This window comes from Salvelinus sp. IW2-2015, linkage group LG26 (genome assembly GCF_002910315.2).
Source record: "Salvelinus sp. IW2-2015 linkage group LG26, ASM291031v2, whole genome shotgun sequence".
In the NCBI taxonomy this organism is placed as follows: domain Eukaryota; kingdom Metazoa; phylum Chordata; class Actinopteri; order Salmoniformes; family Salmonidae; genus Salvelinus; species Salvelinus sp. IW2-2015.
The window spans coordinates 16,801,492-16,941,406 of NC_036866.1; the positions used below are offsets into that span (position 1 = coordinate 16,801,492).

The 139,915-nt window shown below is 41.8% G+C and overlaps 7 protein-coding genes across 15 annotated transcripts; 6 read left to right on the plus strand and 1 right to left on the minus strand.

Annotated features, from left to right (window-relative positions):
* Nucleotides 1-759: 759 nt before the first annotated feature.
* Nucleotides 760-9,646, plus strand: LOC111952179 (phosphatidylcholine-sterol acyltransferase). Of its 2 annotated transcripts, none has more exons than XM_023970733.2 (6): nt 760-910; nt 2,888-3,044; nt 3,287-3,402; nt 3,484-3,579; nt 3,722-3,946; nt 4,229-9,646. In XM_023970733.2, the coding sequence occupies exons 1-6, from the start codon at nt 760-762 to the stop codon at nt 4,849-4,851; spliced, it is 1,368 nt and encodes a 455-aa protein (XP_023826501.1). In that variant the 3' UTR covers nt 4,852-9,646. The 2 variants fall into 2 exon arrangements, with proteins under 2 accessions (XP_023826501.1, XP_023826502.1); XM_023970734.2 differs by having other exon boundaries at nt 821-910; nt 2,831-3,044.
* A 3,802-nt stretch (nt 9,647-13,448) lies between these two features.
* On the plus strand, nt 13,449-19,313 carry LOC111952180 (lysosomal phospholipase A and acyltransferase). Its single transcript, XM_023970735.2, has 6 exons — nt 13,449-13,752; nt 14,737-14,893; nt 17,107-17,225; nt 17,346-17,444; nt 17,803-18,027; nt 18,180-19,313. The coding sequence occupies exons 1-6, from the start codon at nt 13,605-13,607 to the stop codon at nt 18,689-18,691; spliced, it is 1,260 nt and encodes a 419-aa protein (XP_023826503.1). The 5' UTR covers nt 13,449-13,604; the 3' UTR covers nt 18,692-19,313.
* Nucleotides 19,314-26,158: 6,845 nt separating this feature from the next.
* On the plus strand, nt 26,159-35,240 carry LOC111952419 (zinc finger protein 319). Of its 4 annotated transcripts, none has more exons than XM_023971064.2 (3): nt 26,159-26,522; nt 29,404-29,436; nt 29,664-35,240. In XM_023971064.2, the coding sequence occupies exon 3, from the start codon at nt 29,707-29,709 to the stop codon at nt 31,507-31,509; it is 1,803 nt and encodes a 600-aa protein (XP_023826832.1). In that variant the 5' UTR covers nt 26,159-26,522; nt 29,404-29,436; nt 29,664-29,706; the 3' UTR covers nt 31,510-35,240. The 4 variants fall into 4 exon arrangements, with proteins under 4 accessions (XP_023826832.1, XP_070291280.1, XP_023826831.1 ...); XM_023971063.2 differs by lacking the exon at nt 26,159-26,522 and adding an exon at nt 26,614-27,157; XM_023971065.2 differs by lacking the exon at nt 26,159-26,522 and adding an exon at nt 27,938-28,859.
* cfap263 (cilia and flagella associated protein 263) lies at nt 34,850-47,713 on the minus strand. 2 transcript variants are annotated; one of them, XM_023971707.2, is made up of 8 exons: nt 47,406-47,670; nt 47,131-47,269; nt 46,578-46,739; nt 43,498-43,653; nt 43,066-43,302; nt 42,699-42,806; nt 42,433-42,588; nt 34,850-42,174 (listed from the first exon to the last, which is right to left on the minus strand). In XM_023971707.2, the coding sequence occupies exons 1-8, from the start codon at nt 47,534-47,536 to the stop codon at nt 42,097-42,099; spliced, it is 1,167 nt and encodes a 388-aa protein (XP_023827475.1). In that variant the 5' UTR covers nt 47,537-47,670; the 3' UTR covers nt 34,850-42,096. The 2 variants fall into 2 exon arrangements, with proteins under 2 accessions (XP_023827475.1, XP_023827477.1); XM_023971709.2 differs by lacking the exon at nt 42,699-42,806 and having other exon boundaries at nt 47,406-47,713.
* Nucleotides 47,714-48,717: 1,004 nt separating this feature from the next.
* Nucleotides 48,718-66,522, plus strand: LOC111952800 (casein kinase II subunit alpha'). 2 transcript variants are annotated; one of them, XM_023971710.2, is made up of 12 exons: nt 48,723-50,040; nt 61,000-61,111; nt 61,374-61,475; nt 62,299-62,349; nt 62,643-62,702; nt 62,844-62,927; nt 63,300-63,410; nt 63,572-63,673; nt 63,953-64,053; nt 65,481-65,629; nt 65,736-65,818; nt 65,980-66,522. In XM_023971710.2, exons 1-11 carry the CDS (start codon nt 49,937-49,939, stop codon nt 65,810-65,812), a joined length of 1,053 nt encoding a protein of 350 aa, XP_023827478.1. In that variant the 5' UTR covers nt 48,723-49,936; the 3' UTR covers nt 65,813-65,818; nt 65,980-66,522. The 2 variants fall into 2 exon arrangements, with proteins under 2 accessions (XP_023827479.1, XP_023827478.1); XM_023971711.2 differs by lacking the exon at nt 62,299-62,349 and having other exon boundaries at nt 48,718-50,040.
* Nucleotides 66,523-87,756: 21,234 nt separating this feature from the next.
* LOC111952150 (fatty acid 2-hydroxylase) lies at nt 87,757-125,451 on the plus strand. The gene is made up of 7 exons (XM_023970679.2): nt 87,757-88,221; nt 116,880-116,969; nt 120,051-120,193; nt 120,627-120,727; nt 121,242-121,414; nt 121,693-121,945; nt 125,169-125,451. The coding sequence occupies exons 1-7, from the start codon at nt 87,940-87,942 to the stop codon at nt 125,234-125,236; spliced, it is 1,110 nt and encodes a 369-aa protein (XP_023826447.1). The 5' UTR covers nt 87,757-87,939; the 3' UTR covers nt 125,237-125,451.
* A 5,419-nt stretch (nt 125,452-130,870) lies between these two features.
* LOC111953064 (anoctamin-10-like) lies at nt 130,871-139,909 on the plus strand. Of its 3 annotated transcripts, none has more exons than XR_011474188.1 (13): nt 130,871-131,197; nt 131,708-131,961; nt 132,666-132,839; nt 133,071-133,211; nt 133,630-133,749; nt 133,842-134,492; nt 134,752-134,807; nt 135,781-135,855; nt 136,111-136,275; nt 136,466-136,657; nt 136,887-137,024; nt 137,277-137,421; nt 138,138-138,218. XR_011474188.1 is itself a non-coding variant. In XM_023972153.2 (13 exons), exons 2-13 carry the CDS (start codon nt 131,715-131,717, stop codon nt 138,348-138,350), a joined length of 2,085 nt encoding a protein of 694 aa, XP_023827921.1. In that variant the 5' UTR covers nt 130,871-131,197; nt 131,708-131,714; the 3' UTR covers nt 138,351-139,909. The 3 variants fall into 3 exon arrangements, 2 of the variants coding, with proteins under 2 accessions (XP_023827921.1, XP_023827922.1); XM_023972153.2 differs by lacking the exon at nt 137,277-137,421 and adding an exon at nt 138,342-139,909 and having other exon boundaries at nt 138,138-138,254; XM_023972154.2 differs by lacking the exon at nt 137,277-137,421 and adding an exon at nt 138,342-139,909 and having other exon boundaries at nt 130,871-131,008; nt 138,138-138,254.
* Nucleotides 139,910-139,915: the final 6 nt, after the last annotated feature.

Sequence of the window (139,915 nt, forward strand, 5' to 3'; positions counted from 1 at the left end):
GATTGGCCACTAGTCTATAAAGCAACAAAGTAACCAAACCAGTTGTCCTCTCCACGAAAAAGGACAGCATAGCTGCATTTTCCAGAAACCTTTTTTTTAATTTTTTTTACATCACATGGGAATAAATATCACAAAAAAACGTTCACAACACAATAATAAGGTTATTATAAAGGCTCATTGTAAAGTAACTGGCTTCTGCATTTAGCTCGTTTGACTGTCATTATATTTATATAACATAAGCAAAAACATGTATTGCAAGATTAACACAACGCTGGTGATATTTAGCAAACTGTTTTTTTTTCACCTATATTTTTCGTTGGTAACTAAATGCTGGATTGTTAATAATTTACCTTGGTACCATTGTGCAAACAGCCTGGACGGAATGGAATTTATACGACAATCAATAGGTCAATGGGTAGGTAGGTGGTACACGTCGTGTTTGTCCCCCTTCTGTATGTGTGTGTGTTTACATTTTCATATACATGCAGGTAAACTACTGTAACACGTATTACTTATACTCGGTAGAAGCACACAGATGCGCTTATAGCAGGACATAATATGTGCATCTTTATCATGTTGACTCCTTTATTCCTGCTGTGAGGAGCGCTTTGGAAGTGCGTTACGACGACGAATAACTAACCTCACGTTTTCCCTCTGATTTCGCGTCCCACCTCTCTCCCGCACAGGATTAATAGACCAGTTCACCTCCTGACCCAGTGAGACAAGACAACACGGAGCTTTAGGAAAGATTTGGACATAATGGGATACGCATACTGCTGTACCGTGCTCGTTATAGGATACCTTGCGCTACATCAATCTACTGGATTTTGGCTCTTCGATGTGGTCTTCCCACCAAGTGTCAAACTTCAAAGCAAAGTGGCAAACAATAGCCCTCCGCCGGTTCTTATAGGTGAGCGTTTCTATTTCTTGATTAGTTTGCTGTGATGTGAAAGGCCTATATTGGATTGTGTCATTAGATTATGTTCATGTTTTATATGATTGTAATATTGTTGGCTTTGTTATATCCTGAAAGACAAACGTGTATTTCAAGAACTGGCTTTCGGGCAGAAAATCGCCCTTTCTATGGCATCTACAATGATTTAGCTTTTTTAACTGGTCCTGGGATATACAGTGCCTTCGGGAAAGTATTCAAACCCTTTTTTCCACATTTTGTTGCGTTACAGCCTTATTCTAAATGTAATACATTTAAGGTTTTTCCTTATCAATCTACACACAATACCAAATGATGATAAACTGTTTTCGCTTTAGAGAATAATAGAATACATTTAAAACATACGTTATTTACATAAGTATTCAGACCATTTTCTATGAGACTTGAAATTGAGATTCAGTCCATCCTGTTTCCATTGATCATCCTTGAGATGTACAACTTAATTGGAGTCCACCTGTGGTAAATTCAATTGATTCCACATGATTTGGAAAACACACAGCTGTCTATATAAGGTCCCACAGTTGACAGTGCATGTCAGAGCAAAAACCAAGCCATGAGGTTGGAGGAATTGTCTGTGGAGCTCCGAGACAGGATTGTGTTGAGGCACAGATCTGGGGAAGGGTACAAAAATTGTTCTGCAGCATTGAAGGTCCCCAAGAACACAGTGGCCTCCATCGTTCTTAAATGGAAGAAGTTTGGAACCACCAAGACTCTTTCTAGAGCTGGCCTCCTGCCCAAACTGAGCAATCGGGGGAGAAGGGCCTTGGTCAGGGAGGTGACCAAGAACCCGATGGTCACTCTGATAGAGCACCAGAGTTTCTCTATGGAGATGGGAGAACCTTCCAGAAGGACAACCATCTCTGCAGAACTCCACCAATCAGGCCTTTATGGTAGAGGGGCCAGACAGAAGCCACTCCTCAGTAAAAGGCACAGGACAGCCCGCTTGGAGTTTGCCAAAAGGCACCTAAAGACTCGCAGACCTTGAGAAACAAGATTCTCTGGTCTGATGAAACCAAGATTCAACTCTTTGGCCTGAATGCTAAGCGCCATGTCTGGAGGAAACCTGGCACCATCCCTACTGTGAAGCATGGGGGTGGCAGCATCATGCMGTGGGGATGTTTTTCAGCAGCAGGGACTGGGAGACTAGTCAGGATCGAGGGAAAGATTAACGGAGCAAAAATAAATCCTGCTCCAGAGTACCCAGGACCTCAGACTGGGGCGAAGGTTCACCTTACAATAGGACAATGACCCTAAGCACACAGCCAGGACAACGCAGGAGTGGCTTCAGGAAAAGTCTCAGAATGTCCTGGAGTGTCCCAGCTAGTGCACGGAATAATAAGGGTTTAACGTAACAAAATGTGGTTAAAGTCAAGGAGTCTGAATACTTTCCAAATGCACTGTATATTTACATCATTTAGTAGACGCTCTTATCCAGAGCAAATTACTTTTATATGAATACTGGTCCCCTGTGGGAATCAAACCCACAACCCTGGCGTTGCAAGCTCCATGCTCAACCAACTGAACCACACAGGATTCCTCATGCCATTTGCTGAGGGTTGGACTGGACTGAAGAGCGTACTGGTATTCCTTTTTCAGCATTTGCGGGGCCAATCAGCATATCTGCCTGGACAGGAGAAAGTGTTGTGTTAATAAATGTTTTATGGGGGCAGTAATGCCACACATGATGTCCCAGGAGGTGCTGTGTTGGGGAACTGGTAGGGTTTGGATTAGGGTTGGGGCTTGTGTGTTTATATATAATATATATGGGATTGGTCAATGTCTTGAGTCTGTTTGATGGGACAAATCACACAATCCTGTCATCCTCTTCTTTCTCATCTACCATTGTTGTATGCTCTTTTTGAAATACTTTAATTCAAGCTGTGCTGATTGAACAAGTTGGAGACAAAGTTCTAAAAGTTRATCACTTTTGACCAGTGCCAGGGAACCTAGGCAACCAACTTGAGGCCAAGATTGACAAGCCAAGCCTTGTGCATTGGATGTGCTACAAAAAGACTGATGACTTTTTCACACTCTGGATTGACCTAAATATGTTCATGCCAATTGGGATTGACTGTTGGATTGATAATATAAGGTGAGGGGGATAATTAATATAGTCAATGTCATAATTCTGTTTAGATATGATCATTAATTCATTAATTTCAACATAATGTTTATGGAGCATTTGCTAATTGTTCATTGTATCAATAAATAATGCACTGTAAGAGAGCAGCATATAACCACAACTCTATTTTTCATGATTTTGAGTGTTTTAGTGGTTGGGATCATTCCCTTATGCAATAACATTCTGTACATACTGCATATTTCCTGCTACAGAATTGTATACAACAGGACAACTGGCAAGACCTCCAATTCTGCAGGGGTGACAGTGAGAGTGCCTGGTTTTGGACAAACATATAGTGTTGAGTTCTTGGACACCAACAAGCTGGCAGGTGAGAATAACCATAACGAGGCCATCTTTTTCTGTAAATGTTTTCTTTTTAATTATAATTTCATTAAATTTGTCTTACCAGGTTATTTTCATACTATGGTTAATCATTTGGTCAACATTGGATATGTCCGCAATGAGACCATCCGAGCAGCACCATACGATTGGAGGATAGCTCCAAGTAAGTGACATCATGGACACAAACACACACAAACCATCCAACTGACAATCAATTTCCTGTCAGCAAAATTACAAGTACAACTCATTGTTTGTGCAAACATGGTTACACATCATGTGACTGTCTATTTGTCTCTACTAACCAGATGAGCAGGATGAATACTTTGCACGACTGAAGAAGCTGGTTGAGGATATGTATGAGGAGTATCAACAACCTATTTACCTCCTGGGACACAGCATGGGAAGCAATTATGTCCTCTACTTCTTATATCAGCAGACCCAGGCTTGGAAAGACCAGTACATCAAAGGCTTCATTTCACTCGGTGCACCCTGGGGTGGGGCAGTCAAGCCCCTCCGAGTGCTAGCATCAGGTACTCTGTCACAATCCGATGGACAGATTGAAACATCACCCATAGTAGAAACATAACCTAAAACAATCTGAAACCGTGCTGAAGTACTTCTTATTGTCCCATATGTCACATTGACAGTAAATCACTACATATTGCAAAATCGTTTTACTTGAGATGATGCCCACATCTTAATTTTCTTGAAAGGGTGGTAAGACTGGTTTGTCTAGATTACTTTGGCGAGTTACACATTGGCTGGAGATTGAAAAAAAAAAAAAAAACATTCATATAAATTTGTCTCTGCAGGTGAAAATGATGGCATCCCAATGGTGTCTAACATCAAGATCCGGGAGGAGCAACGAATGACCACCACAAACCCCTGGATGCTTCCATTCGAAGAGGCATGGCCTGCAGACCACGCCTTCATCTCCACACCCTCATTCAACTATACCCACCAGGACTACCAACGCTTCTTCAAAGATATCGACTTTGAGGATGGCTGGTTCATGTGGGAAGACACCAGAAACCTGACCGCAGGTCTGCCCCCTCCTGGTGTTGAGATATACTGCTTCTATGGTGTGGGGCTGCCTACACCAGTTACCTATATTTATGATGACCAGTTCCCAAATGTAGACCCTATAGACTATGTGTATGCTGATGGGGATGATACAGTGGATAGTCTTAGCATGGGTCAATGTAAGCGCTGGATAGGGAAGCAAGCGCAACCTGTCCATGTCAAGGAATTCAGGGCCATGCCCCACTTGGAAATAGTATTCAATAGCAAGGTGGTCAATGTGGTCCAGAGTATCCTYGAAGGAAGATATGAGGAAAAGGATTATGAATTCCATGAGACTGATGAACTTCCTGTTGACCCCAATGTCATGCAAGACCGGCCCCTGTTGGATCAGCCTCCCAAATCGACACTGTAAGATGGTGCATGGGATGGCCCTCCCACCTACACTGTAGAGTACCATTACAAACGCTTAAATCTCCTTAATAGTAGAGAAAGAGATACACCTTTAMTGGGGTGTACTAGAGTCGACGGCAATAGAGTTCCTATATCATGTGTATATAAAGGAGCATTTTTAAGTGTGTGTGGCTGACTGCATTTTCCTGACAGGATGCATGAGGATATCTCGTACAATGATGCTGATGTCAGCCCCAGAGTAGCCTTCTTTCTTTTTGTCAAGCTTACGCAAGTCACCGTAACTCAGGTTGTGGGGCGTGTGGACCTAACAGGCTCCTCTGGGAGAGGGATGTAGATACGCTTCTCAATCCTGAGTGTGACATAATGCACTGATTACAATGCTTGATATGGACTTTATTGTATCCATTAGAAAATAATTTCTGGTTGAACAGTACAAAACACTTCCCATTTAATATCTACAGTGCCTTCAAAGTATTCACACCCCTTTTACTTTTTCCACATTTTGTTGTATTACAGCCTGAATTTAAAAAGTATAACATTGTTCCACTTTGACAATGTTTTTCAAAAATGTTTACTAATTAATAAAAAAATAAATGTCTTGAGTCATTAAGTATTCAAACCCTTTGTTATGGAAATTCTAAATAAGTTCAAGAGTAAAAATGTGCTTAACAAGTCAGATAATAAGTTGCATGGACTCACTGTGTGCAATAGTGTTTAACATGATTTCTGAACGACTACCTCATCGCTGTACACCACACATACAGCTAATTGTAAGGTCCCTCAGTCGAGCAATGAATTTCAACCACAAAGGCCAGGGAGGTTTTCCAATACATCGTAAAAGAGTGCACACATTCGTAAATGGGTAAAAAAAATAAAAAWTTATAGAATAGCAGACATTGAATATCACTGAGCATGGTGAAGTTATTAATGACACTTTGGAAGGTGTATCAATACACCCAGTCACTACAAAGATACAGGTGTCCTTCCTAACTCAGTTGCCGGAGAGGAAGGAAACCGCTAAGGGATTTCACCATGAGGCCAATGGTGACTTTAAAACAGTTACAGAAGTTAATGGCTGTGATAGGAGAAACCTGAGGATGGCTCAACATTGTCATTGTGGGGTAATTCATTCTGAATTCAGGCTCTAAGACAAAATGTGGAATAAATCAAGGGGTATGAATCGTTTGATGGCACAATTGTTCTACAAACATTTCAAGAAAAATGTAGTATAGTTAGTCCTGAGAAACTTCAATTAACAACCCTCCATGTTCCAACACAAACTCTGGACATCGAAGGGTCTGGTTAGTTTTATAAAGAGGAATGACAAACCACACACATGCAAAGACCTCTGAGCCCTGTGTTTAGTAAGTACCTTATTGTCATACTTGAGTAAAAGTAAAGATACCTTAATAGAAAAAAAAGTGAGTCACCCAGTAAAATACTACTTGAGTAAAAGTATTTGGTTTTAAATATACTTCAGTATCAAAAGTAAAAGTCAAAGTATAAATAATTTCAAAATCCTTATTTTAAGCAAACCAGATGGCACAATTTTAGTGTTAAAAAAAATATATATATTTACGGATAGCCAAGGGCACACTCCATCACTCAGACATAATTAACAAACAGAGAATTTAGCCAGATCAGAGGCAGTAGGGATGTTCTATTGGTAAGTGAGTGAATTGGACCATATTCTGTCCTGCTACGCATTTTAAATGTAACAAGTACTTTTGAGTTTCAGGGAAAATGTAAGGAGTAAAATGTACATAATTTTGGGGGGGAATGTAGTGAAGTAAAAGTTGTAAAAAATATAAAATGGTAAAGTACAGATACCCCCAAAAACGTAAACGTATTTTTACTTCACACCACCGGTGGTGGCTGAAGCGGCGGGTGTCAACTGCCTCTTCAGGCTACTCCCCACATGGGAGACTTCCTAAAAAGAAAGGGTGAAGAAGTGGCTCTCACTGCTCTGGTAGCAGTCACTGAACACTTCTAGAGAGAGGAAGGGGTTAACACTCAACACCTGACAAAAATGCTGCAGCACATATCAGTAGTATGCATTACCCTGTAACAAAGAAAAAGGCTAACCTACCATTGGCCAGGTTGTCAAACTTCTGTGCAAACTCCTTCATGGAAAGCTTGTTCGCCATCTCACTCGAGAAATAACTTAGGCTCTTGAAACGCATCTGTGCTTTGTTTTGAGTGAGCATGTTGTTTTCATTATTACCATCTCCCAGAAGTAGCCAGCCATCTACACTGAACAAAAATAAACGCAACATCAAATCTAAATTTGACGCATGCGCCGAATCCCCAACAAAAGGGACTCCTCAGCAGCACCCCCCCCCCACCTGTGTAAAGTTTCATGCTGTTTAATCAGCTTCTTGATATGCCACACCTGTCAGGTGGATGGATCATCTTGACAAAGGACTCATGCTCAATAACAGGGATGTAAACATTTTTGCCTAACATTTTTGTTCTTATGGAACATTTCTGGGATCTTTTATGTCAGCTCATGAAACCAACACTTTACATGTTGCGCATATATATATATATAGCGCTCTCTCAGGGAGAAAGACAGAGCTGCTTCCTGTACAGACACTCTGCTGAGAGGTGGGGAAAGAGAGGGAGAGAGTGAATACAGTAATTACTGGCCATAGAATGTATCACCATAGCAGTGTTGATAAATAAGTACGAGGCCGGAGGAGATGGCTGCCGTTTTATGGGCTCTTAATTAACCAACCGTGCCATTTTGTTAGTAAAATATTTTGTACATAGTGTTGCTGCTACCGTCTCTTATGCCCGAAAAGAGCTTCTGGACATCAGATCAACAATTACTCACCTTGAATTGGACGAAGAATTTATTCTTTAATGAGTCGGACGAGAGGGATTTACTCCAGAAATCCGAACAGGCCCTCATCCCCGTCATTCACAGGAGAAAGAGACAGAGGTTTCGCAGAAGGAGATCGGGGTGCCTTGTGAGGATCCGGCGACGAGTGGCTAATCTGCCTTTGCCATCGGTACAATTGGCCAACGTACAATCGCTGGATAATAAAATGGACAAACTAAAAACACGTCTATCCTACCAACGGGACATTACAAACTGTTGTTGTGTCTTTAGTATCATTAAAAAGGTGAATACTTTTTCAAATCAAAATCAACACTCTGCAATTACTACATGATTATACGAATCATATAAATGTAATTAACTAGGAAGTCATGGTACCACGGAAAAGCTTCCGATTACAAAGTTATAATTTCCCGAATATAACTCTTCAGATATTTTAATATCTGATCAATTAGTCTTCTATTAGTGAATTATTCTTTACCTCACGTCAGTCTCATTCCAAACGTCGGAATATTGTTGCTTATCTGCACGAACCCAGCCTAAACTATAACTCATCCATACACCAATTGGCTTAATCATTTATTTACTAACTAACTAAATAACCACAGAAATGCATAAACAAACAGTTGCTATTGGTTACTAACTATGATAGGGAAGATCCCTTAGTGGGCTAAACCGATTGACGGCCTCTGGTTACTCATGTTGGTTGCTCTATCAGCGGCTCCTGATAGTGTCTGTTGTAATGGATACGTCAGACATCCATTGTTCTTAAGAGTAGATGTTACGGCGGTTGTCGGTATTCACATCCCAGGTTTACATAATAATTACTAGTCTGCAGCTAGAAATTATTACCTAAGATTTGCTCTTATTCTGTAGCCGTGTAGCCAATGTTCCACGTGGTATGGTTTTCCTAGTCTTGTTACTCAAACTTGTGCCACCTCAGCTTACACCGAGGTATGCGTGGTTTGAATAGGATTTCCTCAGGAGGGGTTTTTATTCGACAATAGAAAAGGCAGTTCCATGATGCCAGATCATGTCTGTGCTCAGGGGTGCAGGCCAATGACTTAGTTCAACTTGAAAGGGAATACAATTCTCTCACATTAAAGGTTTAACATCACATAATTTCACAAATAGTTTCATCTTTACTCATTCATTTTATACAAGAATTAGACGCAAACCTCATAATTGAGAAATGTACACATTCAGAGATATAGTTGTGTGTGTCCTGTCCTCTGAGTTCCCCAAATGAAACACTCGTCATACCCATCCCTTAAGTGTCCACGGACCCTTACCACATAAGGAAAAGTGGACATAGTTTAATCCCCAAAATGGGGATTTAGGAGTTCGGCCAAGTAAAATCCCTTGTTCTCTCTGTATTCTCTTTATGCATAGCCAGAGTGAGAGTCTCCGCCAGGAATTTACAACCTGAGATAACAGAACCTGGGTGTAGGAGAAAGTGTGAGAGGGGGAAGCCACGATCTACACCCAGAAAGAGCCACATCATGACACTCTAATATCTTATGTTTCACCGAGTCGTGAACGAACGACAACATGAATAACATACTGACGGGTTATACACTGTACCAGCAGGATAGAACAGCAGCCTCTGGTAAGACAAGGGGTGGCGGTCTATGTATATTTGTAAACAGCTGGTGCACAATATCTAAGGAAGTCTCGAGGTTTTGCTCACCTGAGGCAGAGTATCTCATGATAAGCTGTAGGCCTCACTATCTACCTAGAGAGTTTATCTATATTCTTCGTAGCTGTCTATTTACCACCACAGACCGATACTAGCACTAAGAACGCACTCAATGAGCTGTATACAGCCATAAGCAAACAGGAAAACGCTCATCCAGAGGGGACGCTCCTAGTGGCCGGGGACTTTAATGCAGGGAAACGTAAATCCGTTTTACCTCATTTCTACCAGCATTTTAAATGTGCGACCAGAGGATTTTTTATTTTTTACTCTAGGCCACCTTCACTCCACACACAGAGACGCGTACAAAGCTCTCCCTCGCCCTTCATTTGCCAAATCTGACCATAATTCAACCACCTGATTCCTACTTACAAACTAAAATTAAAGCAGGAAGCACCAGTGACTCGGTCAATAAAAAAGTGGTCAGATGAAGCAGATGCGAAGCTACAGGATTGTTTTTCTAGCACAGACTGGAACATGTTCCGGGATTCTTCCGATGGCATTGAGGAGTACACCACAACAGTCACTGGCTTCATCAATAAGTGCATTGATGATGTCGTCCCCACAGTGACTGTACGTACACTACTGAAAAGTTTGGGGTCACTTAGAAATGTCCTTGTTTTTGAAAGAAAAGCACATTTGTCTACTAAAATAACATCAAATTGATCAGAAATACAGTGTAGACATTGTTAATGTTGTAAATGACTGTCACGGTTGTCGTAAGAACGGGACCAAGGCGCAGCAGAGGTTGAGTTCCACATATTCATTTTAAAAAGTGAAACTTAAAGCAAAACAATAAATCAATAAACGAAACGTGACTACGTGGTGCACAGGCACAAAACAATATCCCACAAACACAGGTGGGGAGAAAAACGACTTAAATATGATACCCAATTAGAGACAACGATTACCAGCTGCCTCTAATTGGGAATCATACAAAACACCAACATAGAAAATATAAACTAGAACACAACATAGAAATTATAAACTAGAATACCCCCTAGTCACGCCCTGACCTACTACACCATAGAGAAACAAGGGCTCTCTATGGTCAGGGCGTGACAATGACTACTGTAGCTGGAAACGGCTGATTTTTAATGGAATATACACATAGGCGTACAGAGGCCCATTATCAGCAACCATCACTCCTGTGTTCCAATGGCACACGGTTATCTAATCCAAGTTGATCATTTTAAAGGCTAATTGATCATTAGAAAACCCTTTGGCCTTTATGTTGTTTGCATAACTGAAAACTGTTGTTCTGATTAAAGAAGCAATAAAACTGGCCTTTAAACTAGTTGAGTATCTGGAGAATCAGCATTTTTGGGTTCGATTACAGGCTCAAATGGCCAGAAACAAAGACTTTCTTCTGAAACTCATCAGTCTATTTTTGTTCTGAGAAATGATGGCTATTCCAAAGCGAGAAATTGCCAAGAAACTGAAGATCTCGAACACAAGAGTGATGGTTGCTGATAATGGGCCTCAGTAGCAGCGTACACTCTGTTATTAAATAACTACCTACATGTACATATTACCTCATTACCTTGACTAACCGGTGCCCCAGCACATTGACTCTGTTCCGGTACCCCCTGTATATAGCCTCGCTATTGTTATTTTACTGCTGCTCTTTAATTATTTGTTACTTTTATTTCTCATTTCTTCAGGTATTTTTCTTAACACTGCATTTTTGGTTAAGGGCTTGTAAGTAAGCATTTCACTGTAAGGTCTACACCTGTTGTATTCGGCACATATGACAAATAAAATGTGATAATTGAGAACAATGCATCTGTAAATTCTATATGTAGACTGTTGTGCCATTTTTTCTACTGTGTGTTATCAGGATATTTCTTTTACTAAGGTGCCATCTTTTGATGCCAAATCAATTCTGATGAAACATTTACAACTTTATTGCACCAGTGTTAAATTCAGTTGCCAATAGGTTTCTCATTTCTGTGGGACTAAGACAATTGGTTTATCCCATACAACATATTTTGGTAGAAAATACATTCATAAAGGCCACAGCTTGTCCCATTGACTGCAAATGAAAATGTACTAACCACTCTTTAAATGCATAGTATTGTTAAAATTTGTCTCTCATGTGTTGCTAAAGAATTCATAAGTATTGCTTGCACAATAATATAATAATTGTTTGAGTGTTCTTCAAATTTAGAATGATCATTGCGCAATGGCTTGAATAAATATTAAGTGGAACAACAATTATGGAGTATTACCACCAATTTCTATTTATTTGGGGAATTTTGCAAAGCACTTCTAAATTTCAGCAAAAGACACTGTTAAATTCCTGACTAACAAAAGTAACAGCTGGAACACCAGCTAATTATTTAACTTAACAATATACACATTAGGAGAACCTTCCTTATATTGAGTTGCACCCCATTTTGCCCTCAGAACAGCCTAGACACATAGGCTATTGTAGCATAGATACTAGGGACTGAGACAGTGGGGGTTGGGGGACACTGTGGCCCTGTAAAAATTGGACATGCAAATGTGAAAATGTTCTCTTCAAAAGAGTTGACAGTAGTTTAAAACCATTACTACTTTTGTATTATTGTATTAAGTAAATCGATCTTTGTTAATAGATTTCAATAATATATTGTTAGTTATTTTCAATAAATGTATCTTTGTTATTTTAAATCAGAAAAATGTCCTGTAATTAGTAGGTTAATATTTCCCTTGATTAGTGGGGGTTTTAATCACTGAGGTATAATTAAGCAATAAGGCCTGAGGGGGTGTGGTATATGGCCAATATACCACAGCTAATCCCTGTTCTAATGCACCACCCAATGCGGAGTGCCTGTATACAGGCCTTAGCTGTGGTATATTGGCCATATAGTACAAACCCCCAAGGTGCCTTATTGCTATTATAAACGGGTTACTAACATAATTAGAACAGTAAACAAGTAATTTTGAGTCATACATGTGGTATACCATGGCTTTCAGCCAATCAGCATCCAGGAGCCAAACTACTCAGTTTATAGTACGGTTTTAACTGTGATGGTTGCTAGGGATGTCCCACAGCCACAGCGCCACCAGGGATTTTGGGCCCCATGAAAAGATATCGCATTGGGCCCCACCACCACATCAACCCTGCGCAATTGCTGTAGCCACACACCTCCAGAAGCCAATCGACTCCTTCAAAGCTTTAAATAACTCTACCTTTGCAGGCTCTTGTAGTCCAATATTTACTGACATTGAGCTGTGAAAATAGAACACTGTGCAGAAATGCACGCAATATTCTGCACACAGTGAAATTCACTATTTGATGCAAGATTGATACCCTTTATAAGAAATGTGCTGAAGGTCATCTTTTACAGTCTAAATGTTATTTTAAATGGTAAAAATCTTGAATGGAAAATTCTCTTAACATTAATGAATAACTTAAAATATAACTTATATACATTAACCTGTTCAATTAAAAATAAATTAACATTATCATCTTTGAATGATATTACAAACAAAATAATAAAAATCGGCAGCAGATTTTTGAACTAAGTATACATACCAACTAGAAAATAAGCAGCTGTAAAAGTGGAAATGGAAAACAAAATGGAAATGAAAAGGCCTTATGGTGGCGCTAGAGGAAAGGTCATGTGGTCACAAAATCAATAGGTTTCTTCCACTTGAGGTCTTGATTGTGCACAACAATTTTTTGGGCAATCCGGCTATTACTTTGAGATATATCTTGTTCTCAGCCTGTGGGCATCATGTGTGTAGTGATCCAATATCCATGCCATTCAACAGTTATCACTGGCCCTTGCTCAGCCTTACTCACCATTTGGACTTTACAGCCCAAATGTTACAGGGAATACTGAATGAAGAGGTTCCCCCTCCCAGGTACCTGAGCCTGTGTAGTGATCTGAAAATACATTTGAATCTGACTGAAGAAGTATAGTTGTTTACTTTTGAATATTAGAAGTACTGTATATTTTTTTCCACCTTTCCCTTGTTCCAATAGTGCGTTCAAGTTAAACCGTTTTCATCCCATCCAGTAGGTGGGGGCATGTACATTTAGTGTTGTTTGCGGACCGTCATAATACCATAGAAGAAGGTCAATAGATTGATAAATTATCTGTTGCATCCCTGCTTTCAACATCTGCGCAGTTTTGTTTTCATGTTATGAAATGTGTGTCAGCAAAGGGATTTCTTCGTGTTGATAAACACCCACATTTCCTCATCAGGGGAAACAGCGTTATGAATGGGAGAAATGGTATCCTGTGGTTTGACTATCCCAACGCTCTTTCAGCTGTGTTTGTTGTTTTTGGCACCATACATCAACGGCAGAACATTGGAAAATTGTCTCACGGGCAAGTCATGTCGATCGGAAAGACCTCCCGTAGTCCTAAGTAAGTGCCAATTGTTTATATTTGTTGTAGTTAACGTTAACCAGATAGCGTTACTATTTTTATGTAGTCAATAGTGTGTAACAGATTGCTTCGCCAGCTTCTTGGCTAACGTCAGACAGGTAACGTTAGGCTAGTTAGCAGAAACTCTTGACCTGTTACTCAGCATCAGATTTGTTTTGAGATGTCCCTCGAACAGCAAGGCATTGTTTATTTCCTTGATTAGAGAGCGGGTAAAACTAGCTAATATACATACCGTCGTTAACTTTTGTTGGTCAATAATCTATCCCTGTGCACATTACATTTATTACTCCAACTTTACAATGCAGTTCGGTCTCCGATTGTTTACTCATGAGCAGAGTGATTCAGGCACGCTAGGCTCGAGCGACTGGTGGTCATATGACGGTCATATGACTGCCAAATGGCACAAAATGTGACCGACACTTTGTTTGCCAACATGTTTTCCCCACGCGCTGCAATGCATCTACTGTTACTATTTAACCAACTTGTAAATTCCCTAATGCTGTTTCTTATTTCACCTTTATTTTCACAGCTTTTTAATACACCTTGAGAATAAAAATACATATTGCAAGCCTAGAAAGTAGTAGTCTGTTCTGTATTCCAACAAAGGGTATCTCACTGCCTGATCTTCTGTTTGGCAAGTTACAACCCTAGCAGTAGGCTATTTGTTTGCTATCACTGCCATGTATGGCGACAATCAGTGAAGTTTGTCCTAAGGTCTCCTTTCTGGTTACTTTTAACTTGTGGTTGCCTCGGTCACTCAAGGTTTTATGTAGTCACTGCCTCATGTTGAAATCTCAGTCTGGCCAGAGTAAACACTAATCTCGCCATTCTAAAGACCCCACAAACAGAGTTGTCATATTAGTTAATAAATGTTAACTCATTGCCTGTATCACACTCAATTGATAGTGTTCTGCCTTTGGTCAGTCTGATTGGCCATCCTCAACCTATTGTATTGTCCCACAGTTCCTGGAGACCTCGGGAATCAGTTGGAGGCCAAGCTGGACAAGCCCAGCGTGGTTCACTACATCTGCTACAAGAAGACTGATGTCTATTTCACATTATGGCTCAACCTGGAACTGCTGGTGCCAGTGGCCATCGACTGCTGGATCGATAACATAAGGTTAGCACTTAGTGCTATGTGAGGAGGAAAAGCAGGGTGTTGTGTATTTGGTTAATATGAGCTCGGTAGAAAGCTACTGATACCATCTCTACTACTGGCAACTTAATAATAAAATACTAGTTTAATACTACTAAATAGCTGGCTGAGTAGGTATGCACTAGAACTGTTTCTGTTGCCTAGGTTGAATAGGTTATCTTCTGACCATTGTACAAATTGACTTTTGAATCCCCTTTGTAATCAATGGTTTCAACAATTAGTCTGTCTCTGAGCTTAGTGTATTTAATAGAAGGTGTAGTGCACAACCAGTTGGGAGTTCAAATCTCGTCAGACAACATTTTAGCTAATTAGAAACTTTACCTACTTATGTTTTAGCTACTTAGCTAACCTTAGCACATTTAGCTAACCCTTCCCCTAACCGTTTAAACTAACTACTAAACTTAACCCTATGCTAACGTTAACCACCTAGCTAGAATTTGTAACATATTTTGCAAATTAGTAACAGTACTTTTTGCAATTTCGTAACACTGTATAGTACGTTTAGCAAATACGAAATGGTTGGACATACAAATTAATACATACCATACGAAATGTAACATTCTAACTGGAGTGTCTCAGGGTTTACATACAGAATACAAAATGCTCTGAGACCAGGTCGTTTAGAAGGACGAGTTGCAGACACATGGGTAATCAATATTTATTGAAAATGACAAGGCGCAAAGCTCGCTTACCATGGTTGCCTTTTTTCAATTATCAAATTTTGATTGCACCTCGTCTCACGTTGGTTGAGCACCCTCCACTTTCCATTATCAACATTTATTTAGACACTAGTCTAATCATATTTAATTTACTAGGAAAGATAACTAACGTGATTCTGTACATGCATAGGCAGCCTATTCGATTTCATTGAGACCACACATACAGTGCATTCGGAAAGTATTCTGATCCCTTGACTTTTCCCATATTTTGTTATGTTACAGCCTTATTATAAAATTGTTTTCTCATTGGCACACCTGTATTTGGAGTTTCTCTCATTCCTCTGCAGATCCTCTCAAGCTCTGTCAGGTTGGATGGGGAGTGTTGCTGTACAGCGATTTCAGGTCTCTCCATGTTCGATCGGGTTCAAGTCCGGGCTCTGGCTGGGCCACTCAAGAACATTCAGACTTGTCCCAAAGCCACTCCTGCGTTGTCCTGTTGGAAGGTGCACCTTCAAGCTGAGGTCCTGAGCGCTCTAGAGCAGGTTTTCATCAAGGAGCTTGCGGTACTATGCGCCGTTCATCTTGGCCTCAATCCTGACTAGTCTCTGTTGGTGTACATTCCCCGGATCTGTACCTCTACAAACATTTTGTCTCGGAGCTCTTTTCCTCATTTCCTTCGACCTCATGGCTTGATTTCTGCTCTGGCATGCACTGTCAACTGTGGGACCTTATATAGACAGGTGTGTGCCTTTCCAAATCATGTCCAATTAATTGAATTTGCCACAGGTGGACTCCAATCAAGTTGTAGAAACACCTCAAGGATGATCAATGGAAACAGGATGCACCTGAGCTCAATTTTGAGTCTCATGGCAAAGGGTCTGAATACTTATGTAAATAAGGTATCTGTTATTTGTAATGAATTAGCAAAAATATCTATCCCTGTTTTCACTTTGTCATTATGGGGTATTGTTTGTAGATTGCAGAATGTATTTATTTAATCAATTTTAGAATAAGGCTGTAACGTAACAAAATGTGGAAAAAGTCAAGGGGTCTGAATACTTTCTGAAGGCACTGTATACTAGGCGCACTTGATCTCGCACGCCCAACTAGTAGAGGAGAGGTAGGCTCTACTTAACTTGTGAATTCTGAGCGTGGCTAACGCATACAAAGCAGAAAGACGTCCATTTCCAAATAATCTGTGGGACAACAAAAATATTTAAAGTTCTGTCTGACCGCCCGCTCCCAACCACAGCATGAAAAATGTTGACCGTTCCACAATGATCTCTGTAGGGACCCGCAGGTGCAGCTCTCTATACTGAAATTAATTGAAACAGGTGTTGCTTGTGGGGTCTCTAACCAAAATAACCACATGTCAGTGTGCTGTGAGTTTATTTCAGGAACAACTCATGAATTAAGCTAAGTGAAAGTTTCCAGTTCTATCCCATGTCATCTCCATAATACTTAGAATGTATACTGTAATGAACTTTTCTAATATTCTGGCATCTGTCTGTGTATTAGACTGATTTACAACCGCACAACAAGGCAGACCGAAGCTCCTCTGGGGGTAGATGTCAGGGTGCCTGGCTTTGGACAGACCTTTTCTCTGGAATACCTTGACCCCAGCAAGCGCGACGTTGGTGAGTGGGCCCATCATAGTAGCGTGCCTAAAGTATTTATTCAACGGTCTATCTAATAGAGTTAGTATCTGTCTTTGCTTATGTGTGGGTTTGACTAAGCTACTACTGTGTGTATTGCAGGTATGTATTTCGTCACCATAGTGCAGTCGCTGGTAGAATGGGGATATACAAGAGATGACGATGTTCGAGGGGCTCCGTATGACTGGCGTAAGGCTCCAAGTAAGTAGCCTACACCCTTTACAGTCCATTGCATTCTGTTACATTTGCGGTCTGATGAACCGAGCTTGTTGGCAACAGGTCTTTGGATTAATTGCATGTCCTTGTTAGGAGCTAGCTATGTGTTATTGCCACCAACCTTTTATAATGTTTGTTGGGTAGATTTTAGCCTGTAAGTTGTATTACTTTGTATCTAGTCATTGGAATTATGATCAACATTTTAATAGAGAAACAGAATATCAATTTAGACCTTTTAGATGTATTAATTGTTTGCTTTAAAATATTGTTATAGGAATCGCAGTAGTTTAGAATGACCAGTCTCATGCAAGTTTTCCCCCTTGCTTTTATATGATTTTGACAGATGAGAACAAGGCCTACTTTTTGAGTCTGCAACAGATGATTGAAGAGATGGCAGAAAAGGCTGGAGGTCCGGTTGTACTGATTGCCCACAGCATGGGGAACATGTACACCTTGTATTTCCTAAACCATCAGCCCCAGGCCTGGAAGGATCGCTACATCAAGGCCTTTGTGTCCCTGGGTGCTCCTTGGGCTGGAGTGGCCAAAACCATGAGAGTTGTGGCTTCTGGTAAGAGTCTGAGTAGGCTTTTCGGCATGAAGTTACATAGGAGTCAGACGCAATAGTGGAGTTACTGTGGGCTGCATACCAATCATAATGTCTAGCAACTATGTACTTTATATTAACTATTGCAGTGGTTTATATTGGGTCTTTCCTTGTAGGTGATAATAACCGTATTCCAGTCATCAGTTCACTAAAAATCCGCTCGCAGCAGCGCTCTGCAGTCTCAACCACATGGCTGTTCCCATACGCACATTCCTGGCCCGCTGACCAGGTCCTGATCCAAACACCCACCACCAACTACACCGTCAAGGACTACCAGCGCTTCTTCAAGGATATTGATTTTGAAGATGGCTGGGAGATGCGTCAAGACACTGCGCCACTGGTCAGTGCACTGGAGCCCCCTGGGGTGGCCATACACTGTCTGTACGGCAGTGGAGTGCCTACAGCGGAGGGTTTCCTCTACACCAACTTTCCTGATACAGACCCCACACTGATTCTTGGAGATGGGGATGGGACAGTCAACCTGCTGAGTGCCACCCAGTGCAAGCGTTGGATAGGCCACCAGAATCAGCCTGTCCATATGCTTGAGCTGGAAGGGAATGAGCATGTGGCAATGTTGCTTAACTTTACCACGGTCGCCTACATCAAGACTGTCCTTTTTGGCCCTTGAGCGACCAACTAGATCTGATCTTAAGAGTCACAAACATGAAAAATTGTGATAGTACAAAGAAGATGAACGATAGGCTTGTGGATAGATTATGACCTCGGAGCCTGAAGAGGAAATGTTTTACCCTATTCCTGATTTTTATTATAAATTATCCCCTCAGCAGACATGTTTTTTTCCCCCCATAGTGTCTATCCAAATTTGTCAGTTAATTGATCTTATAAGTAATGATTCAGTTTTCTAAGATCTTTTCCAATCCATTTAACTCAGATTACCAGATTGTTTCCTGTTGTGCTAAACCAAAACACGTTATGATTTTATATACAGATTTTACCATATTGTATTTAAAATTATGTATTTAAAGCATTGGGGGCATAGCTACAATAAGTCAGTAATATGTGTACCATTAACATCAGTGATTTTACTGTACACATTAGCCATGTGAACACAGAAATAATAACTTTAGTATGATTTTTTAAATTCAGACCTTTTCTGCTGTTACAAAGTGTTACATTTTGTTTTGTTCTGTAGGTCACCGTATGTATAGTATACCGGTTCATATTCTGTATGTGTAACATAAGAAAATAAATGACGGTAATGCCTGTAATTTTGTTACAGAAACATGTCAGCTATTCTTTTTTTCTTTTTTTTAACACTTCCAATCTAAATCAAACCAGGTTATGAGAATGTTAACTGTTTAATATGTGATCCTCAGAAGTAGCAGTATGTCCAGTATTGTGCTGTGATTAATGCATAAATTCAGGGCCTTTTGTCAAGGCTAGATTGTTTACTGGGACAGCACAGGAAGATGCTGTCCAATCAGCTTGATTGTAACTGTGCCATTGCTCTATGGTTGGGCTTGACCAATATGTTATTGCTGGAACTATCATGATCTGTTTGTGTGCTGCTCTGTGATGATTAAGTCAAATGTAATGTTGAACATTGCATTAAGCTGGCCTTCTGTGGGAGCTCTGTTAAAGTAAGAGGGAGTGGAAATTGGAACTGTTTCATCAGCCTCAGAGGTTCCTCTTCCCTAGTRTCTTCTCACATCCTCCGTGGAGCGTGTGTGCAAGCGCGCCCATTGTCTGGCGAAAGAGACTACCTCTTCCCCTCAGACGTCTTAACACATCTACTTCAGTACTTTCACGGATCAAACAGGACCTACCATATGAACCTGCAACACTTAATCAGGGTTTCTGAACTCTTAATCAGAAAGCCACGAGTGATTGCGCCATAAGTCATTGGGTCCTGTCGTCTGGAGTGTTAGTTCAGGATTATTCTATCCTCTTTAATCAAAAAGGTTCATTAATGAATTCTATCCTTCTAGTTCACAAGTCACACTTTAAAAATGGTTTTAGGCCTGTAAAGCRTAATCAAACAAAAGCTTTAGTTGACAACTACTATTTCATTCTGTAGGTCATGTTGCTTTTAACTTGGTTAATAATGATTGAAGATAAATTGAAATACTCTTCTCAGGTCTTGTCATACATTACCTGAAGGAGCAATGCTTGCATACCAGAGGGGGCTGGTGGGAGGAGCTATAGCAGGACAGCTCATTGTAATGGCTGGAATGGAACACAGTATGTGGTTTCCATAGGTTTAATAGTTTCATTAATTATATTCCAGCCATTACGATGAGCCTGTCCTAAAGCTCCTTCCACTAGCCGCCTCTGTTGCATACATAAGTGTTTTATCAAAACAAACCTCACACTTGAAGATGTTGCCATCTTTTAAGGAAGTTGTTTGACTTCAGGAGGTACAACCCACTTATTTTACAAAAATATAGACACTTTTGACTGTCTCATAATTATGAGCATTTGTCAGGTTTCACAACATTACAGTTGACCACAGAATGAATGAGAACTGGTTGTCAGTGTAGCGGAAAGGAAAAGGTCTTGTTCCCACACTAACGTTGCAACTCTTGACAGTCCAGTCTCAACAGGAAGGCTCCATCCTCATGGGAGTCAACCAAACCCTAACGGGGGAGAGAACAAGACTTGAGGCTCTGAGTGAGACACTGGGGCTGTTTCATTTACTTGCACCTTAACATCTGCACATCTATCACTCCAGTGTTAATGCTAAATTGGCATTATTTTGCCACTATGGTCTATTTATTACCTAACCTCCCTAATCTTACTACATTTGCACACACTGTGTATAGATTTTTCTATTGTGTTATTGACTGTACGTCTGTTTATCCCATGTGAAACTGTGTTGTTTTTGTCACATTGCTTTGCTTTATCTTGGCCAGGTTGCAGTTGTAAATGAGAACTTGTTCTCAACTGGCCTACCTGGTTAAATAAAGGTGAAATAAATCAAACCAAATAAATTCCCCTGATAGGATTAGATAGCCGGTGAGATCAATATGGCAGAAACTACATGAAGTTAGCCTATTGCTTGCATTTATGATTTTTAATAGGATCCCCATTAGCCGACGCCAATGGCGACAGCTGTCTTCCTGGAGTTTAACAAAAAAAGACTACAAAAATACATACACTCAATTAGTATTTGGTAGCATTGCCTTTACATTGTTTTTCTTGGGTCAAACGTTTCGGGTAGCCTTCCACAAGCTTCCTCCAATAGGTTGGGTAAATGTTGGCCTTTTCCTCCTGACAGAGCTGGTGTAACTGAGTCAGGTTTGTAGGCCTTCTTGCTCACACACGCCTTTTCAGTTCTGCCCACACATTTTCTATAGGATTGAGGTCAGGGCTTTGTGATGGCCACTCCAATATCTTGACTATGTTGTCCTTAAGCCATTTTGCCACAACTTTGGAAGTATGCTTGGGGTCATTGCCCTTTTGGAAGACCCATTTGCGACCAAGCTTTAACTTCCTGACCGATGTCTTGAGATGTTGCTTCAATATATCCACATAGTTTTCCTCCCTCATGATGCCATCTATTTTGTGAAGTGCAACAATCCCTCCTGCAGCAAAGCACCCCCACAACATGATGCTACCAACCCCTGTGCTTCACGGTTGGGATGGTGTTCTTCGGCTTGCAAGCCTCCATTTTTCCTCCAAACATAACAATGGTCATGATGGCCAAACAGTTCTATTTTTGTTTCATCAGACATTTCTCCAAAAAGTACGATCTTTGTCCCCATGTGCAGTTGCAAACCGTAGTCAGGCTTTTTTATGCCGGTTTTGGAGCAGTGGCTTCTTCCTTCCTGAGCGGCCTTTCAGGTTATGTCAATATAGGACTCGTTTTACTGTGGATATAGATACTTTTGTACCTGTTTCCTCCAGCATCTTAACAAGGTCCTTTGCTGTTATTCTGGGATTGATTTGCACTTTTCGCACCAAAGTACGTTCATCTCTAGGAGACAGAACGCGTCTCCTTCCTGAGCGGTATGACGGCTGCGTGGTCACATGGTGTTTATACTTGCGTACTATTGTTTGTACAGATGAACGTGGTACCTTCAGGCATTTGGAAATTGCTCCCAAGGATGAACCAGACTTGTGGAGGTCTACAGGTCTTGGCTGATTTATTTTGATTTTCCCATGATGTCAAGCAAAGAGGCACTGAGTTTGAAGGTATGCCTTGAAATACATCCACAGGTACACCTCCAATTGACTCAAATTATGTCAATTAGCCTATCAGAAGCCTCTAATGGGAATTTTCCAAGCTGTTTAAAAGGCACAGTCAACTTAGTGTATGTAAACTTCTGACCCACTGGAATTGTGATACAGTGAATTATAAGTGAAATAATCTGTCTGTAAACAATTGTTGGAAAAATTACTTGTGTGATGCACAAAGTAGATGTCCTAACCGACTTGCCAAAACTATAGTTTGTTAACAAGAAATTTGTGGAATAGTAAATCTCTATTGATAAACTGGGTAAATCAAGATGTACCCTAGGGCTATTCATAATACAAGTGAATGCATATTTAATAGGAGTGTGTGCATGCATTGACATATTGAGCTTGTTTTGGCTAATTTCATGGGGCTACAGATGACAATCTGTTTCCCTTCCATGTGGCACTTATTTTATTGTACTGATCAATAACATTTGCATAGAAGTTGCTTATTTTATTAAAGTGGGCTGTCGCTTTAACCAGTAATGATGTCATTCACAGAGGGGTTCGGCATGTCGGAGCCAATGATGTATATAAACACTCGATTGCTGATGCTACTATGTATTGGTCATTGAGAGGCTTTGACGCCATCGGTTGGCAGTATTGGCACTCCCCAGTAGGAGCAGTCCTCCATAGGAATGAATGGCATTCTACAGTATTTCAATTAAATGTTTCAAGGACAAAATGACATGTATTTAAGTATCGTGTTGTTGTCGTGGGGACAGTAACATTAGTAATTTAAAACAAATACACTAAGAAATGTTTTTATATATTTTTTGTATAGTTCACATAATAATTTAAAAGTATGCATTAAGGTGTCTGTAATAGAATAAACATGGCAGAAACAAATGAATAAATGCATTTCTATAGCTTTTACAATGGTGAGGGAGTGCCAGGATGAAGGCACGGTGGCTCCAACATCTAGTGTATATATAAATTATTGGTCGGAGCTGATGGGGTCACCTTAGGGTCATGATAGGGGCTGCACCAAATGATTGATGTATTATAATAATTGATTATGCTTATGTTGTATTAATAGAAGGGGAAGGGCTATAAGACCCCTCCCCCACTACATTTTATAGGGTCCTTGATCACAGATTAGCGCTATATATGCATTATAAGCTTTAATACTGTTCCACAGTTATTTTCTAGTCTCTGCCTCTTATAAGAAACGGTCTGAGAGATGTGTGAGTTATTGCAGTCAAAACAGGGTGTCTGTGAGAAAGCGCCTCAAGGCTAAAAGAGATTCATAGACACAGAACCCTGCAGGGGAGTGGAAGAGATAAGAGACAAGTCAGACATACCACTGTAAGCCACACGGGAGTGGAAAATTACTGCTGAGCCCTTAGAAAACAATATACTATTGTTCTCTCCTGCAAGTTTGTATAACTGTATATGCATGGGCTTAGTCTCATGAGTAGAAGGTGTTGACGTAGGCAGTTACATCACTCGGGGTTGACTGCAAGCATATTACAGCAACTTGGACTTTTTTTATTTTGCAGAACTTACTCGGAAACATGCGTGCTATGTTCCCGTTGTCAACTTCTGTCTGCAATTGCATTAATAAAGGTTTGATTGATTTACTTAAAGATATTGTCTGACAAGGAACAAGGAACCTTCCGCAACAGAGCCCTCAGTTCGCTGAGGTAATAGAAACTTTGGCTGAGGGAGAGACCAATTAAGTGAATGAATAGCGTTTTTGGTGGCAACAAGCTTTGAAATTAGCATGTTTTGCATCACAAACAAAGTACTTTGGTTGTGCATTGATGTTAGTTTCAGCTGTAAACTAGCAAGGAAGTTAGCCTACAAAGCTGGAAGCTACCGGTAACTTATTGCATTGTAAAGTTATTGTAGCCTGTATGGACATTGTTTTGCGAACAGTAAGTTAGTTTCAACATTTCTACATGCCGTGTCGCATTATTCAAGTGTGTTAACGTCTTCGCAGCATGAGGGGGAGATAAACATGATCCATCCCAGACTCCCAGTGCAGGTTAGCAGTGAGTATGTGGAGCAGGCACGGTGCACTCAGTGGGGGACATCGGCTGCGCTGATGGACAGACTTGATCCGTGAGACACAATTGACAGAAGTACCGAAAGTAACAAATTCTAGGACCGAACCGTTTTAATGCGCTACTAGCGTCTGAAACATGCTCCTGCAGCGACATAAAACCAGTGCACCTAACAAAAGAGAGGGCTATAAGATAAGAACAAAGATGTTTGGCAGATGTAATTTCTATTTATTATTACCTTTATTTAACTAGGCAAGTCAGTTAAGAACAAATTTGTATTTACAATGACAGCCTACATGAGGTGTCAGAAGAAATTGGTGAAAGAGAACAGTGATGGGTTGGAATTGAATAGTGTATTTGTAATACGCTACATGGTTTTGTGTTCAGACCTTGTAAAAAGTGTCAAGGGTGAACTCCTCCATGGTGCCGTCCACTGCTTTCATAAGCTCTAGTAGCTGAGCCTGTCCTGTGGAGACTTCCATAGCCAGTAGGGGAGAGCAGAATAGTAGATCGTAAGACTATGATCTTGTACATGATCATGCTGTCAAATCAAGATTTTTTTTTGTTGGTGTAGACTACTGTGAAATGCTTACTGACAAGCCCCTTCCCGACAATGCAGAGTTAAAGTAACCTACATTTGCTAAATATAAAAGGAAATGGTGACAAAATAACAAGTCTATATACAAGGAGTACCAGTACTGAGTCAATGTGCAGGGGTACGAGGTAGTTGAGGTAATATTTACATGTAGGTAGGGGTTAAAGTGACTGGGCAATCAGGTGGGACTAGGCCTATTGAGTAGGGTATTGGAGGCTATTTTGTAAATGACATCGCCGAAGTCGAGGATCGGTAGGATGGTCAGTTTTTTAAATAATTTAGCCCAAACAACTACCTCTTCCCCTACTGTATTTGTTTATTTTGCACCTTTGCACCCCATTATTTATATTTCTACTTTGCACATTCTTCCACTGCAAATCTACCATTCCAGTGTTTTACTTGCTATATTGTATTTACTTCGCCACCATGGCCTTTTTTTGCCTTTACCTCCCTTATCTCACCTCATTTGCTCACATTGTATATATACTTATTTTTCTACTGTATTATTGACTGTATGTTTGTTTTACTCCATGTGTAACTTTGTGTTGTTGTATGTTTTCGAACTGCTTTGCTTTATCTTGGCCAGGTCGCAATTGTAAATGAGAACTTGTTCTCAACTTGCCTACCTGGTTAAATAAAGGTGAAATAAATAAATAAAATAAAATTTTAAAAATCCTCTAATAGTATTTTCTATTTCCTCTTCAGAGCTGTTACTGTAACTGACTAACATTCTAATATGTAAAGCTTTCAATTACAAATTCATAAATAAACTTTCTTGATTTCTGTCATAAAAATAAGAAATGGGAACATTGAAGTTATAGAAGCACTGACCAATGAACGGATTGCGCAGCCTTGCGATATACTTCCGATAAAAACAAACCATTGTTGTGGTCATTTATGTCCCCCTGAAACAAAGTACCGTTCAAATTGGATCCATATTCAGTGACGTTCTGAAAACATTTTCACAGTAAACTATATTTAATCAACAATTTATATAATGGTAGTATAATTTAAGTAGCTGCTTGTGTGGTATATTTTTATTTAAATGTGATTATCAGAATATAAGTGATTATCTGAAACAACCTCTTCATATCAGCATCCTCATGGGTTACAAAACACAGCAAGGCACCACACATTTATATAGCTTTCCCTTACTTACCATCAATAACATTATTTGTGAAAATACACAACAATATTACTGTAATGCATAGCTATAAATAGATATTCACTGAAGAAAGATAAAAGCTATTCGTTGCAGGTTCCGGGTGTATGTTGTGAGCGTGCCAATTAAACATTGATTATTCATGTTCCCGTGCCTGGGCAGGATCTCTGAGGCTAGTCAGTTAGCTAGCTAGCGTTTTATTTTATTTTTTTAATCGCCTTTTTAAGCGGGAGGAGTATGGCCTAGCGATCACATATTGACAGGGCGTTGACATTCTGGGCAAAATAGAATATTACACATTTAGTGGGATCATTTAGAACGACACAAAAGCTCTGATTTCTTCGGCCCTGGTGCCAAACCCGCTTGACAAGAGAGCGGGCAGATATTCGACTGACCGAGGCTGAATGCGGATATGAAAGGAGGTATTATTGGGCCTACGAATACTTTTTTTGTCAAAATCGTCAGACGCTACAAAAAACTCCGCAAAACGTTAAAGGTATGTTGCCAGCAATACTGTCCCAAATATGTTACTCATTTATTTACTGCTTCTATAGATCAGTTTAATACAATAGCTGAATATTTTCCAATCCCAACATTACAAGCAAACGCAACGTTAGCTAGCTCGCCATACAGATGTATGCAGCTATGCTTCTGCTATATGAGACAGCGACTGCCGCCCGGCTCCGTTAACAAATGATGGGCCGTATGCTTTTCTCTCTCGTGTGGAAAATGCAATGGCGTAACTAGCTAGGTAAATCGAGTTGTTTTTCTTCGGTTTACATTCGTGCGCAAACACCGACCAAATGGATGCTTATTGATTGCGCACGCTGTGGATGATTTGAATATGCCTGTCACCAATACTGTAATCTTGGGGAACACCGATCGTAAATCAATCCAAACCAATATGATTTACATATTCTGAAAGGAGTAACGTTAAGAGCATTACTAGGCATTAGTGCTCACCCGATAGAATGTTTTGAAAAATAGCCTGATGTACTCGGACGCACCAGTTTAAATATTGTCTGCCTCCCTATAATACATATAAATAACAACCTGGACTCAGTGGAAGACGGAATATAGTACATTTAACGTGTTTTCCTCCATTTAGTATGATATGTTACGTTTCGTATGGTATGTATTAATTTGTGGATGTCCAAGTATGATGTTACAAATTACAATTTGTAAAATATGTTACGAATTTGTAAATAGGTATGATACGTTAGCTAGGTGGCTAATTTTAGCTAGGCTAGGGGTTATGTTTTTATTTTTTAACATTTATTTAAGCTAGGCAAGTCAGTTAAGAACGAATTCTCATTTACAATGATGGCATACTGGGGAACAGTGGGTTAACTGCCTTGTTAAGGGGAAGAACGTCAGCTCGGGGTTTCAATCCAGCAACCTTTCAGTTACTGGCCCAACGCTCTAACCACTAGGCTACCTGCCGGGCTAAGGTTAGGTGAAGGGTTAACAAACATGCTAAGTAGTTGCAAAATAGCAACCCAGCTAGCAATGAGGAATCGTCCCAGAAGCGCCCTCTTCCGGGGGGGGCTGGAACTGATTGCATTGACCCGGTGTTGGACTCTGTCCAGAATCAAAATGAATGACTGCCCAGAATCGGACCAAGTACTTTGGGCCATTTCCGTCTACCAACTTTGCCGGCATCTTACCAGAATCGCCCCAATGCAAATTGAAATAAATGTATACAAAATTACCCTATTTAGTAATTTTAAATATTACTATTATACATTTTATACATACAAATTATACCCATCCACAAAAACCCCCCACTTTGTCTCGGTGGAAACACCACACATCTGGTGTGTGCCTAGCCTGCCACAGGAGTCACTACAGCGCAATGGGACAAGGCCATCCCTCCCCTAACTCGGGCCAACGCTGGTACAATTGTGCGTCCCCTCATGGGTCTAACGGTCACGGCCGGGAAGGGTCTCGAACCAGCATCTGTAGAAACGCAGTTTGCACTGCGATGCAGTGTCTTAGACCACTGCGCCACTCGGGAAGTTCCATCCACAAAGTTTTTAATGCTTATCAATTGCCTTGCACAAAGTATCAAAATACTACACAGGACTCTTAGAGAATTTAATTTAAATCTTAGTTGTATTTTTTTGATCACAGAAACAATGAGGAACAATAAATAAATAATGAAATGTTAATTATATATAGCAGCCTGTGTAATCATCTGCCAGGGAGCAGCCCCAATCGGCCCGAGCCCCAAGTAATACATTTGGGCCAGATAACTCTCACCGAAATCGGCCCGAGCCCCAAGTAATACATTTGGGCCAGATAACTCACACCGGAATTGGCCCAAGCTCATTCCCCGCATCCTAGTAATACTGCCGAAGGCAGCCCAGACTCGGCCCTGACTCTCAGCTGAGTGCCCCGACTCTCAGCTGTAATTGGCCCAGATCCACTGTGCTAGCTGGGTACAAAGTAGTAAGTAAAGTTGTCCGAGATGAGATTCGAACATGCCGCCTTTGGGTTGCCAGACGTTTGCGTTTTATATGCCCACCCATTCTCCCAGACCAATCATCCTCTTTTAGTTTTTGCCTGAAGTAACCTATCTTATGTAACCATACCAAACCTAAAATATCATAGTAATTTGAGTGTGCCGGATTTACATTTTACTATGATATGTCTAATCTATGAGACCAGGTTGAAAATTAGGGCATGCCTTTTGATTTTGATTGTTTGGATATGGCTATCTTGTAGTGTGTTTGTGATGATGGATCATTAGTCAAGTAAGCAGGAATGAAGTAGCCCTCTACAGCTGCTTTTAATCTGATGGGTTGCTAGATCGAATCCCCGAGCTGACAAGGTAAAAATCTGCCATTCTGCCCCTGAACAAGGCAGTTAACCCACTGTTACATTTACATTTAAGTCATTTAGCAGACGCTCTTATCCAGAGCGACTTACAAATTGGTGCATTCACCTTATGATATCCAGTGGAACAACCACTTTACAATAGTGCATCTAACTCTTTTAAGGGGGGGGGGGTTGGAAGGATTACTTTATCCTATCCTAGGTATTCCTTAAAGAGGTGGGGTTTCAGGTGTCTCCGGAAGGTGGTGATTGACTCCGCTGACCTGGCGTCGTGAGGGAGTTTGTTCCACCATTCCTAGTACACCATTCACTATTCCACTGTTCCTAGGCCGTCATTGTAAAAAATAATTTGTTCTTAACTGACTTGCCTAGTTAAATACCATAAAATAAAAAGAAGTGTATCCTTTTGGGCTCTGATAATTATTCTGTTGTCTAAGGGGAAGTCTCTGTGAAACTGAGATCACGCACTTCTTCTAGGATGCCATACCGCACACAGTACTAGTGAATAGTTTAATAATAATTGTTCCCTTTTTCTGCAGTCATCAGAAGAGGACTGAAGACGCATGGAGACAGTGGGTTTAATTTTTTCTAAATTTAAATGTCTTTGCAGCAGGTGTTCTTCCTCTGCATATAATTTTCAGACACCCAATCTATTGAATCCTAAAAACAAGCCCTTTTTATATGTATATATTTTTATATTTAGTGATGTTCTCCACTGAAATGGCAGACTAAATTACTGACTTTCCACCCTACCCACCCTTCCACCAATCAATGTACCTTTGATTTTTCTTCATAAAAGCCCCCACTACGATACAAAACTGAATCCCTACACGAGAGCCAGGATGAGTGAGGCGTGGCAGCAGCATGCTGTTGCTCCCCCTCCGGTGGTGCACACCATACCACCGGGGGCGGAGAACGCGTTGGGCTGCGCCGTCTATGGTATCGTCCTGCAGCCTGACCCCGCTCTGCAGCAGTCGCAGCACCAGCATGGCCAGCAGCACAGCCAGCAGCATGGGCAGCAGCAACACCCTACCCAGGTACAGCAGCCCTCTCTGCAGGTAGGGGGCGAGGGCGGTCACAAGTGTGGAGCATGCGGCCACGACATCTCCCACCTGGCCAACCCACATGAGCACCAGTGTATGGTGAGCCAGGACCGCTCCTTCCAATGCACCCAGTGCATGAAGATCTTCCACCAGGCCACTGATCTGCTGGAGCACCAGTGTGTGCAGGTGGAGCAGAAGCCCTTTGTGTGTGGTGTGTGTAAGATGGGCTTCTCCCTSCTCACRTCGCTGGCACAGCACCACACCTCYCACAACAGCACCAACCCCATGAAYTGCTCCATRTGTGAGAAGACCTACCGACCGGGCTCCTCTGGYAACACCACYCCCWSCTCCTCTMCCACCAACCCTCAGCAGCCGTCTGCTGATGGAGCCTCTTCAAGTGGGAGTGTGGCAGTGGGATCTTCTTCCTCAATTACATTTCCATCGGCCCGTGACAGGCCCTACAAGTGTTCCGTCTGTCAGAAGGGTTTCAGGCACCTGTCAGAGCTGGCCCGCCACGAGCGTGTGCACACTGGAGAGAAGCCCTTCAAGTGTGACACGTGTGACAAGAGCTTCAGCCAGTCCTCTCACCTGGCCCATCACCAGCGCACCCACAGCTCTGAGCGCCCATACAAATGTGCTGTGTGTGACAAGAGCTTCAAGCACCGCTCCCACCTGGTGCGCCACATGTACGCCCATTCCGGAGAGCACCTGTTTAAGTGCAACCTGTGTGAACTGCACTTCAAGGAGTCTTCTGAGCTGCTGCATCATCCATGCCACCCACAAGGGGCACGCCCCTTCCGCTGTGCAACCTGTGGAAAGGGCTTCAAGCGTCCATCAGACCTGCGGCAGCATGAGCGCACTCACTCTGAGGAGCGTCCCTTCCACTGTGAGGAGTGCCAGATGAGTTTCAAACAGCAGTATGCCCTGGTGCGCCACAGGCGCACGCACAAAAACCCATCTGACCGACCATTCAAGTGCAACCTTTGTGACAAAGGCTTCTTGCAGCCATCCCATCTGCTGTACCACCAGCACGTCCACGGCATGGAGAACCTGTTCAAGTGCGCATCCTGCCAGAAGGAATTCAGTCAGTCAGGAGAGCTGCTGCGCCACAAATGCGGTGAGTCGTCCTCTTCATCTAGGGAGACAGACAAGCCTTACAAATGTGACGTGTGCGGCAAGGGATACAAAAAGAGTTCGACACTGCAGCGACATCAGAACTCGCACTGTCAAGAGAAGCCCCTAAAGTGCTCCCTATGTGACCGCCGCTTCCTGTCATCCTCAGAGTTTGTGCAGCACCGCTGCGACCCGTCCCGAGAGAAGCCCCTAAAGTGTCCCGAATGCGAGAAGCGCTTCAAGTACTCGTCTGACCTGAATAGGCACAAGCGTGTCCACACCGGGGAGAAGCCCTACAAGTGTGCTAGCTGTGATAAAGGCTTCAAGCAACGGGAGCACCTGGCCAAGCATCAGAGTGTGCATTCCAGAGATGCCCAGTTCAAGTGTGTTTGGTGTGGAGAGCGCTTTGGAGACCTGGGAGCTTTGCAGGAGCACACAGTCCAGCACACAGCTGAAGGAGGGGGTTACCCTGTGCCACCTTGCATATAGTRARGCCCCTCCYRTCTGTACAAGTTCATAGCAAACGTCCCTGTCTACCATTAATTTGCAGCACCCAGCTTAACACACTTGAACTGGGCATCTCTGGAGTGCACACTCTGGTGCTTTCCAGAGATACCCAGTTCAAATGCTTTGGAGACCTGGGAGCCCTGCAGGAGCACACAGTCCAGCACACATCTAAAGGGAAGGATTACCCGATGGTAGGTTACTCTGTGCCACTTCTTATCCAGTCCATAGCAAATGTCCCTGCCTACTCTTAATTTGCCCCCAGCAATAACAATCCATACCCTCACTTCCCATCTGAAAACTGATACCAGTCCACTTCCCCACCCTAAGAAACCCATACAATTTATAATTGTAAAAAAAAAAAAAAAAAAAAATAGAAGTCACTGCCAAGTGTCACTGCTTTAGGGCTACTGTCTGAAGGACAGAGGAGACACCAACAAGGATATTTCTTTCAATTCAAACTCTAGGGTGGATGTTCTAGCCCAGGTCATTTACTCTATCTATCCTTACCTTCTTGAATCAACTTCCCTGCAAGTGGGGAACAAAATAAATGTAAATCACCACATTAGCCTACATTTCTGTCTATGAAAAGCTTTGCATTTGTACATAAATTACCTTGTAGATTAAAAAGAAAAAAAGGTGATGTGGACCAGTTCCCCTTGTGATGACCTGCTTGACTGGTGTGTTGCAACATGACCCAGAACTATTCTCTTGCCAACAGTGGTTGTCACTCTAGAATGCATCTACAGAGATCCTGCATGCATTAATGTTCCATTCTCTTACCCAGGATACTCAAGACTTTTATGATTGCTAAGTTTCAGCAGCTACTACAGTCTACTGATGGCCTCTTGCTTTTTTATTTTGGAATCAATGACGCTGTATCAACTCTGATATAAAATGTTTTGTTTGGTGGGTGGAGGGTTGAAATTATTGTGTATTGGTTACTTTTCCACAACCTAATCACTGTAGTAGCAGTGTATGCATATCAGGAAATGGAACCGGTTCAGGGAACAGAAGACCAGAAATATCACTAAAAAAATGAGGATCCGAACCGGGAACGGAAGTGATCTATACTTTTCCAGAACAGAACCGCTATTTTAAAAGCATGGGAACCGGGTAATAATGTTATTTTACGTTCCAGGTATTTTTTTACAGTCCCACAATGCGCCTATGCAAAGCCCTCACTCTGTCACTCAGAAAATCTTTGCGTGTGTGTGTAGTTTACCTGTCCCTCCCCCTCCGAAGCACCGTATCCTACTGACGTTACATGCGTGATTCAGAAATTGAGATTTTTTTTTTATTAGAGAAGAATGGATTTACTTTTTCAATGCTGGTTAACTATAGTATCCTTATCATGTTTCACATTGGATTTATTAACTACAAAAAGGTAAGATGTGTTTTTATTTTAATTCTGATGCCGCTCTGCACACACAAGTTTGTTAGCTAGCTCTCGTCCAACTTTCAGCCAACTCTTTTCAAGTTCAAAGACATTCAAAGTTCCTTCATATAAGCCGCTCCTCCGTAGGTATAATTCTGTGGGCCTAGTTCAGATAATGCATGTCATCACAAGATGCCCAGCGCTTCAAGCCTCCTCCACCCTCTCTCGATCTTTCCCCACCTGGAAAATTTCAATCGCATCTCGCGCCCTACACTTGTTTACACATGCAGTAGATGTCAGACAACTATTGCTTGCCCGTGCCATAGCAAGCTGCTCTATCCTCACTGATTGGGGAAGTAATTTAATGTTGAGCTAAATGTAGAGGTTTAAAAAGGAATTATATAAATCATTACTTTCTTGGGTTCGAACCGGTTCAGAACATTCATTTTGCTAATGGAAACAGTGCAACATAATGAAAAAAATAATGGTTCTGTTCTTCAGAACAAAACAATTGGAAAATAATTTTGGTTCCAACCCCTGACGCATATACAATAAAATCATACACCTCTACTCTGCTTTAGTATTTTTTTTTTTTTTTTTTTATGTACACGAATCAACTCCAACTAGAAGTGGTTTGTTTTTAAAATTGTTTTTGTGCTATTGTGAAATATTACAAAAGTTTGTGACTGTATGTGGACTTATATGTGGCCATCATTGTGGCAACTATAGTTTGTACCAAAACACCATTGTACTGCAGCAAATCCCAAAGGTGTGGAGATGAACCAGCTGAAGTATCAAGACATCTCACTGGTATATAGAAATATATATTTCACACTAATATACAGTTCATATTCCTACAGAGATCAGTGAAGAGTATCTGTGCTGAAAATGTCTAAAACCTGATCAAGCTTCCTCTTACGGCGTGTATGTAGTAGTACAATATGTATGCGAGTATGTTTACCAGTTCGGTTACAGAAGTTGCATAACTGTCTTATTTCTAAAACTGCATTGGCTGTTTTGTATGTTACAACTTTTTATCATATGAGGACTTTAAATGTTTTTCATCTTTTGAAGTCATAGTTATGATAGTGGTGGTATGTTGCAAGTGTCCAAGGAGAACATTCTGTCTCTAAGCCCTACAAGGATTCTGACCCCTGGTGCTCCTTTGTGTTTATTCGATGAATGATTGTTGAATCATGTCTGTGAAAATGGAATCCTGGCTGTGAAGTGAATTGTATAAAACATACATCTGGTGTAGAATTTTGTCAGGTCTGTATAGTTTTCGTTAACCCCAGTTATGTCAAACTTATCTGCAGTATATTTGTGCAGATCATTTTAACTTCTGGATTTTATAGCCTTATTTTTTTTTATAGCATCCTTACCAAAATGGGCTGCTTAAGCTTGATTGCAAAAGTTATGGATTGAACCTCTTTATAGTCTGTAAGTGGTAAGACAACTAATAAGGCAAAAATCTGTGTCAACTTTGAGGGCAAATCAATGTGGCGCAAAGTGMTTTTTTTTGTGTGTGGGGGGGGGGTCTTTTTTTCAAAGGAAGTATTTCAAGGGGATGTATTTGGTTGTGGTTTGAGTGCAGTATTGAAAAACTATTTTATGATAAGGTTTTTAAAATTAATTAATTAATTAATTAAAATTAAAGTAATGCCTAACTTTGAGGAAGGTTCTTTTTTATAATCAGTTTCAGTAGACTGTTAAACTGGGGTCAGGGTTATTTAGAAACCCATTCTACTCCAGAACTGACTGCCTCAATGTTGTTTCTTGTACTGTGCTGTGTTTTTTTTGTTTTCTCCATCGTCACCTGAGGTGGGCTAACAGTTTGTCATTTGTCTGTCGTCGTTCGTCTTTCATCTGGCATTAAGACAACATCAAAAAGCAGTTGTGAATTGAATTAAAAAGAAAAGTACTGAATATGTTTAGTTTATATACATTTTTATTTTATATTATTTTAAAATCTATATGAATATTTCCATTCTTGGGAGGAGGTAACAGGGCCTTTTAGGATGTAATGGGGGAGATGTTTGATTGATGGAAGGGTCATTAGGACTGTGATTGACATGCCTTTTGATCTGGTGTAGTGCATAACGGTTAGCCCCTGCCTATTGACCCTGCTTTCTCTGTTCTGTGCATGCCTGCTGTGTTAGTTCCTGTAATCTGTCCTAGGTATTAGTGCTTCAGATGGCACTTATTCCACATAGCTTTTTTCAAATTGTTATGTGAAAAAATTATTGTGACAATGTACATTATGTGTACATTCATGCTAAAATATCTGTATGTAGCATTCAATACACACAGCACTAACAAATAAACTTTTTATAAAGGGGGGGGGTGTCATGTATGTTTAATTGCAGAGGGGACTGGCATGTATTCTTTCAGGATTTTTAAGTATGTAGATTAGGTAGTTAAACAATATGACAAGATGTGTACATTCACTAAAATAACATTTTCTAATTTGTAATAGGGTGTGTAATGCTTGCTTAAATACAGACTATAACATGTTCTTTATGCCACCCAGAAGAAATACACTGCACTTACCATTGATAATGTAATGTACAAATATAACACTCATGTAGTTAATTGTAATCTCTGTTAACCCAGAACCAAAATCTTGCATAATTTGGTCAGATGCTATTTGTTTACATAGTCTGTCAATAYTAGAGTGGTTACGTTGCAAAATGTTACTCAAGCGTTCACTAAAAGCAACAAATTTGGTACAGCTGTAGATGTGTATACCCTGAAAATGTTTAGATATGGAGCCACTGCAGATATGGTCTCTGGGGGTGCGTAGCAGGCATTTTTCAAAATGGCCTCTGACTGTAATACTCAATATACAATTTATATAGAGGACTGCTTTGTGGTAAAGGCACCAAATTAGTCAGAGCTGAAAAGATTTAGATATGGAGCCACCCCAGATTTGGGCCATCTCACAACATGGCTGCCGACTAACTGTTTTACAGTTCAGAAGGACTATTTTGAGAAATGCAGTTGGCAGAGAAGTAGATTTACGTAGCCTGAAAATATTTTGGTGCGGAGCCACCACCGATTTGGCCCCTGGGAGCTGTGGCAGCCATCTTTGAAAATGACTGCCTAGCAGTACCAATATTTTACAATGACTATTTTAAGAGAAAGGCTCCAAATTTAAGACTTAGGCTTAGATATGGAGCCACTACAGATTTGGCCCCTGGGGCTGTGATGGCATCTTACAAAATGGCCACTATCGGTAATACTTTACAGTTTTGAAGGCTTTTTTGTTAGAGAAACAGAACAAATTTAGTACAGAGATGAATGTATGTACAATGAAAAGATCTGGCAGCATTCTTAAATGCATTTGACCCCAATTAGGCAAGATGTTGTACTGTATGTTATAGTTTAGAGATTCTTGTGTACATCTTCCAATGTTTTGGTAACATACCTGCTATTGGTTGATGTACATACAATTGAATACAAGCTGTCTGGTCGGGTCCAAAGCCACAATATTTTGTTTAGTAGACAATAGTAAGTTAGCTGCTTAGTTACAGTGCTTTTGATTCTGTGCTCATCTCTTTTGATATTCTGTTTTGCTCCACTGATCCAATAATACAGTGTATTCGGGAAAGTATTCAGGCCCCTTGACTTTTTCCACATTTTGTTTCGTTACAGCCTTTTTCTAAAATTGATTAAATAGTTTTTTCCCCCTCGTCAATCTACACACAATACCCCATAATGACAAAGCAAAAACAGGTTTTTAGAAACTTTGGTTGTCCTTCTGGAAGGTTCTCCCATCTCCACAGAGGAACTCTGGATTGGGTCACCTCCCTGACCAAGGCCCTTCTCCCCCGATTGCTCAGCTCTAAGAAGAGTCTTGGTGGTTCCAAACTTCTTCCATTCAAGAATGATGAAGGCCACTATTTTCTTCGACTTTCAATGCTGCAGAAATGTTTTGGTGTCTTTCCCCAGATCTGTGCCTCAACACAATCCTGTCTCTGAGCTCTATGGACAATTCCTTCAACCTCATGGCTTGGTTTTTGCTCTGATGTGCACTGTCAACTGTGTAATCTTATATAGTCCAGATTGTAATTTTTATTAGGATCCCCATTAGCTAACGCTGTGACGCTAGCTAATCTTCCTGGGGTCCAACACCAATTAACAAGACATTACAAACAACCACAAATCAAGACTTCACAAACATTCAACAAGTAGACAATACAATTAAAATACCTGACATTTAACATTCAGTTGATGCTTTCTATTTCTGTGTGCCTTTTCAAATCATGTCCAATCAATTGAATTTACTAAAGGTGGAGTCCAATCAAGTTGTAGAAACATCTTAAGGATGATCAATGGAAACAGGATGCGCCTGAGCTCAATTTCAAGTCTCATAGGAAAGGGTCTGAATACTTATGTAAATATAAGGTATTACTGTTTTATAAATATTTTTTATATAAATTAGCAAACATTTCTAAAAACCTGTTTTCACTTTGTCATTATGTGGTATTGTGTGTAGATTGATGAGGGGGAAAAAATAATTTTATACATTTTAGAATAAGGCTGTAACGTAACAAAATGTGGAAAAAGTCAAGGGGTCTGAATACTTTCCGAATGCACTGTAATTATCTTAAAATATAGCTGCAAGCAGAAATGATTGGGGTTCACAGGATAACAAAGGACACAAGACCATTTGGATAACAAAGCAAGCACTATCATGTAGGAACTATCTTCCTTTATGTGCAATCATGAGTCTAAATAAAAAATGTGCTAATATGCATCTACTTGTATAGTTTGGCCATCTTTGAATGCATCAACATTATTTTTTCAAACTCTTCAGGAAACATTGTGATGAGACCAAATTTAGAGTGAATCAGACTTATTCCATGACAAGATTATTTTAAGCAATAGTGTTACATTGTAAAAAAGAAAATAACTGAATTGTTAATATACTGAACAAAAATATAAACGCAACATGTAAAGTGTTGGTCCCATGTTTCATGAGATTAAATAAAAGATCCCTGAATTTTTCCATACGCACAAAAAGCTTATTTTTGTGCACAAATTTGTTTAGTTAGTGAGCATTTGGCCTTTGCCAAGATAATCCATCCACCTGACAGGTGTGGCATATCAAGAAGATGATTAAATAGCATGATCATTACACCGGTGCACCTTGTGCAGGGGACACTAAAATGTGCAGTTTTGTCACGCAGCACAATGCCACAGATGTCTCAGGTTTTGAGGGAGCATGCAATTTACATGCTGACTGCAGGAATGTCCACCAGAGCTGTTGCCAGAGCATTGAATGTTAAATTCTCTACCATAAACTACCTCCAACATTGTTTTAGAGAAGTTGACAGTAAGTCCAACCGTCCTCACAACCGCAGACCACTTGTAACCACGCCAGCCAAGGACCTCCACATCCGGTTTCTTCACCTGTGGGATTGTCTGAGACCAGCCACCTGGACAGCTGATGAAACTGAGGAGCATTTCTATCTGTAATAAAGCCCTTTTGTGGGGAAAAACTAATTCTGTTTGGCAGGGCCTGGCTCCCCATTAGGTGTGCCTATACCCTCCAAGGCCCACCCAATCCCCCTGCCCGGTCATGTGAAGTCCATAGATTAGGGCCTAATGAATTTATTTCAATTGACTGATTTTCTTATATGAACTGTAACTCAGTAAAATAGTTGAAATTGTTACATGTTGCGTTTTTATATTTTTGTTCAGGATAGTTTCCTTATTTTTTAAGATATCAATGCCAAACGTAACATGGTTCATCATGGTAATGTCTCTGATGACCCTAAAATAAAGTTTCACGTTAATAGGCCATTGTGAAGTGGATGTACAAAGGATTGAAAAGAACACGTAAAATCTGATTTCTGGATTTATCAATAACTCAGCCATATCTTATTAACCAATCCCTTAGCTTTTCTCAAATTAAGTAAATAGATGTACCATGGGCCTACGAATTTGGTGTTATTTGGACATAGTTCATGAGAAGAAGATTTCTAACATTTCCAAGATGGAGGAAAATCTATCCTGATGGGTTCTTGAGCCACATTTGTTCAGCATGAGGAAAGATGCCTACATCCAAAGTTTAGGCCAATTGGTGCCATTCATTTTGACCAAGTTACTTATTGCCTCTAGTTTCTGTGTGCCAAATTAGAAAAAAAGTTACCATTCTATGTATGACTTACAGTGGGGCAAAAAAGTATTTAGTCAGCCACCAATTGTGCAAGTTCTCCCACTTAAAAAGATGAGCGGCCTGTAATTTTCATCATAGGTACACTTCAAATATGACAGACAAAATGAGAAGAAAAAAAATCCAGAAAATCACATTGTAGGATTTTTTATGAATTTATTTGCAAATTATGGTGGTAAATAAGTATTTGGTCAATAACAAAAGTTTCTCAATACTTTGTTATATACCCTTTGTTGGCAATGACAGAGGTCAAACGTTTTCTGTAAGTCTTCACAAGGTTTTCACACACTGTTGTTGGTATTTTGGCCCATTCCTCCATGCAGATCTCCTCTAGAGCAGTGATGTTTTAGGGCTGTCGCTGGGCAACACGGACTTTCAACTCCCTCCAAAGATTTTCTATGGGGTTGAGATRTGGAGACTGGCTAGGCCCCTCCAGGACCTTGAAATGCTTCTTACGAAGCCACTCCTTCGTTACACGGGCGGTGTGTTTGGGATCATTGTCATGCTGAAAGACCCAGCCACGTTCCATCTTKWATGCCCTTGCTGATGGAAGGAMGTTTTCACTCAAAATCTCACGATACATGGCCCCATTCATTCTTTCCTTTACACGGATCAGTCGTCCTGGTCTCTTTGCAGAGAAACAGCCCCAAAGCATGATGTTTCCACCCCCATGCTTCACAGTAGGTATGGTGTTCTTTGGATGCAACTCAGCATTCTTTGTCCTCCAAACACGACGAGTTGAGTTTTTACCAAAAAGTTCTATTTTGGTTTCATCTGACCATATGACATTCTCCCAATCTTCTTCTGGATCATCCAAATGCTCTCTAGCAAACTTCAGACGGGCCTGGACATGTACTGGCTTAAGCAGGCGGACACGTCTGGCGCTGCAGGATTTGAGTCCCTGGCGGCGTAGCGTGTTACTGATGGTAGGCTTTGTTACTTTGGTCCCAGCTCTCTGCAGGTCATTCACTAGGTCCCCCCGTGTGGTTCTGGGATTTTTGCTCACCMTTCTTGTGATCATTTTGACCCCACGGGGTGAGATCTTGCGTGGAGCCCCAGATCGAGGGAGATTATCAGTGGTCTTGTATGTCTTCKATTTCCTAATAATTGCTCCCACAGTTGATTTCTTCAAACCAAGCTGCTTACCTATTGCAGATTCAGTCTTCCCAGCCTGGTGCAGGTCTACAATTTTGTTTCTGGTGTCCTTTGACAGCTCTTTGGTCTTGGCCATAGTGGAGTTTGGAGTGTGACTGTTCGAGGTTGTGGACAGGTGTCTTTTATACTGATAACAAGTTCAAACAGGTGCCATTAATACAGGTAACGAGTGGAGGACAGAGGAGCCTCTTAAAGAAGAAGTTACAGGTCTGTGAGAGCCAGAAATCTTGCTTGTTTGTAGGTGACCAAATACTTATTTTCCACCATAATTTGCAAATAAATTCATAAAAAATCCTACAATGTGATTTTCTGGATTTCTTTTTCTCATTTTGTCTGTCATAGTTGAAGTGTACCTATGATGAAAATTACAGGCCTCTCTCATCTTTTTAAGTGGGAGAACTTGCACAATTGGTGGCTGACTAAATACTTTTTTGCCCCACTGTATGTGACCAAGTCAAGTAATGTTTTAAAATCTAAGAATAACAATAGGTTTCACAACTTTGCTGTGAACCCCTAATGATGGTTTTGGAGGTCTCTCAGATCATCAATCACCACCAAAAGTCCATGGTATACTAAACTGTTGCATAGCCTTTACTTTGATGAAATAGCAGAAAAGTATATTAAACTGCAAGTAGAAAAACTAGTGTCATACTTTTGTTAATGAAACAGAGTTTTAAAAGTAAAAGATTATGTGTGCCAGCTAAAYCTCTTGTCTGACTGAGAAAATTGTCCACAACAATTGTGAACTATTCCAACTTAATGGCTGGGATATTTCCCAGGTACAACTTTTTTTTGGCCCCTCCCAAGTTTTCTGAGCAAAAAAAAAGAATGTTGTATTTTTATTGTTGGACATAAAAGACTGTAAAAACACCAGCAAATTAGCTCTAAGTGATTTTAATTTTTGAAATCTGTTCCATAGTATTCCCACACATAATAGAGAGATGTATGTGATCATATACAAATGTAAGCAAGATTTGAAATTATGTTTTAGTTATATATGTTTGGTCTTCTTGCGGTCAATTTGCAAATTATTTGTAATTATGTTCCAGCCCCTTGACCATCCGCTCAATAAAAAATTGTTTGCAGCTTAATCTAGTTGATCCCTGTATTATACTGTGTGTAACTGTTAAACCTTTTGTGTTTCAGGAGATCCAGGCCAAGAAGTATAGGCCATTACTTTTAAGTCAAATAAGTATAGGCCATGACATTTTGTAGATTATTTGTTTGCAAAATAGTGATACAGTCTGGGGACATTTAGTAAGATAGCTGCCAGGGCCAAATCTGCAGTGGCGCCATATCTAAATCGTTTAAGGGTATCTAAGGCTACCATAGTGTTACCATCGGCAACCATTTTGTAAGATGGCCGCCACAGCCCCCAGGGGCCAAATCTGTGGTGGCTCCATATCTAGATCTTTTCAGGGACCATAATTCTAGGGTCTATGACAAAGTTGGTGCCTTTACCTCAAAGCAGTCCTTCTGAATTGTAAAATGTTGTTAGTTGGGGGCCATTTAAAAGAATGGCTGCCACACCCCCCAGAGGTCAAATCTGGGGTGGCTCCATATTGAAATCTTTTCAGGGTACATATTTTGTGTTTTTATCAAAAAATGAACGATTTATCAGCTTAACCACCCTATTACAAGCGATAAGTTCAATTGTGACTTAAGGCATGATTGTTCAACCATTCTACAAATGTTCCATATTCTGCAAGTTAAAAACAGCTAAAACACATGAGTTACTTTATAAGGGCATATCTCCGCTAGTTTACAAAAGAGACTGATGGATTTTTGACAGTTTTTTGACTGCTTTGGATGATTGAATATTTGCAGAGAATAGATTTATTAGGAAGCATGTGCGGGTTCACCGGGCTGTGACTGGTCCTACTCCTGCAGCTTCCTTCAGCTTGTTCCAGGTCTTGGTATGTGTCTTCAGAGCCATCTGTATGGATGGCATGGAAATCAGGAACTTTGGTTCTATAATGATAATTTCAGAACTGCATGTCCCTTACCCAACTTGATAACATTACTTAAAAAGGGTACCTATGTAGGTAAGGACTTCATAACATTTACAAATTCATAAGCAGAACAGAAGCCAACATGAAAATATTATTATCAATGTGTTATGAAATATGTACTTACCTTCTGTAGGTACCCTTCGTAAGTAAAGTTATAACTAACCTACAACTTTGACTCTCACCTCAGAAATCTCAACTTTTCGCTCCCAGGCTCGGACACTCTGCTCGAGCTGGCTATGGGAGGCCTTAGCTGTGATGTATTGCAGCACGTGGGGAACACGGAAATCTGCCAGCTGGCCTCGCAGCTTCCTGTTAAGAGTCTCAGCCTTGGCTCGCTCCTGCCCAAGAAGGACACAGAGAGGGGGATATTTATTAGCCTACCCACCAGCAGTGTTGCAAACATAGCTGAATAGTTGGCTACAACTAAACAGGTGAATGTTAAATTGACCTCTTCTGCCTGCAGTGTCTCCTCCTCGATCTTCACCAGCATCTCCTTACGGGAGGTGATGTCACTACTAAGCAGCTTTGACTCACATGTCATGCTCTGCAGCTTCTTCTACAATGGGAAAAACAACACATTTCCTTATCAAAGTCCCAAACCCCCACGTACGTACTAACACAACAAAGGTCAAGTACCTTAGTTGGACCTGGGTGATGAAAATAAGCCTTGAGTTTTATCAGTTTATCTCAAGGGATCTACCTCTCAAGTTCAGATTCCCCAACCAGGAATATATAATTCCGCTCTCCTGAACCTGATCACACCCCTGCACAAGAAAAGAGATGTACATACAATAGTGTTTGAATAGGAATCAAACCTTGTAGGAGTTGAGAACCTGTAGGGTGTTTCCTGCCAGGAGTTTTAGGCGCAGAAGGTCCTGGTTTCTTTCATCAATGCGTTCGAGATACTGGCTGTTCTCGATCTTCAGCTGCTGGAAATCCACCTCGTGCAGGGCTTCACCCATTTCCTCTTTCTGTCGTAGCTGTAACTGCAACTTCCTCTTCTGCACATGGAGAGCTGCATTCTTCAACCGCAACTTCTCAACCAGTGTGTCCTGTAGGATGAAGTAAAGGTAGCAGCAGGATGAGATGAACAGGTGATGAGGTCAGAGAAACAGGGCAGCAGTCGGTAACAGTGAATGCTGATATTGAAGCTTGCATTACTTCCAAGATTTGTAATTCAAGTGAGGAACCAAATGTGAATTAAGAACTCTGACCTGACCACCCTGCCTGACATGCAGCTTGCTTACCTTTGCTCTCATCCTGTCCTCAAAATATCGAATGACCTTCTCTGCTCCCATCATGACACCTCTCTTCTCCCTCAACACCTTAGCGACATCACGGTCAAACTCATAACTTGCTTTCTTGACCTCCACAAGTCGAATATCTGCTTCCTCCAGAGTTGCCTAATATGGGGAAGGGCCCAGAAATTATTGGTTATCAAGCTTTTGATACAATATACAGTACCAGTCAAAGGTTTGGACACACCTACTCATTCAAGGGTTTTTCTTTATTTTTACTATTTTCAACATTGTAGAATAATAGTGAAGACATCAAAACTATAAAAAAAAAAATGGAATCATGTAGTAACCAAAAAAGTGTTAAACAAACCAAAATATAATTTATGTTGAAGATTCTTCAAAGTAGCCACCTTTTGCACACTCTTGGCATTCTCTCAACCAGCTTCACTGGGAGTGCTTTTCCAACAGTCTTGAAGGAGTTCCCACATATGCTGAGCATTTGTTGGCAGCTTTTCACTCTGCGGTCCAACTCATCCCAAACCATCTCAATTCGGTTGAGGTCAGGTGATTGTGGATGCCAGGTCATCTTATGCAGCACTCCATCACTTTCCTTCTTGGTCAAATAGCCCTTACACATCCTGGAGGTGTGTTGGGTCATTGTTCTGTTGAAAAATAAACTATAGTCACACTAAGCGCAAACCAGATGGGATGGTGTATTGCGGCAGAATGCTGTGGTAGCCATGCTGGTTAAGTGTGCCTTGAATTCTAAATAAATCACTGACAGTCACCAGCAAAGCACCATCACACCACCTCCTCCATGCTTCACGGTGGGAACCACACATGCAGAGATCATGCGTTCACCTACTCTGCGTTTCACAAAGACACGCCGGTTGAAACCAAAATTCTCAAATTTGGACTCATCAGACCAAAGGACAGATTTCCACCGGTCTAATGTCCATTGCTCGTGTTTCTTGGCCCAAGCAAGTCTCTTTGCTGCAATTTCTGAGGCTGGTAACTCAAAGGAACTTCTGCAGCAGAGGTAACTCTGAGTCTTGATGGTTTTTGAGACTGCACTTGAAGAAACTGTGATGGAAATGTTATACATGTGCTTTTCTTATAACCAATTTCTGTGTTCATGCAAGTGAGTGATTGAACGAATCCTCATTTATCAGTATCTGCAATTTTCCAGTATGCCCAGACCAGAAAGATATCTCAGTTTCAAGGTCTCAGCTTAGAGAGAAGAAGCCTCGTGAAGTATTGGTCTGTCACATGTTATGAACCAGTATTGGTTGGTCACATGCATGAAAAACGGTAATGATGAATTAATTATGCAAATAAATAAATCATGCAAATATAACTTGTTTGTATATAGCTGTATATAAGACAACTGCTGGGACCGCAGCAGAGCTCCTAACAGACATTCACTATGGCGCATCGGGTTTGTTGGAACCTCTCCAGCGCTCTGATAATAAACAATGATTCATTTAAGATTGACTTTGAGTACCTACAAGTCCGACACTATTTCTTAAGGGAGATAAAAGTGACTGACCCTCGAGCACCTCCAAAATTAATCCAAATATTCACTAACGCATACAACTTGGGGAGTAACAAAAAAACGATTTCAAATCTCTACTTGGGAATTCAATCCTCAAAGAAACATTCTACAAACGATATTAAAAAGAAATGGGAGGAGGAACTTAACATTGAAATAACTGATGAAACATGGTTGAACATATTAGAGACTCAACAAAGCTCCACCAACTCAAGATCATGGAGAGAATTCTGTTGGAAGAATGTTATATGTTTCTTCATAACACCTAAACTGAAATCAAAACAGACTGGCTCACCACACCCTTGTTGGAGAGAATGCGGTCTATTGAGGGCGGACCACTCTCATATCTTTTGGTCCTGCCCCGCAATCGAAACTTACTGGGGAGAAATAAGATTTAACATTGGAAAAATAATGGGATTTGACATAGAACAAACATTAATTTATTTGTACTTGGGTGAAATACCTGATAACTTACACAATAGAGAAAAGTACCTCTTGAAGGTCCTACTGGCAGCCAGTAAAAAGGCTATCACTAGGAAATGGCTACAAAAAGACCCTCCCACAGTGACACAATGGATAGACATTGTAGAAGAAATARACCACATGGAGCGTATGACCTTTGCTTTAAGAACTCAACAGGAGAGAGGTCAGGAATACTGGGAAAAATGGGTTTCGTACTTGGAAAAGGTCTAATTCAAAGATGCCAATGTAACTAATATGATGATATGATGATGAAGGTATGAAGTGCACTGTAACTGCCAGATCTTTTTTGTTCTTTTATTTTACTTTATTTGTACTTTCTTTGTGTTCCTACAATAAAAACAAAGTATACATTTTTTTTTTTTTAAAGATTGACTTTGAGTGTCCCTGTGTAAGAATTTCCACAACAAAACTTTCAAAGTTCTTGAAATTTTCCGGATTGACTGACCTTCATGTCTTAAAGTAATGATGGACTGTCGTTTCTCTTTGCTTATTTGAGCTGTTCTTGCCATAATATAGACTAGGTATTTTACCAAATAAGGCTATCTTCTGTATACCCCTACCTTGTCACTACACAACTGATTGGCTCAAATGCATAAAGAAGGAAAGAAATTCCACAAATTAACAAGGCACACCTGTTAATTGAAATGCATTCCAGGTGACTACCTCACAAAGCTGGTTGAGAGAATGCCAAGAGTGTGCAAAGCTGTCATCAAGGCAAAAGGTGGCTACTTTGAAGAATCTCAAATATTAAATATATTTTGATTTGTTTAAAAAAAATGGGTTACTACATGATTCCATATGTGTTATTTTATAGTTTGATGTCTTCACTGTTATTCTACAATGTAGAAAATAGTAAAAATAAAGACAAATCCTGGAATGAGTAGGTGTGTCTAAACTTTTGACTGGTACTGTAATAATGCCAGAAATCTGAATGGGTTTCAGTGCATCTTAAATAGACCACAACTAAACCAAATCACAGATTCCTCTGCAGGTTACACAGATCCAGAATAGTCTTTCTCTATCCGTTCTCTCTCTGTTTGTATATTGTGTTTACCTTATAGTTGTGGAGCACTCTCTCTGAGCTCTCCTTCAGTTTCTCCAGGTCCTCCTTGGTTTCATCTAACTCTCTCTGTGCCACGTCACACTTTTGCTCCAATGTCAGACGTTGTAACTGCTCCAGAGCTGTTGTCCGTTTTTTCATCTTTCTCCCACGGCCCTAAAGCCACAGAAATACAAGCATTCAAACATGCAGTAAAACCCCTTATTTTCGATGGTAATAACACACACACTTTGTGTTTCCCACCCAAGCCTTAGCCAACCATATAATAATACAGAGAAGGCTTAGGGCTATACATCCCCAGCTCTGCTATCCTGAAATTGAGAAAGTTAACAGGACTCATACTTGGAAGTAATAACCGGCCAACACGAGGATGGATATGTGTTGTCAAACTTGCACAGTAGAAGGCTTATACCTACGAGGTTATAGTGGACGACGAGACTATAGTGCATGAGTCAATCACAAGAGGTCAAAGAACATATAGGGTAGGGAAATCAATTTCATTCAACACATTAAGTTTGTGGAAGTTGTGCAAGATGCTTTCTCATACCCCTCCAATCTCCAACTGTGATGCTGCAGCTGCTCCCAGGGAATCTGATAACGGCTGAGGAACCAAGTCCCTGGGGTCCAAGCGGCTTATATACCGCTCATACATATCAGTTTCTGCCCGTAGCACCGCATTGGAGCGTCTGGAAAAAGAGGCAGTGAGGGACAAGGCTGTGCTAGGCCTTTTGTTTTTTGCGGCCACAAATTGCTACTCTATGTAGCAAATCTGTGAGTTAAGACAAGAGTTAAAAGTGTTGAAACTGAAAAATATTTTTATACCTGAGTTCTTTGACGAGTTCAACGAGATGTTGCTTATCTGCTTCAGAAACATCTTGAACCGTCTCTGCCATGGTTGCTAAGGTAAACAAACTGGTGGGGAGGCGGTTGCTGCGTCTGCGCAGACCAGCCATGGACGGATAGAGTTCTAAATTACGTGACTAGCACACGTAAAATCTGATAATTTATAAAAGGAAATTGTTGCGGATTTTTAGAAAATTCGCATAAAAATCTGTGCCAATTGGATGGAAACCAATTATATAAATATAATATATATAGTAGCTAGGTTTCCATCCAATCCGCGATCGATTTTCATGCAAATATTCTCAAATCTGCATAAAGAAAATAGGCGTATTTTCCCACCAGTGGTGTTTCCATCAAACAGATTTGTTGCAGATTAAAGTCAGTGCATGATGAGGTAGTGCACATAAAATGACGTTTTCGCAAAAGTTTTAATGTACCCAGGAAAAATCTAAAGTTCAATGTCTTTCCATCATATGTTCAACTCTACGGATAGTTTTGTCACAAAAACTGTTGCTTTAAATAGTATACTGCCTACTCTGGTTTCGGCAGATGGCTCAAACCAACAGTTTGCAGATACAGTGCGGGTAGGCTAGTCTGCATGATAAGATTATTATGGATAACAGCGATAATATATGAGTTTGTCAAACGGCAGTCAAGCAACAATCATCACGTCACAAGAATAAACCTCGATATTTTTAGGAAAGGAGCATCAAGATAACCGTGCACTTTCACCACCCCGTGAAGTTAATCATAATTGTATTCAATCTGTAGACTAATAACTGCATGGTCATAGTGGGAGGACCACACACCAATCGCGTGACTCCAAATGTACTTTGATATGATGGTTATTATATTAATATTTGCGCATAAAAGCGTTTCCATCAGATAATACATTTTACCGACACAAATAGATCCCACCATGTCAAATGAACAAATGATCTGTTGCCATTTATACAATTTTACAGAAACTATCTGTTTCCACCACAGCTGTGGTGATTTAAAAAAAAATGGTATGATTTTAATCTCATAAAAACTGGATGTGAACATGGTTAGTGATGGAACAATTGTTTCCAATGCATTTGTATATCCTACACACTAGAAGGCGCTGCAGCCTTAGCTGAAGCTGGAGCCATGTGGCCACAGAGTTTCTAAACCTAGAAGTGCAGCATCGCGAGACTTCCGGGAACGTTTGCGAAACAGCACAAACAGGCCAGGGTCTGGGATGAGAATCAATGAGAGAAGTGAAAAGTCAATGAGAGAAGTGAAAATGTCTTCCTTAGTTGTTGTTTTTTATATCGAATTCTAAAGACACAACCTAGATTCGAGCCAATGTCTAAAGTAGATGAACATGTTACTACTCCAACCTCGTGAAAGTGACTAACTGAAACGGTTTCATATTTGTCTTTATATCAAAGAGTGTCTTTGATACGACTGTGTGCACTTGGCGCGAGACGACCATTAGACCGTATAACGTGTCTCTACGCATGAGCTTTGCTAGCCAACGTCGCCATGACATCGCCTACAAACGTGATCGGGGATTTAAATTGCAGAAGCAGTTTTAGCTTATCTTCATACTGTACTGTCTTTGATATGGCCATTCCACAAGCGTATCTAGATGATGTTCGTTTCCGGGTGCGCCTTATATCGCAATCCGGTTCCCTGCGGTTCGGAATAAGGACCGGGGCGTTTCTAAAAGAAAGCCTCAAAACCCGACCTCCAACAGGCTTTTCAAGGGATTTTGAAGCGGTGTTCCCTCCGCTTTCATATGCTACGCGCCCCGGCGAGGGTGCACTGCACCGGCGCTCAATGGTGGTGCAATTCTCTGCGTTAGCATACTAGCTAACAACATCGATTTCTACTCCACCCCCTCTCTAACCGGCTGTAGCTACTAGGCAATACCCAGTAGCTAGGGGTGAGCTGTAAACCCCAACTTGCCCATTCAATTCCTCCTCATCACATCCATCCACACCGCTGGAAGATTGTTGACTTGGGAGGGCCATCGCAAGACTATTCTTGTAGGATCCCTGCATCGGATTCGGTATTTAAGGCCCTCGGGGTTTTAACCCGCAATAATTTCATTCATAAACTCCCCAAAGCCTGGCATCTCAGTCACTGTTTTGGTCCGTTTTAATACAATGTTTAAACTTATTTTACGTAAATAGTACCAGTTCGTGATTTTTCCTTTCTACCTCAACACTTAATTTTAATTCTCCTCCCAGCCGTCTTAGTTAACACTAGCTATATCTGACGGCCCCTTTCCTCCCCATCAACCTTGGTACCCAATTCGGTTTAGCTGCTTCTGGCAATCTGTGCAACGATCGCTGCTCAGTGGTAACTGCTCGCAGCACACTGTGGTCATCTCTCGTGGGGAAGATATCAGATAATAGGACCCCTCCTACTCGGACAGCGCGAGACCTCGGGCTCCGACACGAAGACCGTGGTCTGTGTTGCCAGCAAAAGAGCTCTGTGGTAATCGAATCCTCCACACAGACGGTGCTCCGGTGCTCGCAATGCCCGGCCCTGCGGCCGGCAGTAAATCTCGGGTGTACGCCGATGTCAACACTTTGAAGAGCAGGGAATATTGGGACTATGAAGCCCACGTGCCTAGCTGGAGGTGAGATGTTTAGATATTCAAGACCAAGATATTAAAACATCATAATGCACTATTTAGTATTTTATTGGCAAATGCTTTATCAACCGTATGATAACACTGTTGATGTCGATACGTGTATTCTATTTGTCTTTTGTTTTATTGTATGTCTAAATACTCAGCGATGTCCAGCTACTACAACACCGACACATAATATTTTACTACTTACTGGATTATGTTCCAATGGCCATAATATTGTTCGATTGCTTTTGGATCTTTGTGGGCGGATGCAATATTGATATATTATATATCATAATAATAAATTAGTATCAATAAGGCGTATTTTGAAAACGACCTATTCTGGAGAATAATATGTATTTTTGGAGACCTAAAGTTTTGTCGGGAACGTGCATGGTTATGTCACTCTTGATTGGGATGGGAAAGTCATCAATCTGCGAGATCGAGCAGGGCTAATTGACGCTGACAAGGCAGTACCGAATGACGCTTGTGAATTTTACTACTATAGCTACTTCCTATTTTCTACTTTTCGATATTTCCACATAAGCAACATGTGAACTTCGTAGGAGCATATCAAATTGGGTGTCAAATGAAAGCTAAATATGTTTTGGGGAAATTAAAGGCATAGATAGATACATTTTTCTGGATAAACAGATGGAAAAGGGGTCTTAGAATTCATCTACCAGAAAAAGTCTTAAAGGGTATCAGAAATACATCAAAACACAATGTTGACATAAAGACCCCTGCCAACTAATATCAACACTTTAGTTTTAGAGAAATTGTTTACCTTCTGTAAGTTTATGAAATATTGCCTTGTGCCTTGAAATTCCGTTACCAAAAACCCACATATCTGTAAGATATTTTCACATTTCTCTCCCTCATAAGGAGGGAGGATAATGAAAGTTAAAATCAAATTTTATTTGTCACGTGCTGAATACAACAGGTGTAGACCTTACCGTGAAACGCTTTCAAGCCCTTAACCAACAGTGCAGTTTTAAGAAAATGGAGTTAAGTTACAAAATAAAAAAAATTATATACAAAATAAACTAAGGTAAAAAAATTAAATAAAAATACCACAATAAAATAACAATAATGGCATACCGGTACTGAGTCAATGTGTGGGGGTACAGGTTAGTTGAGGTAATTTGTACATGTAGATAGGGGTAAAGTGGGTGGGGGTTATGCCCTTGATTAATTGTTCAGCAGCCTTATGGCTTGGGGGTAGAAGCTGTTAAAGAGCCATTTGGACCTAGACTTGGCACTCCGGTACCGTTTGCCATGCGGTTGCATAGAGAACAGATTATGGCCTGGGTGACTAGAGGCATTGTCGTGCCTTCTCCACAACTTTCTTGGTGTGTTTGGACCATGATAGTTTGTTGGTCATATGGACACCAAGGAACGTGAAACTCTCGACCCGCTCCACTACAGCCCCGTCAATGTGAATGGGGGTGTGTTCGGCCCTCCTTTTCCTGTAGTGCACGATCATTTCCTTTGTCTTGCTCGCGTTGAGGGACAGGTTGTTGTCCTGGCACCACACTGTCAGGCCTCTGACCTCCTCCCTATAGGCTCTCCCATCGTTCTCGGTGAGAAATTGCATAGAGACATTTTTCGTAAGTGTCTGGATTAGTGTCCCGCTCCTTGAAAGCGACAGCTCTAGCCTTTAACTCGGTGCGGATGTTGCCTGTGATCCATGGCTTCTGGTTGGGATATGTACGTACGGTCACTGTGAGGACGACATCGTCGATGCACTTATTGATGAAGCCGGCGACTGAGCTGGTATACTCCTTAATGCCATTGGATGAATCCTGGAATATATTCCAGTCTGTGCTAGCAAAACAGTCCTGTAGCGTAGCATTCGCGTCTTCTGACCACTTCCGTATTGAGCGAGTCACTGGTACTTCCTGATTTCGTTTTTGCTTGTAAGCAGGAATCAGGAGGACAGAATTATGGACAGATTTGCCAAATAAGTCACGCAGGTTAGAGCGTTGGACTACTAACCGAAAGGTTGCAAGATCAAATCCCCGAGCTGACAAGGTAAAAATCTGTCATTCTGCCCCTGAACAAGGCAGTTAACCCACTGTTCCTAGGCCGTCATTGAAAATAAGAATTTGTTCTTAACTGACTTGTCTAGTTAAATAAAGGTTCAGCTCCTAGCAGTTTTCTTTGTCTTTCTGTTGTCTGGTGGTCAAACCANAAATAAGAATTTGTTCTTAACTGACTTGTCTAGTTAAATAAAGGTTCAGCTCCTAGCAGTTTTCTTTGTCTTTCTGTTGTCTGGTGGTCAAACCAAGACTGTTTTAACAGTCTGGATAACCTCTCCCTCGCTCTGCCGTTCTCTCTCTAAATATCCAGTTAATGTCACTTCTTCCAGCTCTTACTGACACCTACCCATGAGTAGGGCTGTTGCAGTGATTGTATTATCACCACACCGGCAGTCACGAGTCATGAAAGCAGTCAAATTCCACATGACTGTTCTGTCACGGTAATTAGGCTTCTCCAAGCTCTGATGCTGCTGATGGTCATTAGTAGCCTACCAAACTTGCTAACTGCCTGTTACTCAACACTCTATTGTCACTCTAATCACTTTGACATCCATGCAAATGTTTTTTTGAAAATCTAATCAAATACTTAATCAGAGCCCATGAGCTCATGTTGCGCAACATTTCAATAGGCTATGCAATTGTGCAAGAAAACAGAGTAATGGCCTCTACTACAAAGAGGAGGATTTGCTTTCTACAGGCTTGGCCTACTCTGTGTATTTCTTAACTTTCCTAACATTAAGCACATTGCTTATATTTACAACAGCAGTATAACCTACCTGGCTGGCATGAAAATGAACCACAGGGAAAAGRGTCCTCCATTCACACACATATATTATTTAGTATATGTAAATACAAAATTAAATAAAGATTATGGGTGACAATATTGCTTATCACTTATGAATGATGCCCAGCATAAGAAACAAAGCCTTTTCTTGCTACTTTTTCGAATAATAGTCGCACACCCCATGTAGCCTAGCCCATAGGCCTATGTTTTAATAAGCTTTGTATCACATCTAAAGTGGCCAAATAACTTCTTAAAATTAAGCACATTAGGCTCAACACGCCTTGTAAAGCAGATTAACTGGAATACATAAGCAGCATGTGAGTTTCAAATTTGGGGAAGATAATTTTCACCATAAAAATGCACCTTTATAATAAAAGCATTACATGCATAATCACATTTGCAGTCACTTTTTATGTTTTTTCCCGCTAATGGAACATTTGCGTTTATAGCCTACTACCATGTGCGCATTGCTGCGCTTATAATGTGAAGATATAGCCTAATAGTTTATCAACATTTTAKGCTAAATGTTCTGATCTGTTGCGTAAGCCACATTGCGTAAAAACATTTTTTGATGCTAGTGGTTAGATTCCAAATGAATACATCGCATTCCACAACTGTCCCATACTATGTTTGGAATATTTATTTCTCGCACAGAGTAGAATAGGTTGACCTTTGTACTATGGGGGATAGTAGGTTGACATAGGCTAGTGCTTTTGCTGTTCGTTAGGCCTACTCATCTTGTTGGCTGACGAAAAGTAAATGCGGACAGTTCTTCCAATATCTTCAATATGCACCTRGGAATTGGATAAGGACACGCGCAGTTGCGTCCCRGATGTGTCTGTTTTCACTTGTGGCCTGTGAGAAAGACCCGATCATGTGTTGGAGCGTGCAGCACTCAGGGAGAAGGGCACAACGGCCACTGGCTGCAAACGGCATGGATTCTTTTAGGGTGCATTACTGCACACAAACGGGATGCCGCCGTTAAATTCTAGGCATTATCAGGTGCTTGTCAAAATGTGAATGAGTGACTGATATAGTGTGTACAGCCTGTGCAAAAAACTTAGCAGAGCTCATGCCTTTCAAAGGGACTTTTTTTCAAATCCTCATTAGTCGCATCAAAAATAAAAACATAGCCCAATGTTTGTGGAACAACCAAAGTTATATTGACTCTAAATTAATCATATAGGAATTAGTGATGGACCAATATTACATTTTTGGCCGATATCCGATATTTTCCTTGCCAAAAAAKCCCCGATACCGATATTAAAAATTTTAGCGGCGTTTTAAGAATTCTAGTACAGTTAAATAGTTAACACACACACGGACGCAGCGGTCTAAGGCACTGCATCTCAGTGCAAGAGGCGTCACTACAGTCCCTGGTTCGAATCCTGGCTGTATCACATCCGGCCGTGATTGGGAGTCCTATAGAGCGGCGCACAATTGGCCCAGTGTCGTCCGGGTTTGGCCGGGGTAGGCCATCATTGTAAATAAGAATTTGTTCTTAACTGACTTGCCTAGTTAAATAAAGGTTACACACAAACCATACTGACCAAAAAGTTAGTTTTTTGGCATTTACGTATGTCCCCATTACCAGTAAAACAATCAACCTATTTCTTTCACTTACTTGCTGTGCTGTTTCGTTGTTCATTGTTCAGTCGTTTCATTCTCAACCAGGATTTATATGGAACGCCGTTTGGGTCTTTGCGTGTCAAATAACACTATTTGACATGTCAAATAAGCCTGTTGACCAATCAGGACCTGAATTTGACTGCACGTCACATAATAATTTAACGCGTTCATCATTGTTCACCTACATTTACATTTAAGTCATTTAGCAGACGCTCTTATCCAGAGCGACTTACAAATTGGAAAGTTCATACATATTCATCCTGGTCCCCCCGTGGGGAATGAACCCACAACCCTGGCGTTGCAAGCGCCATGCTCTACCAACTGAGCCACACGGGACCTGTGATTACACTATCACTCGTCACAAGATTCATCGATACGTATGCTATGATGCTTGTAAAGTTGTCTCACGCACTTACAGTGCTGGTCATTAAAAAAAAGCTAGCTAGCTCATGGATGCAAACCATTTTTTAAAATTATTATTTTTATCTATTTATCTATTTTTTATTTTTTATTAACAAATATCAACAAACAAAAGATGAATAGTCACATGCAAACAAGCATACAAACAAACTATTTACATTGCCAGGAATCCTAAATAAACAAATCATATTCATTAAAAATACATCAAGTTTTAATTGCCTTTTTGTTTTTAATTTTAGTTAAAGTGGTGCCATATTGTTTAAACTCATTTATAAAGTGAAAAAAGTTAGGTTTTGAATTAGACCATTTGCATTTGTGAATGTGAAATTTACCTAGTATTATTAGCAATTGAATTAAATATACTACATCTTATCTATGTCAGAATTTCTAAAATAAATCATATCAAAACCATTAAATAGTACAATCGGTCCTATTTTTGTTGTAACAAAATTCTGTATGTCAATCAAAAACATTCTACTATAAATACAGGCAAAAAACAAATGTTAAATGGTCTCCTTCTCCATTCCACAGAAATCACAGTTATATTCAATATTCAGCTTGAATCTTTCCAAAACATGTTTCACAGGATAAATTCTATGTAACATTTTAAATTAAACTTCCTTTACTTTGTTACTGATACAATATTTCCCATTGTATATCACCATAGATATTTGACCAAAAGAATCTTGCTGAGGGAATTGTAGTATCACAAACAATATTCCGAATCTGTTTATTACTACATTTATCATTGATGTTAATATTGCCAATGAATAGATTTACATGAAAATATATTATGTTACTTACATCAACCACAGAGGAATTTAAAAGAGATACAACCACCCCTGGAATCGCATCAAAAACAATTGCATATTCTTTGGGGGTTATTGGAATTTTAAATTTATCAAGAAATTCCCCATATGAGAGTAGATTCCCATCCTTATTCAGTAACTGACCAACCAAAATAATTTTATTCTCAAACCAGTTACGGGGAAAAAAAAGAGACTTATTTTTAAATCGTATATCTTTGTTGTTCCATAAAAAGTATCTGTGAGGGGAAAAATTGTGTTTATACGCTAACATTTAAGGTAAAATTGCCTGTTTATGGAATTTGGCCAACTTTACTTTATCAATATCAAAATTACATCGAAGCAAAAATTCTAAACCACCAACAGAGTCAAATAAATACTTAGGGAAGATATTCCAAATACTGTTCTGGTTCTTAACATACTTCAGAATCCAATTTATTTTAAAAGTATTATTTAGAGTATTTAAATCTAAAATCTCAAGACCTCCTTGTTCATGGATGCAAACAATGTTCTTCTCCAAAAACATAGCAAAACGTCATAATCTAGGTGTCGTCATCTAAAACAACCCTAATTTATAAAACCGTTTTTATTTGATTAATGGTGGTCAGACCCATTTTATTTTGAAGGCAAACCGCAAATTCCTTTATTGTGCCTAATCCTTATTGTGGCTACCTTCACAACACATAACCCGGTCCGGTCGAGCTTCACTAGCCAGATGAAGCTAGCTGGCTGCTTATAACGTTAGCTTTGGGCAACAGGGTTAAATTGCTGGCTAGCTATTAATTTATTTTACCTTTATTTAACTAGGCAAGTCAGTTAAGYATACATTCTTATTTTCAATGACGGCCTAGGAACAGTGGGATTTGATCATGCAACCTTTCGGTTACCAACGCTCTAACCACTAGGCTGCCTGCAACCACAAGGATTTCTAAATCATTGCTAAGAATAATGAAAATGACTGCAGTTTCTACTGGTCATTGTTTTCAGGCTGGTTGTAATGGTGCTAGCTAGGTACCAAGCTAAAGCTAGATATCCCAGAAGTTGCGGTTGAACATGTGATGCTTTATTACCAACGCGGTATTGTAAACACATCGTTCGTGGCCGGTGTTTGCTCGTTTGCAGACTTTTTTTGTACAGCTTTGACAGTGCTACTGTATCTTTTTTGACATGCAAAGACCCAAACGGCGTCCCATAGTATGTATGTCGTGAAGCTAATAGCAGTGACGCTATTACTATGTAACAGAGAACGGTTGATTTTCAAGGGCAATTAATTCCATTGTCTTGGCTTTAATGGAATTCTCCTTTGCGTTGTCTCGCTGAAATGTTCTTACTCTTTCAAATGACTGCTCGATCCTCCTATGTTAGGAATTCTGTGTTGCACGTGTAGCGCAACATTTTAAGTGGCGTCATTACATCATGTACCTACGTTATATAGGTATGCATGTCAGGTTTGACATCGGTTTTGCACATATCGGCCGATACCGATGTTGGCATTTTTATTAGAATATGTTCACTGATATATTGTGCATCCCTAATAGAAATACCTATTTCTTTGTTAACCGCTGAACACAGAATGTGCGCACACTCCCTCAAATCGTTTGGAGGAAATATCCTTTTTATTCAGCTTTGTTCAATTGTATTCTTCATACTATAAAATTATGCCATGGAATTCAAAGCAAATCTTGTCTGCTGAATGAACTAGTGMAGCCCACAGCCATTTGGCATAGCCAGATCAGGACATCTGAGTATGCTATTTTGTAATTCTGAAATAGACTACATTTCCTCATATCATCCTGTGCGGGATGTTCCCCAGTCCTGGAAGGGGGGACCTGAGTGAAAAAGTTTGGGAACCCCTGCAGTATTGTACAGTGAGTAGAGCACAGAGTACAGTCCAGTACAGTAGGACAGTACGATACAGTGAAACATGAGGAGAATGACATTCATATCAATAGTTATGCATTTCTGTGTAGTACTGATCATGGACCCATGATGTAATTCCGTTATCGTAATTCCGTTTCTCAGTTGTAAAATCCACTTGACTTARTGTAGTTCAATAACCAAAATAGATTTGTTCAAACTCAAGGTGCCATGTTCTAGCTGACACCCCATTCTTTCTGCAGATATGTTTTGAGTTAGGGCTGGGTGATATGTCGAATTAATTAAAATGTATGTTTTTGTGTGATATTCCAAATGCCTGTATCACAAGAATCAATTTTATTAAATGTTTGGTCTTTTTTTATTTATTTTATGAGCGTTTATGCCCACTTGTTCTCATGTTTTCTTTTTGGCTTCTTCTGTGCTGTGTGCAATGATTTTGGGCCAAGGATCATCAACTAGATTCAGCCTCGACACAATTTATTTTCTTGAGCGGTTGGTCAGGGGGCCAGAACATGATTACAAATAATTTGTAGACTGAAAATTGACCGCAATACTTAAGTCCAAACAGATATATTTGACTAAAACATAATTTCCTCCCTGGCTTGCATTTGTATACGATCACATATACTGAGTTTACAAAACATTAGGAACACCTTGCTAATATTGAGTTGCACCCCAACCTTTTGCCCCCAGAACAGCCTTATTTCATTGCGCATGGACTCTACAAGGTGTTGAAACGTTCCACAGGGATGCTGTCCCATGTTGACTCCAATGCTTCCCACAGTTGTCAAGTTGGCTGGATGTCCTTTGTGTGGTGGACCATTCTTGATACACACAGAACTTTTAGGTGTGAAAAACCTAGCAGCGTTGCAGTTCTTGACACAAACTCACACAAATCTAATTTGCGTGAGAATACTTTGGAACAGATTTCCAAAATTAAAATAACTTGGAGCTGATTTACTAGTGTTTTTACAGTATTTTATGTCTAACAATAAAATATATATTTTGAATGACTACCCCATCTCTGTACCCCACACATACAATTATCCGTAAGGTCCTCAGTCGAGCAGTGAATTTCAAACACATATACAACCACAAAGACTAGCCCCCCCCCCCCCAATGCATCACAAAGAAGGTAAAAAAAGCAGACATTGAATATATCCCTTTGAGCATAGGGAAGTTAATGAATTACACTTTGGGTAGTGTATCAATACACCCAGCCACTACAATGATACAGGCGTCCTTCCTAATGAAGTTGCAGGAGAGGAAGGAAACCGCCCAGGAATTTCCCCATGAGTTTAAAACAGTTACAGAGTTTAATGGCTTTGATAGGAGAGAACTGAGGATGGATCGACAACATTGTAGTTACCCTACAATACTAACCTATTTGAAAGAATGAAAAGAAGGACACCTGTACAGAATACAAATATTCCAAAACATACATCCTGTTTGGAACAAGGTACTAAAGTAATACTACAAAAAGCAATTAACTTTGTCCTGAAACAGTGTTATGTTTGGGGCAAATCCAATACAACACATTACTGAGTACCACTCCATATTTTCAAGTATAGTGGTGGCTGCATCATGTTATGGGTATGCTAGTAATTGTTAAAGACGGGAGACTTTCAGGATAAAAAGTAAATGGAATGGAGCTAAGCACAGGCAAAATCCTGGAGGAAAACCTGGTTTAGTCTGCCTTCCACCAGACACTGGGAGATTAATTCCCCTTTCAGCAAGACAATAACCTAAAACACAAAGCCAAATCTACACTGGAGTTGCTTACCAAGAATACCATGACGGTTCCTAAGTGGCCAAGTTACAGTTTGGACTTAAATCTACTTGAAAATCTATGGCAAGACCTGAAAATGCTTGTCTAGCAATGATCAACAACCAATTTGACAGAGCTTGAATAATTTTGAAAAGAAGGTGTGGAAAGGTCTTAGAGACATAGCCAGCAAGACTCACTAATACCCCATAATGACAAAGCGAAAACAGGTTTTTAGAAATGTTTGTAAATTTATTACAAACAAAAAATAGAAATACCTTATTTACATAAGTATTCAGACCCTTTGCTATGAGACTCGAAATGATGCTCAGGTGCATCCTGTTTCCATTGATCATCCTTGAGATGTTTCTACAACTTGATTGGAGTACACCTGTGGTAAATTCAATTGATTGGATATGATTTGGAAAGGCACACACCAGTCTATATAAGGTCTCATAGTTGACAGTGCATGTCAGAGCAACAACCAAGCCATGAGGTCAAAGTAATTGTGGAGCTCTGAGACAGGATTGTGTCAAGGCACAGTTCTGGGGAAAGGTACCAACAAAATTATGCAGCTTTGAAGGTCCCCGAGAACACAGTGGCTCCCATCCTTCTTAAATGAAAGACGTTTGGAACCACCAAGAACCCTTGTAGAGCTGGCCCCCGGCCAAACTGAGCAATCGGGGGAGAAGGGCCTTGGTCAAGCAACCCGATGGTCACTCTGACAGAGCTCTAGAGTTCCTCTGTGGAGATGGGAGAACCTTCCAGAAGGGAAACCATCTCTGCATTACTCCATCAATCAGGCCTTTATGGTAGAGTGGCCAGACGGAAGCCAKTCCTSAGTAAAAGGCACATGACAGCCCGCTTGGAGTTTGCCAAAAGACACATAAACGACTCTCATACCATGAAAAACAAGATTCTTCTGTCTGATGAAACCAAGATTGAATTCTTTGGTCTGAATGCCAAGTGTCACGTCTGGAGGAAACGGTGAAGCATGGTGGTGGCAGCATCATGCTGAGGGTATGCTCCAGAGAGCTCAAGACCTCAGACTGGGGTGAAGGTTCACCTTCAAACAGGACAACGACCCTAAGKACACAGCCAAGACAACGCAGGAGTGGCTTTGGTCCTTTAACCCGATCTAACATATCTTGAGAGACCTGAAAATAGCTGTGCAGCTACGTTCCCCATCCAACCTGACAGAGCTTGAGAGGATCTGCAGAGAAGAATGAGAGAAACTCCCCAAATACAGGTGTGCCAATCTTGTAGCTTCATACTTAAGAAGACTCAATACTGTATTCGCTGCCAAAGTAAAGGTTCTGAATACTTATGTAAATGTGATATTTCAGTTTTGTTTTTTAAATAAATTAGCATTTACGTGGTATTGTATGTAGATTGAGGGGGAAAAAACTATTTAATACATTTTAGAATAAGGCTGTAACGTAACAAAATGTTGAATACTTTCCGAATCCACTGTGTCTGTATTTCATTTTCAACTATTTTGCAAAAACATTTTTAAACATGTTTTCACTTTGTCATTATGGGGTGTGTGTGTACATGGGTGAGGGGGACACAACAAAATGTGCAATAAGTCAAGGAGTATGAATACTTTCTGTATCTGTTCCCTTATTCTCGCTCATCTAGTAACCAGGAAGACTACCAGTTGGTGCGGAAGCTCGGCAGGGGGAAGTACAGTGAGGTCTTTGAGGCCATCAACATCAACAACAATGAGAAGGTGGTGGTCAAGATCCTCAAGGTAAGTTGTTCACGGGCTGCTTTGTTTGTCTGTATGCCCCAGTAGACGTGGATTTGTGGTCTGTTTTCTTTAAACTCCTAGTCTAAGTAAGAATCAACCAGGAAAACAGCTAAATATCTAGGTAAGGTGGATACCTGGATGATGCTGTCACCATTACAGTTAGACTATATGTTGTTATACATGAAGTTACATCCTGCATGGTCAAACGTTTAGGCTACATCCTGGTCTGATTGTATGTCTCTGTTATTATGACCCTGATTAGCCTGTCAAGAAAAAGAAAATCAAGCGGGAAATCAAGATCCTGGAGAATCTGCGAGGGGGAACCAACATCATCCGATTGGTGGACACAGTGAAAGACCCTGTGGTATGTCTTACAGCTCTGCTTTCTTCTAGCCATGGGCTAGTTCTTAGTCACCTGATTACCTGGCCACTTCCTTACCCCTTCAAAGATCAGATTTGTTTGTTTATATTGTGAATTCATTTTGTGAATGTTCCTATACATATAATGGCTGTTGAATTAACATTCTTACACTTTATAATATCAGCACAATTAACTTTACAGATTGTGAACGTGTTTGATATTCTTTTAGGGGAGTTCACTTGACTGTTTGAAAGTTCTGCAAACTAGTCGTCTTACTCACATATGAAGTCTTAGACTAACTAAATTAACTGACTAATGATCTAGAAGCAGGCGAAACAGGACTCAGTCTTTCTCACATTTTGGCAGGGTTATTTTGAGAATGTTTATGGATGCAAGGGAGATATAATTTCTTCATCACATGTTCACTATGCTGCCACCTACAATAACAGAAATGGGAATTTTGATCATGGGAATTAATAAGGCTAATATTAACATGGCTTTATCTTTAATTACGAAACACATGATTTCAATAGCAGCTGGGACAAAATTGGGATGTGATGCCTTGTAATTATATTATTTCATGCTTTATCTGTGTTGATGTGCTTCTGCTGTGTGTGATGGGTGTTAAGGGTGTTAAGCCACTGCACAATGATGTGTGCTCTACCTTTTCTTTCCAGTAAATATGGCTCATAGCCTGATGTCATTTTTAATGTTTGATTTATCAATGAGATTGGAATATTTCCACATTTCTCTGACCCCCCCCCCCCCCCCCTTCTGTCTCATCTCTCTTTCTCTCTCTCTCTCTCTCTCTCTCATCTCTCTGCAGTCCCGAACGCCTGCTCTTGTCTTTGAATGCATCAATAACACAGATTTTAAGGTAGAATCATTCCCTCCAGGCATGGGGTTTTACTGGTTTGGGATAGTGTCATGAGTGTGGAAACTTGGTCATGTTATCCAATAAGGCTTATATAGCTTATTAGTTTCAAATACCGTGTTGGTAGCCATGACTTAGCATTGCATTGTCCAGAGAATGTTGCACCCAATGTGTTTCTGTGTGTCTGTATGGTTGGTTGAAGGTGTTTAGTTAAACAGTGTGTGTTGCATCATGGATGCATGCATCACATACTTGCTTTCTGCAAATTAAATCWGAAACTTTTCTTCTCTCCCCAGGAGCTCTACCAGAAGTTAACAGATTTTGATATACGTTTTTACATGTATGAACTACTAAAGGTGAGCCTTGCAGTTTTACCCTGTGTGTTTTCACATGCACTCCCAGTCCTACCTTTTTACCTTCCGAACTGTGGGATTAGTTTGTGGTGTCTAGTCATTATTTTGCTGCCTCTGACATGATTTGGGTTTTTGTGTTTTTAGGCTCTGGACTACTGTCACAGTATGGGTATTATGCACCGTGACGTCAAGCCCCACAATGTGATGATTGACCACCAGATGAGGAAGGTAGGGGGAGCTCTTAACCTTTTTCAACCTTAGTTGTGTAGAACCTTGGTAATCTCGGGGTCAGATGATGTTATGTGTCTTGTCCAAAAGTTTTTTGGCTCTGCTCAAGCTGTTTGTGAAGTCTACAAAGCTTACATAAATTGTCAGAGATTTGTCTGAAGTGACTTCAGTTATTTCTTCGGCAATATTGAATGGCAGTTTATAACTCTTTTAGTCTTTGTCAAATACAGTATTCTCATTGCCACCAGATGGCATCAGGGCACATACAGGACATCAAAACTTTTTTAGTAGCAGCAGCAATATCCCTTGTGTGCCACATTTTCAGTGTGGTTTCTATTCTAACACTATGTGGTTTGTGTTTTTGTGCTGCAGCTACGCCTGATAGACTGGGGCCTTGCAGAATTCTACCATCCTGCACAGGAATACAATGTCCGAGTAGCATCTCGCTACTTTAAGGGACCTGAGTTACTGGTGGATTACCAGGTAAATCCCCAGCACATGCAAGCAAACACACACACTGACACAAGGTCATCCTGTAAATGAATAGTGCTCCAGTGTTATTGTGTACCAATTTAATTGTAATTGGTAGCTGTTTGTGTATTGATGTATAACCGTAACTGATGCCCTTTGTGGTTTCCTGTCAGATGTATGACTATAGTTTGGACATGTGGAGTCTGGGCTGCATGCTGGCCAGTATGATCTTCCAGAAAGAGCCCTTCTTCCATGGTCAGGACAATTATGACCAGGTATCCAATTCATTTACCAATGAACTGACCCTTTCTGTTGTCACTACCGAACTTCCTTTAATCTCACTACAACCCATCTTATTCCACCCTTTATAACMACTTACTTGTCTCATCTAGACCTCTCATAATATGATAACACTGACTGCTACAATCTATTAGAGCAGATAACACATTCACTACCTGATGATAACATGTACTTACCAAATTAGATTGTACATGAACAAATATTCCCTAAAACAAACAAACACATATGTAAAATTGACACTGTTCTGATTTCAGCTGGTCCGAATTGCCAAAGTCCTGGGGACAGATGAGCTTTTTGGTTACTTGCGCAAATACCACATTGAACTGGACCCACGCTTCAAGGACCTTCTTGGCCAGTGAGTACCAACAGGGAGTGCCATTGAGACATGTACAGTACCTTCAGAAAGTATTCCTACCCCTTGACTTATTCCACATTTTGTTATATTACAGCCTGAATTCAAAATGGACTAAATAAAATAAAATTCTCACCCATCTACACACAATACCACATAATGATGAAGTGAAAACAAGTTTTTAAAATGTTAGCAAATTTATTGAAAATTAAAAACATAAATATCGAATTAACATAAGTATTCACACCCCTAAGTCAATACATGTTAGAATCACCTTTTGCAGTGATTACAGCAGTGAGTCTTTCTGGGTTAGTCTCTAAGAGCTTTGCATACCTGTATTGTACAATATTTGCACATTTTTAAAATTGTTTTATTCTTCAAGCTCTGTCAAATTGGTTGTTGATCATTGCAATACAGTAATTTTCAAGTCGCTAATATTTTCAAGACAATTTTTAAAATTAAAACTGTAACTAAGCCACACAGGAACATTCAATGTCATCTTGGTAAGCAACTCCAGTGTATATTTGGCCTTGTGTTTTAGGTTATTATCTGTTGAAAGGTAATAACCTAAAATTATAATTACCTGTTCATTTGTCTCCCAGTGTCTGTTGGAAAGCAGACTGAACCAGATTTTCCTGCAGGGGTTTGCCAGTGCTTAGCTCTATTCCATAATTTTTTTTTTTTTTTTTTTTACTTCCTAGACCTTGCTGATGATAAGCATACCCATAACATGATGCAGACACCACCATGCTTGAAAATATGAAAAGTGTTACTCAGTGATGTGTTGGATTTTCTCCAAACACAATTCTTAATATTCAGGACATAAAGTACATTTTTGCCACGTTTTTTGCAGTTTTACTTTACTGCCTTATTGCAAACAGGAAGCATGTTTTAGAATATTTGTTTTATGAACAGGCTTCCTTTTCACTCTGTTATTTAGGTTAGTATTGTGTAACTACATTGTTGTCGATCCATCCTCAGTGAGTTTATGCGACTTATTATGTGACTTTTTCAGCAGATTTTTACTCCTGAAGTTATTTAGGCTTGCCATAACAAAGGGGTGGAATATTTATTCAATCAAGACATTTCAGGTTTTCATTTTTAATTAATTTGTACAAATGTCTTAAGAACATAATTCCATTTTTGTTATTTTTAGTTCAGGCTATAACACAACAAAATATGCAAAAAGTCTAGTTGTGTGAATACTTTCTGAAGGCACTGTATTTAACTTAACTGAGTGTAGACTATAGAGATGGGTCAGTTCCACACAAGTACAAATTCTACGCTAGATGAATCCCTATAGATTTAGACCATCTTTATCAGACAGTGGCCTTATAGATCCAGAAAAGGAAACATTCTTTCCCAGGTGATAATACTGTTGTATTGAAGTGACAGCCTAGGGTAAGTTAGCTCTCTGTCTCCCCCCTCAGGCAGACACGGAAACGTTGGGAGCAGTTTGTCCAGACAGACAACCAGCACCTAGTGAGCCCCGAGGCTCTGGACCTGCTGGATAAGCTGCTGCGCTACGACCACCAGCAGAGACTGACGGCCACAGAGGCCATGGAGCACCCCTACTTCTGTGAGTAATACAACCTGAACGATTCCTGTTGACTACCTCTGTTGTAAATTGCCGGTTATTATGCCATTGAGGATATGATCTTTAACATGATGACTCTTCTACACAGATCCTGTGCTGAAGGAACAGTCTCTCTCTAATGCGGATGGCAATATGGTGTCCAGTGGATCCACTACAGCTCGATGAAAGCAGGTGAGTGAGAGAAACACCAACACTGGTCTTATTGTACATTTTGACATTATTTTGGTCTGAGAGAAATTTAAAATGTAAATATTTTTAATAAAATCACTTTTACATTTCTTAAGATAAATAAGCATCAACAGTATCATTTCTCTTCCCTTTTTGTCTTTCAGAAGAACATTTGTTACCTCAAATTTTGACCCCTTTGTGGCAGAAACCTCTTCAAGTGTACAGTGACAATGGATCAAAGCACCGCCGACCAGTAATACTCAGATGTTCATACGGGCACACACACACATACATGAACACACTCACACCCTCCTCTGTGTCAGTCTATGGTTGGTTTGCCCCAGTTACATGTGAAGCAGCCAGACCAATGAGCTTGATATCTCACCTTTGCCCCTGCCCCCCTTCCTCTTATCATTAGGTAAACAGAAAGTTTCAAAGACTAGAAAAAAAGGATACTTTCCTGTCATTATCCCCCCCCCCCCCCCCCCCCCCCCGTTAAACTAAGCATGAAGAATGAAAAGGAGCGTGAGCCTGCCCCCGCCTTCCCTCCCTCGGTCTGTCTGTCCGTCTGTCTTCAGTATTCAGCCCCTCGGCAGACTTGAGCTCACCTCCACACACTGTAGTACTAAGTGCATGGTGGACCTTTTCTCTGCTCTAGGTAGAATGATGATAATAATATTAATGAAAATAAATGATTTTTATTTAGATTGATGTGTTTGTGTGATTTTGTGAAATGTATTTGCCATGAGCAGTAGATCACCTGCTGGGTGTTTGACAACGCTGGTTTAACAACATGTAGAATTGTCAGGAAATTAAAAGAAAATGACTGCCACAGTTCTGTGGTCAGAGGCGATAGGACAGCTGCACACTGCCGACCTTTGTTTTTATTTAACCTTTTGTTAAAACTTCTTCGGGATAGGGGGCAGCATTTTCACTTTTGAATAAATAGCGTGCCCAATTTCAACTTCCTTCTACTCATCCCCAGAATATAAGATATGCATATTATTAGTAGATTTGGATAGAAAACACTCTGAAGTTTCTAAAACTGTTTGAATCATGTCTGTGAGTATAACAGAACTTATGTAGCAGGCAAAACCCCGAGGACTAACCATTCAGAATTATTTTATTTTTGAGGTAACTGTGTTCAATGAGGTTTCATTGGGATACTAGATTTCTAATGGACTTCTTTGCAGTTCCTACCGCTTCCACTGGATGTCACCAGTCTTTGGAAATTGGTTGAGGTTATTCCTTTGTGAAATGAAGAAGTACGGCCATCTTGAATTAGAGTAACGTTATGTCTACTGTTTGAGWGTTGCGCAAGACTAGAAAAGTAGCGTTAGTTTGTTGTCCTCCTGTATTGAAAACAGATAGACCCGTCATCAATTTGATCGATTATTAACGTTTAAAAATACCTAAAGTTGTATTACAAAAGTAGTTTGAAATGTTTTGGCAAAGTTTACCGTTAACTTTTGAGATATTTTGTAGTGACGTTGCGCAAATTGGAAGCTGTTTTTTTCTAGATCAAACGCGCCAAATAAATGGACATTTTGGATATATATGGACGGAATTAATCGAACAAAAGGACCATTTGTGATGTTTATGGGACATATTGGAGTGCCAACAAAAGAAGCTCGTCAAAGGTAAGGCATGATTTATTGTTTATTTCTGCGTTTTGTGTTGCGCCTTGTGAGGATCTGTGTTTATTGCACTATAACCGAATGCTATATCACATGGGATATAATATTAGCAACTGTTAACCTGGGCGCCTGGGTGTCTGTGTGTGTGTGCTGAAAGTAACATTGTGCCCCAGATAGTGTGCTGAGAAGCTGTGGTTAACCTTGAGCGAGAACAGTATGCTTTCTATGCAGGTGCAAATAGCTCAAACAATGTTACAGAACTGTCTGACCTCAGTCTCCAGGGTGTGGGAGAGTAATCTACACAGCAACAGCGCTGGACTACCAAGGAGCGCCAAGAGGCTGGGACTAGCCTGAGCGCCGGCGATGGGCTGAGCAAGTTTAAACCACGCTCAGCCTCTACTGTGATAGGCCAAAAGACGGGTTGGAACTACGTCTATCACAGTATAAGAACAGCTGTTTACTTACATCCTGCCAGTTCTCTGTTCTGCCCTGCGAGGTGATACAGAGAACCCGTATATACGAAAATCGCATTTACCATTTATCGCTTGAGTTTAATAAAAATACTTAAAGTATATTCGGTGACTCTGAATCACATTTTGTCCTGATACCAGATTTGAATTGACGCAAATCSCTTATAGCCTGCAGGGTTGAAATATGCTACACTCTCTTTGTTTACTGTTTTGCTATCATCAGATAATAGCATCTTATGCTTTAAATCCTTTTTGAAATCAGACATGTTGGCTGGATTCACAACATGTGTAGCTTTAATTTGGTGTCTTTCATGTGTGATTTCATGAAAGATTGATTTTTATAATAATATATTTGAATTTGGCGCGCTACATTTTTTCTGGCTTTTGGCCAAGTGGGACGCTACCGTCCCACATATCCCAGAGAAGTTTTAACAAGGAAAGTCAGTTAAGAACAAATTATTATTTACAATGACGGCCTAGGAACAGTGGGTTAACTGCCTTGTTCAGGGGCATAACGACAGATTTATACCTTGCCAGCTTTGGGATTCGATCTAGCAACCTTTCCGTTACTGGCCCAACGCTCTAACCACTAGGCTACCTGCCGCCCCACTAGGCGTGTTATGGTGTGTTCCATTTTTATCTTACTTATTGTTGTTCAGACAGTCTTACAGTAAATATTCAGAGAGACAACCACAAACAACCCCAGTATCTGGTGGTCGATGAACAGTGGGTCATCTATGCCATTAATTGCTGAGGAATGTGACAAAGTCTTGTCTTGACACCAAGTTGCTACCACAACCCTTAATGGGCTTGGCTCCAAAACACACTCACCCTAGACACAGAGAAAATGTTTTGACAGACCGTCCAATGTGAACCATCAGTGCTCATTCACTGAGTAATCTGTTCAGCTTTGTGCAATTTACTCAAGTGCTTCCTTTATTTGGGCAGTTACCGGTTGCTTACAGTCAGAAAGGCTGCAATTTGGGCAGCATGCTCACCAAAAATACAGCTTGTTGCGTTGTGGCCATAAACACAGTGGTGGAAAAAGTACCCAATTGTCATACTTGAGTAAAAGTAAAGATACCTTAAAAGAAAATGACACAAGTAAAAGTCACAGAGTAAAATCCTACTAGATTAAAAGTATCTGGTTTCAAATATACTTAAGTATCAAAAGTAAATGTTATTTCAAAATATATTTAAGCCAGCCATCGGCCATCTCCGTGAGTAGTAGCCTATGGCTTCATCTTCGTCATTAGGTGAGTCAGTGTGCCACTGGAAACTATTTAGTAGCCTACTGTAGCCTATAATAAAAACATATATATATAATGGCCTGGACTATTGTTTGGATTCAAGACCAGATTGATCTCAGCTTGTCAGAGTAGCCTATAAAAAATAACGTCCCGGGCCTATGATCTCTTAATCCTGCCCTGGTGAATACTTATGTAATTTAGATATTTTTGTATTTAATTTTCAATACATTTGCAAACATTTCTAAAAACATGTTTTCACTTTCATGTGGTATTGAGTGTACAGGGGTGAGAAGTAACATTTTTTAATCCATTTTGAATTCAGCCTGTAACAACAAAATGTGGAATAAGTCAAGGGGATGAATACTTTATGAAGGTACTGTAGATGCATTCATGCTGTGACCCTTACTGTAAGTAGAGCAGTGCTACTGGAAAGCTTTGTCATCGGACACTTGCTGCGCCTGAGTGCATAAGGCGCAGCCCCATCCCTCTTCCACAGGAGGAGCTCTTGTGAATGGAATTACTGGGAGGGCAGGTGACCTAATACAGTGTCCTTCACTTTTGCTCACAAGTGTCTGTGATCAACTCAGGAACTGATGCAGTTTCTCCACAACACTTATCCTCTGCTAAAATGTCCACCTATCTGAATCAGAGCCCGTGATTCTTTGTACGTCTGTAATAATGAGGCAAGCTTAGCTGATACATGTAGGCTAATGGTATTCTTGTGTAACCTTGGTAAGTGTTATGGACACCATGCAGTACACTTTGTGTTGAGACTGTACCAGGTCACACTAATTGGCTCCTTAATTTGTTTGACCTCGATGTCAGAATACAGGAGTAAGAACATTTGGTGAGATGGAGAAGATGTGTGTGTGTATAGTACAGTACAGATCTGATGTCCCTCTCAGACCACATACATCAACTTGTTCCCACTGGGCATACGCTGGTTGAATTAACTTTGTTTCCACATCATTTCAATGAAATTATGTTGAACCAATGTGGAATAGATGTTGAATTGATGTCTGTGCTTGTCTTTCACACCCCGAGTTGCATAGCAAGGCTTATGTGGTGGCAGGTACCCTAGCATTTAAGGGGTTGGGCCAGTAATCAAAAGGTTGCTGGTTCAAATTCCCGAGCTGTCTAGGTGATACATCTGCCGATGTGCCTTTGAGCAAGGCACTTAACCCTAATTTCTCCTGTAAGTCGCTCTGGATAAGAGGGTCTGCTAAATGACTCAAATGTAACGAACTACATTGTCTTGTATAGGGGGTCCATTGACCATTTAATTATGTATGTCTCCACCAAAGGAACCGGAAGCCAATTAACATGATGTAAATAAGTACTGTAACTGGTGCTGGAGCCAAACAGCCACTTAGCTAAATGTGTGTGTTTCTATCAGTAACAACATGGAGCCCTCCTGCGCAGACCTAAGTTTAGAAGAACCTTTTGTTGAGAGGCGTTGTTATTGATTGTGTATCCAGTGTCTGCACCATAGGGGTTTGCTTTTGACACTACAGATGAAGGATCGTGATCACCCTGATGCAGGGGAACTTGTCCATTAATTATATTCCACATAATAATTCACATTTCCTGTTGCTGCATGATTATTTTCCTACTGTAGCAAACTGGTTCAAATTAAGATCCTACATCTGTGTATGTTTAGCTATGCCATTGGGACCTATTTTTGATTTTGCGTGTGCAGCTGCATCATGTCTTGTTTTTGGTTATGAGTGTGTAGCCCAGCCTCAGAGCCCTGTTCCCCATTCTGTGCAAGGTGGTGGTGGCTGGACTATGGAGTTGTGTTTTAGTGTAAAATCCTACTGTTCCATGATTCTGAATGAGTTAACTATGATCACCATTTCTATGAGAATTGACCCTGAGTGAAGGACAAGGTGTTTGCTCCATGCACCTGCACGCACAGTAGCAGCTTAAAGGAGATGCACGTGCGTAATCCCAGGGTAGCATGACTGAAATATCCACTTCCTCCTCAAGATGAAACCTGAGAGCGAGTTTCCTGTCCTACAACCTGACTCCTCTGCTCCTCACGTTCAGACAACATCTCTCCCTATCAAAGTTTCAGCAGGGGCCTTGTCAGATCAGCTGGGGCCCAGGTCTGGTCAGCTGTGGACCGGTCAGCATAGCTGTAGTCAAGAGAGAGAACAGGAATCTGTGTTTACAGCAGGGGCTGTGAGCGGGGTTTTCTGTCATTTAACAACCATATTAATAATTTGGAATTGATAGGAGGGCTTATTTTAGGTGTTTAGTGTTGTTTTTAAGGGCCCAATGTCTTTTTATTGTTTTAAGTGTCTAGTGTAGCGTTGTAGCCTATTTTAAAGTGTCCAGTCTATTCTATTAGTTTAAGTGCCTACTGTCTGGTGTGTCTAATTGTTACCTATTCTRCCCCTTTCTTTCTGTCTGTCTGCCTCTGTGTGAAAGAGGATAATTCATGTGAGTCTTCTGGATTCATGTTCTCAATTAAACAATGAAACCTCAACAGCATAACAATTCATCATGTTTTTCTCATGATTGTGTCTGAACTTCCCTCCAGCTCTATCCTGGACCCTGCAAGGAAAACAGTGCACCCAAAAAACACCTGGAGGCAGGAACTAGAAGCAGATACTAAAAGATCTGGCATGGGGTGGAACGAGACTGAAAAGTAAGTCAGTAAAACCTCCCCCCAGCCAATAATTACTGTATTGTGGTAATTACTTACCTCCATTTGGAATGAATGGCAAATGCTTTAAATGATGTATGACAGAAGTATACAGGTGATAGTACTATGTGTGTTACTTTGTAAATACAGTGTCTATGTAACCCAGAGTATACACTTCAATGGACAGTAATCTATTTGATAAAATGTACGCAGAAACACAAACCTGCAACATCACAACAGCAAAATACAACAGACAAGGAGTTAAGTTGATCTAAAGAGTCAAAGCTTTATTAAATCTTCACAGTGCAAATGTAAGTCAATTACACCTTTAGCAATGTACACCCAGATTTCAACACACCTAAAGAAGACAACAACCCAACACCTAACCCCCCAGCCCACACCAGAGGAACATGAAAAAGTTAAGTCCCCTTTCCTGACCGGTGGTAACTTTCCACAGGTTTATTTACTGTCGGACCTTTGCAGTGAGCATAGTCTCACCTGCTGAAATTACATATATAAGACAAAAAAAATCCCTGTGGTTGCCATAGAGAAAGGAAAAAATAGTAGATCTTCTGTATCAATGGTGAATCATTGCCCACCGGGCTCTAACATGAAGCTAAGTCTATCAGTCACTACTCCACTTCTGACCCCTCCAGATGGAAAAATACAGGTGTGCTGTGTCTCAGGAGTGTCCTCCCTCCCATCAACAAAGGAAGCATGGGGGGGACATGGTGTCTGTGCCCCTATGTACTGGTTTGTGTGGCGACGTAAAGGGGGCTCATCCCCAAATGAATCGTAGCTCCCAATGGGGGGGGGGGGGGGGACTCTTAAGGTGCCATTATCATCCAAATCTTTTTATGTTAGGAGTAATACGTCTGCGACGAAAGCAGGAAGGCAGACATCTCCTGTCTGACTTGGTCGGAGAACCGGGTGGTGGAGGAGAAGATGCTTGCTTCCTGAAACACAAAGAGTTTGACCATGAGTCAGAGATATATAAATTGAGGTAATAATTTAACATCTACATCCTCTAAAATATTCAGAACGTGATTTTTTTTCATTCAATTGACAAAACAACTTAGGACCCTACACTCTTAGAAAAAAGGGTTCCAAAAGGGTTATCTGGCTGTCCCCATAGTAGAACCCTTTTTGGTTCCAGGTAGAACCTTTTTTTCTGAGAGTGTATCACCTACCCTGAATATAACACATTTTGACAGTGTTAGATGATATAGTGCATTCGGAAATTATTCAGACCCTTTTAATCCACATTTTGTTACGTTACAGCCTTATTCTAAAATGTATTCAATAAATATTTTTCTTCAATCTACACACAATACCCTATAATGACAAAGATGACATTTTTTTATCATTTTAGCAAATGTATATATATTTTTCAAACAGAAAAACCTTATTTACATAAGTATTCAGACCCTTTGCTAAGAGACTCGAAATTGAGCTRACGTACATCCTGTTTCCATTGATCATCCTTGAGATGTTTCTACAACTTGATTGGAGTCCACCTGTGGTAAATTCAATTGATTGGACATGATCTGGAAAGGCACACACCTGTCTATATAAGCTCCAACAGTTGGACAGTGCATGTCAGAGCAAAAACCAAGCCATACGGTCGAAGGAATTGTCCGTAGAGCTCCGAGACAGAATTGTGTCGAGGCACAGATCTGGGGAAGGACACCAAAACATTTCTGCAGCATTGAAGGGCTCCAAGAACACAGTGGCCTTCATCCTTCTTAAATGGAAGAAGCCTGGAAACACCAAGACTCTTCCTAGAGCGGGCCGCCGGGCCAAACTGAGCAATCAGGGGAGAAGGGCCTTGGTCAGGCAGGTGACTAAGAACCCGATGGTCACTCTGAAGGAGCTCCAGAGATCCTCTGTGGAGATGGGAGAACCTTCCAGAAGGACAACCATCTCTGCAGCACTCCACCAATCAGGCCTTTATGGTAGAGTGGCCAGACGGAAGCCACTTCTCAGTAAAAGGCACATGACTGCCTGCTTGGAGTTTGCCAAAAGGCACTTAAAGACTCTCAGACCATGAGAAACAAGATTTTCTGGTCTTAGGAAACCAAGATTGAACTCTTTGGCCTGAATGCCAAGCGTCGCGTATGACACCTCCCCATCTCAAACACCRCTGGAGAGACCAGAAAATAGCTGTGCAGCAACCCTCCCCATCCAACTTGACAGTGCTTGAGAGGATCTGCAGAGAAGAATGGGAGAAACTCCCCAAATACAGGTGTGCCAAGCTTGTAGAGGACCTGAGGCTGTAATCGCTGCCAAATGTGCTTTAACAAAGTACTGAGTAAAGGGTCTGAATACTTATGTAAATGTGATATTTCAGCTTTTAATTTTTAATAACTTTGCTAAAAATTTGAAAAACCTGTTTCTCCTTTGTCATTATAGGGTATTGTGTGTAGATTGATGAGGGGGGGAAAACAATTTAATACATTTTAGTATAAGGCTGTAACGTAACAAAATGTGGAGAAAGTCAAGGGATCTGAATACTTTCCGAATGCACTGTATATGCTACCTACACACACAGGGCTTGAAGAGAAATAAGACTGATAACAGTGCATCCAGAGAGATGTTGCAGGGTAGTACAGCAGTGGGAATTGGCCTCACCTCTTGTTGGCTGCAGCAGCAGCCTCATAACGCATCACACACAGCATTCTGTAGATCTGACGTAGGGTCAACTTAGGGGTATTGCATGCCAGACGCGGGTGGGGGTCATTACGAGGGCCGCGGTAGGCGATGAGGGACATGTAACCACACTTGGGGCCCTTCCCAAAGAGTTGGAGAGGCTGATGGAGAGTGCTGTTTCCATAACAGGAAGCAAACTGGAGGAGACATGGGGACAGAAAAATACAGGTTTTTGCTAAGCATTCTGAAGCAACACAATGTTAAGTCTATTTTGTGAATTTTAGTGCCAAAATAAAAACAAATTAGGACCCTAATCATTCAAAACTTGTTTTCAAAAGCACAAAAATATAAAAAGTTCTGTTCATTTTAGTTTTACACAGTGAACACTGTTTCATTAATTTCCTCATTTTCACACAAGGCAAACTATTTTGTCTCTGTCCAGAATTTCAGTTGAAAAGTTGAGAAAAAAATCCTCTCCATCAATCCTCTCCATCCTCTCCACCAGAAACCCAAGCCCAGCACATACACACAGACTGGATCCTTCTTTCTACCTCACAGTGAGACTCCAGACAAACAGATTATTTTACTTGACACCTGATCTTCATGGAGAACATTGGCTGAACATCCTCACTCTGACTACCAGACAACCTAGTCTGCTACAGACACACAGCTGAACTGAAGCCCCTCCATGGGTACAGTGAGACATAGGAGTTTATCAACCGAGGCTCCTGTCCAACATTTCGTATTTTTCCCTTTGTCTACTTAACATAATAACCATAATTTCATAAAAACTTTTCTGCTGATCCAGTTCTGTTGAGGATCGTTCATAAATTCCCCACATTTTCACAAACCACTATTATGACCCAAACACATAAATAAATACTCACAGGCACTACAGTTGCCATGGACTGAGATGGAGAGATGGAGAGACTGCTTGATCTGTTCAAAGTGCTGAAGTTCAGGTGGGAGAGTAACTATGAGCCACTCTGTGGACATGCCACCTTCTTATAGCTTTCTGAGACAGTGATGCTGAATAGGGCAGGGCCAGTTACATTCCAGTCAATACAAAACAGACCTGCCCACTTCTGACATCACCCAGTGCTCTTTATGCACCCACACTCCACACACAGAACACAGCAAAGAGGATGTCTCGTGTTTCAGAAAATCAGCACCACAAAGCTTTTAATTATTAAGAAGGCTTTTGTCCCTGGGGGTAAATTTAGAAGCAGAGGGGTGTGAATTGAAGTGTAATTCTGGGAATGATGAGGGAGAAGCTTAGTAGCAGGTGCGATTTGTGTCATACTTTAATTGTTTGAATGGGCCCCTGGCACTCATTCTTGACTTAGACCACATTAGAAGACTCTTTCATTACTCTGTGACCAGGGGTGCGATTCCACTGAGCATAAAGGTGAGCCTCTGTATATACAATGCTTCTTCATTCACAGTCTTTTTAGCCCAGCAAGTGAGTTTATGAGCTGGAGTAACAAGGGACTCTGGCATTGGCTTACATTACATAGGCACTGCACTGAAAGCTGGAAAGTCCCACCTATTTCATTGGCTGAGAGACCTGTCAATTTAACTAGGCAAGTCAGTTAAGAACAAATTCTTATTTCACAATGACGGCCTACTCCAATGATACTGGACCAATTGTGCGCCGCCCTATGGGACTCCCAATCACGGCCGGATGTGATAATGCCTGGATTCAAACCAGGGACTGTAGTGACGCCTCTTGCACTGAGATGCAGTGCATTAGACCACTGCGCCACTCGGGAGCTCTGGAGTAAAAGGTTAATGATGCAGAATTAAAATCACTGGCAAACAGAAAATGTATGTCTTCCTGTTTGTTTATAGCCTTGTACAGTTCATTAAAACCTCTTAAGGATCCACCACTTTTGGCCCCTTTTGGACAGTGCAGTTAGATTAACAAGAATTTAAGCTTTCTGCCAATGTCAGATATGTCTATGTTCTGGGAAATGTTCTTGTTAATTACAACCTCATGCTAATCGCATTAGCCTATGTTAGCTCAACTGTCCCGTGGGGGACACACCGATCCTATATCTGTATAGACCAGCTTATAATAATTGTATTTTGCCCCAAATTTGGCAGGTGAAAAGAAACAGGGGAACCCAGGAACACTTGGAGGAGAGCTATCCAGGCAGGAATGACTATGTGCGGCCTCAGCTGATGTGACCTGGAAACACTTTCCACAAACCGAGTGAGATGGAGGACATTTGTCATTTACCTATGCTCGGAGATGATGTTGAATTAATGAGTTGAATCCTATTTGATTCCAGTCTTATAGTATGAAGCTCAATTACAGACATAGTCTGATAATTTGCCGACAAATTTAGTATTTTTTAAACCTCCCATTTGGGTTGGATATGTCAATGTGTAGTTTAGACATCCATAATCTATGAGCAAAATTACTGTCTTACCTCAATTAGCCATGCAATCCATAGTTTGAAAGTGACCGTTTTCTTGAAGCTGTGTCTCGTCATTTCCCCTACACCCCCCCCCCCCCACGTGGGGCTCAGTGGACACAGCAGAGAGAGCAAGAGAGCAATGACTTGGTGCACATATCTATACATGTGATGTAATAGCAATTTTTGGGGACACCTTTTCGCTCGTGAGTACTACTTTCAGAACTACTGGCTAAAAAGTACACAAGTACCAGAGACTCTCTTAAGTAATGGAAAAATCCTCCAAGAAGATTCCTGGTTAATTTTCATCCTAATGAATGGCTGGTTAATTTCCATACCAATGCATGGTACTGTACAGATGTAGGATCTTAATTCGAGCCAGTTTGCTACAGCAGGAAAAGAATCCTGCAGCAACAGCAAATGTGAATTATTATGCAGATTATAAGTAATGGACATTTTTGTAGGGGTTAATACATTTCTCGTTAGGGCAAATCAAGTCTGACATTCTAAAGTAGAAATTACAAACTTTAAAATTATTTTTAAACCTAGAATACACTACAAGTTTGCATTTCCTGCTGTACAGGAAAATTCTCGGCAATAAAAGAGATCTTACATCTGTATGGGTGAGGAAACAGCTTCCGATCCTCTCCTCTTCTTCTGCCACCTACTGGGAGACTCTTGAATTGTTATGAAACTGACTGCATGGATGAGTTTTCAGAGTGCAATGCCCCCTCCATGTTTATAATTAGTTTTCACAGCTCCTTTTAGAATCAAAAAGATCATTGTGAAAATGGAATAGTCATGACGTGTGTGTGTCTTGTGGGGTGTTGTGTTGTAGAGCTGGAGTATGTGTCTCGCTGTTTCACCAAGCGTAATAATGTGTGCACTGTGCAGCTGTAAACCAGGCTACCGCTTCAGAAGCAGTGGGCCCTGTCTGGACTGTGAGAAGATCCCCAGTATGACCACACCACGCAGTAGGGACTTATCATTAGGCAACTCAGGCAATTGTTTGGGGCCTCACATCATCAGTGGCCTCGTGAACTTGGCATAGATTAGTTTAAGGATACATACAGTAAGTTACAGTGCATTCGGAAAGTATTCAGACCCCTTCACTTTTTCCAAATTTTGTTACGTTACAGCCTTATTCTAAATGGATTATAATATTTTACCTTTCTTCTAACTTTGAAACAAATATGATCATATTTAGTGACAGTACAAAATTGGCAACATTTCATATAACTAATGACAGAGTATTTTCTGCCCAGATGCCATTCAAATGCCTGCTGACTCGTTACAACTTCAGCTTTAAGCACGAGGTGATTTTGTCCCTCTGTGACCAAGAGAAAGTGGTCTTGTTTAAATTCTGACATTATTTTCTATTTTTTCATGTTGAGATCTCTAAATCCATCTGAGAGTATCACAGCGAGATGAGACTGCTTTAATCACAAGAGTCTCCTCTCCTGTTTCATATGCCATATTGTAAGCGGAGCTGCGAGGTTCACAGACAGGGGAGTTCAAACCTTTGTCTGGATAGGCCAGAAAATGTGACGTGTCGCTCCCTATGCAAATTAGGTGTCAGATTTCATAAACTGCAAGAACGGAATGTGAAGCGTAACAATCAGAACTGTCAAGGAGTGCACAGCAATTAATGTTGCACCCCTCACAGAGCGCTCTGTACACACAAATGTTGGTCAGAACCAGTCTAGAACCGCTCAAAATCACCTAAATAGGGGACTTAATGTTCTGTGTCCATCTCTGCTGTGTTTTCCAGGGCAGCCAAAGTGTGCCTGACCCATTCTCTGGAGATGCGTCAATGCAGGTTGGGGCCGGACTACCAGGACTGTGCCCAGTCCCTCAACAATCTAGCTGCCCTACACACAGAGAGGAGGGAGTACGAGACTGCAGAGGACATGTATGAGCGAGCCCTGGACATCAGGATGAGAGCCCTGTCCCCTGACCACCCCTCCCTGGCCTACATCCTCAAACACCTGGCCAAGCTCTACAAACACAGAGTAGGTTGAGAAGATGAAACGTTTCTAACGACCACCTGAGGGCTGTTGCATATAATCCCTGTCCTAGACAAAACATTTTTTTAAAGTTTATTTTTTATTTTTAAAGGAGAAGTTAACTTTTTTTTACAATCAAATCTGTATTTTTGAGGTAAATGGCATGCTATAGAAGTGTACAGACAGTTTTTTTTGCATTTTCACATGTTTTCGCAAAACCTACCCCAACCAACCTACCCCAACGTTGTGCAGTATGGGGGTGTCAAAAAAAACATGAACAAAAGCTAAAAAAACWAACAAATATGTAATATTTTTAAATGGAAATGCTCTCATTACAGCGATGCTGGTCTTTAGATGTTTGTCACATGAAATTGTGTCATCCTTAACTTATTCGCAACATTATATTCCATTTTGTGTGACTCGAGCGGTTTAACACAAACACACAAACACACAAACGCAGTCTTATTGTTCATACAGTATATACAGTACTATGAGCTGAACATCATCATTGTTATGAACCCCATATCTCTTTATGATCCTTGTTTTCTCTCTTCTCTGTCCATCTTCCTCTCCTGCCTCCTCCCTCTCTTTCCCCCAGCTATGAGGGGGACTTTGAGAAAGCAGAGGAGCTCTACAAGCCAGCCATGAACATCAGAGGTGGAGCCGTCTCAACACTCGTCCAGTGGGGTAATGTTTAACCTGCAACGGCCCGCCCCTCTCCCACACGCCCCCAGGTGAACCCGCCCTCTACCGCCCCTCCCAAGAACACAAGTGGTGGATCGTTTTGTCTTTCCTTGATCCCGTATGTCCATTTCCTTGTCTCCTTCTAGAAATGCATTGGTGGAGAAGGTCTGAGGGTAGGGACATTGGATCTTCTCCTCTAATGCATTTTGAGAAGGGGGAAAGGAGAGAGGACATGAGGAATCAAGGAATTACAACTGAGGGTCACCCAGGGTTCACAATCTGCATTCCTGAGAAGAACAAAGTCAATCACACTCTCAATGGTTCATTATGCTGCTTTGAGATGGAACAGTGTAGTGGTGTCACCTGTCAAGTGTACTGTAGCTAACTGCCTTTATGGAAATTTGAAGTATGCTTTATTCAATAATGTCTGTTTTGTTATTCTTTTATAAAAAAAAATACATATTATTAATGTAATCGGTTTTTATTATTATTAAATAATGTGAAATTACGTCAACACCTGATTATGAAGGTTTTTTATTCCATATTCAAATCAAATCAAATCAAAGTTTATTTGTCACGTGTGCCAAATACAACAGGTGTAGACCTTACAGTGAGATGCTTACTTACAGGCTCTAACCAATAGTGCAAAAAAGGTATCAGGTGAACAATAGGTAAGTAAAGAAATAAAACAACAGTAAAAAGACAGGCTATATACAGTAGCGAGGCTATAAAAGTAGCGAGGCTACATACAGACACCGGTTAGTCAGGCTGATTGAGGTAGTATGTACATGTAGATATGGTTAAAGTGACTATGCATATATGATCATATATGATGAACAGAGAGTAGCAGTAGCGTAAAAGAGGGGTTGGCGGGTGGTGGGTGGCGGGACACAATGCAGATAACCCGGTTAGCCAATGTGCGGGAGCACTGGTTGGTCGGGCCAATTGAGGTAGTATGTACATGAATGTATAGTTAAAGTGACTGTGCACATATGATAAACAGAGAGTAGCAGCAGCATAAAAAGAGGAGTTGGGGGGGTAGCCATTTGATTACCTGTTCAGGAGTCTTATGGCTTGTGGGTAAAAACTGTTGAGAAGCATTTTTGTCCTAGACTTGGCACTCCGGTACCGCTTGCCATGCGGTAGTAGAGAGAACAGTCTTTGACTGGGGTGGCTGGGGTCTTTGACAATTTTTAGGGCCTTCCTCTGACACCGCCTGCTGTAGAGGTCCTGGATGGCAGGCAGCTTTGCCCCAGTGATGTACTGGGCCGTACACACTACCCTCTGTAGTGCCTTGCGGTCAGAGGCCGAGCAATTGCCGTACCAGGCAGTGATGCAACCAGTCAGGATGCTCTCGATGTTGCAGTTGTAGAACCTTTTGAGGATCTCAGGACCCATGCCAAATCTTTTTAGTTTCCTGAGGGGGAATAGGCTTTGTCGTGCCCTCTTCACGACTGTCTTGGTGTGTTTGGACCGTTCTAGTTTGTTGTTGATGTGGACACCAAGGAACTTGAATCTCTCAACCTGCTCCACTACAGCCCCGTCGATGAGAATGGGGACGTGCTCGGTCCTCCTTTTCCTGTAGTCCAAAATCATTTCCTTACTCTTGGTTACGTTCACAAGCGTTTCCAAATTACTATGGTTCTCTGGTACTATCTATGGATGCATATAGCTGTCAATGTCATTTGCATTTCAAAGAACAGCTCAAATAAGCAAAGAGAAACGACAGTCCATCATTACATTAAGAGATGAAGGTCAGTCAATGCGGAAAATTTCAAGAACTTTGAAAGTTTCCTCTAATGCAGTTGCAAAAAACCATCAAGCGCTATGATGAAACTGGATCTCATGAGGACCGCCACAGGAAAGGAAGACCCAAAGTTACCTCTGCTGCAGAGGATAAGTTCATTAGAGTTAACTGCACCTCAGATTGCAGCCCAAATAAATGCTTCACAGAGTTCAAGTAACAGACACATCTCAACATCAACTGTTCAGAGGACTCTGCGTGAATCAGGCCTTCCTGGTCGATTTCCTGCAAAGAAACCACTACTAAATGTCTCCAATAAGAAGAAGAGACTTGCTTGGGCCAAGAAACACGAGCAAAGGACATTAGACCGGTGGAAATCTGTCCTTTGGTCTGATGAGTCTAAATGTGAGATTTTTGGTTCCAACCGCTGTGTCTTTGTGAGATGCAAAGTAGGCGAACAGATGATATCTGCATGTGTGGTTCCCACTGTGAAGCACTGGGTAGATGGTGTGGGGGTGCTTTGCTGGTGACACTGTCTGTAATTTATTTAGAATTTGAGGCACACTTAACCAGCATGGCTACCACAGCATTCTGCAGCAATACGCCATCCCATCTGGTTTGTGCTAAGTGGGACTATCATTTGTTTCTCAACAGGACATTGACCCAAAATACATCTCCAGGCTGCGTAAGGGCTATTTGACCAAGGAGAGTGATGGAGTGCTGCATCAGATGACCTGGCCTCCACAATCACCTGACCTCACCCAATTGAGATGGCTTGGGATGAGTTGGACCGCAGAGTAAAGGAAAAGCTGCCAACAAGTGCTCAGCATATGTGGGAACTCCCTCAAGACTGTTGGAAAAGCATTCCTCATGAAGCTGGTTGAGAGAATTCCAAGAGTGTGCAAAGCTGTCATTAAGGCAAAGGGTTGCTACTTTCAAGAATCTGAAATCTAAAATGTATCTGGATTTGTTTAACACTTTTATGATTCCATGTGTGTTATTTCATAGTTTTGATGTCTTCACTATTATTACACATTGTAGAACATAATAAAAAATAAAGAAAAACCCTTGAATGAGTAGGTGTGTCCAAACTTTTGACTGGTAGTGTATATAGTTGAGTCATCAGCATACATGGACACACAGGCTGTGTTTAATGCCAGTGGCAGGTCATTGATAAAAAATATAAAATAATAGAGGGCATAGTGAGCTGCCCTGTGGTACACAACACCCTATATGTTTGACATTAGAGAAGCTTCCATTAAAGAAAACCCCCTGAATTATATTAGATTGCTCAGAATCCACGATATGGCAGAGGTTGAAAAGCCATAAAACCTACGTTTTCTCCACAAGAGGTTATGGCCAATAATATTAAAGGCTGCACTGAAATCTAACAGTATAGCTCCCACAATCTTTTTATTATCAATTTATTTGAACCAATCATCAGTCATTTGTGTCCGTGCAGTACATGTTGAGTGCCCTTCTCTATAAGCATGCTGAAAGTCTGTTGTCAATTTGTTTACAGAAAAATAGCATTGTATTTGGTCAAACACAATTTTTTCCAAAACCCCTTAGAACCAGTAAAGGCCGCTTTACCACTCTTGGGTAGTGGAATGAATGACTTCCCTCCAGGCCTGAGGACAAACTCCTTCCTCTAGACTCAGATTAAAGATATGACCGATAGGAGTGGTCATATAATCCTCAGTAGCTTTCCATCTAAATTATCAATGTCAAGAGGTTTGTCATTATTGATTGATAACAATAATGTTCCACTTCTCCCACACTAACTTTACAAAATTCAAACTTACAATGTTTTTCTTTCATTATTTGATATTTTTTGCATGAATACGATGGCTCACTGTTCGTTGTTGGCATTTCCTGGCTAACGCTTCGAACACACCGGCTGCGTTGTTGCGTTTCGAAACACCAGAAGTACATTCATTTCCAATGGAACGCTGCGTTTGCCTTGCAGCATTGCGTTGCAGAGGCAGTTGCAGTGCGTTCTGTGTGATGCATACGTTCGATTTATCGAACGTATGCATCAAATTGTATGCGTAGATTTACTTGACAGAAAGTAGCATAATGTGAATGTTCAAGTTTTGTTGCACACATATGCAGTAAAAAAAAWTTGTGATAACATAATAAAAACAGTTTGAGTGGAGAATTTATTTACATTTTTTATTAATTTATTTGCCAAGTATATTATTTATTTGATGACATCCACAAATTAATTGTGAGAGCCTATAATATAATTTCCCTCAAATGCAGTTTTGGAGCAAAATGCAATAATAAATAGTCAAGATAGCAGCTTAGGCTCTTTCAACAATGAGACCAACGTTGAGGAAGGTGGTCTTGATCGCGCTGTTGGGCCGGGACCAGCCCCGCCGAAAGCGCAGGTCTGTGTGGTTCCAGAGATGGTTTATTTATTATTTATTTGACTATTTCTTTCACACACACCTCATTGGCTAGGTTAGCTAGCTAGCTAACGCTAACTAGCCACATCTAGCACAAGCTCACTACTAAACTGACCTGGCAATCCTACTATCGTGGACACTTGTCTCCAAGCAGCATTTTTTTGTGTTTATGTCCCTGTAGCTGTCAGCAGTTGTGTCAAAAAGACACGGTTTTGAGGATACTGCGAAAATTATTCTCTCTTCCATGTGTCCAACCGCATGCGACCATTTGCAAAAGGTACCTGCATCAGTATAGTTGCCTAGCTGCGCAAAATGTTATGCAGCAGTGATGCAATGACGCAGCCGGTGTGTTCGAAGCGTAAGTGTGCCCACTTACACCACATACACTTTCAAGCATTTCACACACTTTATTTAGATACTGACTGTGGCCTATAGCAACACCCCAAAATAATAGGCTTAGATGAGGCATGTGAACCTGCAACCACAACACTTCAATAACACTTGACATGAGATCTTCTCTAAGCATTACAGGGATATGGCTTTGAATATATACAGCATCACCGTCACCATAATCATGTGTCTCTTCTTTAGGTGTTACATCCTGTATTGCTACTGCTGTATCATCAAAGGAATTATCGATGTGAGTATCAGAAAAGGTCAACATATGAATGTTATCTGATGTTAGCAAGTTATTGATTTCATGAACCTTATTTCTAAGACTACATATATTAACATGGGCTATTTTCAGCCCTTTCCTGGGTAGCTTATCAGAGACAGATGTAATATGGAAAATAACAAACACAGCAAGAGAAACAAAGCAAAAACATTCAACAGTCCATTAATCAGTTGGTGTGAGTAAGTGTGTGTGTGTGCTGTGGGATTGAAGCTACAAACCCATAGGCTTGGCTTTCTCATCCCTTCTAGGCTTTTGGGAGGGAGAGTGGACAATGAGCCTGTCATAGCAGATGCAAGCAATGTCCTCACGTGCTCTAGCAGCTTTCATGGCCGGGATAAGTTATTTTCTCTTTTAGCGCAAAGCTTCCAGATAGTCCTCGTTGAGGAAAATGTCCTTTCAAGTTCTTGGCTCTTTCCAGAACAGTTACCTTATCCTTGAACCTTAGGAACTTGACCACTATCAGCCTGTGGGTGCGCTACAGCTCAATCTTCCTGTAGTCCATCTTAAGTTTCTCCAAAATAATTTCCCTCACTTTGCCCTCCGACTACATTCAGATCTCATATGGAGATTCTGCAATTCCGTCCACAAGAATGTTGTTCCGTCTTGATTGTCAGTGATTTCTCCGTCATTGTTATCATGGATTCAAGTCCTCTCTCAATGACTTACAGATTGCTGTCATCTTGCCGTTTTCCTGTTTAAACTCATCGAGCAGACCCTGGAAGAACTGCAAATTGTTCTTCAGGTCCGGGACCTCTCTGGTCAGGTTGTCCATTATTTTATTTGTTGACTCGACCAGTATTTGGACACAACTCTTGAATCTATTTTCTTGTTGTTGTAACAACTGCTTGTGGAACTATTTTTGTTTGATTAGAGGATCCTTCACCTATGATAGAGAGACACCACTGTCCTCAACAGTACTCCCACCGGCTTTGGTTTTTGTCATGGTAGCAATGCAGGCTATGCTGTTACCCCTCGCAGTTCCAGAAAGGCCAGGTCGCAGTGAAGATGGAAATAACAACAAACAGCAGGGATTCTAGACAATTTAAAGCCCGGGACAACCCGCGGTCCCAGCCACAAGGGTTAACCGCGTCACAGGCTGAGTTCAAGCCCTCAAGGAAACCCCACTAGCTTGATAGGCAGCTAACCGTGGCAGCTAGGCTAGCTGCTATGCCAAGCAGCTCATCTGACCATTGGTCAGCAGGATCCCTGGACAGATCACAGCGGTCCCATCAACGGATGCCAACCACGTCACGGTATCCAAACTCAAAAGGTAGCTAGCTAGTAACAAAACATGTTCAATAGAATAATTTTTCAGAGACTTTAAAAACTTTCCAATAGAACTAAACAAGTTCTCCCTCGTTCCACGTTCAGCAGGAAGTACACTACTTTGGTACGCATCATGGGGATTAAGAACTGAGTACACAGTGCACACTGAAAAATATACTGGACAAAAAATACATTTAAAGGATTTTACTTAGTTACAGTTCATATAAGYAAATCAGTCAATTGAAATAAATAAATTAGGCCCTAATCTATGGATTTCACACAACTGGAAATGGGGGCAGCCATGGGTGGGCCTGGGAGGGCATAGGCCCATGCACTTGAGAGCCAGGCCCAGCCAATCAGAATTAGTTTTTCCCAACAAAAGGGCTTTATTACATACAGAAATACTCTTCAGTTTCAACAACTGTCCGGGTGGCTGGTCTCAGACGATCCCCCAGGTGAAGAAGTCGGGAGTGAAGGTCCGGGGCTGGCTTATGGTATAGAAATGAACATTCTATTCTCTGGCAACAGCTCTGGTGTACATTCCTTCAGTCAGCATGCCAATTGCACAATCCCTCAAAATCTGAGACATCTGTGGCTTTGTGTTGTGTGAAAAAACTGCACATTTTAGAGTGGCCTTTTGTTGTCCCCAGCACAAGGTGCACCTGTGTAATGATCATGCTGTTTAATCAGTTTCTTGATATGCCACACCTGTCAGGTGGATGGATTATCTTGGCAAATGAGAAATGTTCATGAACAGGGATTTAAACAGATTTGTGCACAACATTTGAGAAATAAGCTTTTTGTGTGAATGGAACATTTATGGGATCTTTCATTTCAGCTCCTGAAACATGGGACCAACACTTTACGTGTTATATTTGTATTTTTTCAGTATAAGTGGGTATAAGGGCCACATACCTGCACATACCCTCCACTACACCACTGCCCTCCAAGAATGACTTGAATTGTCAGGCCCAAACTTACTCAACTTCAATTGCTCACATGGGCCATAACGTTAAAGATATCAACTTAATTTACAATGCAGTTAAAGATCTTGCAATTTATACTGTACTACAAGTTTTGGAGAGATCGGTTTAGTGGTTTCTGAGAATATGTTTTTTTTTTAAATGTCGAAAAATTTACACCATTTACCATAACTCGAACATACTGGCCGCTATGAGCCAATGTGCTTGCATTCATGTTTTTTCCTGCCCAACAGTTCCACCATGCGGCCAAACTTAAGCATACTACTCATATCTCTGAGCATGTGTGACAAATTCCAGCATTTTGAGTCAAACCGATCAAGATATATAAATATGTGCCCATTATAGCGCCACCGTGTGGTTGATCTGAATGTGCTTGCATTTGTTGAGTCTTGACAGCATTTGGATATAACCAGTTTTGTTACAATATGAATATTCATGTATGATTTATATGCGCTTATGTGTCAGACCACGCCCACGTTCATTTTTATTGGTCAGTAGCGGCCATGTTGTTCGAGGTAATAGTCTGGAAAATGCGTTGAGAGAGTTTGGTCCATAGATGCCACATATGAAGTTTCTTGCAGATCGGTGCTAGAGGAGTAGCATTTTATGTGGTTTTCACAAAATTCAAAATCGTGGAAAATCCATCATGGCAGACCTTATAAGTCCTTGAGGCAAATTATTTCCTTGCGGAGGAGAAGTGCCGAATTTATGGACTATATGTCACACCGGGTGGGACGTGACCTTTCAAAGTTTGCATTTTCAATTGCTTGTTATAGCGCCACCATACAGCCAATTGGCATGGCATTGCATGAGCGGATATGGCCAATGGCCCTTTACCATCATGCGATTTTGCATCATCATAGAAATTATTTTACGGGAATGTTCATGTCAGTTTTCCTTGGCAGAAGAAGATGTATAATAATGCAACAAATGCAATATGGTTTCACCAGATTTTCTGCTTGAACCCCTAATAATGAACGCCAACAAATACAATAGCGTTTCACCCAGCTAGGCTGGCTTCAACCCCTAATTAACGTTGGAATAATTATATTATAGCTGTAAACATTGGAGGTAAAAAGCTAGCGCGCAACAGGTAGATGAAATGCTGAGCTTAGAGCAGTCTTGAGCAATGAATAATTCATGATATGTAAATTAGTTGATCGGGTAAAATCAGTCAGTGCTSAGACGAGCTAGAAGTCAGTACGCGGTCAGTCGGCATGCCAASGGGGCTTGTACCCACTCCTTTAGTAATTTTTTTGTGCATACTTCAACATCGAAATGTCTCCATCGGAATCACCTCGGTTTTTCTCTGAGAAGGAGGTAGCCAATCATTCCACTAAAAACTCATGTTGGGTATTAACGGGGACGAGAATTTATGATGTGACTGGATTCCTTCGTATTCACCCGGGTGGAGAGGCTCTGATATTAAGCCGGGCAGGGAATGATATCAGGACGGAGATGGAGGGGCCCCCACACCGGCACTCGGAGAACGCAAGTCGGTGGATGGAACAGTACTACATCGGAGAGCTGGACACAGACGGCAGTGCCGATGAAATACAGGTACAGCCTATATGCCAATAAAGAGCCTTCAAAGAGAATAACAAGTATATCTCAGATACTTTTAACCTGAACATAGTTTCTTGTCTGTTACTGAAAGTAGACTACAGTAAAGTAGGATATGTTTCATTTTCTCATGGTAAAACGGAACTTGCTGCACATGCAGGTGTGATATTCACATCTGCTTTGAGACGCATTTCCTATTTGCATCTATCAGTCTCTCATTTCCCCTATTTGTAAACCACATGCATGTGTTTTGGAAACATTAATGTTGATCCAACGCACAGTACATTAGATGAGTAAAGATAGTATTTTATAGGAGTGGATTTTCACAAAAATAAGTTAATAATTTCCTGAGTTACAAATATATACTTTTTTTGTATTATCTCTTGATGGTTGGCCTATTGCATTTCTTTAATTCCTCCTAGTTTTCTTCGATGAGGAATATGCTAGCTCTGTGTGGCTCCACTTGTCTCACTCTTGGCAGGTGCAACTTTGGATACTTGGGTGTTTCTTGAAGGATAAAATTGCCTGCCTTGCTCTGCAGGCCGCAATTGCTTTCTATTGGCTGCCCATTGAACCTGAATAAATAGAGGAGAGGCTAAGTCTGTCATTCATCATACTCTCTAATGTGGAGGCATTAGGACATGATGGCACAACAATATTTTTGTGTTAAGAATGTGAAGGAATTTACTGTGTACACACATACAGTGGGTATAGAAAGTCACCAACTCCATTCAAAATGTTCACATTTTGTTGCCTTACAGCCTCAAATGAAAACACAAAATGTGACTTTTTCCCCCCAGCTTTATTTACAAAACAGTAAGCCACAATATCCAAGTGAGAAAAAAACCCTCAAATGATTTACAATTCAAACATTAAAATACCCTACTTGGATAAATGAACACCCCCCTGAGTTAAACCTTGGTGGAACCACCTTTTGCTTGAATTATAGCAATGAGTCTCTTTGAATACGTCTCTACTAACTTTGCACACCCAGACTGTGCAATATGTGGGCATTCTTCCTTGCAGAATTGTTCAAGCTCAGTCAAATTGCACGGTGACCGCTCATGGACTGCACTCTTCAAGTCATTCCACAGATTCTTGATGGGATTTAGTTCGGGCTCTGACTAGGACATTCACCTCCTTGTCCTTCAGCCACTGTACAGTTGCTTTGGGTCATTGTCATGTTGAAACGTGAACTATCTTCCCATTTTCAACTTCCTGGCAGAGGGATGCAGGTTCTCCTCAAGAATCTGTCTGCATTTTGCGCTGTCCGTTTTCCCTTCTATCCTGACAAGTGCTCCAGTCCCTCCTGAAGAGAAACACCCCCACAACAGGATGCTGCCACCGCTGTGCTTTACTGTAGGCATGGTGTTCTTTGGGTGGAAAGATTTATTGGGTTTTCGCCAGACATATCGTTATACCTCAGCAAGTTTGCAATTGCAATTGTAAGGTGGGGTGTTCACTTATCCAAATAGGGTGTTTTACTTTAATTAATCTTCTGAGTTTTTTTTAGATTACATTCTTTTCACCTGGCTATTGTGGGTTAATGTGTGTAAATAAAGTCTGATTTTAGTTTTCATTTCAGGCTGTAAGGCAACAAAAGGTGAACATTTTGAAAGGGGGTGGTTACTTTCATTACCCACCGTATAACAGATATTTGTTGCTATCATAACAGACACAGTCCTATTAAAACATTCATTTGGAACGATCAATGCTTTCATGTCCTAGGTCTGCTCTGATGGAGAAGTAGCCAAATGGCTCCCTATTCCCTATATAATTCACTACTTTGTTGAAGGAAGTAAATGGCACCCTATTCCCTATATAATGCACTACTTTTGACCAGGACCCATAAGGATTGATGTTGTATCTTAGTGTTTCTAGACTGCATACAGCCAGTGTTTCTTATGAGTTTACAAAAATGGAGGCTGGTGGGCGGAGCTATAGGACGGGCTGGAGGTAATGGTTGGGATGGAATTATTGGAACGGTATCAAACATTTGGAAACCACATGTTTGAGTTCTTTCCTTTTATTCCATTCCAGCCATTACAATGAGCCCGTCCTCCTATAGCTCCTCCCACCCGCCTCCACTGGTGTACAGSACTGAACTAAACTCAGAAAAAAAAGAAACGTCCTTTTTCAGGCTCCTGTCTTTCAAAGATAATTTGTAAAAATCCAAATAACTTCACACATCTTCATTGTAAAGGGTTTAAACACTGTTTCCCATGCTTGTTCAATGAACCCTAAACAATTAATGAACATGCACCTGTGGAACGGTCGTTAAGACACTAACAGCTTACAGACGGTAGGGAATTAAGGTCACAGTTATGAAAACTTAGGACACTGAAGAGGCCTTTCTACTGACTCTGAAAAACACCAAAAGAAAGATGCCCAGGGTCCCTGCTCATCTGCGTGAACGTGCCTTAGGCATGCTGCAAGGAGGCATGAGGACTGCAGATGTGGCCAGGGTTATAAATTGCAATGTCCGTACTGTGAGACACCTAAGACAGGATGGACAGCTGATCGTCCTCGCAGTGGCAGACCACGTGTAACAACACCTGCACAGGATCGGTACATCCGAACATCACACCTGCGGGACAGGTACAGGATGGCAACAACAACTGCCTGAGTTACACCAGGAATGCACAATCCCTCCATCAGTGCTCAGACTGTCCGCAATAGGCTGAGAGAGGCTGTGCCCAATGTCACCTATGGGCACAAACCCACCGTCACTGGACCAGACAGGACTGGCAAAAAGTGCTCTTCACTGACGAGTTGCGGTTTTGTCTCACCAGGGGTCATGGTCAGATTCGCGTTTATCGTCGAAGGAATGAGCGTTACACCGAGGCCTGTACTCTGGAGCGGGACCGATTTAGTGGTGGAGGTTCCGTCATGGTCTGGGGTGGTGTGTCACAGCATCAACGGACTGAGCTTGTTGTCATTGCAGGCAATCTCAACGCTGTGCGTTACAGGGAAGACATCCTCCTCCCTCATGTGGTACCCTTCCTGCAGGCTCATCCTGACATGACCCTCCAGCATGACAATGCCACCAGCCATACTGCTCATTCTGTGCGTGAGTTCCTGCAAGACAGGAATGTCAGTGTTCTGCCATGGCAAGTGAAGAGCCCGGCTCTCAATCCCATTGAGCACGTCTGGGACCTGTTGGATCGGAGGGTGAGGGCTAGGGCCTCACCCTCAAGTGGAACTTTGTTTAAATTCAGGCATGTTACCATGACAACATAATCAAAAGAGTGAAAGATGGTGTGTGTGTGTGTGTATGACTTGCAACAAAGCTTTTGTCAGAATCTCACTGTGTTTGTATTTTAAAACTGGTCATTCCTGTCTGTCTGACCCACTATGCAAGCAGAGTACTGTATGACCCATAACAGTCAGCGAATTTGGGAGAAACTTTCCATCACTCTAATGGTGGTAGGCGACATGCAGGTTTAGTTGGAGAGGGAGTTGAAATCAATGTCTTCCAGAAAATGAAGATAGGATAAAACAGATTATCTCTCCTCCAGTACCTAGTGTGGGCAAGGGGGAGGCATGTGGTTTTGTCACTGTCTTGATCCCGTTTACCACAGTTAAACACTGTGTCACTGTCTTGATCCCGTTTACCACAGCTAAACACTGTGTCACTGTCTTGAACGTGTGAACTAAAGTTGAACACTGCCACTGTCTTGATCCTGTTAACCACAGTTACACACTGGGCTCTATTTTCGTCTGCCTTTAAGGCGGCGCTTATTGACTGTTTGGCATATCTGTGTCCAGACTGCAATTTACAGTAGGCCTTGATCCTGTTAACCACAGTTGAACACTGTGTCACTGTGTTGATCCAGTTAAAGGGGCAGTGCAATTAAACACTTGATTTTCCTGTTTTTMTTATATMTCCAAACTATGAGGTTGAAATAACACTCTGAAATGTAGATTATAATATTTTTGGTGTGTAAGAGCTGTTTGAAAAAAATGCCTTGAATTTCAGCCTGTTCAGGTGGGATGGAACATTCAGCCCACATCATGATGTCACAATGTGATGTGATTTATAATACCCAGATTAACAGTCATTGGTCTAAGGGGGTGGGCTCTCGACTATCCTATCAGGCAATCAGGGCGGTGTATGTAAATATCTTCAAATTTGTTTCCTAATGCCTACATGGTCAGATTGGCCCTTGAAATGCTCAAAGGAGGGTCAGGGAAATAAATGATAAAACAATACACTTTTTAGTTATTTTCATTAAACAAACACAGTGATTTATGAGACATACAGTGATGATAAAAAAAATGAATAAATAACTGCATGGGGGCTTTAACCAGAGTTAAACACTTTGAACTGTTCCCTCGTGCTAGTCATTAGTTATGCCTTAGTATGTAATTTCAACCATGTTCATCTCACTGTGAAAGTCTTATTTTCTCACTTCAATTCAAACCATCGGGTTCAGTTTCAATTGACAGGCTTCTGTTTCACATGTTAACTTTCTCTTGTGAAAATCTGATATTCATTACATTTACATTTACATTTAAGTCATTTAGCAGACGCTCTTATCCAGAGCGACTTACAAATTGGTGCATTCACCTTATGACATCCAGTGGAACAGCCACTTTACAATAGTGCATCTAAATCTTTTAAGGGGGTGGGGGGGGTGAGAAGGATTACTTTATCCTATCTTTATCCTATTCCTTAAAGAGGTGGGGTTTCAGGTGTCTCCGGAAGGTGGTGATTGACTCCGCTGTCCTGGCGTCGTGAGGGAGTTTGTTCCACCATTGGGGGAAGGGGCCAGAGCAGCGAACAGTTTTGACTGGGCTGAGCGGGAACTGTACTTCCTCAGTGGTAGGGAGGCGAGCAGGCCAGAGGTGGATGAACGCAGTGCCCTTGTTTGGGTGGAGGGCCTGATCAGAGCCTGGAGGTACTGAGGTGCCGTTCCCCTCACAGCTCCGTAGGCAAGCACCATGGTCTTGTAGCGGATGCGAGCTTCAACTGGAAGCCAGTGGAGAGAGCGGAGGAGCGGGGTGACGTAGAGAACTTGGGAAGGTTGAACACCAGACGGGCTGCGGCGTTCTGGATGAGTTGTAGGGGTTTAATGGCCAGGCAGGGAGCCCAGCCAACAGCGAGTTGCAGTAATCCAGACGGGAGATGACAAGTGCCTGGATTAGGACCTGCGCCGCTTCCTGTGTGAGGCAGGGTCGTACTCTGGATGTTGTAGAGCATGAACCTACAGGAACGTGCCACCGCCTTGATGTTAGTTGAGAACGACAGGGTGTTGTCCAGGATCACGCCAAGGTTCTTAGCGCTCTGGGAGGAGGACACAATGGAGTTGTCAACCGTGATGGCGAGATCATGGAACGGGCAGTCCTTCCCCGGGAGGAAGAGCAGCTCCGTCTTGCCGAGTTCAGCTTGAGGTGGTGATCCGTCATCCACACTGAATGTCTGCCAGACATGCAGAGATGCGATTCGCCACCTGGTCATCAGAAGGGGGAAAGGAGAAGATTAGTTGTGTGTCGTCTGCTGCATAGCAATGATAGGAGAGACCATGTGAGGTTATGACAGAGCCAAGTGACTTGGTGTATAGCGAGAATAGGAGAGGGCCTAGAACAGAGCCCTGGGGACACCAGTGGTGAGAGCACGTGGTGAGGAGACAGATTCTCGCCACGCCACCTGGTAGAGCGACCTGTCAGGTAGGACGCAATCCAAGCGTGGGCCGCGCCGGAGATGCCCAACTCGGAGAGGGTGCAGAGGAGGATCTGATGGTTCACAGTATCGAAGGCAGCCGATAGGTCTAGAAGGATGAGAGCAGAGGAGAGAGAGTTAGCTTTAGCAGTGCGGAGCGCCTCCGTGATACAGAGAAGAGCAGTCTCAGTTGAATGACTAGTCTTGAAACCTGACTGATTTGGATCAAGAAGGTCATTCTGAGAGAGATAGCGGGAGAGCTGGCAAGGACGGCACGTTCAAGAGTTTTGGAGAGAAAAGAAAGAAGGGATACTGGTCTGTAGTTGTTGACATCGGAGGGATCGAGTGTAGGTTTTTTCAGAAGGTGCAACTCTCGCTCTCTTGAAAGACGGAAGGGACGTAGCCAGCGGTCAGGGATGAGTTGATGAGCGAGGTGAGGTAAGGGAGAAGGTCTCCGGAAATGGTCTGGAGAAGAGAGGAGGGGATAGGGTCAAGCGGGCAGGTTGTTTGCGGCCGGCCGTCACAAGACGCGAGATTTCATCTGGAGAGAGAGGGGAGAAAGAGGTCAGAGCACAGGTAGGGCAGTGTGAGCAGAACCAGCGGTGTCGTTTGACTTAGCAAACGAGGATCGGATGTCGTCGACCTTCTTTTCAAAATGGTTGACGAAGTCATCTGCAGAGAGGGAGGAGGAGGGGGGGGGGGAGGAGGATTCAGGAGGGAGGAGAAGGTGGCAAAGAGCTTCCTAGGGTTAGAGGCAGATGCTTGGAATTAGAGTGGTAGAAAGTGGCTTTAGCAGCAGAGACAGAAGAGGAAAATGTAGAGAGGAGGGAGTGAAAGGATGCCAGGTCCGCAGGGAGGCGAGTTTTCCTCCATTTCCGCTCGGCTGCCCGGAGGCCTGTTCTGTGAGCTCGCAATGAGTCGTCGAGCCACGGAGCGGGAGGGGAGGACCGAGCCGGGGGGGGGGGGGGGGGGGGGGGGGGGGGGGGGGGGGGGGGGGGGGGGGGGGGGGGGGGGGGGGGGGGGGAGGGGGGGGGGGGGGGGGGGGGGGGGGGGGGGGGGGGGGGGCGGGGGGGGGGGGGGGGGGGGGGGGGGGGGGGGGGAGGGGGGGGGGGGGAGGGGGGGGGGGGGGGGGGGGGGGGGGGGGGGGGGGGGGGGGGGGGGGGGGGGGGGGGGGGGGGGGGGGGGGGGGGGGGGGGGGGGGGGGGGGGGGGGGGGGGGGGGGGGGGGGGGGCGGGGGGGGGGGGGGGGGGGGGGGGGGGGGGGGGGGGGGGGGGGGGGGGGGGGGGGGGGGGGGCGGGAGGGGGGGGGGGGGGGGGGGGGGGGGGGGGGGGGGGGGGGGGGGGGGGGGGGGGGGCGGGGGGGGGGGGGGGGGGGGGCCTGGAGATAGGGATAGAGAATCAAAGATGCAGAAAGGAGAGAGGAGGTTGGGGGCACAGAATCAGGAGATAGGTTGAGAAGGTTTTGAGCAGAGGAAGAGATGATAGGATGGAAGAGGAGAGGGTAGCGGGGGGAGAGAGAGCGAAGGTTGGGACGGCGCGATACCATCCGAGTAGGGGCAGTGTGGGAAGTGTTGGATGAGAGCGAGAGGGAAAAGGATACAAGGTAGTGGTCGAGACTTGGGAGGGAGTTGCAATGAGGTTAGTGAAGAACAGCATCTAGTAAATATGAGGTCGAGCGTATTTGCCTGCCTTGTGAGTAGGGGGGGAAGGTGAGAGGGTGAGGTCAAAAGAGGAGAGGAGTGGAAAGAAGGAGGCAGGGAGGAATGAGTCAAAGGTAGACGTGGGGAGGTTAAAGTCGCCAGAACTGTGAGAGGGAGCCGTCCTCAGGAAAGGAGCTTATCAAGGCATCAAGCTCATTGATGAACTCTCCGAGGGAACCTGGAGGGCGATAAATGATAAGGATGTTAAGCTTGAAAAGGCTGGTAACTGTGACAGCATGGGAATTCAAAAGGAGGCGATAGACAGATGGTAAGGGAGAAAGAGAGAATGACCACTTGGGAGAGATGAGGTCCATCCCGGTGCCACCACCCCGCTGACCAGAAGCTCTCGGGGTGTGCGAGAACACGTGGCGGACGAAGAGAGAGCAGTAGGAGTAGCAGTGTTATCTGTGGTGATCCATGTTTCCGTCAGTGCCAAGAAGTCGAGGGATGGACGAGGAGGCATAGGCTGAGATGAACTCTGCCTTGTTGGCCGCAGATCGGGCAGTTCCAGAGGCTACCGGAGACCTGGAACTCCACGTGGGTCGTGCGTGCTGGGACCACCAGATTAGGGTGGCCGCGGCCACGCGGTGTGGAGCGTTTGTATGGTCTGTGCACGAGAGGAGAGAAAACAGGGATAGACAGACACATAGTTGACAGGCTACAGAAGAGACTACGCTAATGCAAAAGGAGATTGGAATGACAAGTGGACTACGCGTCTCGAATGTTCAGAAAGTTAAGCTTACGTAGCAAGAATCTTATTGACTAGAATGATTAAGGTGATACAGTACTGCTGAAGTAGGCTAGCTGGCAGTGGCTGCGTTGTTGACTTTGTAGGCTAGCTGGCAGTGGCTGCGTTGTTGACACTACACTAATCAAGTCGTTTCCGTTGAGTGTAATAGTTTCTACAGTGCTGCTATTCGGGGGCTAGCTGGCTAGCTAGCAGTGTTGATTACGTTACGTTGCGTTAAAAAGAACGACAGTAGCTGGCTAGCTAACCTAGAAAATCGCTCTAGACTACACAATTATCTTTGATACAAAGACGGCTATGTAGCAGCTGTGTAGCTAGCTACGATCAAACAAATCAAACCGTTGTACTGTAATGAAATGAAATGAAAATGTGATACTACCTGTGGAGCGAAGCGGAATGCGACCGGGTTGTTGAGTGCGGAAGTTCTATTCGGTAGACGTTGGCTAGCTGTTGGCTAGCTAGCAGTGTCTCCTATGTTAAGGACGACAAATAGCTGGCTAGCTAACCTCGGTAAATTAAGATAATCACTCTAAAACTACACACTCTAAACTACACAATTATCTTGGATACGAAAGACAGCAAAGACAACTATGTAGCTAGCTAACACTACACTAATCAAGTCGTTCAGTTGAGTGTAATAGTTGCTACAGTGCTGCTATTCGGTAGACGGTGGACGTTTGCTAGCTGGCTAGCTGCTGGGCAGATAGCAGTGCAGACTGCGTTAGGACGACGTAATACGATAATTACGCAATTATTTTTGATACAAAGACGGCTATGTAGCTAGCTAAGAAGAGATTGCTAAGATTAGACAAATCAAACCGTTGTACTATAATTGAATGTAATGAAATGTAATGAAAAGTTATACTACCTGCGGACCAAAGCGCGAATGCGACCGCTCGCTCCAACCCGGAAGTGATGTAATGTAAAAATGTAAAAAACATTCACAAGTGGAATTGCAAGTACAGATGTGAAAATCTAATTTGCAGGTTCAGATGTAAGAACCTCAACTGTGAAAATCTCACTTTCACATGTGGAATTGGAGATTCACATGTGGGGTTGAAATAATGTTTTTCTCCTCACATGTGAAAAGATGGTGTTAGCATGTTGCAGTAGCAATGTTTTCACTGGTGGAATTAGGGTGACCACATCTAAAATGTACATGTGTAACTTCACAAGTGTCCAAAACCACGTGTCTTACTCATGAAAATAATACATATACAGTACCAGTATCTTGGCCAGGTCGCAGTTGTAAATGAGAACTTGTTCTCAACTAGCCTACCTGGTTAAATAAAGGTGAAATAAAATAAAAAATAAAAAAGTGAAAAGTTTGGACAAACCTACTCATTCAATGGTTTTTCTTAATTTTTTTACTAATTTCTACATTGTAGAATTAATAGTTAAGACATCAAAACTATGAAATAACACGCATGGAATCATGTAGTAACCGAAAAAGTGTTAAACAAATCACATGACATTTTTTTTTGGAATGACTAGTTTTTGCCCAGTGGGGGGAGCCTTCTTCCTCAAACCTATTGTATCAGTGATTAAGAGACTAACATCTTATGCTGAGCGAAAAGCACGTAGAACATATAAAATCATCTTTCTATGCCTACTTCCTGATATTAGTGTTATTTAGGTCTGCAAAGGCCCATGTCAGCATTGTCCTGGTCATTTATGATCATGTGTGCTAAGCTGTATATGCAGACTGGTCACAGATTAGACGTAACATAGTAAACTTAAACCCGGGACACTGAAATTTTGTATGATAAATTATGTTTGGTATGGTTACTTAAAGCAAAAATGAAGGGAGGGTGGTTGGTTGGTGTGGAGGGGTAGACGTATAACGTGAACGTCTAGCAACCGAAAGGTTGCGTGTTTGAATCTCATCACGGACAACTTTAGAATTTTTTATAATTAGCATCTTGGCAACAACTTATTACCCTTTAACCTAACTCCAAGCCTAGCTAATGTTAGCCAGATGGCTAATGTTAGAAACCTAGCCACCTAGCTAACCTTAATTGTAATCTGTAACATATCATACAAATTGTAATTAGTAACATACAAATTTAATGATTGACATCCACAAATTAATACATACCATACGAAATGTAACATATCATACTAAATGGAGTGTCTCGGATTTACGTACAGAATAATACGAAATGCTGAGACCATGTTGGTATATGTGGAGATACCCTTACACCTGTCTTTCCCAATCTGTGAGCTTTGAATTTTCTACCTGCTAAATATGAATCTGCATACTGAAGTCTTCCCAGTTTCCACCGCAAGAGATTTTCAGTTGTAGCCTGCTGCTCAGACTGAATCTAGCTCAACTCACTGGATGTCCATATCGTGTTTGAAATCTATAAGGGCTCTTCTGGGATATTGTGGGAAAATAATGGCAGTGTCTTGTCTAACTGTGCATGTAGTAACATGACACTAAGTCCCAAACGTCTCCAGCTACAGTTTCTCTCTCTGCTTGTAGTACCATCCCTATCCACCTAACTGAAAGAAAAATCATTTGTGTGCGTGCGTTTGTGAATGAGTTATCTTGATTTCTTGCCCGCCAGGTTTGACTGGTTTTGATAGTGAGAGGAGCTGAGTTATCCTGCTATCCTAACTTAAACCTCTGTGTGTTTGAGGAGAGGGAGAGGGATCACACACCACCATACCCTGTTACTGTTTCTCTCCACAATGTCTTCCACAGGGAAAAGTCACACTTTTATAAAGACATCTTACTCCCCTAAATGGAATCATTCATGCAGGTTTGTTATATGGCAGACAAATTCCTACAATTTGAAACACCCTTTTTAAACTTTAATAAACAGCTGAGGTGACATTTGTGCAAGGTGACTGTTGTGACTTGAATGCATGTGCCGCAAGTTACCTTAATTGAGTAATTAAGTCAACCTTCATTACTTCGTTACCCACTTGCTGCAACTTGCAGCTGAGACGTGACAAGGTGGTAGTTTCATACCCAATAGGCTCAGGGTTGAGAAAGCGAGAGAGAGCCTGCTCATACACATTTCAACAGAGCCATTTCAACTGATGTGAATGAGACTTATCTGACAATGAGGTCAGTGGCGGTTGGTGCCATTTTACAACCTAGCCTAGAAATTAAAGTTTATAACGTCGGTGCACAGGTTGAGAGACAAATTGGAGTAATCAAGGTGACAGACAGTGAGACATTCAATACCGCCTTGTAAACTCTTGCTTGCATCTAGCTGATCTGGGGTGTAATCATTAATCCAAACAGGTGCAAAATGTTCTGTTTTACAACTAAATCTAGAGTTTCCATTGGACAAATTCAGGTTGGTCCATCCCGTTTCATTACGATTCTCATTTTGCAACAGAATCGGCTGAATGAATACACTCCTGATCACCTTCACACACAGTTGACTTTCATAGCAGGCACATACAGCATCGTCACTTTGTTCGTTGTCTAATTCCTTCTGACATCAACACACTCTCCTCCTCTCACCTTTTCCCTTTTACTTGTGGACTTCAGTGCACCACACAACAGCTGTTTGTGAACAGGCGGGGAAAAAACTCCAAGCCAAACGTTCATACCATCACTGCTAACCGCTACACAACCTAAATCATTGTCACCATATTAGCTAACGTCATAGTCAACATAGCTACTAGAACTAACGTGTTAGTAAACCCACAAACCAATCCATGTGTACAATCATGCAGTACAGTGTATAGCTAGCAGTTACACCGACGGGCCCTGGTGGCAATAAATTAATAAAACCGAAAGCTTACCTTGAGTTGGAAGAGTTGCGGTGTTGGATAGCCTTAGCTAGCTAACTAACATAAATAGCATCCTCTCTGTTTGAGTCAGGTTGTTGTTTAAGCTAAATTAGCTGCATTAGCTAGCTAAGTAAGTGAAAGGTAAACTAAGAAGAAAAAAATAAAATGAAAAATAAATATTTTTAAAGAAATTAATTGAACTGTTCAACTATTCTTTCTTTCTCTTTTTGAGTCAACTAATGACCACAGTTTAAGCACTCCAGTGCCAGTTAGCTGTAGCTTATGCTTTCAGTACTAGATTCATTCGCTGATCCTTTGATTGCATGGACATGTCAATTCTTGCTGCAAGAGCTCAGATAGGTTGGACGACATCTTCCGGAAGTCATCATAATTACTGTGTAAYCCTATGGAAGGGGTTGAGAACCATGAGCCTCCTAGGTTTTGTATTGAAGTCAATGTACCCAGAGGAGGTCGGAAAATAGCTTTCCTCCGGCTACACCATGGTGCTACCCTAGAGAGTGCTCTAGACCTTCATTGCAAATCAGTATGTTTTAATTAATCAGTAATTTGGTGACGAATATATTTAGCATAGTTTCATCTAAAAATGATTATTAAAACAATTCTGAAATTCCTTGAGTAGGATGGACCACCTCTAAGGAGCCTCCACTGAATGAGATGTATAATGTTTTAGTTAACACTCAATTAAGGCTGTGTGTGGCTTATCTCTCTCAACTATGTAGCAGTCTGACTGTTTACCCTGGCACATATATAATAGTGAGGGTTAACAATTAACCAAGATGAGTCACATGACCTTGTCGCAGTGACCAGGGATGGAACGATTGATGTAGTCTGGGGGACACCTTTTTTAATGTGATATAATGATATGCTTAATAGAGGCTTTGACTGGGCCCTCATTGCTCCTCAGATATGCTTAGATGTGATTAATATCTTGAGGTAGATGTTTATGATATTTTTCGAGTACACATGTATTTGAGTAATACTGAATGTGTCTTGTCTCCTCTTGTTAACAAACTGCTCAGCTCAAGGACTCCAATAGTGTGAACTTTGAACCTGTATCCACATTGGAAATGACTAAACAGCCCAACCCAGCCACTGTTGGCAAACACTTGAATAATCTGCTCGATACGGTTCAAAAGAAACTCCCTGCTTTCTCTCATTGCTCCTTTATATAACAAGCTATCCATCCATAATCTTTCACAACAGCCTGGACTTAGCATAAATGTTAGTCTGTTCGTGTGATAGTTGAGATTGTGTCCTGATTTGGGTTGCAACTTCCATGGGAAGTTAAGCCCGGGTCTTTGGGGAATTTTGCTTAAATTCATCAAAGTTAGCTTATAACAGTGAAGCTTATTTGTGGGATACACAAGGCAATTCTAGGTCTTGTGACATATTTTGGTTAAACTATCCCCAATTCAATGGAATTGCAACCCTCTGCATGCACAGTGCATTCTTCCATCACACGTACAGCTGATTTTCAAGATCTTGCACACTGAGATGCTATTGAGCCCACACTACTACACTGTCTGAGCCAAGGACTACATGCTTTCTGGTAAGTTTTAATTACAATACTGGGTGGGGTGAATATATTTTATGACATATTTTTTTGTTGTTAAATAGTAGCCTACAGCAAAGTGTGGTTTTTAAATCAATTCTAACTTGTTAACAATTTCTGCAAGTTAGTTTTTGATACCATGTGGGTTTTAGCTTGCTTGAGACTGCTAACTGAGTGTTAATTCACCTGTTTCCATACATGTTTCATTTTAAAACATTTATCTTACAAAGGAGTTGTTTTAATCTAACTGCTTAAATATTTATCTGTACATGGAATTGTATTATTTTTGTTTTTACAAATTTTCTAATCTTTACAGGAAAATGTCATCTACACTATCTGATGTGTGGAGACATTTCACTGCAGCTAATGTAGAAGGAAAAGCTGTGTACATTTGCAAATACCGTGCCACATCATATGTGAAGAATGCAACAAAGATGCAGAATCATCTGGCCAAGTGCATAAAGTTCCCTCAGCGCTCACAACAAGCAACCTCTGACAAAAGTTCCTCTACTTCTATTAGAGGTGAAAATGATGAAGCAGACACCTTATTGATAGCAACAGCTCATGGTCCTCCTGGAATCAGAAGTTTTTTTGACTCAATGGAGGAACATAGAGAAATGCTGATTGCTCGATCTGTGTATGCAACTGGTTCACCTCTGATGCTCACAGGCAATGTGTATTGGAAGAGATTTCTGAATGTTCTTCGCCCAGCATACACCCCCCCAACCATACATGCTTTATCTACTAATTTGCTGGATGCAGAGTTCAACAGAGTTAAAGTGAAGGTCAAGCAAATCATAGAGAAAGCAGACTGTTGCAATCATCTCTGATTGGTGGTCGAATGTTTGTGGGCAAGGAATAATTAACTACATCATCTCCGCCCCTCAACCAGTATTCTACAAGAGCAGGGACAACAGACACACCAGTCTCTATATTGCAGATGAGCTGAAGATGGTCATCAATGACCTTGGACCACAGAAGGTATTTGTACTGGTGACAGACAATGCTGCGAACATGAAGGCTGCTTGGTCTAAAGTGGAGGAGTCCTACCCTCACATTACACCCATTGGCTGTGCAGCTCATGCATTGAATCTGCTCCTCAAGGACATCGTTTCACTGAAAACAATGGATACACTCTACAAGAAAGCCAAGGAAAGTGTTAGGTATGTGAAGCGTCATCAAGTTATAGCAGCAATCTACCTCACCAAGCAAAGTGAGAAAAATAAGACCACCACATTGAAGCTGCCCAGCAACACACATTGGGTTGGTGTTGTCATCATGTTTGACAGTCTCCTGGAGGGGAAGGAGTCTCTCCAAGAAATGGCCATATCAGTCTGCTGATATGGACASCCCCATCAAGAAGATCCTCCTGGATGATGTATTTTGGGAGGGAGTGGTAAGCAGCCTGAAACCTATAGCAGTAGCCATTGCATGGATTAAGGATTCAAATGTCATCCTGTCTGATGTTCAGACTCTGCTTGCAGATGTAAGAGAAGACATCTATACTGCATTGCCCACTTCACTGTTGCTCCAAGCAGAGGAAACTGCAGTTCTGAAATGCATCAAAAAGCGTGAAGACTTCTGCCTGAAGCTCATACACGCCACAGCTTTCATGTTGGACCCCAAGTATGCTGGCAAGAACATCCTGTCTGGTGCAGAGATCAACAAGACCTATGGTGTCATCACTACCGTTTCTCGCCCCCTTGGCCTGGATGAGGGCAAGGTTCTTGGCAGTCTGGCGAAGTACACTTCCAAGCAAGGGCTTTGGGATGGAGATGTAATATGGCAGTCGTGCCAAAATATCTCATCAGCCACCTGGTGGAAGGGACTTTGTGGATCTGAGGCTCTTTCCCCTGTTGCCTTCATCATCCTCCAAGTCCCACCAACATCAGCCGCCTCAGAGCGCCACTGGTCCTTGTTTGGGAACACACACACCAAAGCACGCAACAGGCTGACCAATACAAGGGTTGAAAAATTGGTAGCCATCCGGGCAAATTTGAGTCTTTATGAGCCTGACAAGGAGCCATCCTCAACAAGGTTGGAAAATGACAGTGAAGATGAGGCCACAGAGTCTGATTTTCAAGAGGTGGACATTGAGGAGGTCCAGGGAGAAGACATGGAAGCCTGAGAGGAAGACAACCAAAGCTGTAGTTTCTATACTATCATTTTACAGATGTATGTTGAAAATGTTTTTGGGAGATGCGATGGATCATTCAATATTGCCTTTCTTTTGTTGTTCAGTGAAATCATCCCATGTGYAGAGTCAACTCATTTAATTAATGTTCAATTCGTAACTAAATTGTTTTTTTATTTAATAATTTGAAATGATGTCTACTTATAAGAAAGGTTTATGTTTCTGTCTCCATATGATATGGTAAATATATCCAATGTAAAAAAAAACATCTACATTTAAATGGTATAATATTAATTTGCATATTTTCCCGTTAATTCCCATATAGTCCCATTAATTCCCACGGAAAGTTTCCACCTCCTGAATATTCCCCAAAATGTGCAACCCTAGTCCTGATTACTCTTTTTTTGCCAGTTACTCATCCCACTCATTATCAGAACTGCTCTCTGGATACGAGTGGCACTAGCCTGTTATGTGGTGGGTTTGCTACAGTTGAAGTTGGAAGTTTACATACACCTTAGCCAAATACATTTAAACTCAGTTTTTTCACAATTCCTGACATTTAATCCTAGTAAAAAGTACCTGTTTTAGGTCAGTTAGGATCACCACTTTATTTTAAGAATGTGAAATGTCAGAATAATAGCAGAGAGAATTATTTATTTCAGCTTTTATTTCTTTCATAACATTCCCAGTGGGTCAGAAGTTTACATACACTCAATTAGTATTTGGTAGCATTGCCTTTAAATTGTTTAACTTGGGTCAAACGTTTCAGGTAGCCTTCCACAAGCTTCCCACAATAAGTTGGGTGAATTTTGGCCCATTCCTCTTGACAGAGCTGGTGTAACTGAGTCAGGTTTGTAGGCCTCCTTGCTCGCACACGCTTTTTCAGTTTTGCCCACAAATGTTCTATAGGATTGAGGTCAGGGCTTTGTGATGGCCACTCCAGTACCTTGACTTTGTTGTCTTTAAGCCATTTTGCCACAACTTTGGAAGTATGCTTTTGGTCATTGTCCATTTGGAAGACCCATTGGCGACCAAGCTTTAACTTCCTGACCGATGTCTTGAGATGTTGCTTCAGTATATCCACATAATTTTCCTCCCTTATGATGCCATCTATTTTGTGAAGTGCACCAGTCCCTCCTGCAGCAAAGCACCCCCACAACATGATGCTGCCACCCCTGTGCTTCACGTTCTTCGGCTTGCAAGCATCCCCCCTTTTCCTCCAAACATAACGATGGTCATTATGGCCAAACAGTTCTATTTTTGTTTCACCAGACCAGAGGKCATTTCTCCAAAAAGTACGGTCTTTGTCCCCATGTGCAGTTGCAAACCGTAGGCTGGCTTTTTTATGGTGGTTTTGGAGCAGTGGCTTCTTCCTTGCTGAGCGGCCTTTCAGGTTGTGTCGATATAGGACTCGTTTTTCTGTGAATATAGATACTTTTGTACCTGTTTCCTCCAGCATATTCGCAAGGTCCATTGCTGTTGTTCTGGGATTGATTTGCACTTTTCACACCAAAGTACGTTCATCTCTAGGAGACAGAACGCGTCTCCTTCCTGAGCGGTATGACGGCTGCATGGTCCCATGGTGTTTATACTTGCGTACTATTGTTTGTACTGATGAACGTGGTATCTTCAGGCATTTGGAAATTGCTCCCAAGGATAAACCAGACTTGTGGAGGTCTTGGCTGATTTTCTTTTGATTTTCCCATGATGTCAAGCAAAGACGCACTGAGGTTGAAGGTAGGCCTTGAAATACATCCACAGGTTTGACTCAAATGACTCAAATGATGTCAATTAGCCTATCAGAAGTTTTTAAAGCCATAACATAATTTTCTGGAATTTTCCAAGCTGTTTAAAGGCACAGGCAATTTAGTGTATGTAAACTTCTGACCTACTGGAATTGTGATACAGTGAAATAATCTGTCTGTAAACAGTTGTTGGAAAACTTACTTGTGTCATGCACAAAGTAGATGTCCAAACCGACTTGCCAGAACCATAGTTTGTTAACAAGACATTTGTGGAGTGGTTGAAAAATTAGTTTTAATGACTCCAACCTAAGTGTATGTAAACTTCCGACTTCAACTGTATGTGTGTGTAGGCCTACTTCTAGTCTAGTACAAAGCCCTTATATGAGCGGCAGTGGTTCCCTGTTTTGTCTTGGACTTTTTCAGTATGGTTTGTAAGTCAAGTCTTTGACTTTAGCTGCTGTAAAGAATGGAAACTGCAGACTCCACATGATCTTGCTGTGACTCTGGCCAGCTGGGTGGGTAGCTGTTCATGTTGCCTGTCTGTGACGTCAGTATCCCCCGATGCATTCCCCTCCCAAAACCGTGCCCCCCTTCCTCTCCCACGCCCATCCACCCAGGGCCCACCAACACACTGTGGCCCCACCAACACACTGCTGTCCCTGTTCTGATGATACCAGCCTGTGCTAGTGTCTCCTCTGTCCATCCCCTTTGTTTTTGGTCACTCATTCCTTAATTCTCCTCTCCAGCCTATTTAGATGGAGGACACACTGAGAGCCTTATTAGCGTCTGATAGCCCTCTACTCTCTGTGTAGGGCTAATGGCTGGGATTGAAGAAGCTCTGTTGTCTGGTTAAATGAATAAAATGTAACTGTTCAGTTCTCCCAGCCTGTATGCCTCCACACCAGGCAGCCCGCTGCAACAAAAGACAATAAACCACATACCCTTACAACTCCCAGACCCCTACTGTAGAAGTAGCGATGGAGGTAGAACAGTAGTATGGGTTTGGTCACCAGAAAAGGTTGCACATCTAATTCTTGAACGAGAATATGGTTTGAAGTCTGGCAATGCAAAACTAGGCCTCATTTGTTCATTACTGTCCAATGCCTACACTTTGTTACCTTTTGTGAATACAGGAAGGTGTGGTTATGTGCTATGTAAGGAGTTGTACACCAACTAACAATAGTGATCAGTGGTACATGACCTTTGAGTATGTATTTCGTTAACCTAAATTGTGACCAGGGGTTTGAAAAGTGTATAATACAGTGTTTGCAAACTCTAGCAATAATTAAATACACCATGTGGTCTTTGTCAATATTCCTTGCATTCCACACATTGTGTCATAATTCACATTGTAAGAGTATACACAGGCACACCCCTATTCAGTGTAGTAGACTGAGTCAAAATAATGTGTTTTGCTGGTGTGTCGCCTCAAGCGATGACACACACAGCATGTTGCAAGTGTCAAATCAAATTGTATTTGTCTCATGCTTCGTAGACAACGTGTAGACTAACAGTGAAATGCTTACTTACGGGACCTTTTACAACAATGCAGAGTTAAAGATAAGAAAACATTGAAATATTGGCACAGTGAATAACGAATAAAATAACATGTATGTATGTATGTATGTATGTATGTATGTATATGGAGTAGAAAAATAACATGGCTATACTGTAGTATCTTCAATGTGAATGGGGGCGGGCTCGACACTTTGTTTCCTGTAGTCCACGATCAGCTCCTTTTGCCTTACTGGCGTTGAGGGAGAGGTTGTTGTTGTCCTGGCACCACACTGCCAGGTCTCTGATTAGTGCTTGTAAAGTTACTGCCATCAGAGGTATTATGAAGGTCAAAACTGGAGCTTTCAAATGTCTGATATTTAGAATTAAAGAAATAGGTTCTAGCAATATTTGTTTTATTCCCTTGCCTGTTTGCCTGTGAGCCAATGCTACAGATGTTAGAAAACTGAGACAAGATATTATGTGTGTAGCAAATCTGAGTAGGTTGATGTGTTATGATATTGGATGTGATATAGTGAGAGTGTGTACGATGTCTGTATAAGAGTAAGACTATAATCTGTGATGTCCAAATAACTCTGCCAATTTGCATGGTTGTGTGTCTGTGTGTAACATGTAGTGCATATAGCCTTGATATTCATGATGATAATTGTAATCCATCTCGTATCACCATCATAGTTGCATCATAATTACCTTTAACATAATTGAAAAAAACATCCCAGCATTTCCATAGCAATTGACGTTTCACATGATCATGAAAGAGACCTTGCAGTACTCTAGAGACGGATTCACTACAGTACAAATGTATTCCGTACAATATGTTATTATTCCCCAATGCCCCTATTCTGATATCTTCCCCTTGCTTGTTGTAAACATATATAAARTTGTAGACAAACAATAAACACGTTAAATTATAAAACAGTTCTCGATAATAGAGGGAGAGAAGAGAATAGAAAAGAGAGAGGAGAGCGAGATCAGATGTGTGTGTGTGTATGTATGTGTAAGCAAGCATGTAATTGAGTATGTGTGTGTTCATATCCACTTCATAATGTTCAGATAATGTTACAGTTCCCATACCTTCTTTTTTTTCGTAACCTGAAGTCGCTGTAGAATTTAGTACAGCCACGGTGTTATGGAGCTGTCTCGGAATAGCTGTCCATCTATAAAGAGTTTGTCCACATTGATAAAGGCACGCCTACCATCCTTCCTTTTGTTGTCTTTGTACCGGATACAGTCTCTTACGACGTTCGTTTATCTCCCTTGGAAATTTGTCATTGAGACCGAATTTGGTCCCTTTAAGCTCCCTTCCTCTGCTTTTGATCAGCTCCTTTTGTTGGTAGTATTCAAATTTTGCGATGATCGGTCAGGGATCCTAGATCTTGTCGCTCCAAGTCTGTGTAGTTGGTGGAAAGCCACCTTGTTTACAGTCTCTATAGGAAGTTTCAAGGCGGATTGCATGAATTCTCTGATCGCGCCCTCTGGATTATTGGATGCGTCCTCAGGAATCCCAGAAAAAATGAGATTTTCACGCATGCTACGACTTTGTATGTCTAGTAGCGACTCCTTCATCACCCTGTTTTCCCTGAGTAGACAATCCATGTTGGAATCGTGGATTTTTACCTTGGCTGTGAGTGTCTTGTTTTCTCTTTGGAGCGTGAGAATTTCACTCTGGCTGAACTCCAAACTCCCCCTCAGCCCTGCTACCTCCTCACAAAACTTTTCCAGTGTTGCATGGATTCCAGCCAGAGCACTAGCCTCTACCTCAATGGTAAGTAAATCGTCCGTGTCTGTAGATTAATCTGTTTTTCTTTTTTTTGTCGGGTTAAAGTTATTTTGTGAGGTGGTCGGCTCTTTCCATGAAGGAGTATTGAGTTTATTAAATTTTTACAGGGACAGTGCACATTAATCAACGTTTCAGTAAAAATGCCGGTTTTAGCCAGCCGGCTAATTTTCAACCGCAATCCCTGGGCAGGTTATTAAAAACAATTACAATACAGACAATCAATGAGCCGTGAGCACACGCAGAGCAACATAGGACAAGCAAGACATAGCATGCAGACATAGCAACATAGGACAAAGAGCAACAAGACAAAATCCATAAAAGCAACAGTGTTTCCACACCTCACAAGCTACAGACAACCGACAACATGGAAAGTGGTAATACACAGCTAGGGATTGTGTTCACAAATCTGATTGACCTTTAGCCATGTATGTTGTTCCTCCATAGCGTAAAGCTGTTGGTACTCGTCGATTCCCCTCAGGATCTCCTTAGTATCCAGATTGGCTCTTTACTGCAACCAGTTGTTTTACGAAAAGATAACAATGAGTCTTTCCCATGACAGGTGTCTGGTACAGCCACCTAGCACTCGAGCAATCCACGGYAAAAAAAAGGAACACAAACTTGCAGTCCCAGCCATAAAGGCTAACTGCGTCGTGGAATCCTTAGCAACAACATTTTAGTTTGGATTAAAACCAATTTAATAAAAATGTTTTAATGTAAACAACAAGGCTCCCCTGCCTCAGCCGGTCTGTCAGGTTCCCACGCCCCAGCCGGTGACAAGTTCCCGCGCATCAGCAGGGGTGACCGGTCCGCTCCTGATCCCCGGGATTGTTCCCTTTGGTTGGCGTCCTGCGGCTGGATCCGAACGTGCCGGGGAGGGGGTACTGTCACGTATCTCTCTCCGGTGCTCTAGGTTGCCATGCTCCCACATCTCAGCCGGACTGACAGGTTTCTCACACCTCAGCAGAGGTGACCGGTGCGCTCCTGATCCCCGGGATTGTCATTTTGGTTGGTGTCCTGCGGCTGGAAGGGGGTACTGTCACGTGTGCTCCCTCTCCGGCCTCTAGGTCACCAGGCTGCTCATTATGGTGCACACCTATCACCATCGTTACGCGCACCTGCATGTCGTCAGACTCACCTGGACTCATCACTTTCCTGATTACCTTCCCTACATATGTCACTCCCTTTGGTTCCTTCCCCATACGTTATTGTTTCATGTCAGTGTTTGTGTTTCTTGTTTTGTTCATTTATTTATTAAATGTATTCAATCCCTGAACTTGCTACCCGTCTCTCAGCGTACATCGTTACAGGTGTTCATAAAACAACAGATCAACTCTGTGATAGGAGGGTTTAGACAACAGTTTGGTTGCCATGGTGCCCTTATGGCAGCCTAGGCTGATTTGCTCTGCTATTTAATTTTAAATGTGTTGTTTTAAGTGTTTTTTTTTTATGTGCATTTTTCTTGAATAACTTTTGTTTTTGAGTAGCTAATCAAGTACTGATTGTTTTAATCTAGTAATTTTGAACTTCAAAGTTGAAATTGGACTGTCCTGCCATCAACAAAGTGGAGCTAGCTGTTTTCTTTTGAATACCTGCATTGAAGTGTTTCACCTATTATCTCCTGGAGCACTAGAAAGGACAATGAAGTACAGAAATGGGGGACACTCGCAACTTTTACTCAGGAGGATTCCTTCATAGTTTCAAGAGGATTAATCAAAACCTGAGTATGGATCTCAACTTGGAATCATCTTGGAATCCTACGGAAAAAGCTAAAACATCGAGGATGGCGAGGCAGTAGGAATTCCATTCATCAGCCAAAAGAGTCCACACAGAACTGTATGTTTCCCCCTCTTCCTCCTCTATGCAGTGCAGATTCTGACTCTCTGTGGCCAGTTAAAGTATGTACCGCCTCTCACTCAGGCCCCTTTAACACTGGCACTGTTTAATGCGCAGTCTCTAATAAACAAGTCTCTACTAGTACAAGTATATCAGTTACATTGACCTGTGGCTAAATTGTAATTTCTACCTACTCAAGGAAACAGGCCCTTTCCCATGGCAGGGGTGGTGGTCTTGCTGTTTCCAACAAAAACTGTTTTGACCTGAAAATGTTGTATGTCCCTGCTGGCTTATCATTTGAGTGCATGGGTTTTAAAATGAGGTCACCCAGTTATCTCACTGTGGTACTCATGTATCACTCCCCTTAAACAGTCTCTTTTACTACAGAGTTTTCTGAGCTGATCACCTCTCTGTGTCCTACCCTCTCCAATGTTGTTATCCCAGGTCAGGTATTCTCAAACTGGGGTACGCGTACCCCCAAGGGTAAGTGCAATGCCGTTGGGGGTACGCCAAGTAAAAATGTGATTCACATTTAAAATTACATTTTTTTATTTTTTATAATTTTTTTCCTTCACATTTTCAAACAGTCCATTTATATTTTCCAACGGGGCTTTACATTTGGGTCAGGGTTTTTTCTCGCCTGAGTAGCCTCATTTCACTGCCAAAAATAAAATGAAACCATCTAGTGTTTATAAATATAAATAACAGTGTCAAATACAGGTAGCCTAGTCAAATAATTAACATTCAATTACGTTAACTGTTACTCTCTTGCGGGAATTCCACTAACGGTCCTTATGTAGCAAAACGTTGCTGCTGCTCATGTTGGTATCTGTACTGATGGCGCAAAAGCCATGACAGGAAGACATAGTGGAGTGGTAACGCTCGTGCAAACAGTTTCTCCCGACGCCACTTGGGTACACTGCAGCATCCACTGAGAGGCTCTTGCTGCCAAGGGAATGCCTGACAGTTTGAAAGGCGTTTTGGACACTACCGTGAAAATGGTTAACTTTGTTAAAGCAAGGCCCCTGAACTCTCGTATTTTCTGCACTATGCAATGATATGGGCAGCGACCATGTAACACTTTTACAACATACAGAAGTCCGCTGGTTATCAAGCGGCAAAGTATTGACACGTTTTTTTWAAATTGAGAGACGAGCTTAAAGTTTCCTTTACTGACCATAATTTTCACTTGTCTGACCGCTTGCATGATGACGAGTTTCTCACTCGACTGGCCTATCTGGGTGATGTTTTTTCCCGCCTGAATGATCTGAATCTAGGATTACAGGGACTCCGTAACTATATTCAATGTGGGGACAAAATTGAGGCTATGATAAGAAGTTGTAGCTGTTCTCTGTCTGCATTAACAAGGACAACACACAGGTCTTTCAATCACTGTACGATTTTTTGTTGTTGTCCGTAAGCTTGAGTTCATTTGCACACAATGTCAAATGTGACATAGCGAAGCACCTGAGTGAGTTGGGTGAGCAATTACAGATACTTTCCCGAAACGGATGGCACAAACTGGATTCGTTATCCCTTTCATGTCCTGCCTCCAGTCCACTTACAGATATCTGAACAAGAGAGCCTCATCGAAATTGCAACAAGCGGTTCTGTAAAAATTGAATTTAAGCAGAAGCCACTGCCAGATTTCTGGATTGAGCTGCGCTCAGAGTATCCTACTTTGGCAAATCGCGCTGTTAAGAAACTGATGCCCTTTGCAAAGATGTACCTATGTGAGAGTGGATTCTCGGCCCTCACTAGCATGAAAACTAAATACAGGCACAGACTGTGTGTGGGAAAAGACTGAGACTCTCTCCAATACAACACAACATTGCAGAGTTATGTGCATCCTTTCAAGCACACCCTCTCATTAACCTGTGGTGAGCTATTAACAATTTTCAACGAGCTGGGTTGTGACAAACTCGCATACATTTATTAAACCTAAGAATGAATCGTATAGTGTGTGTGTGTGGCAGACTTACAATGATGGCAAAAAACAACATTTTGAGAGTGCGCTAACCTTGGTGCTAGATGCAGCTGGAGGTTGAATGTTTTGAAGGGGTACGGGACTATAAACAGTTTGGGATCCACTGTCCTAGGTGATTTCAACATTCACATTGATTCATCAAAATGTTCCTCTGCTACTGACTTCCTGAACATGCTTGACTATCTCAATCTGGTACAGCATGTCAACATCTCCACACACAATCGTGAGCATACACTAGACCTCATCACTGGAGAAGTCCCGGCCTCAGACCTGGATGTACATGAGATGGGTGTATCTGACCATAGGGTCATGAAAATGTCTGCGTACCCCTGCAATCCAGCTCCGTACCAAGCACACTATTAAATTCAGAAACATTAAGTCCCTTGACACATCCCTATTCCAGGAGTCTGTTTGAAATATTAAAACAAACTCTGAACCAACTATATTAATTTGGGGACAGGTTGAGACACATGAAACTTTCATGGACATTTAGCTTGCTGTTGCTAGCAAATTTGTCCTGGGATATAAATATTGGGTTATTTTAACTGAAATGCACAAGGTCCTTTTTTCTGGATCTTTGTAGAATTTTGAGTCACATGCAATAGTATGTTCTCTACTCCGACATTTAATCCACAGATAAAAGGGGAAACTAATAGTTTCTAGTAACCACTCCTCCTTCAGTAGTATTCTTCGTCTTCTTCTGTGGACTTTATATGTCAATTGGCAACCAACTTTAAGGTGCATTACCACCACAGAGTGTGGACCTAGTGGCAACTACAGTTCAGTCACACCTCAGTGCTAACCAGCTTTGAGGCTCTATGTTAGGTCCTATCCTCTTCCTGCTCTACATGCTTCCGCTTGGCCAGATTGTAGTCTGACAGTGTCCCAATTCCACTGCTAAGCAGACGACAGGTGTACATTAAAACAAAGCCTGACACAGCATCTGCTCTGTCAACATTGTCTGGAAGAGGTCAAATCTTGGATGCAGATCAACTTTCCCCAACTCAATAGCAGCGAGACGGAGGCACCCCCCAGCAGATCACCAACTCCTGCAGCATCCGCCCTGTCATAGATGGCCACGTCATCCCCTTCATTTGAAGGTGAAATTTGACCCTGCGGTCTCCTTTTTAATTGCCACATTGATCATGTCTGAAAACGTTTTTCAGGTGAAAGAATGACATCTCCCGCCTAAGTCCCTCTCTCACCACATCGGTGAAAAGCTAATCCATGCATTAATTTTCTCCAGAATTGATTATGGGAATGCAGTACTTGGGGGGCCTGCCTGAAAATTCTATTCATAAACTACATCCAAAACAGTGCCGCAAGGATTCTGACACAAACAAATAAGTCTGCCCATATCACCCCCATCCTTGCTGATCTCCATTGCCTACCTGTTCTTAAATAAAATTGACTATAAAATGTATTATATTTATTAGAGGGTAAGTGAAAACATCTCGTAACACACTCGTAACTTGAGCTACTGTATGTAATGTACCTTCAGAAATGAGCATGGGGTTCATATTGGCATATTCACCTGCCATTTTACAAGAATGAATGAAGAATTCAAAAGTAATTGTTGAATAGTAAATTATGGCGTGTTCAGTTGTTGCATATACTGTACTTTGTTGCTTTGTTTTAAATAGTCAACACTTTTAAACACATGCCATTGTGTATCAAGCTGAGGCATGCCTCACTGCCTGGTTGTATTAATTGTACAAACTCCTCATGTCACATATCACCAAGCTTGACAGCCTGGCTATCCAAGGATCTAGTTATCCCTCACCTCTCTGTAATTTTCACCCACTTAGTTTTTAGGACAACCTAGAATATAGATGATCAGCTAATAGTGTTCCACTTTGAGGAGATTTCCTGGTCCTGAGTACCAACCCGCACAGTCATGTAATGTGCCCATAAACATAAAAGTATGGACATTGAAACCAGTAGATAATGATAGCGCTGACGTCATCTACATATTCCTATGGAAAATGCTGCATGAAGCCGGAGTATTTTAATTTGAAGTGTGCCATATCGCTGAATGGGGCTGATTAGAGCTCCACAGTGGAGGCGTTATAATATCTAGTGGTCAAACAGGGAAATGGTTCCAAACGTTTTTCCACCATTCATTTTTCCCATAGGGGATTTTACAAGCACTTAAAACAAGGTCTGTGTTTCGTGTAGGCTTACCCTGGTGTGACGTTTTGATAACCATGTAAATCTCTCTCGGACAAGGTGACTTTTATCAATATATTCACTTCTATTTACTCTCAGATTCGAAAATGTGAATTAGCGTCAAAGTAGACATTCAAAACTAGAAATGACTGCAAGCCCCTGCACAATCTCTAGTTGATACAGTAGTACCTTTGCTAACAGGTATTGTGTCAATTTAAAACTTGCYCAAGACAGTTCACGGAATTGTCCATTTTTATTTATTTTTTTAGCTTATTTATTAATTACTACATTTAGCTAACATTAGATAGTTAATCCAGAGATTCTACCTTTGCCTGGATTCGGCAGTCTCTTCCAGATCCTCTTGGCATTTGTAGTTCTTTATGTTCTTCACATTAGCAGCTAATTAGCATTTACTTTTGGGGGGTAAATACAGTTGGCTGTATTGATAAAAGTCACCTTGTCCTAGAGAGATTGACACGGTGATCAAAATGTCACGCCAGGGTTGTTTCCAAAATCCCCGTTTGGGAAGAATTTATGGTGGGAAAATGATTGGAATCATTCCCCTGTTTGACCTCCAGGTTTTATGGGTATTATGACTCATACTGTGGTACTCTAAGGCAGGGGTTTACAAACCTTTTTAAAACTGAGTGGAACATCCCCCTAAAAAAACTTAAATAAAAAAACCTTAACTGACATGGCTCCCGAGTGGCACAGCGGTCTAAGGCACTGCATCTCAGTGCAAGAGGTGTCACTACAGTCCTTGGTTCGAATCCAGGCTGTATCACATCCGGCCGTGATTGGGAGTCCCATGGAGCAGCGCACAATTGGCCCAACGTCGTCCGGGTTTGGCCGGGGTAGGCCAGCATTGTAAATAAGTATTTGTTCTTAACTGACTTGCCTAGTTAAATAAAAAATAAATAAATGGGCTTGTTGAACTGGACACCTCTGACAAGTTAGTCATTGCATGCCTTAGAGAGCCATTTCTAACATGACAAGAGGAACTAATGGTGCACTTATCAATTTTGAAATTGCACTTTGTGCATTTAATTATTACAACTTTGAAGAGTGACCCCTCGGTCCCCCCCAGGGGGTGCGCCCCACAGTTTGGGAACCACTGCTCTAAGGCACCAAAAAATTGCTAAGGGTCATGGTGAAAGTGGCCGTAACTATCAAACGTTCATGGGCGACGTATTCGTTTTCATCCTGCCTGAGAGAGTCTGGTTTTTAATGTCTATGGAGAGAGTCAACTGGGAGCCTCCTCCTAGTAGCCTGCCGGCCCATGATGACACCACGTGTCAGCACGTGGTCCTGTGTGACGACAAATGTAGCTGTCAGAATGGATCACTATTTAATTCAATATCTCGATTTGTAGCAAATCACTGCGGTGATCGAACTCGATTGTAATAAACAAATTTTAGAGCCCAAAACGTCCGGCTAAAAAGTTTTGTTTGGCCATTCTGGTGATTGTAATATACATTGGCTGTCTAGGGCAGACCAGGGCTTTTGGCACCAGGTTGCTAAGCAGTAGCCAACCAGCAGAGCTCGTGATTGTACTTTCCAAAGCGGACACTGGGGGCCTGCATAAGTGCGCCTTAACAACCATATGAAGCAAAGAGACTGTGCAGTAGGCCTATGATATAATCAGGATTGTGTCCTTGTTACGCACTGCCCATAATAAAGAGAAAAGTGTGAAGGCAGATCTATGCTCTGAAACTCTTAACTCATACAGTCAATACATGGTAGAATGTGCCGTGACTCTGAGTGAATGCTGATAACAATGAGTGTAGACTGAGTGTGTTTTGGTGTCAACCATCTAACACTGATACTTGTAGTTGGCAACACTGATACTATAGTGTCATTTAATAATCTGGAGTATAGGCATGAGGATGTGCAGAAACAAATAACCTGCCATAATTAGCCACAGACAAATCTTAACCACATTATATCCCCATGGTAACATTATATTGTGAATAGGTTGCCTTAATGGATATCCTGCCGATGTTTGCAATTTGATTTGGAGCTCACAATCCCTTGCATTGTCTCCTGTTGTTCCACAGACGGCGAGGGAGAGGAAGAAGACTCAGGAGCACACAGTGGATGAGGAGCCTTCACCCATTAGCAAATGCAGTCAAGTCAACCTGGACACGGTGAGAGAAAAACAAAACCAGAGAAAGAGAGTGGGAGAGAGAGAATCAGAAAGAAACCTGGAAGAATAAAGACTAAGATAGATCAGGCTAAGGGACATCATCTAGATCTTTCTAAGCATTAAAACCCAACCACTGCATCAGACCAGGCAGCCAGCCTGTTGATCTAATCAGGGGATGTTCTGGGGTTTAACTACAAGTCAAAGTAGAGCTCAGATGCCAGAGCCGTACTGTATTTGAGACTGTCATTGGCCCAACATTGTGGCAGCGTCTCTGTTCTGTAGGAGCTGTCATTGCTGCAGGTAGGCAGAGTTTTCTACCTGTGTCTGGTCCAAGGCCCTTGAGTTCAGCGCTCCTCTGACTGAGGCCTGTGAGCTACAGTACACTCCTGCATTGACACAGAGGGAGAAGATGGATCGAGAAAGAGACAGGGGGGAAAGATCGAGAGGTGACCACTTTTACGGTCATTCACCCAGCTTTGCTAAAAAATGTGTGGTCACCAATTTTCACAGCTAATCATTGGAGACAGTGTGGGAGTGGTTTCGTGGGCAGTTCTGCCAGTCTATAGTAGATAGGCTATGTGGCAGGTTTATCCGTGTTAAGTAGAGATAGACAGTGAACGGTATGCACAGAGTGATGTACTAGTGTAAAGGTGCCATATCTCAGGGGGGATATTGCTATGTTTTCAATGACAGAACAGGGGCAGTCTTCCTCAGGCTTTAGGAATCTTTTGGGATTGACTAGTGGATAGCAGCCAGTCACCTTTGCTTTGCAACATGGGGCCACCTGTGTGTGTGTGTGAGGGCCAGCTCTGTGTGTGTTTGTCATTGTGATACATTGGGTGATGGCATAACGCTTGACATTGATTATCACATGCAGTGCCTTCAGAAAGTATTCATCCCCCTTGACTTATTCTACATTTTGTTGTGTTACAGCCTGAATTCAAAATGGATAAAATATTTTTTTCTCCCCCATAATGACAAAGTGAAAGCCATGTTTTTATCAATGTTTGTACATTTATAGAACATTTAAATACAGGCATATCTTATTTACATAGMTATTCACTCCCCTGGGTTCAATACATGTTAGAATCGCCTTTCTGGGTAAGTCTCTAAGAGCTTTGCAAACATAGCTATGCCCAATATTTGCTCATTATTATTTTTACACTTTTTTAAGCTTTGTCAAGTAGGTTGTTGATCATTGCTAGACAGACATTTCTTGCCATACATTTTTGATTGAAAATCTAACTAGGCCACTCAGGAACATTCAATGTCGTCTTGGTAAGCAACTCCAGTGTATATTTGGCCTTGTGTTTTAGGTTATTGTCCTGCTGAAAGGTGAATTTGTCTTCCAGTGTCTGTTGGAAAGCAGACTGAACTAGCTTTTCCTCTAGGATTTTGCCTGTGCTTAGCTCTATTCCATTTATTTTTATGCTAAAAAACTCCATAGTCCTTGCTGATGACAAACATACCCATAACATGATGCAGCCACCACCATGCTTGAAAATATGAAGAGTGGTACTCGGTGATGTYTTTGATTTGCCCCAAACATAACACTTTGTGTTCAGGACATAAAGTTAGTTTCTTTGCCACATTTTTCCTTATTGCAAACTGGATGCATATTTTGGAATATTTTTATTCTGTACAGACTTCCTTCTTTTCACTCTATCATTTAGGTTAGTATTGTGGAGTAACTACAATGTTGTTGATCCATCCTCAGATTTCTCCTATCACAGCCATTAAACTCCGTAACTGTTTTAAAGTCAACATTGGCCTCATGGTGAAAATCCTGAGCGGTTTCCTTCCTCTCCGTTAACTGAGTTAGGAAGGACACCTGTATATTTGTAGTGACTGGATGTATTGATACACCATCCAAATTATAACTATTAWRTGCATCATGCTCAAAGGGATATTTAATATCTACTTTTTTAAACCTTTTTAACAATAAGTGAACTTCTTTGTGTAGCATTAGAAAACCTCCTTGATCTTTGTGGTTGAATCTGTGTTTGAAATTCACTGCTGGACTGAGGAACCTTGCAGATAATTGTATGTGTGGGGTAGGTAGTCATAAACATTTTTTTAAACACTATTATTGCACACAGAGTGAGTTAATGCAACTTTATGAATACTTATTGAACCAAGACATTTCAGCTTTTCACTCTTTATTAATTTGTAAAAATGTCTATAAACATAATTCCACTTTGACATTATGGGGTATTTTGTGTAGGCCAGTGACACAAAATTTCAAATGAATACATTTTAAATTCCGTATGTAACACAAAAACGTGGAAAAAGTCAAAGGGTGTGAATACTTTCTGAAGGCACTGTACCTAGTGCAGCTTGTCTCCTGGCTCATTCAGCCCTACATACTTACACAGTGGAGGGAATTTGTGTCCTGAATACAATGACACTTGTCACTCATTGTTATCTTTTGTGGTTTCAGGTATGTTTTGAGAACCATTCTCCACTTTTAACCTCCTCTCCAAGACAATCGATGTCCTCAATGAATGATTTTAGCTTTCTGTTTGCCTCAATTCATCCAATATTGTCAACTACTGTATAGCAAAAAGCTATTCCATGCATGGCTCTGTGGTCTAGTTAATATAGTACCCACCCTATAATCTATGATAATGTATAAGAGACATGACTCTGAGAACAAGCCAATCTGTCTGCCTAGTCTTGATCTAAGGTCATGGTAAAGGAGACGTTTAGTAAAAGGTATGGACAGAGATACAATCTGCAGATCCTTAACAGAAATTGGGATAACAACTCCTTTCTCTGGCCATATGTCTCTCTACCGCCACCTGCTGGACAATTACAACACCTACAGAAGGGCCCAGACCGATTGATCACACTATCGCATAAATCTATGACTGAAATACGTTTTAGAGTCCAATTTCCATTTATCTAGATTCTACAAGAACAGTATGTCCTTTGACAATTGAAGGTTTTAGGCAGAAGCAGTACTGATGAGGTTATGACACTCTATAGACATCTTGTATTGAACTGTTGTGTGCTGTAAGGCTTAAGCTACTGTATGTACAGTGTTGTAACCTGAGCTGTGTCTCCCCTGCTATGCCTGCAGGACCTGGTGGACTGGCYGAAGCCCCTGGCCTGGCAGGTGGGCAACCTGGGAGAGAAATACGAGACCTGGGTGCACCAGCCTGTGGATCGGCCCATTCGCCTGTTTGGGAACGAGTTCATGGAGGCCAGCACCAAGACATCCTGGTCAGAGAGATGATATGTACATGTATCCCAGACACAGATTAAGTCCTGGACTTAAAGGCTTTTTCAATTGAGCCTCTTTAAACTCTGGGAAAGTCCCAAACGTTCCCTTTAAGCAAAGACTAGGCTTAATCGCTGTCAGGAAAACCAGCCCATACAATGTAGAAAAGCACTTACATAATTTAGCAGACACTCTTATTCAGAGCGACTTGCAGGAGCAATTAGGGTTGAGTGCTCAAGGTCACATCTGCAGATTTTTCACTTAGTCAGCTAGGGGATTCGAACCAGCGACCTTTTGGTTACTGGCCCAACAAGCTTAACCGCTAGGCTACCTGCCGCCCTTGCTACCTTGTTACCTTGTTACCTGCCGCCCTAACACTTGCATGTTACCTCAGAAACTGCTGTTTGATAAGTCCATATGATTGTCTGCGTGTAGGTACATGGTCCCTGCTGTGTGGATGCCACTGGTGTTCTATCTCAGCTGGTACTGCTACACCACCTTGGCTCAGGAGACAACCAGACTATTCGCCAGCACAGGTAACAAAGACACAATCATCAGACCTGGGTTAAAATACTATTTAGGGTAGTAAGTATTTGGAAGTAAGTACTTGGATATTTGTTTTTATTTGAAAACGTAAGTAGTTTTCAATATTTGGAAATACACATGTAAGGTATTGGCATGTATTTGAAAATACTSAAATACACAGTATTTATACAAATACTTAAATACACCCATGCATTTGCTATTTTAAATAATGTATTTGCAAATAAGTATTTGAAAATACTTTCAAATAGTAGACTACAGTATTTAAAAACAAAATTGTTACATTTTGCACAAGTACAGTAAAATGCTTAACATGCAAGCCCTATCCAACAGTGCAGTATTCAATATCAAATAAAAAAACATTAGAAATAAGAAGTAGTAGAAGTAGTTGATTCCGGCCACATTATTTGTTAATTAATCTGTCCAGCAAACTCATGCTTGTTCCCATGTACAGTCTAGTAGGAATGTGATTCCTGTTTAAATCTGTCCCACCCCCTCCCTCTGCAGACTATTCCTTCCTGGTGCACAAGTACAGCTTTCCCCTCATCTTTGTGATGGGCATGGTCATATGGACCTTCATCGAATATTGCATCCATCGCTTCGTCTTTCACATGCGCCCGCCCGCCCACAACTATTACCTCATCACCATTCACTTCCTGCTGCACGGACAGCATCATAAGGTGAGATACGGACATATACAGAAGAGGGTGAACAATACTCTGGAACTAACGTTTAAAATGTATCGTCTTTTTTTAACTGATAAGTACTTAGGTGTTTTTTATGCCTCTTTTTGTTTATGATTCATTTGAAATTCAGAAACTTGGGAAACTGCAGAAGGATATACTTTTTGTTCCAAATCTAGGCCAAGCCATATGCTAGAATGATAAAACAAAAGTGTGCAGTAACTACTCAAAGTCTGTGCTCCTATACTAACACCATGGTGCTTTCTCCCCTCCAGTCTCCCTACGATGGCTCCCGCCTAGTCTTTCCTCCTTGCCTGGCCTCAGTGGTGATAGGCAGCTTCTACCTGCTGCTGACCAAGGCCTTCCCTGAGGCCTTAGGGGTGTCCTTGTTTGTGGGGGGGCTGTTTGGGTACGTGGTGTACGACATGATCCATTACTACCTTCACTACGGCTCCCCCCAGAAAAACTCCTACCTGTACAGCCTCAAGGCATACCACGTCAAGCACCACTTTGAACACCAAAGAGCAGGTGAGGAGGACCAGTAAGATGGCGCCGACAGACATGACAGCTCTGCTTCTAGCTCATAAGCAACTTTGCAGTATTTTTTTGGTGTGTTATTTCTTACATTATTCACCCAGAATGTTTTTTGTGTTATTACATACAGCCAGAAAGATATCAGAGCGATGGTAATGCACCAGCATTACGTTCAGGAATACGACTTTCCCGAATTGAATCCTTTGTTCGTACCCCTAGGGCAATTGAACTTAACCCAGAGGCTGCTTTAAGACGCCGCCGGCGGAGAAGAGTTGTTCGGAATAGACTTCTTGTCCAACTCAGGAGGCGTGTACACCATCCACTGCTTCTGAGTATATTACTCGCTAATCTTCAGTCTCTGGACAATAAAGTAGATGAGCTCAGGTTGAGGATCTCCTTCCAGAGAGACATCAGGGACTGTAATATACTCTGTTTCACGGAATCATGGCTCTCTTGGGATATACTGTCCCCAGCCATACAGCCAGCTGGGTTCTCAGTACATCACACAGACAGGAATGAAGAACTCTCCAGGAAGAAGGGCGGTGGTGTATGTTTCATGATTAACTACAGATGGTGTGATTGTAATAACATAGAGAAAGTCCGACTCAAACAGGAAGTACCCATGCTAAGGTCTATTCAACGCTGGTCTGACCAATCTGAATCCATGCTTCAAGGTTGTTTTAATCAAATGGACTGGGAGATGTTCCAGGTAGCCTCTGAGAATAACATTGACGTGGACACGGTGACTGAGTTCATCAGGAAGTGTGTAGGGGATGTTATTCCCACTGTGACTATTAAAACCTTCCCAAACCAGAAACCACGGATAAATTCCAGCATTCGCGCAAAACTGAAAGCGCGACCCACCGCATTTAAGCATGGCAAGGTGACTGGGAATATGGTTGAATACAAACAGTGTAGTTATTCCCTCATAAGGCAGTCAAACAGGCAAAACAAAACATCAGTACAGAGACAAAGTGAAGTCACAATTCAACAGCTCAGACGCGAGACGTATGTGGCAGGGTCTACAGACAATCATGGATTACAAAGGGAAAACTAGCCACGTCGCGGACAACGATGTCTTGCTCCCGGACAAGCTAAACACCTACTTCGCCCGCTTTGAGGAGAACACAGTGCCACCGGCGCGGCCCGCTCCCATGGACTGTGGGCTCTCCTTCTCCGTGGCTGACGTGAGTAAGACATTTAAGCGTGTTAACGCTCGCAAGGCTGCCGGCCCAGACGGCATCCCTAGCCGCATCSTRAGAGCATGCACTGACCAGCTGAATGGAGTGTTTACGGACATATTCAATCTCTCCCTATCCCAGTCTGCTGTCCCCACTTGCTTCAAAATGTCCACCATTGTTCCTGTACCCAAAAAAGCAAAGGTAACTGAACTAAATTACTATTTCCCCATAGCACTCTCTTCTGTCATCATGAAGTGCTTTGAGAGGCTAGTTAAGGATCATATGCCCTCTACCTTACCTGACACCCTAGACCCACTTCAATTTGCTTACCGCCCCAATAGATCCACAGACGATGCAATCTCCATCGCACTGCACACTGCCCTATCCCATCTGGACAAGAGGAATACCTATGTAAYAATGCTGTTCATTGACTATAGCTCAGCCTTCAACACGGTTGTACCCTCCAAGCTCATCATTAGCTCAGCTTGGGGCCCTGGGTCTGAATCCCGCCCTGTGCAACTGGGTCCTTGACTTCCTGACGGGCCGCCTCCAGGTGGTGAAGGTAGGAAACAACATCTCCAATTTGCTGATCCTCAACACAGGGGCCCCACAAGGGTGTGTGCTCAGCCACCTCCTGTACTCCCTGTTCACCCATGACTGAGGCGCGCCTCCAACTCAATCATCAAGTTTGCAGACGACACAACAGTAGTAGGCCTGATTACCAACAATGACGAGACGGCCTACAGGGAGGAGGTGAGGGCGCTGGCGGAGGTGTCCAGGAAAATAACCTCTCCCTCAACATCAACAAAATAAAGAATGGATCGTGGACTTCAGGWGACAGCAGAGGGAGCATGCCCCTCTCCACATCGACAGGGATGCGGTGGAGAAGGTGGAAAGCTGCAAGTTCCTTGGCGTACACATCACTGACAAACTGAAAAGGTCCACCCACACAGTGTGGTGAAGAAGGTGCAACAGAGCCTCTTCAACCTCAAGAGGCTGATGAAATTTGGCTTGTCCCCAAAACCCCCACAAACATTTACAGATGCACAATTGCGAGCATCCTGTCGGGCTGTATCACCGCCTGGTACGGAAACTGCACTGCCCGCAACCGCAGGGCTCTCRAGAGGGTGGTGCGGTCTGCCCAACGCATCACCGGTGGCACACTGCCTGCCCTCCAGGACACCTACAGCACCCAATGTCACAGGAAGGCCAAAAATATCATCAAGGACATAAACCACCTGAGCTACGGCCTGTTCACCCCGCTATCCAGAAGGCGACGCTATCCAGAAGGCGACAGTACAGGTGGATCAAAGCTGGGACTGGGAGACTGAAAAATTGCTTTTATCTCAAGGCCATCAGACAGTTAAATAGCCATCACTTACTGGTTCCCACCCAGTTACTCAACCTTGCACCTTAGAGGCTGCTGCCCTGTATACATAGACATGGAATCACTGGCCACTTTAACAATGTTTACATACTGCTTTACTCATCTCATATGTATATACTGTATGTTATTCTACTGTATTGTAGTGAATGCCACTCCGGCATTGCTTGTTAGATACTAGTTCACTGTTGGAGCTAGTAACACAAGCATTTTTCTACACCCGCAATATCAACTGCTAAAAATGTGTATGTGACCAATACAATTTGATTTGAATAGCTCTTTGTATCACCATAATTCTGTTTTTACAGTGACTTCTGATAAAGAGGATGGGGGATGAACAAGATCAAGTATTATATTCAGTGCTTGTCTTGGACTGAAATAGGTGCTGGTACTTTTGAGCTAATATTCTAGAACAGGAGCAGGATCTCAAGCAGTAGAACATTTTGAGGTGCTGGTACTCATCTCTGCTGAGCTCCTGCCCAAGTCAAGCACTGATTATATTACCTCAGACTGTTCATATGTCTCTGTAATTGCCTGTAGTTCAGCTTTGTGTATGGTTCTCATAAATATTATACCTGGATTCCTGTATGTGTGCAAAAGTATTTCTGACTCTGTCCTCTCACTGATGGCATAAATTGGTTTCCCTCTGCAGGTTTTGGAATCAGCACCACATTGTGGGACTATCCGTTCAACACATTGATTCCTGAACAGACCTTTTAGAAGACCCAACTTACTCTACTCTCCACTGGGGGGCAACCTTCACCCATCCATCTTAGACCTGGCAATCAACCCCTTCAATGATGCCATACCCTTTGGCCCCAGCCTGTCCCTATAGTCTGTCTGTCTGTCTGTCTGTCTGTCTGTCTGTCTGTCTGTCTGTCTGTCTGTCTCTGTCTCTGTCTCTGTCTCTGTCTCTGTCTCTGGTCTCTTGTCTCTGTCTCTGTCTCTGTCTCTGTCTTGTCTCTGTCTCTGTCTCTGTCTCTGTCTCTGTCTGTCTCTGTCTCTGTCTCTCTGTCGCTGCTTCGAACAAAACAACAAAAACACTTCTCCAATATGTTCCACCTGCCAGTCAAAGAAGAAGGGTATCTTTTCAGAACTGGAGAGATGGAGGTTTGGGGTGATTCTGTATGTTTTGTTTATAATCGACAACCTTATCAAATTAAGATTGTATGACTAGAATGCAGTAAGGAGGATAATACATGCAGTCACAGGATATAACAGTCAACATCCCACCAGAGACCGTATAGCCATCAAACTCAACTCTGGACCTTGAAGTCAGTTCCACTGGTTTTTTTCATTGTTCCCCTCTAAGGGACTGATTTAGACCTGGGACACCGGATGGGGTAAATTCATTTCAGGTAGAACAGAAAACCAGCAGCCTCCGGACCTCGTAGGGTACGAGTTTACTAACACTGCAGTAGAGAGAGACTAGAAAGTGAGAGAGGGAGTGTGAATGTGGAAGAGAGGAATAAGAGTGATGTTTAGGACGTTGAAAGTTAGAGATTATAGTTGTCCTTATATACAGTTGAAGTCAAAGTTTACATACACTTAGGTTGGAGTCATTAAAACTTGTTTTTCAACCACTCCACAAATTTCTTGTTAACAAACTATAGTTTTGGCAAGTCGGTTAGGACTCTACTTTGTGCATGACACAAGTCATTTTTCCAACAATTGTTTATAGACAGATTATTTCACTTATAATTCACTGTATCACAATTCCAGTGGGTCAGAAGTTTACATACACTAAATTGACTGTGCCTTTAAACAGCTTGGAAAATTCTAGAAATTGATGTCATGGCTTTAAGATGCTTCTGATAGCCTAATTGACATCATTTGAGTCAATTGGAGGTGTACCTGTGGATGTATTTCAAGGCCTACCTTCAAACTCAGTGCCTCTTTGCTTGACATCATGGGAAAATCTAAAGAAATCAGCCAAGACCTCAGAAAAAAAATTGTAGACCTCCACAAGTCTGGTTCATCCTTGGGAGCCTGAAGGTACCACGCTCATCTGTACAAACCATAGTACGCAAGTATAAACACCATGGGACCACGCAGCCGTCATACTGCTCAGGAAGGAGACGCGTTCTGTCTCCTAGAGATGAACGTACTTTGGTGCGAAAAGTTCAAATCAATCCACAGTAAAACAAGTCCTATATCAACATAACCTGAAAGGCCGCTCAGCAAGGAGAAGCCACTGTTCCAAAACGCCATAAAGAAATCGAGACTATGGTTTGCAACTGCACATGGGACAAAGATTGTACTTCTTGGAGAAATGTCCTCTGGTCTGATGAAACAAAAATAGAGCTGTTTGGCCATAATGACCATTGTTATGTTTGGAGGGATGCTTGCAAGCCAAAGAACACCATCCCAACCGTGAGGCATGGGGGTGGCAGCATCATGTTGTGGGGGTGCTTTGCTGCAGGAGGGACTGGTGCACTTCACAAAATAGATGACAATATGAGGAAGGAAAATTATGTGGATACATTGAAGCAACATCTCAAGACATCAGTCAGGAAGTTAAAGCTTGGTCGCAAATGGTTCTTCCAAATGGACAAGCATACTTCCAAAGTTGTGGCAAAATGGCTTAAGGACAACAAAGTCAAGATATTGGAGTGGCCATCACAAAGCCCTGACCTCAATCCTATAGAAAATGTGTTGGCAGAACTGAAAAAGTGTGTGCGAACAAGGAGGCCTACAAACCTGACTCCGTTACACCAGCTCTGTCAGGAGGAATGGGCCAAAATTCACCCAACATATTGTGGGAAACTTGTGGAAGGCTACCTGAAATGTTTGACCCAAGTTAAACTATTTAAAGACAATGCTACCAAATACTAATTGAGTGTATGTAAACGTCTTACCCACTGGGAATGTGATGAAAGAAATAAAAGCTGAAATAAATAATTCTCTCTACTATTATTCTGACATTTTACATCCTTAAAATAAAGTGGTGATCCTGAATGACCTAAGACAGGGAATCTTTCCTAGGATAAAATGTCAGGAATTGTGAAAAACTGAGTTTTTAAATGTATTTGGCTAAGGTGTATGTAAACCTCCGACTTCAACTGTACATCTAAGCTGTCCAGGTTTATACCTTTTAAGAAAATTCAGGAAAGTACCTTCTCTATCCCTGGAGTGTTTATGCAGCTGGAGGTCAAGCGGTAGTAATACTTTTAGTAACACTTAGTAACATTGTTATGGGGACTTAACCCCATTCTCAACATTATATCACAGCTATGCTGTTTTGACACAGYAAATTGCTGTTGACATTGTGTGCTCACTGAATTCACTGATGCTTAGTCTGTATTGTCTTTCTTAAACTGGGGCATTTCCTTTTCAAATCTGTGGGAAGGTATGGAGGGAGCTGATTTAGTCTTTCACTATGTTCAGACTAATGTATATTTCAACAATGTTTTTCTATTCGTAATGGTATGACTAAATGTATAGAAATATTCGTACAAACAAAGAGAGACTGCATCTTTCCCTTTCCATCTCTCTCCTATACACTCTGGTTTGTTGTTGACATGTCAAATGAAGCGTCAGAATGAGTTGATGTTTTACTAGGTGGAGAGAGATGGAGTGAGAGGAAGATTGATGTGTGGATTGATGGAAGCATGGATGGATATGTGTTGTCATGTATACAGAGACAGAACACTGAGGGCATGAGGCCGGTCTACCAGGTCTCCTGCTGTAGGGAGGAGCATATGGCTACAGAATGGAGCTGATAAGGACTTCACTATAGGTTCCCGTGCCCCTCTCTGCATGTAGGATGACGATCTTGCATCAGACTAAACTACAGGAGGCTTTCGGGTTCAGTTCCAGGCCGATCCTCGACTGTTCTGACTAGTTTTATATCCTAAAGTTTCTAGCCTTTTTACCGTCTTCTGCATTCCATATGTTTTTGTTCATTCCCTTATTCCCCCTTTTAATTTGGCCTTTGGGTGAAGCCACTACAGATAAGCCCAAAAACTCCTACAGTTCCTCAGGGGACCATGGAGAGAGGAGACTGTGACAGGGGACTGGGGCCTCACAAAGTACATGCGTCTCAAACAGTGATTTGAACCGTTAGGTCATAACGTAAGTGAGTGTGTGTGTGTATATGTATATATATATATATATATCTCACTACAGCTAAGGACACGTCCTGGGCCCACAGTCTCCTATCACCTCCATTGGGGCTTGATGGGGGTGATTTATTTGCCAAGAGAGTAATTCTTCATCACATAAATATGTGTAATCCAGCATTTGCTTTACTGTATAAAATCCTCTTCCTTGCAGTCATTTAAGTGGGGGTGGGAGTGTTCTGTTTGGAACTCAGGTTGGGGTCAGGGCTCAGGGTTGGGTTGTGTTCACGTTGTGTTCGGACAGAGAACGGTCAGTGAAGGATCAGTAAAATACCCTGATTAGCATCAAGAACTCATATCACAGTAGAGAATATGCACGTTCAAGACAATATTTGTACCCATGCTTATGATGACTTTTGTATGATGAACTTTTCACGACTTGATGAAGAACCAAATATTGTTGTGATATGTTGATAATAAGGATGCTGATGGTGTTGACGAAAATGATGATAATGGCAGTTGAGTTTGGCATGCCCCCTCCCCCCTCTGTATCAACACCCACCCTAGTCTTTGACTGGACCAAGCGTCTTGCTGAGCAGAAGGGTGCCACCTGTTGGGTTAAAGTAGAATAGGCCTGTAGATATATTTTTCTATATTTATTAACAACTTGTAAGCTTTGATTCTGACAAATGAAATTCTCTGCTCAATTATGCAATAATATTGTAAAATCGGTTTAGCACATGTTTTGCTTTTGTTTTGGAATTTGAAATGTCTATGCAAATGGGGAAGTATCAGTAAATAAATGCCTTTATATTTCTGATCACTTGTCATGTTTTGTTTTCAAATCAATTTTTATTGGTCACATACACATGGTTAGCAGATGTTATTGTGAGTGTAGCGAAATGCAGCTTTTTACTCTAAACCTTTTTAAGGGTCATGTTGATGTACTGAACTGTAGATCATTCTGTTATTCTTTGCCTTACTAATGGCTACTAATGAAGGTTTGATTTCCTACAGCATACAGTGCCGTGAAAAATATTTGCCCCATTTCTGATTTTCTCTATTTTTTGCATATTTTCGACACTGGTTTTTAGATCTTCAACCAAATCCTAATATTAGATAAAGGGACCTGAGTTAACAAATACAACTTTTGATCATTTTCATTTATTTTATAAAGTTATGCAAAACCCAATAACTCAAAAGATTGTGCCACCTTCAGCTGCAATTACTGCAACCAAACGTCTCTCACATCACTGTGGAAGAATTGTGGCACACTCTTCCATGCAGAACTGCTTTAACTCGATATTTGTGGGTTTTCTAGCACAAATGATTTTCAGTCCTGCCACAACATCTCAATGGGGTTTAAGTCTGGACTTTGACTAGGCCATTCCAAAACATTACATTTGTTGATTTTCAGCCACTCTGATGTAAACTTGCTTGTGTGTTTTGGATAATTTGCTTGTTGCATGATCCAGCTGCGCTTCAGCTTCAGCTCATTGACGGATGGCCTGACATTTTCCTTCAGATTGATCCGATACAGAGCAGAATTCATGGTTCCTTCAATGATGGCAAGTCGTCCAGGTCCTGTGGCAGCAATGCATCACCTAAATCATCACACTACCACCACCTGTGACCACCATGCTTGACCTTTGGTATAAGATTCTTACTGTGAAATGCATTGTTTGGTTTTCACCAGACATAACGTGACCCATGTCATCCAAAAAGTTCCACTTTTGACTAATCTGTCCATAGAACATTTTTACAGGAGTCTTGATGATCATCCAGGTGCTTCCAGGTGCTTTTTGGCAAACTTGAGTTGACTTTTTGGACAACACTGCTCACGTTATGTTTGGTGAAAACCAAACACTGCATACCACAGAACCTCATACCAACGGTCAAGCATGGTGGTGGTAGTGTGAGGGTTTGGGGATGCTTTGCTGCCTCAGGATCTGGGTGACTTGCCATCATTGAAGGAACCATGAATTCTGCTCTGTATCAGAGAAAAATGTATTACTTGCTAAACAAAATCTCTTTCTCTGAGCAATTGTATTAGTATAAAATAATAGAATTTCCCAATTTTGGAGGGCATACGATATAGTATTGTATTTGAATTATTTATTTTATACAGTCATTTTTGCTAATCTTTATCAAGTGTGTCAATAATTTCAGACCCCACTGCATATGCAGCCTGCTGTGTGTGCGTAGTTCAGTACTGTGGCGGCTATGGTCTGTGAGTCAGAGCTCTGTGGGACAGTAGGACCCAGGGCTGCAGACAGACAAAGGCAGGCAGAGATGGGAGGTGCCTGTCAGGGAGGAAAAATAAACGCAGTGAGCAGAGTTCCACACCCTGAAGGGAAGGAGAAGTTTCCCTGCATTCCTGTCCTGCAACTCAACTCTGAATCAACCATCTGCAAGGACAGATCCGTAGTGTGTAAGTGTGTGTGTGTTTAGGTCTGTGTTCAGGACCCCTGACCAGGCCCCACCTTTATTTCAGGACAACTGTGTGTGTATGTTCGTGTGTGTGTTGTCTGTGCGATTGTGTGTTCAAACATCACACTGGAGGGGGTGTGGGCCAGCTATCCACATACGCCTATTGACCTATACCTCAGCGCCCTGTCAGGTACCGTACACTCCTTCATACACTCTCATTATTCTTTACCTCCCTCCTTCCTCCTCTATCTAGCTTTCACTTTCTTCCTCTCAGCCTTGATGTTACATAGGAAGTTGCTTATCTGCTCAGATGCTGCTACCACACTGCCGTTGCTCTCTGCGGTTCCTTCTTGACGCACAACATAATTAAAGAGACAGTGAGGTGAAGCACTTAGAGCCAAGCACAAAGAAGACTATATACTGCAGCCGGCTTGGCCCCTTGTTTCTGGCTACTGCTGCCCTCCTATGTTGACTCAGTGTTCACAACTTCAGATCTCTGCCATCTGGTCATTCCTCTCTGTCCTCTCTATGTTTTACTGCTACCCTGTCCTCTCAGCATCACATGCAAATTGACCTGCTCTCTAACCTACAGCCACAACCTTCTATGGCCATTTGAACTCTCCATGTAAATGTGTGGATTACAGGGTGTATAAATATATCACAGATGATGAACCAGGAAACACACACTGCCTCTCTACAGGGAGACGATGACATCACTAGGTGATAAAGGTGAAGGCCACAGGGAGACAACGGCATTGCTGGGTAATGAAGATGAAGGCTCCGTCCAAACCCAGACGAAGGTCCTGAACCAGGGCTCCTGGACGCAGGTCAGCTGTCCCTGCTGTGTGTCTGAGCAGGTGGAGCCCCTGGTCCTCATCCAGCTGTCAGACAACATCCAGCCCGTCACCAAGAGGTGGCTCATCTCCCTGATCGAGGTGTCCGAGAGAGACGGAGGTGAGAGGTCAGGTCAGATAGGCTCAGCAGCAGATCAGACGTCTTCAATCTTTGTTGTGTTTTGTTCCAGCTCAGTACTATTGAGTATTAACCCAATCTGATTCAGCTGATTCACCTGGGCTTCATGATTAGTTTATTAGTTGAGTCTCTTGTTACAAAGTAGTGTACGTAGATCCAGTGACTGCTTTATTAACGTGGGTTAAGCCTGATGAAATTAAAATCAAAATCAAATCAAATCAAGTTTATTTTATATAGCCCTTCGTACATCAGTTAATATCTCGAAGTGCTGTACAGAAACCCAGCCTAAAACCCCAAACAGCAAGCAATGCAGGTGTAGAAGCACGGTGGCTGGGAAAAACTCCCTAGAAAGGCCAAAACCTAGGAAGAAACCTAGAGAGGAACCAGGCTATGAGGGGTGGCCAGTCCTCTTCTGGCTGTGCCGGGTGGAGATTATAACAGAACATGGCCAAGATGTTCAAAATGTTCATAAATGACCAGCATGTGATGAAGACCTTTGAGTCGAAACGTTGCACAATACAACTGCGGGAGCATTCATCAGTGTGCAGGTATCTAAGTTTATTAGCTGAATCAGGTGTCAGTCATTACCGGGCTGAAACTGAAGATTGTAGGACTACATCCTCAAAGAACACTGCAGTAGAGGCAAGGATAATATGGTTGAACCTCTCTCTTCCTCCCTGGACTAGGCGCAGCGTTGCTGGCCCACCCTGGAGAGGATGAGTGTGGGGATGTGATCGTGGTGTCTGCTCCTCGCTGCACCCTCCTCAGAGCCACAGAGGACCTGGGTCTGTGTAAGAAATACCACAATGGAGACATGGTTGCTTTCTCCTACAATGACAGAGACAACTTCAGCAATGTTGGTAAGAATGTTGGTAATCAGCAGGGAAAGAGTAGAGGGATAGTTACGGTAATAACAGTTACTAACACGACTAGGCAAGTTGAAATCAAACTTGTTGTGTAGAACTTCAGCACCCAATACATCTTCTGTAGGAACACAATCAACACATTCACTGTGGTAATAAAGATCAAATAAAATATGAAATGTAATATATATGACAGTCTTGATTGATGCCTGTCCTCTGTGTTACCAGATGACATGCAGGAGTTCCTGACGCTAGCGGAGCGTCAGTACATAGTCAAGTATGAGCTGGACTTTCTAAGGGCCCAGAAGGGGCAGAAAATCCCTGGAGTCCCTGAGTCTCAGGGGGTCCTGAAGGCCAGGGAGAACATATGTGAGTCTCTACTCTGTGTGTGTGTGTGTGTGTGTGTGTGTGTGTGTGTGTGTGTGTGTGTGTGTGCGTGTGCGCATGTGTGTGATTGTGTATTAGATATTCTGTTTACCTCAGCATTTTCTGTTCTCTTTGTCATTATTTTGCTTAGCTAAGCTGCTCTGCAGCAGAGCAGAGCACCACCTCTGGTTGATCATTTCTGTGCTCTCTCCTGTCCTCTCTTACTGCTCTGAGATCTGTCTCTGAGAACTACAACACACTGTCCCTTACATATGCTGGATAGCGTTAACAGTGTAATGCATTACTGCTGAGCTTCTGCCTATGTTACCTCCTCTTCCCTGTCTGTATGTGTAGTAATGGTAGTTGTATTGTACAGCTCTCTGTCCTGTCCTAGCCTATCCCTCTTGTCTCTATATTGTAGGTCAGAAGCTAGAGAAGGCGGGAGTGATAAAGGACATCTTCCCTCTGCATGACAAGCAGAGACTGACAGACCTGTGCAGAAACTGGTACTCTGGGAAGCAGATATGGGGACAGCCTCTTGGTAAACAACAACAACATAAATATAAACATAGACACACGTACACAAACTTGTATTCCTTTATCCTACTAATGGTCTCTCTGTCCTTTATGCAGACTCTATCCAAGCCTACTTCGGAGGCACCGTGGGGTTTTACTTCAGCTTCCTGGACTTCTACACCTGGGCACTGGTGCCCCCTGCTATCCTAGGCCTGGTGCTGACCTTTCTGCTGCCTAGAGGTGGATCAGGAGCTGGGGTTGTGAAGGAGCAGGCTGGGGAGGGGGTGATGGAGGGGGTGGTAGAGGTGGACGACAGCCCCTCGGTCAGCGGTCACATGGTACAGGCCGTGTTCAGCATGTTGTGGTCCACGCTGGTCATGGAGTTCTGGAAGCGACGCAGCTCCTCCCTCTCCCACCGCTGGGGCTTGCTGCACCTGGCCGAGCGCTTCGCTGAGCCCCGCCCTGGTTTCCACGGCACCCTGGGGATCAACCCTGTGACCGGGCGGCTGGAGCCCCTGTTCCCGGAGTGGCAGAGGCAGCTGCGTGTAGGCCTGGTGTCTGTGCCGCTGGTGGGGTTCTTCCTGGGGATGGTGGTGCTGGGTATGACAGGGTTCTACCACGGAGAGGCACTGGCACAGGGCTTCCATCAGGACAGCGGTTCCCTGTTCTCTGGAGCTCTGCTCTACCTGCCCTCTGTGGCTCACATTGTCTACACCAACATGCTGGGGAATGTGTACCGCACTGTGGCCATGCAACTCACCGAGTGGGGTGAGAAAGGGCACTGGGCGATGGAGAGGGAGATGGGTTAGATAGGGAGGAGGTGAAAAAGAAGCAGATTGAGAAGAGGGAGAGAGACAATAAGTTTGATGTTGATGAATAATTGTGGTAGGGGGTAAAATGTTTGGGAAAACAGAGCTAAGTTCACCGAAGGGCATAGGCTAATAGAATCATACAGTACGCAATTGGATACAAGGTGTCACAGATTGTTTGTCTGTAACACCTGAAAATGTTTATTTTCTTCTTGTAGAAAACCACAGAGAGGAGTCCTCCTTCCAGAACCATCATACCACCAAAGTCCTCCTGGTCAGTCTCACTCGTCCTTCCCCATCTGTCAGTTTATTCCTCTCCTCCTCTTCCTCCTTCTTCCTCCTCCTTCTCCTCCTCCTCCTCTTCCTCCTTCTTCCTCCTCCTCCTTCTCCTCCTTCTCATCCTCCACCTATCCCTCTGGTCCTCCCTCTCTCTCTGTTCCTACTGAATATCTAAATCTGTTGCAATAGTCCCTGGTGCAGAGCTAAATGTATTCGGATACAGGTAGGTGTAGTGTGCAGATAGTATCATCTGTGTATGTATAAGCAGATGTGGGAGCCATTCCTCAGTGAGAGGCAAATCAGATACAGTAAAACAGGATATGTATTCAGTGTTTCCCATATATACATTCAGCAGCGGCGGTGTGCTATTTTACCATCCCAAATAATTTTCAGTAAAATGTTTTCGGTGTGAACTTAAATGACTAGAACTAGATATAAAGTCTGTAGAAAATATAATGGAGCAATATATTTAAAAATTAGATCACCTCTGGGAACTAACAATCGCCAAAATAAAAACGTTGTCATGGTATGAGGCCCCCAGTGATTTTGTTATAATGTTTGAGTCACCCAGATAGCATAAGAACATGGCATAAGCCATGGCAAAAATGTGTACAATTGCAGAAAACTAGCTTTAAAACGGTCAAATTTTCTCTCAGCCCCATGTCAAAATGTGTAGAATTGTAGAAAACTAGCTTTAAACTGTCAAATTTTCTTTACGCCCCATGTCAAAGTGTGTAGAATTGCAGGAAATTAGCTTTGAAACTGCCATTTTTCACTCAACCACATAACAAATGTATAGAATTGCAGGAAACTAGCTTTAAAACTGTTAAATGTTTTCTCAGCCCTATGGCAAAATAAGTAGAATTGCAGGAAACCAGCGTTAAAACTGTAAAATGTTCTCAGACCCATGGCAAAATGTGTAGCATTGCTGGAAATTAGCTTTGAAACTGCAAATGTCTTTTTTTCAGTTCACTTTCTTCAACTACTTTGCTGTGCTATTTCACATTGCCTTCTACAAACAAGACCTTCCACTTCTAAGGAAGGTAAGAGATTTCAGCTGGGCAGCACTGTTTGTTTATGACTGGCCAGAGGAAATTATATACAATGTCACAGTAAAAATCGCAAATGTAAATAAATGTTTTCTTGAGCTGTGCAACAGAACACATCATGTTCTCTCTGTGTGCAGTATGTACTGCACCTAAAGTAATTGATCACAGCGTGTGTGCGGGTGTGAGTGCGTTTGTATACAGCAGGTAACTAACTATATGTGTGTGTTTACCATCTGTCTGTGTACACAGAGGCTTGCGTCTCTGCTAATCGTGACCCAACTGGTGAACCAGTGTACAGAGGTTGTGGTGCCGTTCATAGTGGACCGCTTCTTCAGTGGTCCTCAGAAGAAGCAGCAGGAGGATGACCCAGATGTGGACAAACTCAGAGCCCAGAGAAGCCTGCCTCCTTTTCCAGTAAGTCCATGTAAAATGTGTTGGTGTTTGAACGTTTTCCTCTGTTTCTCTTCATTGTGCTCTTGTTTGACTTTCTTTGTATCTGTGCCGTAGGGGGTTGAATTAAGGTTGGGTGTATTGCATTTGTACTGTATGTTACTGAATGTTATGTTTTGGTGTGTAACTTATTGCATCTGTCGCTATGTTTCAGGGCCTATTTGCTGAGTACATTGAGTTGCTGGTGCAGTTTGGGTATTTGAGTCTGTTCTCCTGTGTATACCCGCTCACCGCCGTCCTCCTGCTCCTCAACAACGTCACAGAGATCAGAGCAGATGCATACAAGATCTGTAAACTGTTCCGTAAACCCTTCTCAGCCCCTGTGTCCAACATAGGAGTGTGGCAGGTCAGGTGGTTTTTAAGAGAGGGAATGTGAAAATGTGAACAAACAGAGAGCGCATTTTACTGCAGATGGAAATTAGCTATGTAGCTAAATCTGGTGAATAAATAGATGTGGTTATTAATGTAATTTTCAAATCGGTGCCAATCCATGTCGCTGAACACATGTGTCTGTCTTTGCTCCTGTCCTTGTATGTGCCTGTAACTATATTTATGTATGCCTTTGTATATTTCAGACAGCGTTTGAGGTTCTGGGGTTTGTTTCAGTCATGTCTAACTGCTGGCTGTTGCTACTGTCTCCTCGGGTCCGGGAGTTCTGTCTGGAGGGAGGGATTAGCGGCAGAAACATCATACTCTTCGCCATCCTGATCGAGGTACAGTATGATTATACTACAGTTCAGTATCTTGCTCATAACAGTTGTCTTATTCATAGCATATTACTATGTCATTATCTGCCCAACTGACATATGTTGTATGTACACTGAGTATACCAAACATTAGGAACACCTTCCTAATAATGAGTTGCTCTCAAGAATAGCCTCAATTCATCTGGGCATGGACTCTACAACGTGCTGAAAGCGTTCCACAGGGATGCTGGCCCATGTTGACTCCAATGTTTCCCACAGTTGTGTCAAGTTGGCTGGATGTCCTTTGGGTGGTGGACCATTCTTGATACAGACGGGAAAATGTTGAGTGTGAAAAACCCAGCAGTGTTGTAGTTTTTGACACAAACCGATGCGCCTGCCACCTACTATAATACCCTGTTCAAAGGTACTTACATTTTTTGTCTTTGCCTCTGAATGGCACACATACACAATCAATGTCTCAATTGTCTGAAGGCTTAAAAATCTTTTTTTATTCGGTCTCCTCCCCTTCATCTACATCTAAGTGGCTTTATCAAGTGACGTCAATTAGGGACCATAGCATTCACCTCGATTCACCTGGTCAAATCAAATTAAATGTTATTTGTTACATGCGCCAAATACAACAGGTGTAGACCTTACAGTGAAATGRTTACTTACGAGTCCTTAACCAACAATGCAGTTTTAAGAAAATATCAACAACAAAAAAAAGAGATAAGAATAACAAATGATTTAAAGAGCAGCAGTAAATAACAATAGCGGGGCTGTATACAGGGAGTTCCTGTACAGAGTCAATGTGCGGGGGCACCGGTGTCAAGGTAATTGAGGTAATATGTACATGTAGGTAGAGTTATTAAAGTGACTATGCAAAGATAATAACAGGGGGGGGGGGGGTCAATGCAAATAGTCTGGGTAGCCATTTGATTAGCTGTTCAGTAGTCTCATGCCTTGGGGGTAGAAGCAATTTAGGAGCCTCTTGGACCTAAACTTGGCACCAAGGCACCGCTTTCCGTGCAGTAGCAGAGAGAACAGTCTGTGACTAGGGTTGTCAGTCATGGAAAGAGCAGGTGTTCTTCATGTATTGTATATTAATACTTAGTGTATATGTGTGTGTTTGTTTGTCAGCATGTCCTGATCCTGGTCAAGATGATTCTTGCTTTTATGATCCCAGACGAACCAGACTGGGTCAGAATCAAGAGGGAACAGATTGAGTTTCACTCCATGCAAGCTCTTGGGCAGCAGGTGAGAGAATAATCATTATAGAAAAGCCCTGACCTTACTGTAACAATCAAGTGTCTGACAATCAAACATCTCCCTTTGACTTTACAGAAGCTATAGAGGTTGTGGAACCCCCAGTGGTGGAAAAGTACAAAATTGTCATACTTGAGTAAAAGTAAAGATACCTTAACAGAAAATGGCTCAAGTAAAAGTGAAAGTTACCCAGTAAAATACTACTTGAGTAAAAGTATAAAAGTATCTGGTTTTAAATGTGCTTAAGTACAGTGGTAGAAAAAGTACTACATTGTCATACTTGAGTAAAAGTACAAAGTAAAAGTAAATGCTGTACATCAAATTCCTTATATTAAGCAAACTAGTCGGCCTTATTTTCGTATTATTTTTAATTACGGACAGAAAGGGGCACACTCCAACACTCAGACATAATTTACAAACACAGTAGTTGTGTTTTGTGAGTCCGCCAGATCATAGGCAGTCGGGATGACAAAGTGTACCATAATTCTGCTTGAGCATTCTAATTGTAACGAGTACTTTTTTGTGTCAGGGAAAAGGTAAGGAGTAAAAAGTACATTATTTTCTTTAGGAATGTAGTGGAGTAAAAGTAGTCAAAAATATAAATTGTGAAGTACAGATACCCCCAAAAACTACTTAAGTAGTACTTAAAAGTATGTTTACTTAAGTACTTTACACCACTGGGAACCCCTGAGGGGAAGTCCATAATCTGTCTCCTGTTGCCCTTCAAATGTTGGTCTGGACCCGGGGGCTCATTAGAATCAGCTGCCATGGCGATGAGGGAGAGGAGGATCCAAAGAGATGTCTGTCTGACCTCTAAACCTAAATCCTGGAGCCAGCCAGAGTCTGCCCTGAGAAGCTCTGTCAGTCTCAGTATCTCCCCCTGGAGGACTGCTGTAGTCATAACTAGAGAAGTCTCTCATGTCATGGGAGATAGCAGGGGTGTCAAACTAATTTTGCCCCGGTGGCCATTCGGTCTTCAACGAGGTCCGGAGAGCTGCACTGAAAATGTGCTATATTTCCTCCCTGTCAGAAAGTGCAAAAAATACTTCTCTATTGTTTTTGAAAATGTTGATACTCCTTGTCTGTCTAGCTTTCATTTCGGTGATTTTTAGGAAGCTGGACACACTCAAGAAACTGTAAGAATGTAGGCCCATTAGCATTTCTACACAGTTTCAATGTTGTTTTAGTCATTTTAAAGTATAATGAGTTTGATTCCCCCTTAAAAATGTATAATAATAATTTAAAAAATAATATATATACAGTACCAGTCAAAAGTTTGGACACACCTACTCATTCAAGGGTTTTTCTATATTTTTACTATTTTCTACATTGTAGAATAATAGTGAAGACATCAAAACTATGAAATAACACATATGGAATTGTGTAGTAACCATATACGTGTTAAACAAATCAAAACATATTTTATATTTGAGATTCTTCAAAGTGGCCACCATTTGCCTTGATGACAGCTTTGCACACTCTTATATATTTTGATTTGTTTAACACTTTTTGGTTACTACATGATTCCATATGTGTTATTTCATAGTTTTGATGTTTTCACTATTATTCTACAATGTAGAAAATAGTAATAATAAAGAAAAACCCTTGAATGAGTAGGTGTGTCCAAACTTTTGACCGGTACTGTGTATATA

What these genes read in the sequence shown, in the direction of transcription:
- LOC111952180 (XM_023970735.2), top strand. Translation starts at nt 13,605, where the DNA reads ATGGGAGAAATGGTATCCTGTGGTTTGACTATCCCAACGCTCTTTCAG. An exon ending in TGCTGGATCGATAACATAAG is followed by an intron (nt 14,894 to 17,106) that starts GTTAGCACTTAG and finishes TCTGTGTATTAG; the next exon opens with ACTGATTTACAACCGCACAA. An exon ending in CCCCAGCAAGCGCGACGTTG is followed by an intron (nt 17,226 to 17,345) that starts GTGAGTGGGCCC and finishes TGTGTATTGCAG; the next exon opens with GTATGTATTTCGTCACCATA.
- cfap263 (XM_023971707.2), bottom strand. Translation starts at nt 47,536, where the DNA reads ATGGCTGGTCTGCGCAGACGCAGCAACCGCCTCCCCACCAGTTTGTTT. An exon ending in GAGTGCTCCACAACTATAAG is followed by an intron (nt 43,654 to 46,577) that starts GTAAACACAATA and finishes TCCCCATATTAG; the next exon opens with GCAACTCTGGAGGAAGCAGA. An exon ending in AGGTTCTCAACTCCTACAAG is followed by an intron (nt 42,807 to 43,065) that starts GTTTGATTCCTA and finishes TTCCCATTGTAG; the next exon opens with AAGAAGCTGCAGAGCATGAC.
- LOC111952800 (XM_023971710.2), top strand. Translation starts at nt 49,937, where the DNA reads ATGCCCGGCCCTGCGGCCGGCAGTAAATCTCGGGTGTACGCCGATGTC. An exon ending in ACACAGTGAAAGACCCTGTG is followed by an intron (nt 61,476 to 62,298) that starts GTATGTCTTACA and finishes ATCTCTCTGCAG; the next exon opens with TCCCGAACGCCTGCTCTTGT. An exon ending in AGTTACTGGTGGATTACCAG is followed by an intron (nt 63,411 to 63,571) that starts GTAAATCCCCAG and finishes GTTTCCTGTCAG; the next exon opens with ATGTATGACTATAGTTTGGA.
- LOC111953064 (XM_023972153.2), top strand. Translation starts at nt 131,715, where the DNA reads ATGACATCACTAGGTGATAAAGGTGAAGGCCACAGGGAGACAACGGCA. An exon ending in GAAGGCCAGGGAGAACATAT is followed by an intron (nt 133,212 to 133,629) that starts GTGAGTCTCTAC and finishes TCTATATTGTAG; the next exon opens with GTCAGAAGCTAGAGAAGGCG. An exon ending in ATACCACCAAAGTCCTCCTG is followed by an intron (nt 134,808 to 135,780) that starts GTCAGTCTCACT and finishes TCTTTTTTTCAG; the next exon opens with TTCACTTTCTTCAACTACTT.